The sequence below is a fragment of the Lichenostomus cassidix genome, chromosome 1Aa (assembly GCF_008360975.1).
Source record: "Lichenostomus cassidix isolate B80296 chromosome 1Aa, HeHo_3.0, whole genome shotgun sequence".
Classification (NCBI taxonomy): Eukaryota; Metazoa; Chordata; class Aves; order Passeriformes; family Meliphagidae; genus Lichenostomus; species Lichenostomus cassidix.
Genome location: NC_139480.1, coordinates 11717636 through 11819013, shown reverse-complemented (window position 1 = coordinate 11819013; position 101378 = coordinate 11717636). Strand labels below are relative to the sequence as shown.

The following is a 101378-nucleotide window of genomic DNA, read 5'->3' as shown; positions in this document are numbered from 1 at the left end:
TCCCTGGAATTGTTCTGGTTTGGATGGGACCTTGCACAACCTCCCTGCCCATGGCAGGAAAAGATGTCCCTGACCACAGCATAGTGTTGGACTAGATGATCTTTAAGGTCCCGTCCTATGCAGACCATGCCATGATTGATTCTGTGTTCACTACTTGCCAAACACATTTTCTTACCTGCTCTTTGCCCAGTAGGAAGAGAGTGGCCACACAAAACAGCAGTTGTAGTAGGTTTTACAGGTTCACACATTCCTAGTGGGGACTGTGGGTAGGGAAATGTGCAGGGTGGTGCTGGGCACACCAACAGTGGGACTGTGGCTCTTGCTTATGGGAACAAGAGGCTTGATTAGTTTTCATGCTCTAAATTGCTTAAAGACTTCAAATTAGATAGTCTATACTGCTTTGTGGACTGAGAGCCTAATGAGATTAACTAATGGGTTGTATGTCCCATATTGTGCAGAGTGAATGTTTTTACACAGTTTTGTTTTAAGAACTCCATGAATAATAGCCTTAAGTGGTATTCTCAGGCTGGGAAAAAATTACATAAAAATGTAAATACATCTTTAAAAACCAGTTTTAATTACTTAGAAGTGAAGTGCACCAAATAACTTAATTCTAATTGTCTGATTGTTGTATGACTTCTCTCTGAAGTGAAGTTACATTTGTTTAGGTACCTTAAGGACACCTTGATATTTTACTGTATAAAAGTTCCCCTTTTTTTCTTATTACTAGATTTTTTTTTATTACTTATTTTTTGTTTTACATTTTAATTGCTGGTACATAACCTGTATCAATATTAGTCTCTCTCAAAATCCTGAAAGAATATTTTTGGTTCTGAAGTAAAGGTCAGCTTCATAGGTCATTTTAAATATCAGAACATCTCAGATTGCCTGAACTGAAAACAGTGAAGTCAGCTGAAAGTAATACAGCCTACTGCTGCTCTGCTTTTTGTCATTTCTGGAAAGGTTTGAAGTTGTTGAATATGTGGAAAGTTTGAAAAAGAGCAATCTTACTTAAAATCTAGGTGGAAGTAGAAAATTTGCTCCATAAAACAAGCTGATGAAGTAATCATCAGAGTCACTGGGGAGGGCAGGCAGCATCCTGCAGAGCTGCATTTCCAGCTCACTGATCAAGCTCTGTTCTTTCCACTGAGAAACACACTGAGGACACTGAATGAGTGCACAACATGCAAATCTAACCAGTTGTAGGTGCTTTTTGTAGCTCTCCCATGACTGAGAAGCTAATGATCATGTGTAATTTATTTTAGCCTTTTATCCTATGTTTTTTTAACATAGATCTCTCTAAAGATGAGATCCCCAAGGTGTCGCCTCCCCCAAACTGTGGAGAGCACAGAGCTTACTTATTTGTAACTTCTTTTTTACTTATTTGTAACCTCCTCTCAATGCTTCATTTTCAGCTGTGCCAGTCTATAAAGCCACCACTTCTCCAGCACATCTAGTGGGCTCACCAAGCGTGCACAGTACAATTTCCACTTTCAAATGGGCAGTGTAAGTGCATCTGTTTCAAGGCGCTGCAAACACCCCAAGAGTAGCTCATGTCAGTAGCTTTCATTTTACTTGGGGCTGCTGCCCTACTGCAATGACTGCCCTCTCACCATCCTTTCCACAGGAGCTGTCACAGCCAGGAGAGGCTGAGTGTTTTGAAACATGCTATTGTTCCTGGAAGACCAGTTTGATCAGAGCAGACTGGTCCTTTCAGGTGAAATGCCATTAATGCACTTAGGAGTCCTGGGTGCAGAAAATCTGAGGTAACTATGTGACTCCTTCAAACAGTGAAGTAAGAGTCATTCTGGTGACTGAAGAGGATGAGTGGGAGGTGGAAGGCTTGGTCTTCTCCAGTGGGGGCTACAGAGTTTCAAAACAAACTAATGGAAACATCCAAGTCTTTTAGAGAGTTACTTAAGAACCCAAGCTTGTGAAACTGTTTCGTCAGTGGAGTAAGATGGGAAAGAGTGGTCTGTCTACCCCCTACACCACCACCTCCCCAAGGTGCTTAGTTACTACAAATACAAAGTAGTACAAAGCAAGGAATGTGTAAAAACAATGAACTCAAAGAGCAGAATTATTACAGCCACGAGCTGGGCCTGCTAGTGAACTAGATCAGGTTTAATAGTCTGTGAGGGTGAATTGTGTTCACAAAGTGGGGAAACCTGTGGTTTTTTCTTACAGGTCTGTTGGGATTGACCCACATGGATGTATAAAGGTTGCAGAAGCAGGAAAACACTGGAATTACTGCTGTACCTGAAAGCTACAAATTTTGGAACAACTGTGTTCATGAACAGCATGTATCATGTCATTTTTGCTTAAAATGGGTTATCTTTGGACAGTAAGAAGTAGGTATGTTAGGGTCTGTGAGGACCACAGTAAGCATCTTCTAATTTTTTAAGCAGTTATTTAACAGAGATGAGAATCTTTTTGTAAATTAATGGACTTATTGGTGTCAGACCGTCCCAGATGCTAGATTCATATATGAGCTGCTGTTACCCTGTAAAGACGTAGTTGACACTCCTAGGAGTTACATTTTATAGCATACTTTCTAAACACTGTAATCCAGCCTTTCCCACCTGGATTACACCTCTCACAACCCATCTAGAATACAAAATAAATGAAAAAATAATTAGAGAGAGGTATTAAAATCTTGGAAATACAACTAATAAATATAAAAGCTGGGAAAAAAATTTGTGCAGCAAAACCAAATTAACATAAGTAGCATAGCATCTTTAAACTTCCTTTTTTTTAATTGAAACAATTCCAGAATTAAAGTCACTTAAGGCTTCTCTTTAGACTAGACTGACTGGAAAATGTTTCAATTTCAATAAACGACTGTTTGGCTTAGTCTGAAACTGGTAAGACGTGAAAAACTTCCACAAAACCTCATTTAAATATAGTAATGCCCAATTTTGGTAATGTAACATGTACAAACAAGATGTCCATCAGTTTAGTTGGCAATTTTGAAAGATTTCCACTAAATACCCTGCAAGCTTCTGAAGCATTTGAGAACCACAAATACTCTGCACTTTTCTCCCTGCTATTTAGAGAATAAATGTAGCTTCCTTTCTACTGGATTTTTATGCTATTTTTTGTTCCTGCTTCAGTGTGGTTGATGCACTAAAGCTTTTTCTCAGTACTCAGCTAGAGTCTTTTATTCTGTTGGCTGCTGGTTGTGCCTTTTGACCTGTGCTGGGGATTTACTGGTACAAAATTGGAACATAATTTGATTTTGGTTTGGACCAGAATTTGATATAATGTTTTTAACATTTGTATTCCACATGCATCTTTACAGATTATACTTACAGGCAAAGTATTGGTGCATGTTTGAAAGCTGGCTTTCTAGACACTAGCTAGACTAGCTAGTAATCCTACTGTGGGAATAAAATTGGGATTTAAGGGGAAAATTAGAGAATTCTATCTCTTTTTTTTTTTTTTGTTTTCTCTGATATTAATTAGAAAGACTATATCTTTTTGAATGTCTTATTTCAGCTTTCAGTTTCTAATTTTACAGTATTAGATGACCAAAACTGCTTTCAGATCAGGGTTTGGATTTTTACAGACAAATGTAATTCCTATCATGAAAAAATACATGTGAAAACTTAAGCTGCAATTTGCAAAAACTGAAGAAAGCAAAAGTCAGGTTTACACACATCAAAGGAGTTCCAGCAGCAAAGAATTTGGTTCCAAGGTGGAGCTCTGGCCACTCAAAATTATTTGCCCTCTCTAATGGAATATAATGCAGACACCATGACTGCAATAGGACATCAGTTAACAATTTGGTTCATTTAAACAATTTCTTTACCAGAAGTTCAGGCAGTCAGCCATAAAAGTGGCCAAACCAGGAACGTATTGTTCTAATGTTTATGCAGCAAAAAAACCCCCAAGCAGAAACCCTTCAGGCATTCTATCCCACTTTGTCAACTCTTCTAAAGTTTTGCAAAAACAGGGTGATATGGAATATGTTCCATTTACAACAAAACATTGCCAGAGAAAATTCTGAGGGCATAAGCCACATTTCTGGAAATTGCAGTGACTCAAGTGACCTCTTGTTCTGACAACTACAATTTTAAGCCTGGACTACTCTGATCTGTAATCAAGATAGGGAAAAAGAAGCAGTGATGTGGGCAACACAGACAGGACTGGATTGCATCAGAATAAGGTGTTTGTTTTCTTGTCTGACCCAATATAATACATTACTTTGAGATAAAAAGTAGTAAGAAAACTGTGAGGACATTTCCTTTCTCTTTAATTTAGCCAATTGTACAATTGTTTCAAGTTGGTCATTTACTTTCAGGATTGTTTGTATTGTACCAGACTAAGGGCAGCTGTACACATATGGAATCATAGTACTGAGAAGCTGTATGGGAATTCAGGAGGTTGGTGGTTCATCCTCTACACTGAGCTGGTCAGCTGTATCCTAGACCATCCTCAATACAAGTATGCTTAACTTATCTTCAAACTTCCCATTTCCTAAAGCCTTTCTAGTCTATGGTCTTCCAAGCTAACCTATTTTGCTGTTTAAAAATCCTTTAGGTTGGAAAGCATATTCCTAATGTCTATGCTAAATCTCCCATGCTATAAATTAACCTAGTTATTTCTTGGTTTTCCTCTTGTGGCCATGAGTAGGAATTAACCATCTGCTCTTCATTTAAGGAGAGACTTTCATTTTTTCAAATCTACAATTATTTAAATATATACCCAATATGATGAAAGGCAGTAACACTGGAAGGGTGAGGATTTGCTGCATTGGAACTAGTTAGTGATGTGCAGGCTCACTCTCCTTTCTGTGTGCCAGCCTGCCACTGTTCCTTAGCAGTAAGAGAAACCCTCCATTCGGCCTGTATTTGCACTGGTGCAGCTAGGTGTAGATGCAGTAAAATCTTGCTCTGCTCTGAATTTTTGCACTTGTAGTGCAGATGTGGCAAGGACCTACGATATTGGCAAAATCTTGTGTTCAATGAATTTGTCTCAGGCATAAATTTTACCCCTTACACAAGCGTAACCTCAAAATGAGCAGATCCTGCCTTTGCCTAAAACTGTGGAATCCTATTGGCCAAAACAATGGCTTTGCAGATCAGGACACATTTCATTCAATATTTTAACCTCTTTAAAATATTTGCAATTACTAAAAGCCAAATTATATTACCATGTAATGCTGTAGAAGCTGAATTCTGCTGAGTTAATCCTGAGTAATACTGCTGCCCACAAAAGCGAGTTTGTCCTCAGTGTGTAGGACAGACAGGATTAATCAATTTAAAATGTTTTCAGTATTTCAGAAACATTGAATACTGAATAAATAATAAATATTATTTTCCCTGGTTGAAAATGAAAAAAAGCATTTACCCCACTAACCAACATTTGATCTCAGTTTAAGTTACAGACTGTAGCTCTGCAAAGTGACTGTGGTCATCCTGCTCTTATTCATTGCTGTGTGGAGGGATCTTAGTGCAAACATGGGAAATGAGGGTAGTAAAAAGCCTGGGATAGTAAAAGCTCTAGAGCAACTCAGCAGAACAAAATTAATGCTAAGAAACAATGGGTACATTTCAGTAGGTCCCTTTACTTCTGTCCCCGGCCATGCTTTGTCACAAACACAGACTGTACAGTAGAGCTGTGGCATTTAAAGAAGCATTTATGGGTCGTACCAACAAATTCAAACTGTCCAGAGGTTCAGGAATCATTAATAAAAAGAGATTTCTTCTAGCTCATGGCTACAGAAAAATCTCCTATATGAACCATCTGGGCTGCAGACCTGATGCCTCACTATCTTATCTAAATTGCAGAGATACCAGAGAACTCCCAAGTGTGAATATTTTTTGTTTTCTTGAGGTCATCTTTAGATGACAATAACACCTTTACAATACTTCTCTTCCAGCTGGTTAAATGCTGGCCAGATTCTACCCTTGATCATTGTACAAATCATCCTCTGGTATTAAATGAGAAGTGACGGGGCCAAGTGTGAAGTAGAGACTTGGAAATTCTGCATTCCCTTAGCCTTTCTGTAGCTCCAAACATCCCTGGTGAGATCCAGTGACATATTCCTGAGTGTGAACTAATGATTCCTTCCCCAAAGGCATGCAGCCAACACAGTATTTTTATTGGTTTCACACAGTTTCACAGAAAACTAAGTCTGCAGTTTGAAATTCAGTAGGATTTTTACAGAAAATTAAAATAAACAGATATCTCCATGTGGCTTAGAAGAACAGAAGCCACACAAAAATGGAAGCAGCTCTACATCTTGCACTCAGTACTCTAATAGAAAATCCAAGAACTCAGTTTCCCAGTAAACCTTCTCAGAGCTAATTTTAATGCAAACAAACTACTGCTTAGAATGCTAATATGTTTTTTGCTGTGACTTGTGAGATGTGTTTCACTGTTTTATGATATTCTTTTATACGTGCATTAGCAATCTATTGCCTACATAAGATTACATTTTCAGAATGCAGTATTTTTCAATGCATGCCCCATTGTTGTGGAAATTTGAATTGCATATAAAATTAACATGAAAATTTGCATTGTAAATTGGCTTTTAATGTGCAAATTATGGTGCATGCATGAAAGTTTTGCATCAAAACATTGGGAAAATAGACGTGAAATGCTTTATTTTTTCCAAAATTGAACTGATTAGTTGTTATTTGCAATATGTGAAATATGTAAGAAAAGGAGGAAGGGTAGATGATGAAATGTCAGTACTGACATTTTTGTCACTGCTCATTTACATTTTTCACAAATGAAATAAAGTTCAATAAAACGCCAGATTTTTCTTTCCTTACCTTGATGCAGCATTTTTAATTTATTAGGGTTAGACACTTACTGTCTGATGCAGAATTATCTTCTGCAGTCTCAGCTTTAAGCTGTTGCTTTCAGTGAAAGTTTTCCAGGGGAAAGACTTTGAGATTTGCTTCTCCCAAAACATGACATAGAATCCTTCTTCATGGAAGAATTCCTTCTGCTTGAAATGGGTTCTGCTTCCCAAAGCAGCAGTGGGATGGTGTAGCTTTATTCTGTGCTCACTGAAGTCAGTAGGAAGTCTTGGAAGTCTACAGAACAGCACCAACCTCATGGGGAACTTCATAACCAGTAAAAAGCCTTTCCTATAGCAGAGCATTGGCTGCAAATTTTTCTTTGCCTCCAACACACACGTCACCAAATCATCTAAATGCACTGGAAATCCTTGAAGCTGCAAAAATACTCAATGGGCTTTGAATTACTTCCAAAGGGCCTTCAAGCCTCTCTCTACAGTTAAACTTGCCCTTGGAGCTCTGCAAATGCATTGTATTAATTTTTTATTAAAGTTCCTTTGACTTGTTGTGCACAGAGTACAAAAAATGAAAAGATGTTTTAATGATATAGCTACAGACATCTGAGTGATAATCAAATATTAATAATCTCCTTGTTTGCTTTTGCAATTGATAGAAGTTAGGGAAATGAAGCCTTACAGGTGCTGTTCTAAAACAAGAAAGGCTGTATGAGAAGAAAGTACATCTGAATATATTGGCAGAAACTGTACAAAATAATACAAGAAAGTAAACACTACTTTCAGATTGATGTGTTGGAGAAAAATCAACAAAACCTCTATACCTGATATAGTATTTCACAAAGTTGCTGGAGATGTTAGAGGTCAATGGGCATTGGTCACCTAGTGTTCATAGTAAGTATACTGATGTTTTCAAATTTTTAAAAGCTTAAGTCCCTCACCAAAGTATTTGAAAGAAATGGAGGTATCAACAAAGTTCTCTTCAGAGTTTTTGTCTTCACAATGAAGGATGTTATAAGCAGTCTCTGAAAGTATCTCTTCTGAGATGGACACTACACAGTTAACTGGCCATTAACAATCTTGGATAGATAGAGATTAGTTTGGGAATGGTAAAGAATTATTCAAGATAGTCAAGTTTAAAGATGACACCTGAAAATTTCAAACACTGAGCAGGTATAATAGCTCCTGTATGAAGAAAGCCAAAGTAGATTTGGACTGACCAGCTTGCAGAAGAAAACTTAAGGAGGGTTTTGAGAGAAAATTCTGAACTTGTAAATACAATGGGGGTTAACCATCATTTTCTGTGATACAAGAATTTAGGAGGCATCAAATTAAATCCTATTGGGCAACAGATTTCGAATGAACAAAGGGATGTACTTTTCCAAGAAATAGACAATTATGTCACAGAACTCAGTACCATGGAATGTTTTGGACTTGAAATGTATTGTGTCGAGGAGCTGATACTATACAGTCCCAGATACTGTTGGTAACTGTAGCACAGGATGTCAATGTAGACCTTAAGGATCTCCTTAGGTGCAAAGTGCAGGTGCCTGTGCATGGCCTGGCTGTGGATATGTCTCATCTCTTGCATTCATTCCCTAAACACCCACTACTGGTCACTTTAGGGACAGGTTACAGGGGGACGTGAACCCAGATGGACTGTGACCTGACCTGCCATGACCAACAAATGTTGTAATACCTTTTTCGTTGAAATTTTGGGAAGAAAGACAAATAAGTGTATTGAAATTCACTCTTTGACCTCTGTGTATACAAATTATTGGGGGGGGGGGGGAAGGGTAAAACCAGACAAATTTTTAATGTTAAGCCTTTTAGTGACTATTACTAAGGGATCAGTAACCAACCATTATGGTGAGAGACCATTACCTACAAACTGCCCACCTGTTGCCCAAACTGTTCCCCTGTTGAGGGGAAAAGGAAATGGGGATGGGTTTTAATGTATGCTGCTAGTAGTTGGATGCACATTAATAGCTGAGGTTCATTCATCAGACCTATACTTTTTACACTCAATTTCTAACCCTTATAATTTTATCCTCTTTCAACTGATATTGTTGGGAAAATTCTAGTTTTGTTGAACTCTTTCTCCTGATAGCAAAATTAACTTTAAAATGTTCTCCCCATCTGTCTGTTCCCATCTGTTCTCCCCATTTAAAATGTAGAAAGATTGTTTTAAAACACCTGGCTTTTTAAGGTTTGAGTCATAAACTTTTAAAATCAATTTTAGTAGAAATTAAAGCCTTAGTGAGCAGAAATCTACATTTAGTAATCACCTACTATAACCCATTGTGAATGATAAAATCAAGGTGGCAACAAAATAATAATTGAAAATATTTTGTCATAAATGTTGCTGAAAGGTAGGTTCTTTTGAGAAAAACAATTGAGATCACTGTTAGGTCAAAATGAAGAAGTTTGCATCAGAACAGTGTGTGATGAGCAACATGCACAAAAACGTCAACAAAAGGAGTGAAACGATTAAGTATTTGATGTTCATAGGCCATAATCTGCATACAACTAAATTATGAGGTAATAACATGTAAAAAAAAATTACCTGACCTTCAGAAAGCTATTAAAAAACTCCTTTTTTTTGAGACAGATGCTTCACAGTTTTTCATGCAGAAGCTGGAAGTATTTTAAAATGTTAATGCCTCTATGTGCATTTGCTGCCAAGACGGATTATGATATTTATGAGATTGACTTTTTTTCCCTGTCTTTGCAAATTATTGGTAATGACAGAATAAAACTGCACATCAGAATCCCCTAATATTAATGTACTTAAGATTAAGTCCTAAGTCTTCACTTCTTGTGGCTGTGCTACAAAGAGGAGACTCAGAATTCAGCAGCTCTCAGTATGCTCTAAATAAACAACAGCCGAAGCCAGGGCTAGCTACACTGCAGCAGCACTAAGTAATTCCCTGTGCCCCTTTTCCTGTGGTGGATCTAAATGAGTGTTCATGCTGGCTACCTCCATTCCTCCTCACAGAGCTGCTGGGACAACAAGGGCTGATCTCCTCTGGCAGAAACCCGGTACAGGATACAGGGCCACAAACATCTGCTCCCACATTGTCCCTGTCCTGGTGCTGTTCAGAAGAGTTTCCCACAGAAGCTGGATTGCAGCTGCTACTGGGGGTGTCTGCAATCAACATGTGTTGTCATTCAGGACATTCTTCAGCTTAAAATGAGACTTCGTAAAATGTAAAGGAGGCTGTTCATGATTGATTAATTGCTTAGGAGATAAAGTGAGAGCAATCAATAATAAATATCTATATCCATGCATATTTTCCTTTAGAAAAGCCAAGCAGTTGAAATCGATGGAGGCTTCAGCTTTTTGGTGATTGACTACTTCTGCTGAGCTGACTACTGAAAGTAGAGTGAGAGCTGGAAAGCCTGATAATTCCTTAACATGTGTGAAACAGGTTTCTAAGCTCTTTCACCAGCAGCCCTTGGAGCAGCCTTGTGGTAGGAATGGAGCAAATGGAGAACACTTAACTGAGGGAGGAAAATTATGCTCAGGCAGAGAAGGAATTATTTCACACTGTCACTAGATGTCAGAAAGTTTATCTGTGGTCTTTCAGCAACAGTCAAAAGTACTAACCTCCCCCCAGCAGAAAGTCAGTTCAATTAGCAACAGTAAGAAACTTTCCATATTTTGTTGTGAGACACATGAAAATCATAATGTGTCTACAAGAGCTTTGAAGTGAGACACAATGATAGGACAGCAAGGAAAACCATCTGGACAAGCTCTGGAGAGGTGAATTGTATAAACAATTCCTAGAAAATATTCTTAAGGAAGGTTTGGTGTCTCTGCTGCCAACTTTTCTGTGAGAAAACCTTTGTCTGTGAGAAAAAAGATGGGAAAATATAGCTTGTAATTGAATGTAAAACTGGAGGCTTACATTACATTTTGTCAAACAGGTCTCACTCTGTTTCAGAGTAGAAGATGCAGCACCAAGGAGAAACGAGCACAATACACATAGCATAATCTACAAATACTCCCTCAGATACAGAGGGAAGCAATACAACATTTCAAAGAAACAAAAAATCTTCTGAATAGCTGGTGGAAAACTTCATCAATTTTTACAAACATGTAAAATGAAAACAGAGAATTGTTTGCAGGAAGTGAACTAGTCCAACAAAAGGAAACAGTTCTTTTGAGGAAAATGGAGATTTGAGAAAAATCCCACAGAATTCATACTGGCATTGTGCTGACCAAAGAACATGCAAGAATAATTTTAAAAAATTAAAATTCAATACAAGGCAGAAACAGAAGGAAAAAAAAATCACTGTACAGAGAATATTAAGGATAAACTTACAATAAGTCTGTGCTACTTTCTGAGGCAGAGCCTGGAAGCATTTGGCACTGGAATTATTCAAACACAGAGGTGACCAGGACTTGCTTGGAGTGACTATTGCACTAGTTTAATTAATGAAATTCAGCTAAATAATTCATTAGTCAGCAAGGCAATGAATAACAACAGGATAGCAATAAACAACAACATTTATGATAAAGTTGTCTCATATAACAGAACACATTAGATATCCCAGGAATTTCAGATATTTGAAAGGTAAGGAGGTCTCATAGACACACTTGCAGCCTGTATTATTCAGAGGTCAATGGACTTTGAAAACTATGTTGAAACAGCAAAGCAAACACTAAGGCAAATAAAGAGGATTAAGACTCCTATCTTGGTTTACTTCACTACAAAACCACACCTCTGCACTCGAGAGCCTCAGTCATGTGTGCAATATGGACTAGGAGGATCACTTTGGCAAAAGACAGAAATTTGAGGGTGTTCTCATGAACTCAACCACCTCTCATTATAGGACTGTGAATTGTGACAATAAAAATGGTGAGGGTAAACAAATGTAACTATCTAGCAAACCTCTAGGTCCCACCACCAAGCGGAGACAAAGAAGCTGCTTATTTGCAGACAATGAAAACAAGAACTACCAAATGATAGAGAAACTGTGGTTCAAGTCAGAGAAGCCACATTCGCTCCAGATAAGATACTCCAAGTAGGACTGCCCTCCTGTTTTCTCATGAGTACAACTTATTTCTCACTTAGAAACCTTGTCTGGCACAATATAGAGAAACTGTATTTATCTAAGATTTGGAGGTATGCAGCGGCCCTTTTCCTGGGAAATCTGACAGTTGTGCAATGACTGAGCATGTGGAGTTGCAAGGAGGGGCTTTACGTACCTTGGAAACTGTGGACATTGATAACACATTGGAGATTGTGGCTCCATGTGTAGAGTAGGCTTGATGTTTCTCCAAAAAGTGCAGTTGTGTGCGCATAGTTTGATGGCACAGCCCAGAAATTTCAGTGTCATTCTGCAGGGGAAGCACAGAATGTGCTTTTCCTGTGCACAGTGACTCAACACTGACAATGCATAACTCTGATTCAAACTTGAATAATTGCATATGGGTAAGGGCAGAGTTTCATCTAGCTCTGCACATTGTTTCCAATAGTGACTACCAAGTAAGCTCCCTGAGGTTATAAAGGCCCTCTAGAAGCCCTTCCCAAAATCCATTTTGAGCATCTGCTGATCAGTAATTCTGTAACTGCCTAAACGACGTGATTTGGGGTTGTATTGAATAGCCCTTGGTGTCTTTTTCTTCCATAAATTTATCAAATTCTTATTTTGAATTCAGGTATATTTTTAGCATCTACAACATCCTGACACAAGTTCTATTGGTTAATAAGGTGATGAATGAAGACATAGGTCTTTTTTTTGCCTGGAGGCCAGCATCTTTTAGCTTCCTTTGATACCTTCCAGATTTTGGGCTGAAAGAAACAGTTATTTCCTACTCACCTTGTTCAGGCCACTTCTGATTTTATTGTTCCCTAGTATATATTTTCTTTTCACAGCAAAACCTGTATCTATTTTATTGTTCTTCATCCTGTAATCACTCCATATCTTTAATCATACTTGCACTTATGTGTATCTTTTATCTTTATGTGTATCTATATCTGTCTTCAGATGGACACATAACTATAAACACTGCTGAAGATGTGGATATGTCATGTATTTATACAACAGCAAGAGAATATTTTATATTCTTGATTCCTTTTGTAGTGATTTCTAGCAATGTTTGTCTTCATTTTACATTCCTCTACAGTGAATTTTTGTTGCCTAATCATTGCATGGTGGGAGGTTCTTATGTGAGTCTGCCATCAGCATAGTCTGTATCACTGACTAATTCAGTGCCATCAGCAAATATTTTCATCCCTTTTTGACACTGTTTTCTGATCACTTGTGATCTGTGTTGAGCAATGGGGACTTCAGCACAAAGCCATGTGGGACTCCATGTATGATCTCTTCCTACTGTGAGAGGCAACTACTACTTTACCTCCTTTCTTCCTATCTTCTGAACCCTTCTTCATGTCTGATTAGCTCCTCAAGAGCCTCAAGGGAGGCAACTTTCTAAGTGCCTTCTGGAGCTCCAGGCAGATGGTATCAAACAGATCTGTGCTGCCAACATGTTTTATTGACATGTCAGAGGACTTTGGTAAATTAGTGAAGTAGGACTTCTCTTTACAAAAACCACATTGACCCTTCTTCATTGTACTGTATTTATCTTGATGCCCAGGAATTCTGTTGTTTATTATTGTTTCCTCTGTTTGAACCAGTACAGGTTATTAGTTCAGACTACTGAAGGTCTGCCCTGCAGTTCTGCTTAAAAACTGGTGTCAGGACAGTGAGCACTAAGTTTAACAACAGCTTCTCTGAACTGTCTTTAAGGGAGATGTATTAAATGGGTACACAACTAGGCAGCTGGATCCCTGCCTTTGAATTACATGCAGGAGACAACTCCAAGATGTTGTGCCCATGCTCTGGCATGGGCTGAGCATTGCTGCTGGGATCAGTATATCTGAGAAACCTCTTAATAAAAATCCTGCTGTTTGCTCTCCTGTGGATCTCCATTTCTATGAGCAATATAAAAGACAAACATTGATGTTTAATTTAGAATGAAACAAAGCAAAATCAAAAATGCAGGCAACATGTAGATTTGCACTTAACCAGAGATCAGGCTTTTCAGGAATGGTGAATTTTGCTTAGCATATTAAAAGGCTGTTTATTTGGTTATACCAGTTTTACAGTATGTGACTGTCGACTTGACTGGATTTGTATAATGCAAGTAAAGGCTAAAATTAAAAGCAGAATTAAACCATGAGTACAGCTAACTTTGTGAGCATTTCACTTCAGTAGTTGTGTGTGGACCTGAGAGTAGTTTGGCTTTCCCTATTTTTGTCTTTAGCATTCAAAGCATTGAGACATGCTATTACCTACTCACTGACTGCCAGATACATTACTGAAAAAATAGTAAGTGCTTTGCTTTACTATGTTAAAGGCTCTTGTGTTCTAGGTTGTTTGTGAGAAAAATAATGGAATCCAAAGAGTTGCTAATGGAATATGCAGGTATTTCCAATAAGACAATCTCTCTCTATATATAGCAGATTTGATCTATTAAATGTTTGTCAATTATGTATCTTGTTCCAGGAGACTTCCAGGCCATTTAGTCAGCAGATATATTCTCCCAACACACCAATACCATACTGATTAGTAAAAAATAATAGCAGTCCAGGTAGTGTGTCTTTCACAGGGTTGTAACTTCAAAAAACATTAGTGGAACAGATTTGCCACTTTTTATTTTTATAAATTGCCTGTGACTATTGCTATCATAAATTAGAAATACTCAAGTGTGTTCTCTATCATGCACACTTTCGATCTGCTTGATGCTGTCTGTAATGAAAGGCACAACTTTTATCTCTGTTGCTCTGCCCACATGCTTATGCCGTTGTTTCCTTGATGTGAATAATTTACATCCCGTTAAATTCTTTGATACAAATGCTTTGAAAATCTTAGTATATTCTATAATACCTCATGGTGATTTTTATCTTGCTAATTTTGTTTCTGAAATAACATCAATAAAGGAGGGAAAGCCATTCTACATTTGTAAACACCAAGTCCCCAGCCAATACTGTCCGGGGACTTTGTGTTTACAGCCATCCAGATGGCAGTGAGTGTGAATTTTGCATTTTGATTGAGATGGTTAATATTGATGTGAAAACAACAAAAACCCCCCATGTTTGCAGAAGATTGCCTACTGACTATACATCTGGCAATGTAGCAGGTATATCATTTATTCCAAGTACAGAGAGCATGTTGCACTTAGAAAACATAACCAAATACAATGGTTTCTGACTCTAATCAAGCATAGTTTCTTCTGTGATGAGTAGAAATTGAGGCTTGCCAGAGGTATAAATTGGTAGAACAACCAATGACAAAAAAGCAGTGAGCTGTTTCAAAGTTAAATAATTAACCAGCAAACATATGTACAACCAATACTGCAAGCAAGTTATGTTAATGCCGAGGTCTTAGCATTTTCAAGAGTGCATGCTTGAAAATTATAGTTAAATACATGTGCAAAATAGTTTTATGACTCATTTATTTGAGCAATTACTGCATTTTTGCACATAAGAGCTAAATAAAAGGAGGAAAAAAGATAATTTTAAAAGAGCTTGATATTAATTTTTGTCGATAAGTGATGCTGAAATGTAACAGCTGCATTGTATTTTACCCTCATTCTTTGTGCAGATTTCCTTTTATCACAACTGAATCATTCTTGTCTTCCTCTTTCTATTTTAGTTCATATTGACAGATTTTATCATCCTCTTTAGTTTGCTATGAAACTGAGAAGCCCAAATTCTGTACTGTGGAAATGGAACACTTTTAACTACTGGAATTTGCATGCTAGTATTTTTGGTTTTCTGGATTTATTTGTTTTGCAAGTGGAACTTCCCAGAATTCAGTCATAAGCACAACATCATTCAATGGTACTGTTCATCACCTTTGTTAATGATCAAAAATAAGGATATGATCATGAATTTTTTGATGGCATAAGGCTAAAGAAGAAAGAAAGGCAGTCCTTGGGGACGTGAGGATTAGGGGCAGGGTGGAAGTTAGAGTAAAACACATTGCACTGGAGGGCAGTTCCATTACAGGCCTTGTCACAGAGTTTGCATTTACAGTTTCTAGATGGTGTAAAAGTCCTTTCCCTTCAGAGCTTGCACAGGAATGAGAACATGCACCACCTCTACTATATTGTGATTCTTCTTTCTAATGGCAGTCACTTAAATTCTACCTCTGCCATCCAGGCTATCCTTTGTGTGTCTCCAGGTCAGAACCGTGACTCCTGAACCAAGATGTTTGGCTCATGGCCAAGTCTGTCTGGGCTTCTCTCCTTCCACAGCCTCCAAGTTTCTAGGGAAGTTCTACAGTCAGGGGTAGGAAAAACTGGGCACCTTATTTATTTACTTATCCAACGTTTCCAGTGGGCCTGAGGTGACAAGAGTGGATCATATGGACAGGTTTCTCAAGAAAGAGCCCTCCTTGAAGGCTAGGTCGGTTGGCTTACTTGGTTTCTAGGTCCTGTTCCAGTGTGACATAATCTGTGGCAATGCCAAAGCCTTGATTAGCTATTAATGGAATGTGCTATGAATGGTTTGGGTTGGAAGGGAACTTTAAGATCATCCTGTTCCAACCCCCCTGCCAGGGGATTGGAACAGGACAACGACACTTTTCAGCTGACCGGGTTGCTCAGAGCTTCATCCATCTTGGCCTGCCCCGGGGATGGGGCATTGACACCTTCTCTGGGCAACCTGTTCCAGTGTCTCACCATCCTCACAGCAAAGAGCTTCCTTCTCATATCTAATCTAAACCTACTGTGTTTCAGTTTGAATCCATTCTCCCATATCCTGTCACTACCTGCGCTTGTAAAAAGTCCTTCTCCATCTTACTTGCTTCCTTCAGGTACTGAAAGAACAATTAGGTCACCCCAAAGTCTTCTCTTTTCCAGGTTGAATGAATCCAGTCCTTTCAGCCTTTTCTTCTGTGGGAGGTGCTCTATCCCTGTAACCATCTTGGTGGCTCTCTTCTGGCCTCACTCCAACAGTCCATGTCTTTCTTGTGCTGAGGAGCTCAGAGCTGGATGCAGTACTCCGAGTGGGAATAATGACAGGCGCCCTTAAGTGAACCTTTGGCCATTCCTTGCTGCTGTTCTCAGGCAGCAAGCATAGCTCTGGGAAGTGACATGCTGCTCTTGCTTACCAGCAGTGAAATGCTAACCAAAACGCTTCTTCTTGTGCTTCCTTATTTTCCTTCAGAATTACATCTATTCCTTTTGTCTTTTAGCCTTCATCCCCAGCAAGCAGACACAGGGGTTAGGGAAGTTTTTCAATAATCTGGAGTTTGGCACATACCTAATCTTCCCCATCCAAGAAAGAATGATTCACCTTAAAGAATTAATTTGATTCTCCAGCTATGAAGAAGACCCTGTTAGAAATGACGAGCAGTTTATTGCTTAAGAGTAGAGCAAAAGCATAACTTTTCTAATATAGTAAAGCAAGGATGATTGTAATGAAGAGATATTTTGCACTGGAAAAAATATCCTTGAAAAACTGAGGGTAAAATAAGAAAAACCCCCCAGAGTTATAGCGCTGAGATTTTGAAATAATCTTCTTGTGTGGCCAACATAGGTAAATAATGTGATTTATTCGGAGATGAAGCTTGACAGTGTTATTAATTGGATTATATTTAGGTTTACATGTGACGGCAGGAGCTTGGACTTGGTGACTTTTGCCGTTCTTTTCCAGTTCTTACCCTATATTTACCTATTCCCAAAGTTGTAGAGCAGTTTGGCCTAATTTCAGGTCAGAGAATTCAGGAACTTCAAAGAATAAGGACTTCAGACTGCAGAGGAACTCCCAGGTGAACTCCACATAATGGTCTTGAAGATAACAATAGGATTAAATAATACTCTTATATAAAACCCCCCCAGCTTCTCCTCCTCACTCTGTGCAGGCTAATTGAGAACTGCTTCTTCTTCTCAGAATGAGATGGATCATCAGTTCTAGATTTCACAGTCTGTATTTATTTATTCTTATGATTACCTTGTGTTTTAGCTTAAGTAGAACTCTTTTCTCCTTGATTTTTTTAATCCCTTGATACACTTGTATGTCAGTTGTATACCTTTTCAATCTTCATCTCCAAGTCCTCCTTATTCTCTGGAAAGAGAGACTTTCCATTGTCCTTTTCACACTAGTCGGGCCTCTGGATGTGACTGCAATCTCATTACCAACACATTGATAGAGCAACACTAACTCTCATTTTATTTGAATTTTTCTATCAGATCTCGAAAAATTGAAGTTGAAAAATGTGTTTACTGAGAGAATTGGCTTTCCTACCTCTATTCAAACTGTTTATTTTTAGCTGGATATTACTGAATATGGAAGCAGTCCAGTTTACATCCTGGTTTGATTTCCTGTTTACATGAGCCAGTCTGGTGTCACCATCGTATTTCTGGACCACTCTGGAAGCTTGTGTGCAGCTTTCCTTCCACCTCCAAGGAGAGCTGCCCTGCACAATGGAACTATTGTTGTGCTCTCTGATAGTGAAATATGAACATTGTTGGACACAGTATATGCTGGGCTTATGTCACTTTGCTTAAGTGCACAGATATAACAGCAAACCTTTCACAGAAATGTGGGGAGAAAACTCACGTTAGAGAATAAATTTGGAACTGTAGCCATATTTATTTGAAGTTAATATAAGAACAGATCTGGTCATATATAGGGTGGCCCCCTACAGTATAATTTTTGTCAGCCTGAGGGGGAGGGCTGCCTTTAGTTTTGCTTTTTTTTCCCCTTCCCATCTGGTTTTGTTTCCCAAACTATAAAGCTTATTATTTCCCTTAAGAGACTATTAAATTTTTTTTTTAAATCTACAAAATAGTTGAGAATTTGAAATGGCCATTATGACTACTAATGGTCATAACAGCAGGCATTTTACAGGAGGCACTCTTATGGAGTTTCACCAGTCTATCTAATGCATTAGCAGTCTCTGTCCTCATTGTTATTTTAATAAGATTTTCAGAATAAAATGGAATAGTATGTGCATTCAGAGAATGCTCATGCTAGGTATAAGAGCAGCATTTAATCATTTTGCTCAGATTCTGTCTAGCAATGTTCAGTTTTATTTTCAGCGAGGATGCATTTTAGAGAAGTGGGAATACTTTAATGTGTATTGATGGATGTAAAACTAGAGACAAACAAGTCTGAGGTTTGTTTAAGGATGATACAAATGTTGCCGTGCTAATGGATCAGAACTCTGAAATAGAACTGGTTAATTCTTTTGTTCTCAAGGCTGATTCACAATAACTAAACAAGATAAATGAAGCAAAGCTTGTTCCGTTTTTACTAAGCTTTGGGATTCATTGATGCAAAATTTCATACTAAGATTTTTTTTTTCCAAGGGATACTGCAAATGAGTGCCTCTCATTAGAACATCCAGATTCTTCCCTAGTGTCTTTTAAACATGCCAGTTTTTTTAATGATGCTTTTTCTGCTACTTGCAGGCAAAGATTGGCGAGCACAGATACCTAGCATGCCCTGTGCACAGGCTTACCTTCTGCTTCTGGTATTTCCATTTCCATTTCAGATGTGCTGCAGCTGTGCCTGGGGAATACCCTCAAGGAAAGCTTTGTCACAAGGAGGCAAATGAGGTTCCCTGGAGCAGCCCAGCACAGTGCTGCAGCTGGCCTGCAGCAGCCCACACCCTGTCACCCTGGGTCAGATGCTCTGCCTAGGCACAAGACAGAGTGCAGAAATTCTATGTCCAATTTTAGTAAAGTCAAAAGATACAGCTGGGAAATGGTTCCTGATTTTCCAATCCAATACCATGAAGCAGGTCTTCTACTGCACTAATAGTGACATGTATAAATAACAGTCATTGGGCCTCTCAGGGACAGATTTACAGTGAGGCTGTCAAAAAAGCAACTATCAAAAGCAGACACAGCAATTAATTTGAAACTCGTATGCTATTTATTTTAATGTAGTTTAAAACTTGCAGAAAATCTTGATTGTGTTCTGAAACACTTTGTTTTTTTCACTCACAGAAATCAAACAAAATACCTCAATGAATAATCTTTAATTAAATGAAATTTTTAAAATAAATAAATAAATGAATGAATGAAATATTTTAAAAAGCAGAAGCGTTTTAAGTCTGGACAGTATTTCACAGCTGTTTTCTTTTTAGAGCTGGTCGTGGTAGAAGATTATGTTGATGATCATAATGCACACACTTATTTTTGTTTCAGATGCATACTAGCAATACCTAAAAACCACTTTAAACCTCAATGCTGCTTCAGTAAGTGCTGCAGCAAGGACAAAGTTTCTTCTATGTACTGAAACAGTGTGTGTATGGGGTAGGTGGCAGGGTGTTTGCTACAGTTAGACAGGATTCCAAAAATATGCACTGATCATGAAACTCAGTAATTCTGGTCTAAAATATTTATTACCTGCATAAGAAATGTCACATTGAAAGGGTTTTTAAAGCAATATCACACAATGAATCCCAGAAGATGGTAAATAAGTAAATGAAAACTAAGCAAACCAGGTAAAATTAAATTGTAGTAGGAGTATTTTCAGTGGTAATTACAGGAGTCTGTCATTGCTAAACTGAGAGTAATAGAGCCAAATGTCAAGAAATCCAGCAGTCACATGGCACTTAATGAATATGAATGGAACATATTATACAGACACTGATCAGGTCTTTATGACTCATTTAAAATTAGATTAGTTTCAGGTTTAAATCAGAAATTCAATTTATTTGTAGTATACAAAGGATACTCTGTATCTTCATCAGATCTATTGTCCACAATGCTTTCTGTTTTCAAAATTAGAAGTTCGAGACTCCAAGGGTATTGCTGTCTTTTAGTTTGTTACTTATAATCTGAGTGGTTAAATTGTAGCTGAAGATCAGCCAGAAAACTTGATACATTATTTTTATCCTCTTTGGAAACAAAAGTGACTAAATACTGAAATGTTTCGAGGATAAGAGTATGCAAAAAGTGTGTGATACTGATATTCCTGAATGTTTAATTAAATATTTTCAACCAGCATGAAACATTTTGACATTTGTGGAAAGACACAATGCATTTCAGTTTGTCAGATCAAAGACAAATGTTTCGTTTGGACTTAGTTTTTATGTGTACCCTTGAGCTGTTCAACAGCTTCCTGGCATTTATACTCCATGCTCCAGTACTTTCATGTGCTGAGTCCCTAACCCAAGTTGTGCTGACTTCAATGGTAAAGACATTTCTGCATCTGTAAGTACAACAGTGCATTGTTTTTGTCGGAAAGCAGAAAAACATTGGCAAAATTGTTTCCTGTGGAAAATGTAACTTTTACAGAAGCAGCGTTTTCCGTTCAAACACCACATTTTTAGAAAACTTCCAACTAACTGCACTTAAAATATACTTCAGGAGTGTTATTTTGAAATCTATGAATGCTAACATCTATTTTTTATCCTAAATAATTTTGACTACAAAAACTTTTCAGACACCCAGTACAGATAAAATTACTTGAGGTTTCATGTATAAGATATATTGATCATAATTTAAGTATAATTTCAGTATTACATTATCAATTATACAACACCATAAAGTGTTATGGTGCATTATGGTTCTTTTGCATTACTTCAAATAGTGGAAGTATAAGAGTCTGCAGATTATTGCAAAGGGGAGAAGCAACTGGTGACAAAGTGAGTGATCATTGTAATGTAGTCATGCAAAATCACAAGGAATACACAAGGTCTTGTTTTGCTGCACAAAGGAGAAATTAAAACCATAGGAGGTGATGCCCATACTCAGAGCTGTAGGGTTCTTTCAACCTTCCCTCCCACGCTGGTTCTTTAATTTCTTTCTGCAGCACACTTTTGGGTAGATATGTGCTGGGTTTTGAACACAGCTCCAAGCCACAGAGGCATTGAAGCCAAACAGCTTTGAGGTGAGCCTGTGCTCCATCTCAGCTTGGGGGAAACCTCTGAAGGTTGGTAAAGTGGGATGTGTGGTAGTCCCACCCATTGACTGGGCAGCACCATGGTATGCAGGCCAGGAAGCCCATTTACTAATTTACACCATGTTTACCTTGGGGGAACATGAGAAGCCACCCTGGAACAGAAAAAACTGTCTTCCTTCCCTGCAGCAGCTGGAGTAGTGCACAGCAAGGCAAAATTAGATTATAGCAGAGAAGCTGTAGGTGAACTACTTGCTTTTCTTCAAGGACCGTATTTGTGAATTGTTAAGACACAACTACAATTTTCTTCTACAGGTTTGGGTTGAAACTTCCTGTTCTATCTATAGGATGAGTAATTCACACTGTGTGTCTATTTTTCCGCCCCTCTTGTACAGCTACACAAATAAGCACTCATGCACACACGCTGCATTGGTCAGATGTTTGGGGTTAACCCAGGCAGTTTGAGCCTCAGATCAAAAGTCTTAGTTAAAATGCCGTTTTTGCTGCTTAGGCTTTAGGTGTCTGTTCATAGCACAGAGATGAGACAGCTTCACGCAGCATTTGCAGGGCTGTGGGAGAAAAAACTGGTGCTATTTTTTTCTCCTCAGGACTGTGGCAGCTCTCACAGATACAGGTACACTTGCACATGCACACAATGTCAGGTACGGTTCTCCACCTTATTCCTAATTTCTTTGTTTTGTGGATACACCTTTGTTTTGACTAGTGAGACATGTCTAGTTCATGGGCTTTTTTGTCTTCTGAGACTGAATAACCTTCTTATCAGTTAACCCAAATGAAAGGCCACTGTTACACTTGCTGGTTTACAACAGTTTATTACAGTTCAGTGACAGATTATGAATGAGGCCAGACTGACAACTGGGTTCTTTCCATGTCAGGCAATAGCGATATCAGATTTATCATGATCTTTCTTTTCCTACTCTATAACTCGGTTGTGTGAATAAATGAAGAAAACCATATAACATTCAAGACTTCATTAATTGGTTGCTTAGTCCCAAGTATCACTTTTTTGAAGTTACCTGCCATCTGGCACTGGGAGCAGGTTTGCCAGTTCAACTGCTGAGTAAACAGCAACCTTCCCAAGCAGATGGAAATCCAGCAAGGTGACATGGAAAAACTGTCTGATGATCTCTCATTTCTGTATTTCCCTTTGAAGCTGCTTTTTCCTATTGTAGAAAAGGAGACTTGGAGAAGGAAAGGGAGAAGGAAGAGAGGGATTAAAACAAGAAAAGCAGGTATCCTTGTGGCTTTTTGGGGCAAACTGATTAGCTTATTGTGGAAGCTGGCGCAACGGACATGGAGAGGAGACTGAGCTTTGACGGCTGATGTGCTTGTGTGGAGTGTTCAGGCTTCACTAAACCTCAGCACAGAACTGATGCCTTTTCTCAGCTCCTTCATGTGTCCTTATGTCTGCTGTATATTAGTTGATGAACATCAACAGCTAAAAACCCCAACCCTTTTATAAGATGCTGAAGTCTGCAGCAAGTCCATGTGAAAATGCCAAGCCTCTCAATTTTCCTGCCTACCCCTCTGCCAGAGATGACTGTGTCTGCAGCAGATGCAGAAGAAGGGAACGTGTGTCCATGCAGCAGCAGCTACAGTTCAGGGTCCTACGCCATATTTCAAAACTTGCCCCCACTAGGAAGACGGTGAGGTGGTGGGCACTGAATTGGGCTGAGTGTGGTAATGTGCCACTGTACTAGTTCTGGTGTGGATGTGGTATTCTTAGGCAGCCTTCTAAGACAGGAATATCTTACACCAACACAGGAAGACCAAGCTTTTTGTAAGTTTCTTTTGGTAACAAAGCCAGATTATGGGAATTATCTGAGAACATACCAATTTTCTGTGGATTTATATTGCAGCTGAGTTCCCTTAAGGCAGCTCCATGTCCTGTCCGACAAAGGGTTGTGTTTGTGTGACTGCAAGCGCCACACGCTCCCGTGGCAGGGAATGAGCAGTAGAGAATGGGTGATTTGGTAGGAGTGACTTAGCCGGGTTATGCTTCTTGGCATGCACCTTTATTATCTGCCTGTGTGACAAAGTTTTATTGGGTCAACTGCATCACTCCAGGCTGTGTAGTTCTTCACCAATAAAACTATACTTCAGAAGACTTCACTTAGAACATTTACTAAGCTGTAAGGCTATAAATACGCACACCTCTACAATTGCTTTGCTTTGCTGAAGCAGAAGTTATAAATGTTATCAGGACACCAAACATGAAAAAGTTTAACTTTTTCCGATAAAATAAATAATGAAATAGCACATTGCCAAATCATCCAACACGACGTAAGGCAGAGATTTTCAGTTCTGTTTAAAATAGGAAGGCGCGGGGTCCCTGAGCGCTCCCGCCGCGGCTCCGAGGGGTGCGGGACATTGTCCCCGCCCGGCAGCAGCCCGGAGCCCGCGGGCACCTTCCCCGGCACTCCATGACTCAGCTCCGCCTGCGGACATTTTTATTAAGCATATATATCTATGTATATCTATCTATCTATATATATGTACACACATATATATACACACATACACTTCATGAAGAATATACATTTACATATATATATATACTTAATATACAAACGCGCACACACATATGCATATACTTAACATACATACATAGAAATACGCGAGGAGCGGTCCCCGGCCAGGTGTCCGCGCCCGTCCCGTCCCGTCCCGCCCCGCCATCTTCCCTCTGCCCGGCGTTGGCCACCGCTGTGCCTCCGCACGGCCAGCGCAGGGACCCCCGGCACTTCCCATGCTGGGGGCTTCCCACCGGGGGCGGGACCCTTCTGATCCGGGCGTCTCAGTGGGACGCGGCGTGATCCCCCACTCCCGCAGCCCCGGGACGCGGTGCTGTCGCGACTACATGTCCCGACATGCCGCTGCCTCCCGGCGCGGCGCCGCGGGCACCCACCGCCGCCCATTGTGCTCCAGCCCGGGGAAACCGCGCTCCGCTGCGCTCAGCCTCCCCCCCGCGCGCCAAGTGGTCCCTTCCAGCGCTCCATGAGGCGCCCTTCGGGCGGTCCCATCCACGGGAAACGGGGGGGGGGAAGCCGGCTGAGCGGGGTGAGGCGCACACAGCAGCGAGCACTCCCTCGGGGCCCGGCCCGCCGGTGATTGGCGTGCGCGGCCGCCAATAGGACGAGACGGCGGTCGGGAGAGCCAATGGGCGCGGAGCGGCACCGGGGCGGGGCGGGGCGCAGGGAAGCGGGCGGGGCGGGCGCCGCGCGTGCGCGGGGGGCGAGGAGGAGGGACCGTGTCGTGTCCGTGTCGGCGCTCCAGGGAGGGTCGGGCGGAGGGAGGGGAGGATGGAGCGGGCGGCCGGGCGGCCGTGAGCGGGGCGGGAGCGGAGCCAGCAGGCCGCGGGCAGGCCCGGGCGGGGGAGAGGAGGCAGGGAAGGGAAGGAAGGCAGCCGGGTGACGGGTCGTGCGGCGGAGGGGTCTCCGGGCGGAGAGCGGGCGGGCGGCCGGGGCTCCCGCTCCGCCGAGCGGCCGGCGGGGCAGGATGAGCCAGGAGGAGATCCTGAGGAAATTCATTAAGCGAGTCCAGGCCATGAAGGACACGGACCACAATGGGGAGGACAACTTCGCCAGCGACTTCATGGTGAGGGGCGGCGGCGCGGGCGGGGCGGGCGAGGCTCCTGCCGCCCCGGGGCGGGGGGTGACCCGCAGCCCCTTCCCCATCCCCCGCCGGCCAGGGGCTGCCGGGCGGGCGAGCGGCGCATCCCCGGGGGTGACCTGCTATTGTGTGCCCCGGGGCTCGGCCGGCTCCCCGTGCCCACCGCCGCTCCGGAGCTCGGCGGGGGGAGGGAGAGTGTCCGCCTGGGTTCGCAGCCTCCTTCCTGCCCCGCAGCCCCGGGAGGTTTGTCACCGCGGCCCCGGCCCTTCCCCGCTCCGGGGAGCTGGGGGTGAGCGGCTCTTGCAAAATGAACCGGGAGGCTCCTCGTCCGCCCGCCCCGCTGCTTCCCTGAGCGCATAAAGGGGACAGAGGCGGCTCGGGGGGGCTGTGAGCGCTTCCTCGCCCTTGCAGCCCCTTTTCTGCAGGGTTGCCGTGTGTGATGTCAGCTGGGGATAATCGGGCACTCCTTTCCTCCTTCCCCTTTTATCTGCCCCTGTAGCTGCCTGCTTGAGATTTCTCTTCTTTCCGAGGAGATGTGTTAAATGTATTGACAGTCCTTGGAGGAATATTCATCTTCCCTTCCCTAACATCTCCCTTCGCTCCCATCCCCCATCGCAGCCCTGCCTGTATCCCTCGTCCTTTCTTCCTTCCAGATCAGTTCACCGTCAGCCTTTGGTTAACGTGTGCGCTCGGAGGAAATGTCTATTGGAGAATTAGTGCTTTTCCTGGTTTATTTTAGCTGTTTAATCGGGCTGGTACAATATCTCGGGAGTTTTATCTTTTGAATTGGTGGTTTGAGCTGAGAACAATAATGTTTATTGGGCAGATGTTGCTGGCACTTTTCAATATAATTTAAATACTTAATATCAAAATGCAGTTTGACTCCCAGAAGAGCTGAAAGAGGGCAGGTGAGTGCCCTCCGTATCTGTCTTTGTAGCTCGTTTTATTACGCGTCGCGCTTTGGGATTAAAAGCACATCGTTAGCCCTTTAAGCTGTCAGTCTGTGCTAGTGGCCTGGGAACAAAAAAAAAAAAAATCTCAATGTAAGTGTCGCATCGGAGCTCGTCTGAAATGTGGGGAGGAGGCCGCGGATGTTGCGCAAGGCGGAGGGGCGTTGGGAGCGCTGGCAGGTCCAGGGGTGGAAGAGGAAGTGGACTTTGGGAAGTAACGAGTTCATCCAGGGTGGGGAGGGAGCCCGTGGGAAATCGGCCACGCTCTTTGGGCAGGATTTTGCAAATACTAAAAGTATGCTGCTGAAACATCTGAGCGTGTGGGAAAGGAAGAGAGCAATGTGTGAAATGAAGAACGGCATTGCAGAGATAGGACCCTTCTAAATCTTCACAGGAGCGCTTAAAGGTTATAGAACTTGACAGAAGCTTTTCATCAAGTCATAGTTTTAGTAATGTAATTGCTATTTAACGCTAATTGACATCTTGCCTTGTACTGGTGAGTCCGTCTTGTTCATGTAAATTATATGTACTTTACAGAAAGGCTGGCCTAGACTAGTGCAAAATGCGGGACATTATTAATGACCTTTATGTCAAGTACTTTGTTCTAGATCCTCTGACTCGCTTCCACCATTTCATATCTCATAAATACGTTGATGTTTTAGCTTTGTTGTAGAAAAATTGCATACAATACATATTTTTATCATTCTTTCTTTGAAGCAGGGGCACCTCTGTATGGAAAAACACATTTTGTTCCAATTTCTCTATTTGACAGCGTGTTGTTTCCATAGCTTTCAACTGTATAGGCAGTGAGTTTTCCCATGCTTTCCTGTAGCAGCAAGAAAAGGGAATCCTGGTAAAAACTGGAAAACAGATTTATAGGAACTAAAGGGCAAGACATTTCAGGAGAAAGATGTATTACCTGAAAGAGTGTTAATTGTGTTCAAAATTTCTTTTGTCCTCTTAACACTTTGTATTTAAAAAATTCGTATTTGATTTTTGTATTGGAAATTAAAGGAGAACCAGGAAACTAGGATGCTGATCTTCAGCTCTAATATTCACCTTTGTCTAGGAAAGCAGACACAGATTAGTGTGGTGACAAGAATCATAATTGCTGATTTTTAATTTTTTTTTTCATAATCAATGTATTGGAGTATTTGGGGGTTTTTGAGGTATGTGTTTTAGGGTATATTTGGCTGTCTTAGGTCCTTTTTGCAATTACTGAAAAGGGAGAAGAGTGGTGAGTGGGATATAAGTTTCAGTATTCTGTTTACTTAAAGAATTAGTAGATATTTTTTGAGGGGTGAGAAGGGAAGAAGTTGTTTCCTCATTTAAGTGCAGGATGTACTGTGGCTGTTAAACAGTGGCAAGTTTGTAGATAGGAATTGCTGTTACTCATCGCTTCATTTCCAAGTCAAAATGGAATCTAAAATACAAATGGAATAGTGGGTGAGTGCAAATGAAAACGGTTCTTTGCCTTTAGGTCTTTATTACCTTTGAATGTGTTGAGTAGTAAGCTTAGAGAGTTGTATATAGGCCTGAGTGAATGAACTAAAATTATGTGATGGGTGCCAGGGAGTGATGGAGGAGAGGTAGAGAAGCTAGAGGTGTGCACAGGTAGGTTGATAAGCCTGGCTGATTGCTCTTGAAAGTCCAGAGTGTAGATGACTAAGGCTGCAATTTAATAATGCCATTGACATACCTGGAAACAACTTCCGCTTGGAAGGTGGAAAGTTGATTATTACCCACTCCACCACTGCCTCCCCACCTCCCCCCTGATAACAAGATAAATTCTGTAATCTGGGCACCAGTAGCAAATTTCCAGTTACTGGAAATCAAATGTAGGTAATTGGTTTGCACTAGGAAGTAAGCAGGATTTAGTAGATCATTTCAGTATTCTGGGTGTGCTCAATTAGGATTAAATGAAGTGGATAGTTTGAAAACAGGACAGACATGTCTGTATGCCTTGCCAGTAATCATATATATGTGGATATGGGGACAAGTGGGCTTCTTCCTAAAATAATGTAGGTTAGGATTTTGCTGCTATAGTTGCAGTACATCCAGGAGTATACTTTTTCCTGGGTTTTTGCTGACACTGTGATTTGGGCAGAGGGAAATAAGTATAGATTACTTCCTCTTGGTGTTTCATGCTGTATGAATATAACCAGAGTGGTCTAGGTTCTGATTTTTTTTTTTTTGTAATGAACATGTGTCTTACGTCAAACAAGGGTTGGAAGTCAAAGTTCCATATGGAAGAAAAGAAAACAGCTTTTCTAGATTCTAGAATTTAGAAAGACCTCGATAGATATTATTTGTTGATTTATTTTTTTATTTTAATTTACCCACAATTCACACTACATTTTTTCTAATGTGATATGACAAAAGCATTCTGACACTCACTTATTTTGTTTAATGTAGGTTGCCATTGTTATAGGAGAACTGAAATATGAATAGTGTGAAGCTTTACTTTCAAAATCAGATATTATATTTCAATTGTTTTGTGTTATATAACGGTCTTGTTTCATCTTTTGAGTTTTATATATCTGGCTAAGCTGTTGTCATGGAACACAGTGGAGGGCTGAGAGTGTTCTTTTGTGATGGGGTACTGTGTAGGAGACCCTCAGCTGCAGCTTGGAGGTAGTGGTGTCAAAATGATCCTGTCTAAATAACAATGATTTTTTTAACCATCTTCATTACACCTAGTCACATGTCTCTTTATACCTTTCATTCAAGAGGGCACAGGTAACTAACTCAACTGAATGTTGTGTGTCTGTGTTCTGCTCAGTCTGTCTAAGCTGAAACTTTTAGGTTTGGAGACAGTAAAATACTCAAGGTGCTGTTTTCTGAAGTGTGAAAGGGAACTTGAATAGGTCTGATTTGAAACAGTAAAAAAATTTGTTTCTATACTTTTAACCTCTTGTTGGTTTTATTTTTCATATTTTTACATTTAAGCACTTCTGACTGATTGTTTGGTGAAAATGCTATTTAAAAAAATGGGAGATGGAATGTGCTTGACTTGTAAGGATAAAATGTAGCTGATCATAGGAAGTGCTACACCAGATGTTATAAAACTTGCTTTCTGCATTTTTTGAGGGTTTTGTCTTTGTTTTGTTTTTTGATGTTTTTGTTTTTCAGGAAAAAGCACAATTTCTAAAATGCCTAAAGTGAATTGACATGAAGTGCTTAAAATGAATTAACAATCTACACTATACTAAATCACTGATTAAAACTACTAAGTTACATAGTGAAAATCCACATAATGACTGGTCATGACATAGATTGTGTTCTGGTTCTGGAACAGCATTAGGGATATCAGAAATACTGTATTCAACTGTAGCACTTCAGAAATGCCCCTCTTAAAACCCTCTCTGTGTATTAATGTGTATTTGCATAAGCCTTTCTGATTCAAATACTATTAGTGCACCTCTTGAGTATCTGTGAATGTAGCTTTCAAATTTATAAGGGAGGCATATAATCTGGAAATTTGTAAAACTTTTATCTTTTTTTTCTATCTCTATTTTTTTTAACATCCCACTGTATAGACATTTTTGGATGTGATGTTTTCTAGTATCTATTCAATGAGTTTAATGTTTGTAATACATAGTTAGAAGCACTAATCCTTTGTCATATATTTTATAAAATGCATGCTGTCTTTTCAAGTGAAATCATTTGTATTTGTAAAGGTTAAACTGGGAAAAACACTTTGGTAGAATCAAGTAGATGGTAAACTGTTTCTTGAAATTTCAAAACCAAGATTTAATTTGTGTAAGCACAGGTTTGTATGGAATTCTTGTAGATTGGGTTCTTTTGAAAAAACATCAACTGTTTGGAGCATTTATTTTCCCTAAAGTGCTCTTTCCCTAAAGAAAGAGTAATTGCCTTGGAGAAAATGACCCAAAAGTGTTGTACAGCTGATCAGTTATGAGAAACTGCTCTTAGCAATGTGTTAATAGGTCATAGGCAACTGTCACTTTGGATATGCCTTGTGCATTTTTATCATTTCAGGGTTAAGTAATGGATCTGTTAGTAGTCACCTTACATATTATGCTTAAATTTGCGTGTAAATGTATTTTTAAAGTTTTGTTTCCTTTAACTGTATTTCAGCTAGATGCTGTTAATTTGTATGTGGGGGGCACACACCAATATATTACTTCAGTGTGTGTGGTTATAGTCATCGAGGCCCTTCATAAAGCTTCTTTTACCTAGACTAAATCTTGTTGGAGCAATGTGACTGAATAGTCATTTCAGTGAACCCAAACTTCAGAGGCTTCTGAAATTTTGTGAAATACTATTCATTAAACGTAATACAAAAATACAATTTTACATGAGCAATCATTCAATTTAAATATTCAACTCTTCTGTCCCCTTCTGAGGAAATGAGTACTGTTTCTGTTGCTTCAAAGATGCCATTCTGAATTTTCATACAGGCAGTTGAATACAGCCACAAAGCTGCTGTAGTGACCCTGGGGTATAAGAACTTGAAAACCCTGCCTAAAATTGCAGTTCTTTCAGGCACATGGAACTAAACCAAGTCAGTTAGGCAATGCTCTGGGTTGTGTCAAATAGCTTGTGTGGTAATAAGTTCTGTTTGCTCATTTTCCAAAGACAGCAGTGTGTAAGTCTACTGTTCCCATGGAATAAAGGGTTGTGTATGGATTTTGCGGAATGTTGAAAAATTGTTCAGGAGGAACAAATGGTAATGTTGAACTTGCACCTCATGGCATACTACATGCACTCCAAATAATTTAAATAGCATGTAAGATACATTGTTTTTATTCTTATCTCAATTCTACAGCACCTTTTGCTGTATTTAGTCATACATGTGTATACAGATAGATATCAGTAGATAACTGAATATGGATATGCCTTGTGTGACCATAGTTCATCAACCCTAGAGCCTTTGGTGCTGGTTTGGATTGCATGCAATTTACTTTAAAAATGCAATAGGCTCAGGGTGTTTTTCCTTGATGCTGTCATAGCTAAATATAAGTTATCAGCTCTGCAAGCAGGGAGAGTTAAGCAGATATTGAGATTACCTAATGTGTATACATTTGTTGATCATAAGTACAACAGAAGTCTGAGGCGTCTATATTAATCTGCTAAAGCCATTGCTTTATAATGAGCAGAAATTGTGTTTTATCTTATTCACTGGTACTATTTAAGATTTGTGGATTTTGCATTGTGTACTGCTACAGTTTTACTGTAGTATGCTTAGTACAAAGGACTTTTTGGCATAGAGAAAATAGTAATGCATTTCTTAGTGTTGGGAAAAGGTGAAACTATAGCAGTACCTTGGATATGCATTTCTAGAACTGAAATCAGAAAGTAGATGATGGCTTTTTCTCGGTCTTATAAAACAGCCTTCATTTAGGGAGAGGCATCAGTGTTAAAGGTTAGATAAGGAACTGAGTAAAGCACAAATTAATTAGGTAGAGCAGGAGCTCTTTGTGCCTTTAGGAAGTGCAGTGTTTGCATCCTGGTGTTTTCCTTCAGCTGTGAGTGTTTGCCCTAAATGATGCATGGACATGCATTTCTATTTCTCTTAACTACCATGTGAATGTTGCAGAGACATTAAGCTCTCTGTTTTCCTGCTTCATCTGACAAAAGAACTTGCTAATATAAACTTGTGAATTATTTGTTCAAATTTGAGCAATCAGAATGTATTTATGAAAGGGGAGCACTGTGGTATGGCTGCGGAGTGTTTGATCCAGAACCTGGAGCACCAGAGTGGCTGTATTGTTGGAGTTCTGTCTGGAATGCCTTTGCATCTTTAAGAAACCAGATGGTGTTCAGATCCAATATTGATGAGACAGTACAAGTGCAAAGCCAGTAGGTTTACTAGGGAAGTTGAGAGTGCAGCAAGGTAAGGAAAGAGTTGTAAGAGCAGAAGAGCACAGTCAAGGCTGTGAGGCTTTAGGATTGTCATTCTGGGTTGGAAACTTGTTTTAAAGTATCTCTGAATACTGGTGTCAGGATGTTTCAGTCACTGAAGTTTGCATAGAAAAGTTACAGCTTGTGTCCCTGAGGGCCTTGTTCTAGCTACCCTTTTGTCATCAGCTTTAGAAAATTCTTACACAGCTAAAAAGATCAAGCACAGAAAAATGTTTCCCAAAAGGTACCAAATAAATAGATGTATAAATGGATGGCCTAGTTCAGTTGACCTATTTTTTGCTCCTAACTGTCCTCCTACCAACCAATACTATTAAATTCTTTAAAAGGTAATTTTATTGGTTAATTTATGGGGAGACTTAAAGGCAATATTGTCCTAATGGAAGTGTCTTGTGAAAGTAAAACCTAGAAGAATTGAATTATCAGCTCTAAAAAGTAGCAAGGCAGTTACTTCAATGGGGGAAAATATCTGAGAGGGCTGGAGCTATGAATGTTGTTGCTTCATGGGCTACACATGTCATTAGGAACAAAAGCAAATAAAGAAACATGCTTCATTCATTCATTCATTCAGATTTCTGTAAGGAGGCATCAATAATTTTAAAGGAAATTCTACCATAATGCTTCTGACAGTTAATTTTCTATATTAGTTTTACTTCTGAGCTCCCTTAGTTCTGCAGAAAAAACTGAATTGCCTAGTGTTACAAATGTGCCAAGGGCAACTTCATGAGTAGACTGAAAATTTTAAGTGCTGTATGGATTGGTTGGATTGTTCAGCTTTTAATTTGCCATGATTTGGAGAAATCTTAGCACAGTTGCTAAGTTGTTAAGGGTATCCATATAGCTTGTGTTCCTTCCTTTTTGGCAGAAGGGCTATATGCTTCATTTTTTACATGTTGGAGAGCAGGCCTTGATTCTTAAACATTATTGAAATTTATTAGTTTTAATTGCCTGATCTTTGCTATGATTTTTGGTGTCTAGTCACGGGTTGGAAAGCATCAGTCTCTAAGGAGAGGTTAACTTAGTTAAAATCATATTGCTTTAAAGAATGTATCTACTGCTTTAATCTCTTTCGTTTAGTTATGACACTGAACTCATCATTTTTAAACAAACTTTTTAATGTTAACTTCCTTTTCATGTAGCCTTGTAAGGTGTAGTTTGGTATGTTTTTCTAAGGTCAGAGTACAGTGGTGTTCTCTTGAACAATTTTACATCTTGCTGCATTTGTCCTGCTGTCTTGTCTGCCTCTTGTGGATGACATCTGCTTTTTGTTTTTCTTCTGAAAACACACAGATGTTTTGTACTCTTGGTGAGCACGGGAAACACAGTTTCTGTGTGGATCAGTGAGAGTGGGGTTTTTGGGGGTCTGGAGAGGTAAATGACCATCTTTCAGCTGTGCAGCAGGGCTGCAGAGGAAGCAAGGGGCCAAGGCTTGTTCCTCTGGGCAGCTAATACAGTCGAAGGGAGACTGAAAGGAATACAGTACATGAGTGATGTCTTATGTTCCTGCTTTTCTTGAGGTTGGGCAGTCAGCACCTCTGCTATTGTTGCTATCCTTGCTATCTTTCATATTTACTTTAGGGTCAATATCATGGATGAGAAGTTCATTTCTTGTGCTGAGCTAGACTAGTTCTAGGTTCTGGTTCATGCACGTTTTTCCTGGTCTTACTGGCATGATTTCCAACTACTTGTCACATTTGAGAGTCTCAGGGGCCTGGTCTAGGATTTTCATATTGTTTTCTATTGTTGATTGTATTTTTAAATATGTCTTGTCTTCCACTGTGATAGTATGGCATTATTTTTGTTCTCCTGATAGTTCTTGGAGGACACAGCTATCTTTGAACAACTGGGTTCCAAACTGAAAGGATGTTTCGTGGGTTTCCTGTCCAAGTGTTCAGAGGACTTGTCAGTGTAGATTATGCATCACGTTTAAATGAGTGATCACTGTGGGGACTGCACTGCTCTTGAGAAGCCTGAATAGTGTTCTACTCTGTCCTAAATGTTTCACTTCTTATTTGACTGTGTTTGACTCTGTAATGCATAACCCTGTGATGGAACAGTCATTTTTTCCTCAAATGTCCTGGTAGCATTTGTGGTACTTGGGTATAGCTTCCTACTTAGACAAATGTTCTTACTGGATTAGTTGGCCAGTTGTCTCACTGCACAAAACAGAGAGATCAATTAATATAAAAAGCAGAACAGACAGAGAAGAACAAGTGATAGGAATAGTGCACTGCACTTAGGCTGTGGATATATTGGGTTGGAAGCTGATGACTGGATGCTCTGTGTGTGAGTAAAATAAATTATGGAGATGGCTCAGTGGTAAATGTATCATGTCCTGCATATTTGCAGTGCATAGCTTTTTTTTTTACTGTTTTAACACATGCAGAAAATGTCTTAATTCTTCCTTTATTGTCTACTTATGTCCTTACCTTCATGTATGGGAAGCAGGATTACAACTGGAAGCTATGCTTTTGTTATTACTTACTTCCTCATGTATATTCTGATAAGTTTAGCAAATAGGTAATTGTTAATTGAAATGAATACTGTTGTCCAGTAGGAGTACTCAAGGGAAACATTTACCTGAAAATAAAGCTGGAAAATGAAACACTGTTCTGGAGGGAAGGGCATATATAGGTTAGTTGAACTGCTTCAAGAAACTGAGAATTCCTGCAGAGTTGAATCAATTATAAATTGCCTATAGGGCAGCACCCCCATTGCACAAACTGCTAAAGGAAGGAAATAATCTCTTAGATACTGTGAATGGCCCCAGATAGCTCTAAGTATTCAACAGTTACTTCTAAGATTTCAATTTTAGTAGTTTAGATGGTTGTACAAAACTGTGGATTTTTATTATTACCAAATTATACTGTAAAATTTATTTTAACTCATTTTCTTTGAGATTACGTAAACAGAACTGTGATGTTAATGGACATATAGGGAACTGTATGTAAATGTTACTGGAGAAAAATGACTGATTTTAGGCAGGTAGAAGGGACTTGGAAAATACTACAGGCACTCACTGGAATTTGCTTTAGTGAAGAAATTGGATGTTTTTGTAGATGCTTTATTTTTCTGTTATTTCTGCTTCAGGAGCGCTAAGGCCCAGAAGGGAGAAATATACATTGTTTCCTTTGTCAGCTCTTTGCTACAGAAGTGCTTTAAGTGCTGCACAGGCACTTAAAGCTTTGGACATGAGTCTGCTTTTCAAACGGAATGCTCTGAAATAAGTTGTTATTAACCTGCAGGTTAAACCCTATCAGAACCTTTTATATTTTCCTTATAAACAGAAGAACTTTTCCAGAGGCTGTTCCACAGAACTGCTGTGGAAATTGCCCTGGCATTCTGTAGTAACACTGCCACAGTTGCTTCTTCAACTGGTGCCCTGTATTTTGTTAATATTTTGATTAAGATGATGAAATGTGAGCTGTCATTTCTTTTCCCTTTTGTGGTGAAAATGCAGCTTGCAAATTATCTAAGATGTCAACTTCCTATTTTTGTTGTTCTGAAAAGCGCAGGTGAAACTGGGGCAGAGAAACCTAGTTGTATTTTTTACAAATTACAGAAATCTGTAGCCTGTTGATAAATTATTTAAAATGAGAGACCAATAACATGAAAAAATGTATGTATCCCAAAGTCAGCAAGCTGTTGCCATAAATCAATGTGATTTCCTAAAGGGAAAGAATATTTCCTTCTAAAATGCCAGCTAATTCCATAACTACTTCTCAAATGGAATAGCCTGAATGTGAGCTTGCATTTGGTACCTTATACATGATTAAACACTGTAGTATTTTTGGTGCAAAGCTGTAGTAACATGTCTTTCTGGCATGGCAATTTAAAAAGCATTAGCACTGTTTAAATTGGTGATTGTGTGAAAATGAAGCCAGCATCCTGTTTCTCCAGCCTTACAGCATACATAATGGGCTTCCCTTCCTGTATGCATAGAAAAAGTGTTCCCTGTCTGGTACAGTAAGGCTATATGATCATCCAGTGAAAAGTATGTGGATATAAAAACCTTAATAATTATGTTTTTTGGTCTTAAGGAGAAAGGTATCTTCCAGATATATTAAGTGTATGTGAGGCCAGGATACATTTAGAAATGAGAAAAGCAGCAAGGCAGCAATAAAGGAATTCAGTGAAAGGTTATAAATAGGTAGTGAACTGATTTATTTCTAGAGACAGTACTTTTTGAACTAAAAATGACCATGACCTTTTGCCAGGTAAAGGATCTTGTAGGGCATATCAGGGAATGGAGTGGCTTTTGTACGTAAATGCAAAAATGAGTTTCTTCTATTCTTTGAATGCCGTGTGCTTTAGATTTTATTGGGCCATTGTCAGAAATACATAAATATTATTTACCACTTTAAAACCTCCAGAACTTGATGCTGAAGTCAGAAGTTTCCCAGATTATGTACTGGTGGTGTTTGCATCAGTTTCCATAGTTTGCATGGAGCACCTGAATAAGATAAGTGATAAAGCAGAAAATATTTATTTACTGTCTTGGTTTTTTCCCTCTCCTTTCTCTGCTAACAGATTCTTGTTAGTGTGGTACTGGAATCTGGTGTTTACTGGTGACAACTGAGAGGGTGGAATGTTCTTCTTATGGGAATGTGGCTGGTTTGGTTTTGCATGGCCAGGTTTTGGTAGAGGGTGAGAGCTACAGGGGTGGCTTCTCTGAGAAGCCTCCAGAAGCTTCCCCCACATCCAACAGAGCAAATGCCAGCAGCTCCAAGATGGACCCAGTGCTGGCCAAGGCTGAGCCCATCAGTGATGGTGGCAGCACTTCTGGGAGGTGTGAAGGAAAGATGTTTTGGTTTTTTTTTAATATTTGTTTTACTTTTCATTATTTGTTGGTAATAAACTCAATATCCCAAAGTAGAATCTTGTTTGCCTGTGATGGCCATCAGTGAGTGATCTCTCTCTGTCCTATCTCAACTCATGAGCCTTTCATTGTATTTTTCTCTCCCCATTCAGTTGCAGAAGGGAAGGTTAGCGTGGCTTTGGAGGGCACCTGGCACCAGCCAGGGTCAGCCCACTACAGTAACTTACCAACTTCATATGCTGGAACTGCAGATCTGTTTGGGTGGAGATCCCAACCTTTTCTCCTTCCTGTGGTTGGTAGACTTAGTGGGTATATGATTGTCATATTGTGTGCAAAGTTACATAGAATACTTTAATTAACAAGCTGGTCTTGAGAAAACCTCCAGAAGTAAGTTGGGTAACTTTGGTTATGCAAGGTGAGTTCTGTATTTTAAGGGTATCTCAAAGGCCATGGAGGAAGGATTTTTGCAGAAAAAATAATAGAAATGCTTACTCATGTGAGCTTCCTTTTGTATTCATACTCCTGTCTTTGATTTGTCTTTAGCTTATTGGATCTAGTTTCTGGATATTATATAAACAAGATATCCTTCAGGAATTCTGTATTTATGTCAGTTAGTTGTTGAATTATCCTACGAAGTGTGTAGTTTTGTACTGGGCATAGTACTTCTGTCAGATCTTATGCTAATTGCAAGATGTATTTTTGATCCATATCAACTCTGATCTGTCTTGAATGTTTAATTTTCATTTTGCTCTTCTCTTTATGTTGTGGTTGGATTTTATTTTTTTTTTTTTTTATTTTTGCTCTCACCTTTACTCCTGTGTTTGTGCTACCTTATCCCTGGGCTTCTAGAATGATTTCCTTATTTTTTTAAAGCCTTTGATTTTTACTGGTTTTGGATGACAGAAGCCAGTGCATGATGAATGGAAAACCATGTGAGTAAGTTTCATATACTTCTTCAACTTTGCCTCACTTCTAGACTAGAAGCTCTTCAGAACAAGCATTAGCTTTATACAGGTTGTCGTGGATTTGATGAACTGAAGGTAAATGATTGTCTAGAGTATAGTTTGGCACCCTTTTAGGCTGTGTGAGTATTGCAGGATCACTGTGTATGCGTGGGGTTTTTGTCTTTTCTAGATTCAATGGTCGAAGTAGAACTGGCTGGTCTGTTTAAATCTTGGTTTTTAATACAGAACAAAGTAGCATAGCCACCCATTTTGTTGACCTTGTTACCCTCTGAAAGAGAAAGTTAAATTTATAAATTTTACCTGGCTCTGATAGTCACTGTGTTTTAATGACTGTGGACAATGAGATTTAACCAGACTGGTTTAAATGGTCTTTGAGAATCATCATGCAGTGTCTTATGAATTTTCCTGTTATGGTTTGTTCATTTCACCAGGAGTAATATTTCAGGGTTTGTACTGGACCAGGTAATACTGTTTATGGATCCCTGTCCTCAAAAGAGGAACTGTAGTGTTGAGCTGTTGTGCCAGCTTGGTTATTACAGAAATTCATGGAGACTGAAGCCTAATTTGAGTATTTAGAAATAAATATTGAGTCCTGACAGCCACAAGGAATGCAGTCAGTATTCAGAGGGAATAGCAGTGCAGCTTCCACTGGGGCCAGGATGCAATCCTCTAGTAAGTGGTGTACTTGAGCGTGCTCACATCCTGTGCTATTCACCATAATGCATCTGTAAGAAGCACTTGCATCCTGATAAGACATTGTGATACTTCACTGCTCCTGTGAATTGATTCACTTTGGCTGTAGAGTATGTATTTCTGTATTTTGCATTTTAAAGCCAGGACTTAGCAATCCTGTATGTCTCATCCTATTACTTGTCATGCAGTTACTGTCTCTTTAGAACAAACGTGTATTCCTGTCTGAGCTTATTAGCATTAATAGCTGTGCTGGTGTGGAATACTGATGTACAATGCTAGAAACTGGGAATGAGGGGAAGGTAGCCTTTAAGAGAAGTCACAATGTAATGATTAAAGAGGGTATTGCTTTAGAAAAATGCTACTGTTCCTTAAAGTCAAACTGCAGCAGCACATACAGGGATTGAGATTGAATTTAACCCATGTCTTGAAAATTAATTGAGGTCTTTTAAAAGTATATCCATACCTTGTTTCGAATGCTGCCACTTCCATTAAGGGAAAACAAGATTGAGGCACTTTGAGTTTGAGTCCTACTTAACTGTGCCTAAATAATTATCCTTTTTGTAAGTATAGGGAGTTCTGGTGTTTGGAAAGGGTCATTGTTTCTCCCCAGTCCAAATTTCATGCACTGTCTAGCCTATTTTCTCGCTAGAAACACTGCAATAGGCAGTCCTCAACATCTGTAGGAATTTAGAGGTTTGGGTTTTTTCTGGCTAAGGGCACATCTGTTTCCACACTGAAAAGCCAGTCACATAGTTTTCATGGTTGTAAGCAGCAATGCAACTTGTTCCTTTTAAGCTGTTTAGTGCTATATACCTTAATTTTTTCCAGTTGGTTTTTTTTTTGTTTGTTTGTTTTGTCTTTTGTTGGTTTGTTTTTAGTTGGTTGTTTTTATTTTTTAATTTGGTTTGGGTTTTTTTTTGTTTCTTTTGTATAAAAAAGGAACTCCCACTTTGGTTTAGTATTTGCTATCTTTCTTGGTGAAATTTTAGATTCCATTCTTCCTTATCTAACCTTTTCTGAGAGTGGCTTTGATAGATTGGAGGAAGTAACTTTGGTAATGCAACTTTCCTCATTTCCTGTATTTTATCTACTTATTTTGTTATTCTGAAGAGCTGTGATGAGCAGTTTCTCAAACTTGGAAATTTAAAATTGGAGAAATGACACATAGTTATGCTTTTAGATAATGGAAATGTAAGTTCAGTACTTAGTAAAATGCTATAAAGTGTATATTTCTTCAGGGAGGGTGGTAAAACAACGTTTTGATGGACAAGGCAGCAGAGAAGAGTATAGGTTGGGAGAAAGCTGTTCAAAAAGAGGAGTTTGTGGAGATTCCATCGTGTTTTAGCAAGCTAAACCGGGAGAGGTGTTCATGGCCTATTTGTGTGCAGGTTGGCAGCCTGCTGCTCTCTCCATGAGTAATGTACATTGAGCAATGTACTGAGTTGAAAGAGACAGTAAAAATATGCAAGAAGTTCTGCTTGTGCCAGGAGCTGTCACCAGTATTTTGCACTCGAGCAAGGCTTGACTCTGGTCTCTGCAGGCAGCGGGGCTTTGTGATGCCAATCCAGCGGCTGCTGCTCTTCCGGAGTGTCCACTGACAGTGTCTCACAAAGTCACATTGATAATTCTGTGGTTTTGCTGTAGTAGGTTCTGGTTTTCCCGAATTAGAATGTGAATTTGACCACAGCTCAGAATTTTTTTTAATGTATGTGTAAGCAGAGAAAAGAGGAATACTTGACAGAACGCTGAGCAGCTTTCCTTTTCCATGATGGGTAAATGTGGGCTGAAGCCAGTGTCCATTGCAAGTTAGTGTACAGACAGCATTTGCTCTGAGATGAGGAAGGAATCACAATAAAGGAGATTAGTGGCTTAGGAAATAAGATTAAAGCAACAGAATTGGAGTAAAAAGCTAAGAGGTGAGAAACTATTAAAACTTGATGCAACAGAGAAAATCTCAATATATAAGTAGCTGTTGTCGTTGCTGTTAACAATTGCCTCTGGTACAGGAAAAACAAACCAGCTGACCCTTGTCTGCAGGGGTGGGGATGGAACTCTGTCCTCATGTTACTTAATTGTATCAGAAGCTGAACAGACTTGCATTAATGAAGCAGGGCTCATACCAAACTTAAAGAATACCAAAGTTATAAAGAAAGAAAGCCCTCTGTCCTTATCTTATAGTCATGTAGATCATCAAAACCTGTCTTTCCTGTATTCCATTTGTTAGCTTCTGCAATATATGATGGAAGGAAGCAGATAAATAGCGGTTTATGCATTTACGGTTTTAGCTAGAGGGAAACTTCTTTAAAATCTGAAGTATGCCTTAGAATTGCATCCAGAGGGGTAACTTGCTATTCTCTACAAGATAGAAAAGCCTAGAATCTACTTTAGCTGCTTTTTCTTTTTGTTTTTGGATGATTTCTTAAAGTAAGAAACCTGTGATTTCCATTCAAGTTCACTAACCCTTTAGCAGTTGTAATTTAGAGGGTTTGGATGGTATCTAAACATTTAGGTACATAATTAGTGAAAATAACAGTGAGATCAGAATCCATGAAAGAAGTATTGCTTTGTAAAGGCTACTTGTATGCTGATGTGATGGGTTTGTTACTTGAACACAGTAAATTAGTTGAATATTAATAGTTGAGGTGTTTGGTACAATAGCATAATATGAATGTGATTGTCTTATGCTGCCTGGAAAGGATCTCAAAATATTCTAAACATTTTTATTTTTTGGGTGTGTATGTTTTTGGTTTTTTTTTTCTTCTGTTGAAATTAGAATCTGCTACACATGGTACAATAGGTATATTCATAACTGGGAAAGAAGTAGTTGAACCTACAGATCAGTTATGTTGGTGCTGAGTACAACTGTATGTGATCAACCAATGTGGATGAAGACATGATGTAAATAAGGCTTACAGGAAATGGTGAAGGTTGGAATTTGGCCAGGATGTTCCCCTTGTTGCCTTTTTTTGCTGTTCTCAAGATCTACTTGTTCATTAAAATTATCAAAACAATTATCTTGGAAAGAGATGGACCAGCAAGCGCAGTGTTATTTTAGGGCATATATGCACATGGGAAATAAAACCTAGAGTTATTTCCGTATTGAGGGCAATTTTCTTGAGATTTCTTTGGATTTGCAGCGTAAGAGCAAAAGTGTAAAACTGTGAGACTTGCTTGGGCAAAAAGGATCTGAGTAGAAGATGGACAGTCCCTTAAAAATAACTTGGTTTTAAAAAATGAGCAGTTCAAGTGATCATAACTGCAGTTGTGGTGGTTGGGAGAAAACAATTAACAAGAATGAGATTATTTTTTCATCCTTTCCAGAGAGTGCAATGCAATCTGCTGTGCATTAGGTGTATTAGGTGCAGTAGGTGTATTAGTAATGGTGGAGGAAGATAAGGAGATAAATTTTAGGATCATGTGACACTTTTCAGTTTCTTCAGTGTATTAAAACAATGCAATGTGTGAAATCAAATGTGCAGCTAGTCTAGTACTTTATTGTGACTGGTAGATAACTGTGAGAATGTCAGGAATGAAACGGAGCCATCTTCCCAGTCTTTCTCAATGGCAGATTCTGAGTAGAAGCTCAGACTGTGTCCACAGCAGCAGCAGGTTCATGAGCACAGGACAACAGAACCCATCCCTGGTCAGGACAGCGCCAGGTACTGCTACCTGGCATGTTTCAACAGGCCCTGGACTGCTTGCAAATGTTTTACTTTTTTAGGTGTAATTTCCTTTCATTCAGCTTCCTCATTTTCTTTCTTCTTTTTTTTTTTTCTTAAAGTTCCTATTTCTAAAGGAAAAAGTTGTGGTGATATTTTTTTTTTTTTTTAGCCTTTTCCTGTCTGACAGGAATAACAGATGTAAGTGTGCAGTAATTATAAGTGGTTCTTCAGGATGTGTCTTTAGCCAGGTCCTGTGCTTGCTCAAATTGGCTTCAAGGTGTTTTTCTTGGTGGGGGGGGTCAAGTGAAAGATTCTCTGGGAAATTGATCCAATATCTTCAAAAAGAAAGGAACCTCTACTTCGTACCGCTCTGAAATACTTAATTTCTTATTTTTCGACTTCATAGCCTTCCCAGTCTCCTCCACAAGAACCAAGAAGTTTCTTGTGTGTGCTACCACTATAGTAATAATTTCCTTGATTGTATAGGTTTCATACAATCCTGGGTGCATTGAGATATATTACAAAAACTTGGCTTGCTTTTCCTCATCTTCCTTGTTTGTCTGTCTGCTTTTGTAATGCATGATGCTGCTTCCCCTCTGGCATGCCCTTGCCCATCAGCCCAACATAATTTGTAGAGGTGGCATTAGTTTACAAGGATATGGTTCTGTAGTCAAGAATCCTTTTATATCAGTATTCTCCTTTTAGACTCAAATTTAGACGCCCTTGAAGAGGTCAGGCAGCTGGACTAGATGATAATTTTAGGTCTCTTCCAACTGATATATTCTATTCAAAACTTCCAGTTTGCCTTGATATCTAGATGTAGTGCAGGTGAATAGAAAGACCTACTCATTTCTTCTGACAGCAGGCACTTAATGTGCCTGAACTTTGACTTCAGCTCTGCCCTTTATTTAGGGTGTGGTTTTTCATGCCTATCACACAGGATTTCACATTGTGCTGTAATAACTTACAATATTGCTTATAAGTCTAAGCCTCTTTAAGCCTGATTTGTGTTTTAATAGAGGTAGAACCTGTTCTTGTGTCTTCTTTGGGTTTTTTGTCCAAAATCGTTGGTTATTGTTTTGGGGTATTTCAGGAAGCAGGAAACAGAAATGTCTTTAACTTTCAGTGTTTTTAACAACCATGTTCAGCATCCTATTGAAAAATGTGCTGTTCTTTTAATTAGTAATATTTTGCAAAAGAGTTCTTTGTCATGAGCTTCTTAACCCTGTTGGCTAAGCCTTGTTTCTAGGACTTTATATTTGCTCTTTGTCTCTCTCCCACAAATGCTGCTGTTAGTGGCTGCTTCTGTTGTGGCCCAGGGATGCTTTATAAGAATTTCCTCCTGTGCAGTTGGGCTGATAACCAAGGACTGCCAGCTGCCCTATTTCCACTGGGATCCAAGGTTTTGCTCTGCCCAAGAGGACACTGACATCTAGTGGATGGGTTCCACTGACACAGGGCAAGAGAAATGCTGCTGAGTGGCCATCTTTCTTCTAAACTTTTACCTAATTTTTGTTTCATTTAGATCCTTGGGGTTGTTAGGAGGAAGCAAAAATGAGAAAAAGCCCAGTCAATTTTTATGTAACTTCTGGAGTTTAAGGAGTAAAGCTTGTGCAGTCAAAGTAGTTGTGTTTTGTTGTTGTTGGGTTTTGGTTTTTTTGTTTCTTCAAGTCACCTGCATATGAGTGTTGGTTGTTTGTAATAAAATTATTCAAGTTATGGCATTGGCCAGTTGTCCTCCCAGCCTGTGAAGAATATGTTACCTGTGGAGCACAGCAAAAGGCAGATCACAGAACCATAGAGTGGTTTGGATTGGAAGGGATCTTAAAGATTGTCTAATTCCAGCTGCCCTGTCATGGGCAGGGACATTGACTTGCTCAAAACCCCACCCAACCTGGCATTGAACACTCCCAATGATGGGGCACTCACAGCTTTCATGGGCAACCTGTGCCAGTGTCTCACCACCCTCAAAGTAAAGCATTTCTTCCTAATACCTAAGCCAAACCTGCCCTCTTTCAGTTTGAAGCCATTCCCCATGTCCTGTGGCTATGTGTCCTTGGAAAAAGTCCCTCTCCATCTCTCTTGTTGGCTGCTCTAAGGTTTCCTTCTCTTTTCCAGGCTGAACAGCCACAACTCAGCAGGTGTTCCAGCTTCTCACCTCCGAGACAGACAGTGCCTCTAAGTTGCCTTCAGTTCTTTGCCTGTTCTTTCCATGAAACTTGAAGCCTAATAGTTGTCCAGGATGAGCTGCAAGGCAGCTATTAGACATCTGTTAGTTTAACTGGGAAGCAAATAGCAGAAGAAGTTTCAACAAAACCACAGGTTTTCCAGGAATGTTCCTAAGCAGAGAACAGTGCTTAGAAATCAAACTTGTTGAAAGTATTCATCAAAATGTTAGTATTTCCTTAAAGACAAAAATAGACATTTTGTTTCTTAAGCAATAATGTCCACATTTCTTTATCAGAGAAAATAAACACTGCCTAAAGCTTGACAGCAGGAGATGCCATGCTTAAGTATTGCTGCAGATTATTGTTTGATCTCTCAAGTGTTTAAACTATTCTGCACTAGTGCTCATTAAACAATAATGTACTTGGTTTGGATTTGTTGACCATCTGGTAACTTTCTAAATGAGGTTAAAATGAGACAGTTTCAAGGAACTTAAATTAGGACTTTAAAAAAAAAAGCCTTTCAGGCCTCTTTAATGGTGCAAGAATCATAGGAAATGTAGACTGACAGTGCTTAGGATGAGGGTGTTAGCCTTAAATGTTCAGGGGCTGTTTTTAAAAGGAAAATACTGCTTTCTTGTCGAGAGTAAACATTGATTTTTATTTTTTTTTTCTGAAAGATGCAATTATTTGCTAGTCTTCTTTGGTTTGGGGGTACTTTGAAAGTATCCCCAGATAAAACCACACTAATACAACCACACCCATCGCCATAAAAAAAAGGATTTGTGTTTTATATGAAGTACGAGAAAACAAATGTAAAAGCTACTAACACTTTTTATGTGCAGTTATGCAATGCAAGCAATACTAGAATATGACTGTTTCTGTCCTAAGAGGAAAATTTCATTAATTTCAAGTTGAATTAGTTTTATGAATTTCAGACCACAGAGAAACTTAAGAACATACAGTCCATCAAAACAGAAAAATCACAGCTTTAACTAACCCGTTATGTTAACTAAAAAGAAAAACTACTTTGTTTTTCTATGCCCTGTTGTCTGTTGAGAATTTATATTGTCTCATCTGTAGTTTCCCAGCATGCCAAACTTCCTACTGAATACAGGTTATCAGTTACTTTTCTGTGTCTTTTTTTCCTTAGTGACTTCTAGAAACACTTGAGTTGCCACTTAGTTATTTGTGAAATGCATTTGTGTTTCTTTCATTATAACTTCTAGTGTACAACTTTATTTGGCATTTTTGAGGTTTATTCTTTTTTCTTGTACCATGAACGTCAGCTCTCTTGATTATTGTTGTATTCCCATCTTCATCTCTTACTGTCTTCTGCTTTGTCATCAGATGTCTGTCAGTGTGCACTGCTTTGCTGGAGAGGTCATGAAGGAAAATGCCTGCTTGGTCTGGGAAATTTTTTTGAGAAACTCTGCTTGTGCAATCCTTTCAGTCAGATGATTTTTTAATTTTTCCTTGTAAAAACAAACTAAAGAGACTAGTCTCGACTGAATTCCTGTAGAAATTCACATAGTCTTCTTTAGAATTGGCACCATATCAAATACTTATTTGAAGCTCAGATTGGAACAACTTCCTTTTCCAAGAAAGGAAGTGGAGTCACATATTCCACATAGATGAGAATTACAGATAAAGATCTTGAGGTGGGATCTGAAGGTGTTCCCGTGTGTTTCTGAAATTCCTGGAAGTAAATCTGTCATCCAGAACCCGGAGGTGTTGAATAAAGTTGTTTGTGTATCAGATAAAAACCCCATGCTATTGTTTACCAAACAAACTATCGACTTGTACATTCTGGATTGTAAATATTAATCTTTTTAAAGCAATGGCAGCTGAGGTTTCTTTTAAATTTATCAGCAGCTTGATTGACAAGGCACTTGCCTGAACCAGATTCATTTTACCAGTTGACTTGAGGACCATTCTATTTCTTGAAATTTAACACTGTATTGCACATTAGCTGTGTAACAAACTTAAGTTGTGGGGTACTTGAAAACCTTTAGGTGACTGAGCATATACTTCATATGAGCTAATTTTTTCTTTGCTCTCCAAAATGTAGGAAATGCAGAAATAATTGCATTATAAATGTAAAAAAGGAATCCTACAACTATTTGGAAAAGAATTTAAAATTTGTGCTGTGGTTTTGATGTACAGAATAAAATTTATATAAAGGCTTTATTTTACAAGTATGAGTGGTATAGTGGTGGAGGTTCTCAGCATGGGTTTTAAGAGGATGTACACTGAATGTCTTTTACTTGACCTTCTGGGTACAAGCTTTTGTGAGTCTTCAGAATTAAAAATTACCTCAAAAATGTTCATGATTTTAAAAAGTTAAACTTCAAACTGTTTGATTAAAACAGTATTTTCATTTACTTTCTGGTAACTTCACTGTGGTATTCTTGTCTTTGTATCTTGTCAAGATACAGGCCTGTTGAAGAGACAACTGTTTCTTTTGTAGCCACTTTTGGATTGGCATGGCCTGAGAATACCTGGGATTAAGGTTACTGTGGAATTCAGAGGGTTAATGGTTTGTCAAACAATAAATGGTTATGTTCTTGAAGTGGTTATTGAACAAAATCTGAAGAAAGTAAGAAACATTCTCCTTGAGTGGTAATACTATATTAATGCTATAGTATATACATATCTTCGTGGTAATACTGTGTAGATGCTTGTGTTACTTTTATAGGAGACAATTGCATACAATGCAGCATGTATGGAAAAGATTTAAGGACTTTTTTTTTTTTTAATTCATCAGAAACAAATGGTAGAGTTCATACTATCCAAGAGTTTGAACATTCAGCACTGCTCAGTGCTACTTGAATGTTCAGGCATTAAAGCAAGAACTCTAATGGGGAGAAATAATCTAAAGTCATGCCTGGGAATAATTGGTTGTCTGGATTTATTCTGTCCGAGCCATTATTGCTTTGGTTTTATTTCAATAGTTGCTTTATAGCTCTTTCTGCCAGAATGATGAGAATTTTGTTGGCCATTAGATTCCCTGTCCTGTCTCTTTTTGAAACCAGAATTCTGCCTGGAAGGTGTGTGCTTCTGAATTGTTGGGGACAAATTGGTTAGGCAAAAATTGACAGATACTACAAATATGAATAATTGCAACACAGAATTGCGTTGTCTCTCCATAAATATTGTGCTGGTTATTAGCTAGGGTTATTACAGTTGAAATCTTAGTACAAGTTGGTGACTTTAATGAGGCTACTTCTCTCTAGCTCTTAAAATGCTATTGAACTCTATCATAAATGGCCTCTTTATAACTATAACATTCCTTGGCTTGCAAACACAGCCTCAAAGAAGGGGTGAAAATAGTTGTTTAGAGTGTTTTCTCCAGATAGTAGAAATGTATCTTCTATTCGCTAACTTATCTTTTTTTTTTTCTTTTTTTTTTACAATCCCTGTGTGTGTGTTGCTGCATGGAAGCACTGATTCAGCACTTGTCAAAAGTTTTCTTATTTTTATTTATTAGATAGTGGGGGTTTTGGAAGGGGAGTAGCTATTAAAACTTTTGGGTGTTTTACTTGCCAGTCATGAACTAGCATAGTGATATTATCAGTATCCTAGCTTTACCTGCTGAATAGTGGAGGGTTCTAAACTGCTGAAAAGTCTCTAAAGATACTGTGTTTCTATACAATGCTCAAGATTGCTTAAAAAAAAAAAAAAAAGTTAGACTTCTGGGGAAAGACAGAATTGGCATATTTTTATTGGAATTGCATGTATAACACTAAGCTCATGTCATTGAATAGCAATTCAGCTGTATGCCAAAGGATGTCACTGGAAGGAACAGCACCTTTGAGCTCTAGAGATGTTTCAGTAAAGTAATTTGGACTCAAAACCAGATTGCAGTTGCAATGTTTCTTGATTGCACAAACAGCCCTGCTTTTTACCCTGAGCAGTTGTTAGGCTCCAGCTTTTCAGCTTAAAGTCATTCTCAGTGACAGTCTCAGGGCAGGGTCTGTGTTTCAGATAAATTGGCAAGACATGGCTGTTAAAACCCTTTTGGGAAGGCAGAACGCAACAGCTGTGGCAGACCTTTTTTTGAGGGAGTATGTGTGTGTGTGCAGATTTATTAAAAGACTTAAATAAGATTTTAATAAGGATCTAAGAGTATTCTCCTGTGTCTTTATTTATGGTAGCTTTGGTAGTGGGGGACTAGCAGGTAGGAAATTCTAGCTTACTTCTGTTGGAGTGAAAGCTCAGTGTTTCCTGTTTCAGTTCTGGTGCTTTTTTTTTTCACCTTGTATGAATTGCTTGGAAAACAAACACTGACCTCAAGGAAATGTGTTCCAAGGCGTGGGAAAAGAGGAAGGGTTTTGCATCTTGTGAAGGAAGGGGGAGGAGAATTTGGGTTGGTTTCCCCCCTTTTCTTTCACCCTGACCAGAAACAAAAGCAAGATACATTCTCCATGGATCTTAATACTTCATGCCACATACTGTCAAGTGGCAGGCAAGGGAATGGTAAAGACTGGGGAGTAACAGGTGGTGATAGATGATGAAATATTTCAGGGAGAATTGATCTGGTTAAAAAACCTCAATATTCTTCAAGGACAGAGGCTTAACTAACACTTATGTCAATCGTCATGCAGTTCATTGATACGAGTTGTACCTCACGTGTATTTGCTATACAGGTTTTCCTGTGAATGCTTGTCAGAGGGTGCTTTTGACTAGTTCAGGATATATTGGTTGAGACACGAGCACTAAAGGTGAAGAGCCACAAAGTTATCATGGACAGTGACTGGTCCAGCCCCTCCTGAGGCCATGAAGAAGTATAGCTTGTGTTCCATTTAGCAGCCTGATTGTCCTGGAGCAAAACCTCTTGCCTTTGGGGTGTTCTTTGTGGAAAAAATCTCAACTTGCCTTTAGATAATTTCTTCTAGGTTTCCACAGTCTGGTGCTGAGGACATTGTTACTTTGGTATCTGTTCCTGTTACATCACAGCTCTTGGGTTTTGAATTTCTGAGAAACTGTAAATCTGGTGTGTGTAAGGGAGACAAGCACAAGTATCTACTTCATCTCTATATCGGGTGAAGGACATGGTTTGTTGAAGGCTTCACTCAAATGTTGCACTGACAGTGTCAGTGTCACATCCAGGATTTCAAAATTTTACTGACTTAAGAGATAGAGTGGACTGTAGTGTGGTCACCTCTCCTGGGTAAGTCAGACTGGCTCTTGAAAAGAGGTTTACCTAAACCTATAATAATTTTTAGTTTTAAATCCAGATTAATGTGATGATTTTAATATACTTAGGCTGTCAGCATGCATAGAACCTGGTAGAGAAGGAATAAGAGGAAAATAATGAATCACGTAACATGCAAATAATGGTTTTAAACATGGGGGTTCCCTGGTTCATGAGTTTTATTTCTTTCTTTCTCTAAGTCCTTTGCTTCCATATGCTGTTTGAGTTTAATGTTGTGAAGACAGAAAATCATCTTGTTGCAAAAAAATCTGAGGCTTTTTTCTGTTTTGAATTATCAACAATTATTCTGGAATTGCTCTAACACAGTTGCTGTTAACAGAAGCCTGCTTGTTGTTATGTGTGCTAATGTTAACCTTTGCTGGTTTTGCATCAAGGTGCTTCTGAGACTTGAGTCCAGAGCAGTCCACTTTCTAATTGCGTGCTTTCATACTGACAGAAATGTTCATGTTCTTCACTCACAGTCTATAAAGAACTGTTACTGCTTCATTGTCCAGCATGTTTTCACTTGTTGTAACATGTTCACAGTAGTCACTGCAATCATGTGGGCATGCTGAGGGAACAGTATGGTTCAGAGATGGGAAGTTATAATCCCAGTTCATAATGAGTCTGCTGCAGGACTTTTTAAAATATCTCAGAACATCCATTAGTAACCAACTAGCTAATACCAGTAATGCTTTCGTAACTTAATGTTCTGCTTTGTTCAATTATTTCCTTGCTTGTCACCAAACCACACATCTTAGCCTTCTCCAGCCTTGTAAAACTGGCCGTAGGTAGGTGGCTTAACTATTGTGCTGAGCATAAACTAACTGAAACTGTAATTGGTAGTATTGCTAGTTTAGACTAGGATCAACATACAGATAGTATAAAAGTAGTTTTAGAAATGAGGGAGAGGAAAGAAGATTTTTTAAAGTAATCAGCCCACATTTTGATAGTGTCTGTGTAAAGCTGTCTTTAGTTATTAGCAGTGTGGGAGATGTGTCTGATTCTAACATTTTTCTTAGGGAAAAGATAGGTTTGGAAAGATGGGAAATGTTGGTCTTACTTTGACAATACCTAATTCTGTAGAGTAAGCTGCTGGTTTGAGTTTTTTACCTGTTTCTGGTTTTAATGTGAGACTGAAGAAAGTAAGATGTACTCCTTAATAGGCTGCTTACAGTACTATCATTTTGCTTTCTCTGCATGAGGATGTACCAGCATTGTCTATATTGGCTGATACTTCTTTATGGGATACAAGTCTCCAATTAACGCAATAACATGAATTCATCTCTTTCTTCAGAAAATATCGGAGAGTTAAGATGATGTAAAATCACAGAATGTCCTGAGTTGGAAGGAACCCACCTGGATCATTGATGTCCAACTCCTGTATAGAATACACTGGGCAATCTAATACTGAAATGATGCTGTTTTCAGTTGTCTGGGTAATTTTGGAGGGATTTTTCTTTTACGTGGTTCCCAAAAGCTTCCTGGAATGCAGTGGGTGTTTTTGGACTCATCATTGTCCTGCAATGAAACACTGAAGACAGAGCTCCCAAGGGAGTGTAGTTATCAGGCTTGTCTGTTAATCACTTCAGCAGAGATTCCCTTGGAGCACCTGGAGCTCGAGGGTTAGTAGTTGTTGCCAGAAGAGAATGCCAAGGTGATGAAAACTTCTATCAGTTCAGCCTGCAATCTCCTTTCAGGTCTTTGTTTCAGAGAGATAGGTTCAGTGCAGACTGCTAGCCTGGTTTTTTTGCAGCCAAAGCCATCTGTGAATGTTGAGATACAGTGAAGTTTTACAGAAGCAAATAATTCTCCTTTCATTGTTTGTTTCACTAGTGTTTGGGAAGGCTTTCCCCTCCTTCACGAGGGCTAGGAATTCTTGCAAACAATTGCTGTTTGAAAGCTGACAGGAATCAATGGGGAAATGTTGAAATGGGTTACAAGTGTATGCTGTTTTTCAAATACTCCTAAGACAAAGTGGTGTTCACTGTGTTCATTTATTCCTTGCTATTGCAACACAGAGCTGCACAGGCATTCCTGAATAGTCCATTCTGCACCTGAGTTTACTACCATCAGCTGGTCTTGGTGTTTCCAAGAGACCTCACTGATGAGAAAGTGATACAGGAAAACTCCAGTTGGATTTGCAAGGACTTGAAGTTAAAATACTTCTCGAACCAAAGCAGTTTTAGGAAGTCAGAGCCTCATGTGAGCACTGGTATCAAAGTCTGCATTGTCTTTTGCAAAGGCGTCTCTGGCATTTCTTCATTTATAGGTACAGCAGAACCTGAAACCTGGGCAATCTGACTGTAGATAACCAGTAGGTAGTAATTTTGACATTTTTGTGGTGATTAAGTTTCCTAGCATCTTCTTTTATGCTCTGATTTTTAAGGTAACTTTTATGCAAGCTTTTCTTTAATTTTTTGGTTTCTTTGAGTATTTCTGAAAAGCACTCAGGCAAATTTTGCAAAACAAAATATGTTCCTGTGTGATTGGTACAATATCAGGAGACCACTGCCAGAGCTGGCTGTGTAGAGCTTCCTGAGCCTGGTTCTGTGGCCTGTTGTCACATGGCAAGTGGGTGTTGTGGAATATTGTAGCAGCTGGCATCTGACACTCTGGTATGTCCTGCTCCTCAGGAATGGTCAGAAAGGAGAGTCTAGAGAGCATCACTGTTGTATTATCTCTTGTTTTGCCAATTAGACATGTCACACAAGGCTTAGGAGGCAGTTTGAGGACTTGAGATAACAGGAACTCTGGTGAAATATTTGTCATGTTCTCCTTGAAAAGAAGCCTGGAAAGGAGTCAAAGGAACTTTTTTATCTTAAATAAAGTTTATGCTTTTGAAGTGAGTTCTTTAAATCTCAGTAGGCTATATAAATACTTTCTTTAATCCACAAACAGCACTTTTATGATATTAGGCATTGTCTTTGCAGGCTTTCTAAAGTGTTAAATAAATAAATAAACTGATAATGAAAGTCAAAGATCTGTATTTCCTGAACTGATTGGACAAAGTTCTTCTTAATACAGTCAGATTCCATAAGTTTGGTTTGAAAAGCTGGTTTGTCTTTTTGTAAAAATTCTGAAGTAGATTTGTAGTACAGATTGTAAAACCACTGTGAAAGTTAGAAGTATGTTTCTGAACCTTAAATTGTTTCAAAGACTCATCTCCCCACTGTCACATGTGGTGTTTGTCACCACCCCACAAACCACTTCTGTCATGCAATGAATAAGCAGAATTAAAATCGAGCTTTTCTAACAGTGGAACTAAAGGCCTTGTGAATGTAGTTCTTAAAGTGTATATTTATGGTTCATCATACTTACCCTTTGACTATTTTCTTCTTAAAAGAATATACCAGTGAAGATTTCTGTGGTACCAGAATAGCAGTCCCACTGTCCAGGCGAACGTCACGGAAGCACCCAGTGTTATCTGCAGAGACACCAGGCTGGAGCTCCCATGGCCCTGCTGTTGGCATCCCAGTATCTTTGGGGAGCATTTTGGCAGTTTACTGACTTGACCCAAATGAGTGCTGCTTTGTACTGGAGACAGTTGTTTATTGAGAATTAGCATGAAACCGGGCTGAGACGAATCTTGCTGGATGTCTTGTCAGCTTAGTGTAGTCTGAACAGAATTCTTTTCTGCCCTGTCATTACCCCTGTTTTGCTATTGACTACATTCTCCTCATCCTGGTCACTCTGGGCTGTAACCTAGGAAGCACTGGATCCCTTGCATCCCACAGCAAGCTGAGAGCACACTGCAATAGCCTTCTGCAGGAATTTTCTATTGCATGTGGGGTGGAATCCTCTGCTGAGTCTGGCACTTTGCCATGCCTGTGGTAGTCTGTTCAAAGCTCCCTTTTTAAAATTCTTTCCTTACTCTTTAGTCAATTCTTCCTCTTCCAAAGCATGAAATAGATATTACTCTATGTAGCAGATACTACTATACATCGTTAAGAATGTTCCTTACTCATTTTGATTACTCTCAGGACTGTATTTAGGTATTTTCTATTACCCTTGTCACAGAACAGCTGGCAAACAGGCATTAAAAGCATGAATCCTGAAGTATTTTAGGAACAGATGTGTGCTAAAATCAACCTGTATTTCATTTCCAGGCTTTGCCTTGAAGCTGGGCTAAGCTAATCCTACTTTCTGGTCTGTTTAGCAGATTGTAGAGCAGGGGAGATTGAACCATGTAGGGAGGAAGGCCATGCTGGATTCTCATAGCATTGCTTTCTGGAAGATGAAAGTTGTTATTAGTCACTTGAACCTTTTTGCCTTACAATTCATCCAAATTGTATTGGTGGTAGTGTCTTTTCTTGCATGCCTTTAAAATGGGCTAAAGCAAAAAGGATCACCTTCCTAAGGTGCTTTTTGATACCTAAACTGACTTCCTTAAGTGTGCTCTTTCTCATGTAAAATAACTTTTGCTTCTATTCATGGTTTGTAGAGGCAGTTTTTCTCTAAACTTCTTTTAAGCAGTCATGACATTTGTCCCATAAAATCACTAAGATGGAGAAAAAACCATTTTAAGCTCACAATTACGTTGAGATGTGGAATAATGCAAAAAATAATATTAGTGACTGTGCTTGGAAAGTGTCATTGTTTGTCTTTGCTTTTTTTCCCCCCTTAATTGGAGGTCTGTAGCCTATTTCAAACTATTTCTCAGCCTTGCAGTTCATAGCTGATTTAGCCAAATTATGTGCATTCATTTTGCTATTTCTAGACTCCTGGTTGTGTTCAGTCTTAGCACAAGTGATATTTTTTGACTCAGGAAAGGTCAGTGTTACATAGGGCAGTGTCTCCTATGTGCAGTGGTGCTCTCTGTGCCAGGGGACAGCCCAGGTTTCTCTGCCTGCTGTGTGTACAGGTTATGCTGGCATTTGTTTTTAGTGTTGCAAAGATCAGTGTGGTCTGTATGGAGGCTTCCAGGAACTGTTTGTGTCTTTTTAAGAATTGAATCTTCCTGTTCCCCACTGTGGCAATGCTTTCAGGTTAAATGTTTAGCAGTTTGATCACTGTGTGGTCAGAGACTTACTATAACAACTCCATATATTTACTGTTTTTCTTCATTGACTAATACCGCAAGTTTCTCCAGAAAATTAATTTTAACAAAAAAAAGTTGTGGGCTAGTTCTGTTGCTCTTTTTAGTGTTCAGTGATTTAATCTGGGATTAAGTCCTCGCAGAAGAGAAAAAATTGAAAACTGATACTACTTTATTTGCTTTTTTTTTTTTTTACCTTGCTATTTGTTTTTTCTCTGTAAATGCCACTTTTCTGGTTTATTAGATGTGTATTATCCAATTAAATTAATGACAAGTCTTATCCACATTTGCATAAGTAATTTGATCTTTTTTTACTGTGTTGAGATAAATTTCATTTAAATGTTTCTCTCTATGTAAGAAAGATGCTAAATTTTATGTGATTTGATTCTTTTCCATGGGGTTGGGAGTGAAGCTAGGATGATTTTGGACCTAATATGCATAATTAATTGTCTCATTTGCATAATCAATTAGGACGAGTTTTTGAAGGGCTTGAGTTTCCAAAACATTTTTAATTGAAGTGTAAAATGAGTGTCCCGAGTGTTTTCTTCTTGAATTCTTCTAAAGCTACAAAAACTGGCTTTCCAAACAGATCATCTTATTTATGATATCTTTCTGCCTGTATGTTTTTGCACAGTCAGTGACAAACAAAATTCACATTTTTAACTAGTGAAAAACTTCCCCCATTGTCCCTCTTTCCCAGAAGAATTCAAGTCATGAATGTTTTGAATATTCAAGTATATAATGATGCATTGAATATAGAGGGAGGGAAGCATGAAGGATGTCTCTCCTTCTACCCATACAGAACACCCCTCACTGGAGATGCTGAACTGATTTCAAAGAGTACTTTTCCTCCTCATTTCTGAGGCTGCAAAGGCCTAACTCGTTTGGGATGATAAAAGCTGTATTGCTCTTTTTATTTCTTAGGTTACTGGAAGGCAGGAGCTGGTTTTTATTATTAGAGGTCTTGACTCTCTCAAATTTCTAGGATTTGAAATAGATGGAGGAGGAAAAAATTACGTATTGTGAACACAGCAGAGCTCCTCCTGTCACTCATTTTAATTGTGAATAGCTTGTGCCTGAGAGACAGGGACTTCCTTTCTTTGAGCTTGAAACTCAACAGGAGTTGGGCGTTAGGATCTGGCACCAGTTAAATGTGAGACTTTGGTTTCTGTTCAGTTGTCAGTGCTGGAAGCCTTGTGCCTCAGAGCCAAGGAGCAGCTGTTCCTGAGCCAGCCTGGGCTGTGCTCTTCCTGCAGGCATCCTGAGATGTTTCTGTTTCTCACAGGTATTCTTAAAGCAGATGTTACTCCACAGCAGGGCAGTGCATTGTCTAAGTGAAATACAGCCATAGTCCATGCTGGTGCCATAGTGGCTTTTCCAAAGATGCATAGAGCTGGCAACAACTTGGGTATAAACTGCTGATGTGCTAAAAGTCCTGGGTAATTAGATGTAATTAGAAAACATAATCGTAGTGAACATTAAAAAAGGGGAGTTTTTTTCCTGAGTGATCATCTTCATCAACGAAACTAATACTTTGTGATGTTTATCTTGAGGCTTGAAAATATGACATAAATCTTTTATTTCAGAGGTTAAGAAGATTGTCAACAAAATACAGAACAGAGAAGATCTACCCAACAGCCACTGGTGAAAAAGAAGAAAATGTTAAAAAGAATAGATACAAGGATATATTGCCATGTAAGTCTGATTTACATGTTAATAGGAGACAAAGGAAAGGGCTTGTTATTCTCCATGTATTTTGAATTTTACTTTTTAGTTATTACTGAAAGGCAAAATCTGAGATAATTTGCTGAAAGATGACATTGTTAAAGTTTTATTTTTAACTTGGAAGGCAAAGTGATTGAATATCCCTATATTTTATTAGGAGACATATCAGCTGAAGTTAAGTTTGTGCTCATGCTGAAGCCATATCAAACACTTTCATTTTAGCTCAGAATAGCTGAGAACTTTACTAGGTGCGTAAATGCATACTTTCCTTAGAAGCATGTTATTCATTGTAGAAAACACACAAAGATCAGCATAAATTCTAGGTAAAATTTTAAGGAGCCTTAAGGAACCTGGTTTGAAATAAAGTAGGTCTTTTTTGCCTGTTTGTATCTTGCAAATGGTGTTGGAGAACTTTCAGTGCTGGATTAACCTTGGTTTCTCTTTTGCTAGAGTCCAAATGAAATTATTTTTAATGTGTGGACACAGAAAGCAGGAGTCAGAGCACAGTTTAGATTTTAAACCCACTGACATGTGGATATTACAGATCAGTGACCTAAAATTCCAAGACTGTTAGTTACCTGCTCACCTTGTGTAGCTCCTGAGGCCACGTATTTCAGAAGCCCTTACTGTGCTTCTTGATCTGAGCAGCTGACAGTGAAATTAAAGGGTAGTCTTCTGAAAAATGCTACTTCTCTTATCCCAGAAGGTCAGCAACAGGTACATTTTACTCTGCTTGTTAGTTGGTGAGGCTGTGGCACTGCAGCAGTGAATGGCTGCACCTAGAGCAGAAGATGAGCATATCTGTCATCTGCATGAAAATAAGACCTGAGTCATGGGATCTGGAAGGGTATGAAGCTCACAGTGGGGAAATGAGCATACTTCAAAAGCTGACATTGAGGAAAATTGAAGGTATATTTTCAGTTTAAGTGAATGTCTCAAACATCCAAAGGTTCCAGCAGTGAAGTGATGGGAGACCAGCTTGAAATGAGAAGAAGCAGGAGGAAGGCAAAGTATCACTGCCCATCTCTCATAAATCCAGGAAAGAATGTACATTTGTAACCTAATCAGAGATTAGTGCTGTATTTATCAGGAAGTGTTAGTGCTACCAGAGAGATCAGTGTCTCAATACTAACTGGACACTGGCTTCAGAGTAAAAGATGCATGTTCCCATTACAGTTTACTAAGACATCCTAAATGGTGGTTATATGCAACATGGTGTTGTTCTCTGGTCACCTGAAGAACCAAGAAGTTATTGTGAACTGAGCCTTTAAGTTATATAACAATATCCAAGCACTTAATCTTCAGAAGCTGAGAACTGCAGTGGATTTTTCTTGGAGAATTCAATTCCTGTCCTAAAACTCTGTAACAGATGAGCTGTGGCACAGAGAGACAGGCTGGCAATGTTGACATTTCAAAACTGCTCTAGAATTTTGGATCTACTGTGCTGGGAAGATAGTGTCCCTCATTAGACTGCTACTTTAATTAGTCTGTTCTGCCATTTAAAAGCAGTTTTTAATATAAAGTCTGTGACACCATTGCATGCTTAGAGAGTGTTCTTGCTTCTACAGGTAAACTATTGTGTTTTTTTGCTCTGAGTATCAGAATGTAACAATGCACTGTGTTTTAAGGGTTTTTCTAGGCCTTTATATGAATGTGTTTTCTTTAGGTTTGTGATCTAAAAGTCTTGTAATTTACACTTGTGCTTTTTTAAGAAGCATTACATGGTAACACAAATATGTTTTTGCATGTTATGAAGACTCTGGCAGAAAAATTTCACCATCTTGCAAGGTTTTTGGAAGAGATTTCTGTATAGAAATAGCTCATTGCATTTCCTTCTTGTGGGCATGGTTCCCTGTTTTATTATGAGTGATGTTTTGTCAAAACAAAAAACCCAACTAACCATATTTTCTCTTTTGAAATATATTTGTTCTTTGTCTTTTTCTTGAATTAAGTTCTAATCAAACATTTAGCAGCTGTTCTGTTCTGTGGAATTGACCCTGGGAGCAGAAAGTAACAAATTGCTCGAGCAGCTGCTGTTTCTGCAGATATTTGTTGCCCCATTTGAAAATAATTCTTCTCTGATATGGATTTCCAACTAAAAAACTATTGTAGAGATAGTTTGAACAATTTTAATGAGGTAGTTAATAAGTGTTTTTATCAGCAAGAGCTGGAAGGACATGCAAACCTGCCAACCACCTACACCATTTTAGTAACAATCAAGTTGTTGTATTAAAGATGCAATTCTTTTTTTTCAACACCGTAAAGAATACCAAAATATTTAATTTATTCTGTCAGCAAGTAATAAGGCTATTTTTATATTGCTGATGATTTTGGTTTCCAAAAATCTGCTGTTTTTATTAGAAGCTTTCTCTTGAGACAGTCAGTAATGCTTGAGGCAGAAACTTGACATGTCAAAACCCCTAAATGAAGGAATCTGCTGCTTTCTAGCCCAGAAGTGCTCCAGCAAAGAGCCTGGTGCAGTGTTTGGGGGATAGGGGTCAGTCTGTGCCAGAGCAATAGACCCTGGTGCCTGTTTGTTTCCTGGTGTGATGCCTGGTGGAGTACTCCTTGGCAGAGACTTTAAGAGACTTTACCTGTGCACTTGTGTTTTATTCTTTCTGCTTTCTCTAAGTGTGCCTGAATCCTGACCACCATGGTCTGTGTTAATGTTGTGCAACTGCAGTTTTGATGGCTTCTGATTAATTGTGTTTTGCCCCTTTGAAATTGACTTGCTCTTGGAATTCCAGGAGGTGTGGTGCCCTGTGAAGTTGAGCATCAGAAGCACACAGCACTAGGAGCTGCTCTGCTTATCTCTGCCCGAGTTGGTTTACCCATAAATAAAATGAACTCGCTTGTGTGACTTATCTTTGGGAAATGTTCTTTAATGCACTATATTTATTATATTTGCTGTTATATGTTGATCTACATGTGTTGTAATCCTTGTTCAAAATAGTATTTTGGTTTTTTTTTTAGTTGATCACAGCCGAGTTAAACTGACATTAAAAACTCCCCCGCAAGATTCAGACTACATCAATGCAAACTTTATTAAGGTATGTAGTACTAGTTTAACAGTTCTTTGATTCTTTTTAAGCTTTTATTTCATGTCAGTGCAGTTTTAATATTATAGTCTGACATAAGACTTTAAAGGTGTGAGGGGAGATATTTTCTTATGACTTGAATAAATTTGCACACATGATGCCATTTATAACACAATTTTTAAAGCTTTGATTTTACTCTTAAGTGGAAATATAGTGTGAAATACTTTATTTTAAAGTGGAGATTTATACCATAGGAAAATTGAGATGTAGTTGTTTTAACAGGTGATGTTTTTAGGGACCATAAATGAGGTGTTTGACAAATTGTGTAAGTTAATACACATTTTGCACTGCTCATGGAAGAAGTGTGGCTTTGGAATTAGATCTAACATTCTTAAAGAGAAGCCAGAATTTGACTAAAAGCCTGTTACAGTTTTGTTTCAAAGTATTAATATCTTGAGTTGTCTTTGTTGCTTTATTCTGATGCTGCTTCTACACAGTATTTATTGTTCAGAAACAAGTGTTCCTGTAAAGCTCTCTCTGTGAATGTTTAGCTTGAATAGCTTAATATTAATGTATTCAAATTTTATAAAAAACAAATTTTGAAATTTTGTGATTTTGAAATGTATTGCAGGGAGGGAGGAACTTAAAATTTGTTCAAGAGGATGCTTTTTAGCAGAAAGATTTTCAGATTTTCATCACTGAATGCCAGAGTAACAAAGAAAATGCAGACTTAAAGGGAATCTGCAGAATCTAAACATACAGCAACTTACTTCCTGTGACAGTCTCTGGCAGTGCTGTAGCTGTTGTAATCTTGGGCTCCCTTGAGATCACCAGCAAAATTCCCACTGAAGTAATTAGGACTGATGTTTCACATTCACCCTTCCTGTTGTATATTAAAAAAAGATATTCCAATTTAACATGATTGTAGCCTAAAACTTTTTTTTTATTCAGTGCAGATAAATGTTCTTTAAAAACATTAATGGTTCCTTTCTGCAATCCCAGGGAGTACATGGGCCAAAAGCATATGTTGCTACCCAGGGACCGTTAGCCAATACAGTCATCGACTTCTGGAGGATGATATGGGAATACAACGTTGCTGTAAGTACCGGTGGAAAAATTCAGTGTTATCTTATTTCATGGCACTGTCACTGTGTATTTTTCACTTGACCTGGCTATTATTATCAAAATATTTACAGTGATTTAGATGATTTGCTTCCCAAATCTTGCTTTTTGTAGTTACATAGCATTAATAATGGTTTATTCAGTTTAACAATGTAAATCCAAATAATTTTATTGAATGAAGGTTATGTCCTCCATATTTATGAATAGGTTCTTGCTTGGTTACATCTGTTGCTGTAGGAGACCTTACAATTCTGACTTAATGTGGACTGGCAAAATCAATATGGAAGCAGCATGTGAAACAAAAAAAAATACCAAACCACCTACCTTTCTTTTTATACTAAGTTTGGGTTACTTATTGGTTTATATATTCTACATCTGTTTAAAGAGCTATTGTCAGGAATTAACTTTTTTATACTTTTGGAAATTGGATATATTTGACAAACCATTTGCGAAAAATTTTTGGGGGGTTTTGTTTGACACTTAAATCATGGTTACTTACTGTAACAAATAGCTTAAATGGCATTTTTATTGTGTTACCAATGTTAATGTACCTGAAATGACTTCACCTAAGAAATTTGATTCATGGTTGGGTTTTTGTGGGTTTTTGCTCTTATTTTATGCATTCTATGTCACTTTAAGCAAATGTAGATATGTTTCTTCCGGTTGACAAATGGTTCTATGTTTTTATGATATAAGTTTAGAATTTGCAGTCAGACTGAATAAATAAGGTATTTGTACTGGATTACAGTGTATTTTAATTAAGTACTGTATTACTGATGTAGATTTTGTGAAGGATGAAACTTTGTTACTGTTTTAGAATTAAAAGAGCAGGTTTATGCAGGAAGGAAAATAGTATTGATGATTAGTCTCTTCTGTGGTAACCCTTAAAGTGTATCAGTATCTGCCTGATAGAAGCAAGTGGTGAAGTGTAGGTTTAAGTTACATGATCTAAAAACATCTAACTTGGAGCATCTATTTTTTCTTTTCAGATAATTGTAATGGCCTGTCGAGAGTTTGAAATGGGAAGGGTATGTGTCCTAAATACAAAAATAAATGAGCTTTGCCCATATGGGACAATACCTGTGAAGATTCATATGCCAAATCCATAACTGTAATAATTACATGGCAGATGAAGTGAGAATGCTTGTCTGTGCATTTCTATACATAGGAAATAGTTAATGACACTGCATTTGTTTGCCCCATCTGTGGTGTTACATGATTATTTAGGTGTCATCTCAGTGGAATATCTGTTTGTATACAGAAATGTACCAAGGGTTTGTTTCTGGCCATGTCACTATGGAAAAAGAGTGTCTTGCTCTTTGTGGGATGTAGGCCAGCTATAAAAATCCTGAGTCCTTCAGAATTTCCTGTCAATTGATACAGCTGCAAAAACAATTTTTTTTTTAAAAATCTCTCTGCTTTATCCTTATTACCTTAGAAGGAAATCCAGAATTGTCAATTCTCAACTTTCACAAAAACTAAGCTTTCATTATTTCCCTCAGTATGATGCTTATGCATGTGTACAGGCAGACATGAAGTTCACGTCCTAATTTACAAAGTGTTTTTTGCCTGTATTTATGTCAGTTGTTTGGGGTCTTGGTTTTGTTTTTCTTTTGTTATTCAAAAGAGAAGTTATTTTACTATCTTAAAAGAAGTTCAGAATAAGGCATTCAGGGTTATGATTTTGTCTGCTCTGCTTCTGTTAATCATCTTTCAGTACCACTCATGAATTAAATTAGGATCCTTTACTTTAACAGAAAAAATGTGAGCGTTACTGGCCTCTGTATGGAGAAGCAGCTGTAACTTTTGGACCATTTCGTGTTTCTTGTGTAAGTATAAAGCTTTATAAATTAATTTTCAAGTATTTAGTGGGTTTGTAACTTAAATGTTCAATGAACTGTTTGTAGTGGGCTTTTTAATTGTTCAGTGCTAAATTTTACAAAAGGACTCTCAAAGGAATGTGCACATCTAAACTGTGTGTTTTTTTGAATCCTCCATGATTGTTTTATTGTTTTAAAGAAGGGAAGCTGTGTCCCTTGTTCTTACATCTTTCTATGTGTTATTTCTTGTGCTTTATATGATGTAGTCTCAAATGTCTGTACCAAACTCAAGAAATAAGTCTTGTGCAGTCGTTTTGTCTGTTATGACTTGGGTGTTCTGAATGAAATGAAAGTAACACTGAAATAGGGTTTTTTTTAAATTAAGTAAATTAACATTAAGTGTTTTAAGGTAGAAAAGAGTTAACGTGCTTTGTTTTTTCTGCTATTAATATTACTTTGAAATAGTCTAAGAACTGAGTATACTTCAATTTCATCTTGTCAGGAAAATGCATACTTGCAAATTTTAGTCTATAAAGATTCTGAGTAACCTTTTCATATCATAAATTTATTCAAATTTGGCTGCTTTTCACCCTGTTCCTCATGATGTTGGTGAAAGGGTTTTGTGTGTTTGTTGTAATTGACTTCTTGGCTGAGAGGTACTCTGGTCTATGTGGGCTGCATTGCTTCAAAAACCTTCAAAATGTTGCAGTTGTTGATGGGAAATGGTAAATTCCCAGTAGGAGATAGAAACACATTAAAGCATGTATGCAGTCTCCTAAATTCTCTGTGGGAAGCTGTGAAGCCAAGCTTTTAAAGACATTTCAAATTCTGATGTTACCGATATTTAAAGTACAATAATATTGTTTGATATCTACAGTATAAACTTTCTTTGATATTCCAAAGGAAGAGTTGAAAACTCTGTCAGGTAGAAGCTAGGTTTTTTGGCCACAACCAAGATAATCAGTGGTTCTTTCAGATGCACCCTTAATTGAAAATAATGGAAAAGGAAAAAATCAAAGGAGAGATCACAGGATAGAGTGGTAAGAGAATGAAGTTTATGTAGTGAAAGTGTTATAGAGAGACGGTTGTGAAAGACAATCTGTAAATGAAAAATATGGAGAAATAAAACAAAAGAGGTCTTAGAAATATTCTTACATGGTTTACTGATGACTTTGGAGTAGACAAGACATTCATTTCAAGACTCACATTTTTAAGTGAAGTTAACATGTTTTGCTGATCTTGTATAGCAAGCTAACTTGCTGGTGTGTTAATCAGTTTTTGATTGCCCCTCTCTTGAGGAAATCATAAACATAAACCCAGTAAATTAAAAAAAGACACATGAGTTTCAAGTTTGAATTTTTAATTATATCCTGTATTTTGCATATTGATTTTCTTTTTTTTCCAATGCATTGTTGTTTTCTCACGTTTAGGAAGCTGAGCAAGCGAGAACAGATTACTTCATTAGAACATTATTACTTGAATTTCAAAATGTAAGTACACAGTCACTTCTGGTCTCACCATCAAGGGTTGCTCAAAAGTCTCTAAAATGATACCATGTCAGAAACTCATGAAAACTTCTTTACTTTTTTATGTGCTGATTATGTATGTAAATTATAAAGTTTGGAAGTGATGTTAAAATCCCAGTATAGAAGGGAGGAATAGTAAAACTCTTTGCCTTTTATCTATGTTCTTGTTTACCCAAATGGTTTAAGCTTTTCTTATAAACTTACACTGAAATGTCAAATGTCAGACTCCATTTGACTGAAAAGCAGCTACCAGTAACTAAAAACTGTAGAGTCCTTCTGCAAAAACATGAAGCATGACAGTCTATTTTACAGAATACCTGTCCTTTTAATTGGCACCCTGCATTAATAAATGATTTATTACAAGTTACTCTCATTTGTGGTTATGTTTGCCTTTAACAAAGCTTTGTTCCATTTCGACAATTGGTATCACAACAGTTATGAAAACTGTGAAATTGTGAGGGAATTTTCGGGAATAATTTTTGTCTGCAGTATCTTGCTAGAAATGCATGAACCTAATCAGTTTGTTTCTGTTAGTGTGTCCTGAATGCTCATGACTGACTGGACCGTGAGACTGTTTAAGTAACACAAAGTCTGTGTAGTAACCAGAGTTTGTGACATTTTTTGAAATGGTGCATTTCAAAACAGAACTGGATACCAGAACACCCAAAGTAGAACCTGCCTTCCTTTTAATACCTGAATATTAACTAGTTACAACAGAAACTGATGTAGCTGATGTTTTGCTTGCCTTACTATAGATGCAAATGATGCTTAGCTATTGACTTTGGGGAGTTCAGTCCCAGTTAGATGCCATGTACTGCTTAAAAACTGAGCAGCAACAAAAAACTACAGTTTTGCTGTAGCTTTTGATCTTAGCAAGGAACCAGAAGTTTGTTCCTATGAGGAGCAATTTAACTGAAAGGGATAACAAGATCTGTGCATCTGATAGTGGTTTCTCTTCAGATTTGTGTAGCAAATTTGCACAGGGGTTCCTGTAAAATTAATTACAGACTCTTCATCTTACTTTTCTAAGTGTAGCCTTGCACTGGGGAGGAGAACGTGTATTTGTGGTATAAGTCATATCCTTTTAAGTTTGCTTTCAGGTTTTCCAGAATAAGTATATGTTTTGTCACTTCTGTAGCATTTGCAGTGGAGTATCGTACCAAAAAAACCATACAGTGCAAAAGTTATTTTAGTTTCTACAATGAAAACCAGTTTGACTGAAATGTGATTATTTTCCAGAAAGAACTTTTTTTTTTTAGTTTATAGGTGGCTAAAAAAAGGACTGTAAAGATTCTTTTAAATTTTCATATAAAAACAAATCCTTCTTTTTTTCTGACAGTTATGCTAATGTGAAAAATCACTGATCTTTTTAAAAGGAATTAAGTGAAATTTCCTGGTGGACCTTAATAGGCAGCTGTAACTCTGCCTTCTTACTGATGACCTTCGTTTTACATAATCATCTAGATTTTAAAATTTGTGCTTAGGTTGTTTTTTCTCTCATTTTAACTAGCTATGGTGTTTCCACAGAGCTGGGAAAAGTCAAGCATCACAAATAGATAACTTTTCATGCTCAAGAGGCCTGCTATGTTGCTTCTCACATAACTAAAGAGAAGGTAGTGTAGGTCTTGAAACCTGTAGACTGTAATGTGGATCAAAAACTTCATCTTCTCCAGTACATTACTTTGAGGAGGAATATGCTGGAACCCAGCGGTGTGACACCAGCATGGAAAGGTGCAGCCGAACTACCTACTGGTTCTGCTGGTAGCTGCAGATGCTTGGATAATGATGAGAGAGAGGATTTTCAGGGATTCAGGTAGCTGAGTAACCAAGCTGTCCTAAAGCCCGCTTCTGACCTTGTCTTTAGTACTGTTGTAGCTCCTGTTACGAGAATAAAAGTATACCTGTTGTTGCTGCAAGTGTGATCTATATTTAGATATGGTTTTAATTATTTCTGTTTTCTTGATTTCCCTCTGTGTACGTGTGCACACGCTTTTGTAATCTGACAAAACAACACCTTTGCCCCTTTTTTCCCCCTAATGTAAGTTACTGAAGTACAAATAGAAAAAGAAAGCGAAAGACCAAATGAAAGATTCTTTCTCCCTTTCCAAGTAATAGCTATAAGGACATAGAATCTTTTTGTATGGTGCAGCATGGTGGGTCCTTTAACCCATATATAGAGAGGGGCTTCTGAACTCTCCCATAGGGCATTTGCTTATGCATTAGCAGCACTTCAGATACTGCTTCAGAATTTCTCTATTTTTTGCAGTGGTATAAACTGTAGGGTTTTTTAATAGAGTAAATTACTTTGCTTGTCAAAAGGAATGTTCATAGAACTACTTATTTGGTACAAACTCAAATATGTGTCATTAACACCTTTCTCCCTGTTTCTCCCTCAGGAGACTCGTAGTGTCTATCAATTTCATTATGTTAACTGGCCTGACCACGATGTCCCTTCGTCTTTTGATTCTATTCTGGACATGATCAGCTTGATGAGAGAGTACCAGGAGCATGAAGATGTTCCTATTTGTATACACTGCAGGTATCAAATATATTTATCTTTTAATTTTTAAACATTTTAATTTTTTTGGAGTCTAGACTTTTGTTATGGGATGCACTAGTTTTGGTTCTAAATTAGAATTTATTTATTTTAGTTTGAAAAAAATTCTCGAGTCTAAACTTAATTTAAAATTGTACAAAGGGCTTCATTTTCTTGAAACTGGTGCCACAGTGAGATTTTGCTTCTACTTCAGTTTAAGACAATATCAATCAGAAAAGAATGAGCCTTTGAAAGGGAACCCATTTGGTTGTTCTTAAGATGTAAATCCTCATGAGGACAAAACAGACTTTGAAGATCATTGCAAATCAGCTTGGGAGTAAAGGCTCCATTCTCTATAGGAGAGACTAAGTAGCACATGCATTACTAAGAACTCTGTCTGTCTGTCTTCTAATATGACAAAAAAGATCTTTAATGAGCAGACTGTAGTTGGGAAGCCTTTACTTCTGAACAACAGTTTCATCCTTGCCCTGAAATGTGGCTAACAGAAGGACTGTCGAGATTGAGCTGCCATGAAAATATTTTGGTGAATTGACAGTTTCTGGCAATTTATCTAGAAATGTTGCCTTTGATTTTTAATGCTTTTTAAAGCAACAAAAGTTCATGTATTATGTCAGGAAAAATTAAATTCAGATTTGTAAGCCAGGATATGTTGAATTGTTGGGGCTTATTGACTCTTTAGAGCTCAGTTACTAACTCTTCAAGTGCTGCATAATTTTTATGAGTTGTCACTCTTAAGTGAAGTCTAAAACCATAAAAAACTGACTTTGCCCTGAAATCTATTTCACTTTGTCCTGTTTCTCTTCAATGTCAGTATAATTGTAAATGTCAATTCTTTACAACAGTGTAAATATAATGTAATAAATATGCATGAATTATGACTCTGCATACATAAAATAGAGGAATTCATACTGTTAGGAAAAATAAGTAAGATAATTTGCTGTCGTTGTAACTTTCAGATTTATGTTTCTTAGATAAAAGGAGAAAATACAGATGTGATACTAAATCAGAAAAATGTGGCAAGTCTTCAAATGTGTTCTGTTCTGCCATTTTACATCATTCACCATTAAACTTGGAGAAGGTCACACTAATGAAGCAGTAGTAGCCAGGAATAGTGTGACAAAAGAAAGAGGCAATAAAATCATCAGCATTGAAGCATCTTTCATGACTGCAGTTACAAATGGCTGTGAAAACTTGCATTAAAAAATTCAATGCTGCATTTTGCACTGCTGAATTGTTTTTTCTTTTAAGACATTATAAAATCAGGCTGAGTGAAATTAAAATGATAGATGAGAGATTTGGCTAATTTTTTTTAATGTGGACTCTTGAAATACAAAGCTTCTAGTGCTTTTTTTAAACAAATTTAAATAATATCTAACACGTAGCTGTTTATGTTCATAGTGCAGGGTGTGGAAGAACGGGAGCCATCTGTGCCATAGATTATACATGGAATTTGCTTAAAGCTGGGGTAAGGAATCTTACAAGAAGTTTTATGACATTCTGTAATTTCGTAACAGTGATTGATTGAGCTTCCAAGTGTTCTAAAATAGTGAAATGTTTAAGATAGTCTGGAACTCTCTTGACAGGTTGGATGTTTAGTTTCATTGCATTCATGTTTTAGTATGAACTTCCTTTCCTTTGAGAGCAATTTTTTGTTTAGAAAGATCACTGTAAAATTCTAATTTTTAAAAATATATATTTAAATATACACTGATTTTTGAATTCAACTGTCTCAGTCTCTCTGATTTATTTTGCAGCTCCTTAAGCCTGATATTTCAAATATAAAAGGATAACTTCATTATGGGATTTTTGGGTTATGGAGCATCATTAATGTTGCAGTGTCACATTAATGACATTGGATGTCTCATTTTGAAAATGCTTGAAATGCTCTCATCTGGTCTAAATCAAATGTCAATTTTAAGTTGCTTTGAAAAAAAATTAAATAGTTGCTGTGTGGAGGAAACAGATTAGCTTTAGCAACGAAAGAGACTTATTTTTTTATGTGTAACAGCTTTTGTGTTGTTCTGACAGTCATGTCATTGTAATTGACTTGCTTCTATATTTCAGAAAATACCTGAAGAATTCAATGTATTTAATTTAATACAGGAAATGAGGACACAGAGACATTCTGCAGTGCAGACAAAGGTATAGTTTGTTTTAAAATGAATATGATAATGTATCAGTATTCTTTGTAAAGGTCTTGTGCACTAATTTTTATCTGGTAACTTGCTATAGGAGCAGTATGAACTGGTCCATCGAGCCATAGCACAACTGTTTGAAAAGCAACTGCAAAAATATGAAAGTTGTGCAGACTGGAAGATTGCAGATGGAGTGGTAGGTGTCTTTTCCATATGTAGCTGTTAGCTTCTGATGAAAATTCTCCTGTGAAGTCTGCTTTTTCAAGTGTTCAATGGTGTGATCTTATTAAGTTCTCATGTTTTTTAAAGTACTACTTGCATTGGAATAGATTAGGGCAAAGAAAAATAAGTTGAAAATGCCTTTTTCAGGAACCTTCATGCTCTACCCTTTTAACAAAGGAGAAAAAAGTGGAAAAAATATTCTTCACTGATATTCACAGTATTTGAGGATTTTTCTGTCTTTCTGTCCTTCCCCTTTAAACTTCATGTCCCCTGGTTTTTCTCTTTTTTATCTTTAGTTATATTTTCCTGGCTGTTGCTGGGCACTATGTGAAAAGTGGCTTTTTGCATTAATATATTCCCTCTCTCCCACAGTCCAGAACTGTGTACCACCCTTTATTCCTGGATTGTGTTTTGTTTATTCAGTGATTTTTGTCTGTCCTTTCAGTACCTAATTGGTGTAGATTCCATAGCTCTCTAGAGGGAGTATGAGTGGTATCTTCAGGACTCTGAAATATCTGGAAGCAATTTTAAATGTTTTTATTAATAAGCATCCCATTTATTTTAGGGATTTAGCTGTCCTGTTCTGTGCTTTCTAGGAAGTTTAGAATGGTTTCAATTCTTGGATGAAAGGCATACACCCTTCTGCTAACTACTAAGAATTTCTATCAGTTCATGCAGTACTTACAAGGTCTTTAGTCATGACAAGAAGCCTGTTGACTAAATGCAATGTGGATAGAGCAGACTGCTTTTATTTGTTACAGGCTTGATTAAGCTGGTCTATGATTTTTTTTTTTTTTTTTCCCCTGAGGAATGAGCATGACAGGGTTTGGAATATGCAGATTGATTAACTTTATACATAAGTGATTTTTAGTTACTTTAGTTTTGATCATAAAACAATAGGTAGATCAGTCTACTGTATCTTCTGGTTATTTGACTTAAATCTGACCGGTGTCTATGCTCGTATATAGAAAAAAAAAAAGGTCTCTTATTTACTTGTTCCTTTTACTATATATATACTAAATTACTTACCTATTCCAGAGCATGAGTAAGGCTGTGGCACAATATGCTGATACTATGTCTGTAACAAAGACAAGTGCTGTCTTTAGTACAGCTTAAAAGATTTGCTGACTAATAAAACAAGACCAAATAGAAAATGGATGGATAATGTATACTGGGGAGACTGATAAATGCCACCTCTGAAAAGACAGTGATGGTGTGAGTTTAGACTTCTACTTGGATATGATTTTGTTTTATGATCAACAAGTTGTAAAGGAAATTGAATTTTAGCAGTTACTTGGAAACTAGTGAGGGCAGAAAATGTAATGTCCTTGTGTGGGTGCCTTGCAGCTTGACTACTGACTGCATGTCGAGTCTGCTTATCTCAAAAACATGTTACAGAATTTCAACATTAAACAACTGGACAAGGATCAAACGTGTTGGAAGGCTCCAGCTAAAGAACAGCCAGACTGAGGTGGGAAGAAATGGCTGAGGCTAGATACAATAGAGGCACAGTAACAATGGAAAGCTGATTCCTATTAATTTTTTCCAAGGGATACCAGTGAGACCTGAAAGACAATAAAAAAGTGACATTTTTATAAAAAACACAACATGAAGCAGCAGACCTCCTTGCAGCTGAAAGCCTGTATCTTTGAAGTGAATGTCTCACCGTCTTGGAATCTTCTGTGAATTTCACCAGCCTCTGAACTATGAAATTCCAGAGTTGCAATCTGTTGGAAAACATCCTAGGGAAGGATCCCTGTGTGCCTGCTCTGGCCTTATTCTTCCCTGGAAGTTCCCTTTTGGTCACTGCTGCAAGCAGGGCAAAAGAAAGCTTTGTCTGACTAGGCACAGCCCTTTTTGTGTTGGGAAATGATGCTTTTTCCTATTGTTACTTGAATAATTCTGCCGTAAGGTTGAGGGGAAAAAAGTCTCATAGGTGAAGAGTTTCTGTATCTAAAAATTGGGTACTTAAATTTGCTACTGTACATTTGATAAAGTTGCCTTCAAGTTGCCTGAACTGGTATAGGCTTAGCTTCTGTTTTGGATTTATAAGGGAAACCTCATAGAGACAGTTTAATATTTTCTCATAGTTTTAACCTGATTCTCAAAACTTTGAAGCTCACTTAAGTCAGTGTTTTTGCTATTCTGGCAAGGCTCCCTTTTTACCTCCAAGAGTGTTATGTAGCCTCTGTTGTATTTAATGTCTGATTTGCCCCAGAAATTTTCTAGTTTGTTTTCTTTTAAAAACCAAACAAGCATTCTCGGATGTATCTTGGTTAAAAAGTTAATTCTGAGGCAGGAAGTTTTCAAGTAACTTTATTAAATACAATGTAATATTCTAAGGTTCCTTCACGGGTGTTACTCTGCGTGCAGACGCTACAGCAGCTATGAAATCTTCAACATGTGAATGGTTTTGATTATGTCCAGTGGAAACAATTCCAAATAAAATTCATGTTCCTACTTTGGATATATTACTGTTATTTAAGTAGGAGATGCTACTGGGCTGAAGAGGAAGTATGTCATGTATTCTCCTTAGATAATACTCTGAAGAGTTGGAGTGCTCTGTGGGGTTGGTTTCATGGTTCTGTTTTCCAATTGCTGTTCTCATTTCTAGCAGTGTTTGAAATGGGTTGAGTTCCAGAGGCTTTGTAAGCAGGGCTTGCCAGTAACATCCCAGTAAAAAGTTAATCTGATTGGCAGCTAGTGGCACTATTCATGGGGAAGTAGCTCAGACACAATCCCAAACGTGTGTTCCTGTGAACTTGCCAGCTTTGCCCTGCTGGAAACAATACTGTAAAAAGTCAACAGCAAGGCATGCAGTGTTTGGAAACAGACTTATAATAGGGTTAGAATTTCCATTAGAATTTGACAGATTCGAAGTCACGTAGAAAATGCATACATGATGGGCTTTAGTGTAGTAAATGTATATTCTTACCATAGTTATACATATTGTGAATGTGTAGAACTACATATGTGCTTAATACTAAGTATATAAATGAAATTAAATAAGAAAAGCTCTGCTCAGATACCAATACTTTGAACAGTCCCCTACTGTAGCCAAATTTCAGGGCAAAGAATTGCTGCTCAGCAGTGACTTTTTGGATAAGAAAATAATTCAAATGCTAAATTTGATAATCAGAAGTATTCCCCACCCCCCCACTTAGCAGTACTTTCAAGTTACCAAACAATTAAATTGGAACAGAGTCTTGGAAGCCCTTCCCACTGAAATTCTTGATCATATTGTCATGTATTTCAAGTCAATAGCTGTGCTTCTCACCATCATTGGCTTTGTTAGTACTGCTGTGAAAATATTACACTTGGTGTTGTGTTTGGAAGCTTTTAAATATATGTGAGATCATTAGTCTTGGTCATCTGATAAGGTATCAGTCAGATCTGTATCAGTAAAATATTTAATCAGTTATTTGAGAAGGTTCTTCATGAGCTGAAGTAAACTGTAGCTGTCTTGGAAAGTCTGAATCATATGGAATTTTGTCAAGTTTGATGTTCTGTTTGGAAGTCAGAAAAAGAGAATTGGTTAAAAGACAAACAACCAAGTTCACTATCTCTTCAAAAATATTTCTCGTTGAATTTTGTCCCTTGACAGTACCAAGCATGTTGCAGTACTGCAAGTTCTTGTTTTGCCCTTATCCATGAGTAGAAGCTTGTGTCGATAAACACTTTCTCCAAAATCTGGCAGTGCTAGTACTCCCCAGTGTCTTGCATTTCATACTGTAAAAGCGACAGAGTTGTGTTGCTGTGGTTGACTGCACTTTTAGAAGTCATAGAGGAATCAGCTGCTATAAGAAGAATGCTGTTACTTGAAACATTAATGGTTTAGAAACAGTAAGTGAAAAGACTTTGCTGTTTATAATCTCTTTGCTGTTTGGCAGCTTGGAAAGATATTTTTTGTCATCACAGCATTCTAAAAAGTCATATATTTCTTCAGAGACATTTGTCTCATTGCCTCTGTTGGAATGTTTTATTTAATCTGAGTCACTTGAGTGTATCGTTTCAATCTGAAGTATTTCTCTTTTTATCCACTGATGCTCAGTGATTCCCATGCTGCTTTATGATAAGGGCAAAAGGAATGCCTCAATTCCTTTTAAGGGAAACCATGAGATTACTTCTGGAGGAGTCTTTGCAGTGAATTTGCCAGTATTTTACCAGTATAGGAAGCTTCTGAATGACATAAAATATTTCCACTGTGAGTTCCAAAAGAAAATTATACATTGCAATTCCTGGGCAAAAGGTTTTGAACTGTAGGCAGTGTGTGTGAAATCTCAGTGTAAGACTTTGATCATCTATTTCCTTGAAGTTTGTGACAGCTCTCTTTAGTGATTTATCCAGAGGAGGAAGCAGCTGGGGGAAAGAGCCACCCTTGGGAGGCAATAGCACAGTTGGGTTACCTTAGCAAGCTGGATTCAGACACTGCATCTGTCATGAGAATTCCTTGTTTCTCTGCATTACTACAGGAACATAAGTTACTGTGCATTTTAGTAGACTAGAGTTAATCTTCAAAGTGTTTGAGTTTATGGTCTTTTCATTTGTTAATGTAGACTTTCATAGGTAGATATGCACGTCTATAGATGTGCAATTTAACAGAATACCTGGAAATCCCTAATATGAGCATTTTCACTTGATCTCAGTAGCCACTCCCTCAGGGCAGTAACTCTGAGGGAGTTGAACTGTTGAACATTTGATGCATATAGACACAAAGGCTGGGGAAAGTTCCTATTTTTTTGTTTAGCCATGTTGCAGTAAGAAGCCTGCCACAGTAGGATGGTTGTCTTCTGTGAGAAAGCAGGGTGCTACACTGAACACTTGGTGAATTGCACATTTGTTAATCCATTTTAAAAAATTATTCTGTATGATGACCCCTGTGAGCTATGCATGTTGTCCTGGTTTGTCTAAGCTGGTGCTTTTAAAAATTGTGCTCTGCCTGAGAATGCAACATCTGTCTAGAGGAGCAAGGGAGTGTTGACTGATGTCGATAAGCTGTGCTTAGGAAGGCTGTGCAAGGCTTTTCCTTAATACCACCATCTGCTCTTCTCAACAGATGCAGTCATCCCAGTGAGATACCCTATATTCACTTTCAGAGCTGAGCTTCCTTGTTTCTGCTCCTTGCTAGGTTTTCCTGCATGTTTGCCTATTGCTTATTTTGATATATGACAGGGAAATCTGTGAGTTGGTGTCACTCAAGGGTGATAAATATTAAAAATACTAGTTATTCCCTATTACTTGTAACACCAAACTGAGAACAAGTAACCCAGAATGACTTCTCTAAAAGTAAATGAAGCCTTCACAGAAACATCAATGCATTGCGCTAATTAAAGAAAGTAGCAAAGTACCTCCTTTTTTTGTGACAATAATTCCTGTAATCATTCTTGCTCCTCCTTCAATGTAGCTAGAACAGTGAATGGGTCTGGAGTTTAACCTGATGCACAAGTGAAAACTTTTGAGCACCCATCTGCCTGAAGCCCTCCCAATGTACAAAGTTGGAGTAACCGCTGGCTTTTCTGGTGTTAAATTTAAAAATTCCATTTTGTGTCTGTGGGTTTTCTTGTTGGGTTTTGTTTTGGGGTTTAATTTTTTTTTTTTTGGAAGAAAATTTTTTTGTGACTCTGTGACTGTGTATGTGCCTTGGACATTTGAATTTATATACATTTTTGTAAGGAATAAACATACATTTTATTTCCAGTAGCAAGAATGTCAGTGCCTTTTCAGCTACTTCTGCCTGTCTCAACTAGAAACAGCTTCTTACTGTATACATGGAGTTTTTAAAATCTTTGACATATGTTAGCTTCTTTAATAAGCTTTTTCTTCTGCCTGTGAGAAAAGCATATCTCAGGAAACATTCTGTTCACAAACACTTCACTTTACAAACATAGAAGGACAGGGATGCAGCTGCTGGTTTGTTTTCTGGACAAGTTAGGCTAGAGCCAACAGGCACACCCTTTCCCTTGCCAATACCCTTTAGAAAACTGAGTGCATAATTGAGAAATCTGTTCCTCAAAACTTTTGTACTGGTGAAACTAAACTGGGAGACTTTCCTGATCTTTTGGAGGATGGAGAAGTTGGTGGTAAGGGGGAGGAACTCTGGTGGAATCTGACTCTTTCTAGTATCTTTCTGCTTTATGGAACTTGGATGCACTGTGGTGCTGAAGCAAGGCCAACAGCCTGCTCTGCTCTCAGGGTGCAGTTGTTCAGAATGATTTGGCTGTTAGCACTTAGGAATAAAGGGGATCTTTTTATTACAATACCAATTTAGTGCTACCCTTAGCAACAAATACATAAAGGAGAGATTCAGAGTTTGCACTGCACAACTCTGGGAAGTGGGGAGGAACATAACACAACTGTGGAGCAGGAAACAGAATTTATTGTTGAATACTGGGAGCCTCAGCATCTTTGGCACCAATCTTCAGAAAGGTTCTCTGTGTGAATGAGGCAATAAAATAATTGCTCATATTTGTTAAGGGCAAAATGGTCTGTATGGCTGCCTATTACCTGATGTCAAAAAGTTGGAAAATGCTTTTTTTACATATTTGAGAGGAGGCTGGTAGAGGGATTGGTTGTTCATGCCCCATGGTAATGTTTTATGTGCTGGGGACTCCAAAGCTATATGCAAACCACTGCAGACAAACTAACAAAAAAAAAAAACCACAACAACCCACATTCATATTTTTCATATTTTTCCCCAGTCATTAGCTGCATCCAAAGCAGCATGGGCAGCAGGTTAAGGGGGACCCCATGCTTGTGGGATCCCACCTTGGGTATTGCATCCAGCTTTGGGGTCCCCAGCACAGGAAGGATATGGAGTCCAGAGGAGGGACACAAAGATAAGCAGAGCAAAACAGGTCTCCTATGAAGACAGACTGAGAGTGTGGTTGTTGAGCCTGGAGAAAAGAAGGCTTCAAGGAGACCTTATTGTATTGTGGCCTTGCAGTACTTAAAGGGGGCTTATAAGAAATATGGGGACAGAATTTTTAGCAGGGCCTGTTGCAGTAGGACAAAGGGTAATGGTTTTAAATGGAAGGAGCATACATTTAGACTGGATGGAAACAAGAAATGTTTTATGATGAAGGTGATGAAACACTGCAAGAGGTTGCCCAGAGAGGCTGTAGATGCCCCATCCTGGCATTCCTGATGACATTCAAGGCCAGCTTGAACAGGGCTCTAAGTAACTTTATCCTTTTAAAGATGTTCTTGCTCATTGTAAGGGGGTGTGTACTATGTGGCCTTTGAGGGTCCCTTCTTACACAAACTGTTCTATGATTTTATGAAAACCAACCAACCTCGATTGACTGCAGTGGGAGCTTCAGTTGTGTTCATTTAAATGTGAGTGGCTTTTATCTGCTCATTGAATCTGATTCCAAAAAACCCCTGGTAGTTAGAGCTAGTGGTCAGCAGGACAATGAACTCCCTGTGCAATTTCCCTGAAAGGGTTGACACCGTCCATTCAGTAAGGAACAATAGGGTATTTCTGCTGGAGTACTTGTGCAATATTATATTTGACAGCAAGTTAATGGGGGCAGTTAGGGAAAAACAATGAGAAAGATCAAAAGATTTAATTTTTCTTCTTCACAGGTAAAGCACCACTTAGTACATTGAGGAATAGAATTTGATAATAGACTCTTCACAATAGCCAACAGTGCTATGGTAACTTTCAAGACAAGTAATGGAAATTAAAAACATGTAACTAATTAATCTAAATTTAAGTGAGGTTAGTTAAGTGTTGAGGCAACTTACAGTTAATCTTCCAAAGCAAAAATTGCTCACTGCATTCAAATGCAACTATCACATCTGAAGGAGAAATTAATGGATTCACTTTTGTTCTGTAAGTCTGAAAAAGGTCACCAGTTTGAGCAGGTAGGCTGGCAGATAGCAGACCCTATTGCATGGACCTGGTTTTCTGTTTTGAAATCTATTACACTGATTTGGGATGGTTGTTGTTCTTTTTTAAGATTGCTTTTCAGAAGAGACCTCCTGCAGAAAAAAGCCTTTAGGTAAAATAAGCATTAAAGTTAAGATAACACTAAGGTCCTCCTTAGGTTTGTTGGGTCTTTGGCTGTGGCACATGTTTGGAAATGGTATGTCAGCTTTAGACTCTTGCATGTTCTCTTTTGATTTTTGTACATACATGTTTTTTTACATATTTTTGCTGGGTGGCTGGGTTGTAGTTAAATAGTGTTCACAGCCACTCTTGGGTTGCTGTGTTTCAGATCTGTGGTGAAAGCAGTGCTGATGGCTGTTTGTAGCTGATGCTGCAGCTGTTGCTGAGCAATGTTTGCACAGTCAGCACTGCCTGTGCTTTTAGCCTGTCCTCCCAGTGTGGGGACACAGCCAGGCAGTTCCCAAATGACCAAGGAGTTATTCCATAACACCCTGTAACATCATGCTCAGCAGTAAAGAGGGACAAGAGGGCCTTCAGTGAGGCTTGGCTCAGGAACTGGCAGAGGCCCACCTGTGGAAGTTCGAGAGGGATTGCTTTAGCATGGCTTGTTTGATTTCTTTTCATCTTCTCCCACTTTTCCTTTGCCTGTTAAACAATTTTGTCTTGACCCACAAGTTTTGCTGTTGTTCCTCTTCTCCCTCCAGGGGTGGGGTGGAGAAATGAAAGTGGCTCTGTGGGGCTTAGCTGCCTGCTAGAGTTAACCCACAATATTTCACATGTATATACATGTAAGTGTGTATGGATTTATAAAGACATACAAATAGAAGATGTATCTTTTATATTTATGGTCCTAAAGTGAAATTAAAATCTTCATGCTTTCATGATTTGCTGGGTAAATTAAACTTCCTTGTACACAAATGGGAGATTATTTGAAAGTTTTTTAGATTGATGCATTAGGTGACAAGTGGATAAGATTTTTCTCATTTTCTTACTACACTGTAGATTAGTCTTATCTTCACTGGAGTGATTGTACAAGTGAAAATAATTAGACTGACTGGAAAATAAATGCATTCAATGTGAATAATTTGGGGGGTGTACGAGAGCTTGCTCACTACTAAAAAAGATCAGCATTTGAGTATTTTCTCTAGTGGATTATTCAATGGCAGGCAGACCAAAATATTCAGTCAGAAAAATTTGAAGTTGGATACACAAGATATAAAATAATTTTGTGCATTTAGAATAGTGTTCTGAAAGTGATCTCTATATGATAGCCAAAAATGGGTCATATTGTTATATATTATTGCTAAATATCATTACAGATCTTAGGACCTTACTGTTCAAATACTATGTGTATTAGCTTAATAGTGAGGAGTAAAAATACCCTTTTTTTTCTTTTAATCAGGATGAAAACAATACAGAGAATGCTGTCAGTTCTTCAGATGCTGAGAAACAGGATTCTCCTCCACCAAAGCCTCCACGGACCCGCAGGTAGTTAACTGTGTTCATATCCTGTTTTAAGATGAAAGATGAAGGAAAAGGGGAATAAAGCTACTGATACCATAAAGACTTAAGATGTATATGTTGTATTTATAAATAGAAATATACATAATGCAAAGAGAAGTCTTGTAAATGACTTATATAAGCTACAATATCTTTGTGAAGTCTGTGTTTGAATATACCAACCTTGCAATGATGTCTGTGAGTAGACAAGCATGCACCTTTACTAGTCAGATATGTTACATCTGCTGCTATTTTAATTCTGCTAGGTGATAGTAGTAAAACAAACTTAAAATAGGCTCAAATAATGACTGAACCCTCATTTTTGGAGACAAAACCATAATGAAACATCATACCCATTTATTCCAGAAAAGTCTCAGACAAGTACTGCTTTTGACTAGAGTATGGCAAGCAAATGACATAAGAATGACGTAAGAAACCACCAGCCACTTGATATTCAGTCATAAGTAAAGTATAATTCCTTTAAAGTGAACAAAGAAGGAGGTGGAAGTGAGTTGGGGCTTTTTGTGAACAAGTTACATGGTTGGTGCTATGTAAGCAATATATTTTTTACCTTATTTGGATTGATGGTAATGTGATTGTATTCAATTGTGTAGATTAATATGATGACAGAGGAGTCAGTTGAGCTGAGTTCATGATGAGTTCCAAGCTCTTGAAACTTCATCACTGAGCTTAGAAAAATGATTTCTGTCCAATGCATAATTTCCTTACTAGTGTTTCTTGAAATAATCCTAGGTGTACCTTAGTTTTTATTATTTTTATATATTCATGTAATAATAACAACATATGTATAATTCATGTAATTCATGTTTAAGCACACATCTGTCTTATCTGCACTGCATCGTTCTTTACTTGCTGCATTAAGTTAAAATCTTTTAATCTCTCCTTAAAGCCTGGGGTTTTTTTGGGCCTGTTTCCATAAACTCATACTTTCCCATCTACCAGCACTGCCAGGCAGATTAGTTCCTTAGAGGTGAATAAATGGAAGCTTTTAGCAAAGCTGTTGTCTTTCTAAAATTGAGATTATTTTTGAAAAACAAGTAATTACACCCCTCCTGGAAGATGCTTTTGAGGAAAGACTTTATTTGCTATTAGTCACATCTGCTCAAAATACCCACTAATGAGCATGTTTTTTTTCTTGATGGGGGGGGAATTTTACAAATCTACAGTCTGATTCAGTCAGGACAAAGATCTATGTTTTGTGTATTGTGGATGTTTTGGCATAGGTTAACATCCTTTTCCTGGGGAGGGTGGGAGAGCAGAATCAGTGAAACATTCTTATTTAATCCCCATATGCAGAAGGAAACATATTTAGGTTGCCAGCCAAATGTGTGCTTGAGTTTTACATGCACTGTCTCTGAATAAGTTAAAAGTTGCTAAAGCTGCTATTTTTCAAAAGAAATAGGGATTTTTAAATTCTTTATATTCTGTGTTGTTGATGGCTTTAGAATGTGTAGTTTGTAAAGCAAGCTGTATTTATATGAGGGTTTAAAGTTTAACATTTGCTTTATTTTCTAAAGCAGAAAGGGCTATAGGGACTGGTAGTGCAGAGTACTGTGGGCCAGCTTGGTTTCAGATGAACTTGCCTGAGATGATCCTGACTGAACAGGAGAAAAGTTGGGTTTTATTTCTTGGCCTCAGGCTGCTTGTTTTCCATATTGTTACCAGACTAAGCCATGTTTGCTTAGACAGTAAAGCTCATGATGCCCATTAGCTGTTTTTGATGCCCCCAGGTCTGCTGGATGAGATGGTGACATCTCCTCTGCAGCCCTTTCCGCTGGCTAACTGCTCAGGACATGGCAGAATTTTTCTGTGAAGGTGGCTTTCTCACTCTCTTGTTTTGTTTGTGACATTATAATGAAATCATCTCAGTAGCTTCTTTAAACTTGAAGATCTCTTCCTCTAAAAGTGTAGCTATTATCACATAAACTCTCATGTCTGTGCTAGGGATGAGATGTCACTGAAGACTTTTACAGTGGAAGGTAGGAAGCTTACTTGGAGAGGTATAATTAATCCTTTTAGTACTTGCTTTGGCCTGGGCATGTATTAGGGGAGGAGTGTTACTTTCTAGGCTGCTTTTATATCTTTTTCTTCTTGGAAGTTGCAAGTCCTTTAGGCTATTGGTATTAAATCAATATTAAGTTGGTATTTTATTTACTTAGCTTACCATGAAGCATCTAGCTGTACTTGTTTTGCAGAGGTTTTGGAATTGTATTGCCTTCCAATACTGAATCACCTTGTAATGCTTTAATGTAATTAAACTTGCTGTACAATACGTGAGTGTAGTAATTTAGCTTAATGTCTCTACTTGATGTCAATGTAAAAAAAATTCCAGTATTACTCCTTGATTATTACAGAGATAAACAAGAACAACTTGTTAGTGCATACATCAGTACCTTATCCTAGAAATTGCTTAGCTTGGCAGTTGATGATCACTTCTTGTAAAAGTCACCCTTCTTTAGAGGACTTGAGGGATGGAAAGTCTTTGTTAGACATAATTACTTTTGCAGGGTAATGTAAGAAGAGGACATAAGTAAGGTTTAACTTTGTTAGATATGCTACTGCAAAAACCCTAAGTTTTAAATTTGCATTTTAGCATTGTACTTGATTTTATGTGACTGATGCATCAGAATTCGGGGGGGCATCTTAATACCTTTAAGTATTAGTCCTTGAAATATTTGTGTTCTTAGTAGTTTATTCTAATGTATTTGGGAAAAGAGGTGGTTTATTTTAGTCAGGTGTGGTTACAAAAAGTTCTTTATTTTCAAGTTCAAATGCAGTTTCAAATCAAAGCATAAACTTAGACATTAACAAAAAGCAAAGATGATGTAACAGCGTTTTGTATGCAGTGTAATGAAGAGCTATGTGCTGAAGGAGAAAAGGTGAAATACTGTAGCACTTTCACTTCTCATCAGATTCTATTTGGACTTCAGTCTAATGATAGTAAATACATTTTCAGGGTTATGTGTTATTCTGTTTCATTTAAAGCCCTACCAACTATCTCTTTGCATCTCCTGCAAAGCTAAGATTAAACTCATTGATGGGTGCTCCTTGTTAGTTAGCTGTCTCTGATTTGTATGCCACAATTAAAATCCAAAAAGCCTTGCTAAGTAAATTTTACAAGATAAATTCACCAGCTGGTTATTTTTATTAATTCATTATTCTTTTATATAAATTATTTGTAGTACATTTGCAACAGCTTCACTCACTGGACTGCAGCTTTTTTTTCACATGGATGGCAGTGATTTAATGCAGAAGTAGAATAATGTGGTTGTCTAGCTTCAGCCAGCTTATGTTGAGTTTAATTTTCCTATTTTATTTATAAGGGAGGACGTAGAGCTTGTTATCTATTTTTGGTTGCTCATAGCAGCTGCATTCCATGACCTTGGCATCACACTCTTTTATTTGAAACACCCTACAGTATGCTGCATAGAATAACCAATGGATTACTTAAGGCTTTTTTTCTTCTGAACACTAGCCAAGTTTCATTTAAATCTGAACCCATTGTGTGCAGTTTTAATAATATAGCTCTTTCCCATTAGGAGTAGAATGGCTTAGATTTTAAAACATTCTAAAAAATTATTATGTATTGCAGAGAAAGCAATGTATGGCTTTTTTCATATGTACATTTTTGGTGGAAAACTGTGGGAAGGCTTTTTATTTTTTGACAAATTATAGTACTTTTGACGAATTGTGTGTAATTATTACTATGACAATTTTTAAAAGTTGTTTTTCAACAACAGTTGAATCAGTTGACTAATGAATTAGTTGACCATGAATTATTTGCTTAATTCATGGTTTACCTGACAGCTGAGAAGTCACTGGCACTAGGGCACTGCACCAGTTGCTCAGGCTGTGTGGCAATAGAAGTGTATGAAAAAGCTGCCTTGGTCACCCAGGGAAATTGCATATCCAGCTGTAAATGAGGAGGTGCCAAGGTAGTGGCATTCCCAGATAATCAGGAGCAGTTGGATCCAAAGAGGCACTTCAGGGCTGAGTCATGACAAAGCTATTTTTTTATCACAGTGGGATTTTACAAAACGTATGTGTTTATTTAAAGGTCTAATACAGGAAAGCTTACTTTTCTTACTTGAATGGCCTGGCTTTCTTTGGTTCACTGACTCTTTTCTGTCTCAATATCCTCTTTCATGAGCTTTCTGTTAGTTTCCTGGTGTTTCAAATCAAGCTGGTTTTTACTGTCTCCTGTTGTTTTCAACAGCATTAGTAGCTCATCTTCAGATAATTTTCTGCCTCTGGGGGCAGAAATGTCTCTAGCACAACTGTTGAAGGACATGCCCAAAGACAGCATTATGCAGCATCCCAAAATGCCCAAGATTCACAAGAGTTTTAGAAAAAGCTACTGCCAAACCGAGACCTTCTGAATGTGTTCATATCCCAATATTTCTCCTGTCTAGAAACAAACAAAAACATTATTTGCAATGCAGAACATGTGAAATAGTAATATTAAAAATGGCAATAAAATGGTATAATTGTTATCTATTGGCATCTACTTCCTAATTTAAAGAGAAAAAATACATTAGAATGCTCTTTGGGCATTTCAGTTTCTGAGGACAGGTATCCTTCAATATTAATAAGGCAGAGAGTGATTTTGGCAAATAACTTCTAATTTCTTCACTGTAAGCTCTCATTTAAGGATGAAGGAATGACATTTAACTTCAAATGTAATGGGCAACACTGTAGCAGTTCTGTTGAGATGTGGAGGAGGAAGTTGTTTAATCAATTTTTGGGTTGCTGACTTGTGCAACATTTCCTGTCTTGTCAGTTCTATGGATACAGCTAAGGGAACTGTTTGAATATATGTGGGGCTCTGTTTACCAGTGGATCAAAGGGTAGGATGATTTTATTGAACAGTAATTGGTGAAGAACGTAATGAATTTTTACTGGTATTGTGGACCTATAGCCTTGTTATATCTTGTTTAATGCTAATTTGCTCCTTTAGCTAATTGTAATGCTTAATGTTAGGTCTGTACCAGATAAGAAATTAGTTTTGCTGATTGCAAATAACTCTGGGTCAGGAAAATCAGGTCAATAAGGGAAAACCATGATTTTCAGCAGGAGGATTTAGTGGAGATTACTGATGAGCATCACTGCTGGTAAAAGGGGACATGTAAACATTTGTGCAAGTGCACTCACTCTCTGTCTCCCTCCCCCATTTGGAACAGAGGAGAGAAATCCAAGAGGAGGGAATTCTCCTGTCCTTATTGTGTATTAAATTAGAGCAAGACTTACATCCCCCCTTACCTGTTTTATCTTTTCTAATTCAGGCAAAGAACTTATTCTCAAGCTTATTCATTTTTTCAACAACATCTAGAGGCAAGAGTTCCCAAATTAAATTGCTTTGATGTGCTTTGTATTCCTTGTATTTTAATGTAAAGAAAAACAGCAATATACAAGTGCAAGGAGGAGAGGAAAAGAAGGAATTTGAGGCCCAATTCTTTGTGACTGGAGTCAGGCAGAGAATGGAAGAGATCACCCAGAACTGCAAGGGGGTCTGGGATTTTCTAGATACAAAGATACTTTTAGAATATAATTTGGAAGCTGGGAAGCTTGCAGGACTTCAGGGGGTTAGGATTTGTATAGACTGAGAATCCAAATGATTCCCTTTAGTATGGAATCCCTTGTATAAAGATTTTAGTTCTTCAACCCATGCTGCTATAGCTTGGTGCTAGTAAAGTCACAAGGATGAAACACATGCAATAGCATGTCCCAAGTCAGGTATGCTTTTAGTTCTCTACAAGACTCAGTTGTAAGACAGTCCCTCAGCTTTTTTATTTTGGGATGTTTTCCTATATGTCATGGTAGTCTCAAGAATTTGCACTTGCTAAGTCCTTCTTAGGCCTGGTTTGGAAGTAGGGGAGCCAATGGAAGTACTTTGATTTTGTTTGTGATGTGGCATGCAGACAAATAATGAGACCCTGATGCCTTTCTCTTGTAGACAGAGTTCCTGTGCAATTGTGTAGTTCTTCTTATGCTGGAGGGTCTCATGAGAGCAGACTATAGGGGCAGAGTTTCCTTGTTTCCATCTGCTGGCCACAGTGCTTTTGATGCAGCCCAGGACATGGTTTCTGGGCTGCTGGGTCACGTCCAGCCTCTCCTCCACCAGCTCCACCAGGTCCTTCTCCACAGGGCTGTTCAACTCCCAGCCTGTATGGATACCAGGGGTTGCCCCAACCCAGGTGCAGCACCTTGCACTTGGCTTTGTTGAACCTGATGATGTTCCCATGGGCCCACTTCTTGAGCTTTAAAAATCCAGGTCCTCCTGGATTTTTAAAGGAATGAAAACCATAAAATAATTCCTGTTTGTAGACAAAACCTACATCAGTTATGCTAAATGTTTGTAGTCAACTATGCAAGTAATCTGACCATATGCTTTTAAATAGCTTGAGATGAACTGTAGTTATAAGTGCTGTGGTTTCTCTAATATGCACTGTAATTTAGATCATATATTCTACTGTGAATATTTTTTTATATTGTATGTACCTCATGTTAGCTAAATTTGGTCTGTGACAATGCGGAGACTATTAAATATACAAACATAAAAATAAAATCATCTTGGGCAAGTACAGAAAAATGAAAATGAAGAAAGATATTCAGTGTTAAGTAGGCTGTAAAGATTTTTTTTTTTAAAGAAATCTTTCTTGTCTTTATTGAAATTTGAATTCCATATGTCAAATTTCTCTGAGCCACTTAAGGAAAAAAGTAGTGAAATGCTGCCACAAGAGGGCCTGTGTTACAGTGTCTTTGAAAAAATGCTTCTGGGAAAGGATGTGAGCAATCTTTGAACTATTAGTGAGGATTAGTTGTGGCCTGAATGAATGTCTTTGTGATATTCTGAAAGACATTTTGAGTGTGTTGACTTAATTCTTGCCTACCCCACTAGTCATATTCTATAACCATTGTCTGTGTGCAGTGGAAGCTCTGTGTGGAGTTTGATATTGGTATGAAAGCATTAACTACTGCAGTAGGGGATGGATAGATGCCTAAAATCTTGTCAAAATCCAGCAAACTTAAGACAATTGTGTTTTGGTTATTTTGCAGTTGCCTTGTAGAAGGAGATGCTAAAGAAGAGATCTTGCAGCCTCCAGAGCCTCAACCAGTACCACCAATCCTAACACCATCTCCCCCATCAGCTTATCCAACAGTCACTACGGTGTGGCAGGACAATGACAGATACCATCCAAAGCCAGTTTTGCACATGGTTTCATCAGAGCATTCAACAGACCTCAATGAGAATTATAATAAATCAACAGAACATTCAGGGAAGAACGAACCCAGCGAACACGCAGAGAAGAGGCTGGAGCGCAACTTAAGTTTTGAGATCAAGAAGGTACCTCTTCAGGAGGGACCACGAAGCTTTGATGGGAACTCCCTGTTGAACAGGGGACATGCAATTAAAATTAAGCCTGTGTCATCCTGTGTAATTGATAAGAGCTTTAAGCCACAGGAACAGATTTCAGGGGATTCATTTGTAGATGCTTCTCAAAACTCATGTATGGAATACAGCGTGCCACAGTCTAACACAGCCTTAATACCTTCACCGGAAAGTCTGCAGAGTCAGCAGGTGTCTGATAGCCCAGCAAGACCAGATCGTCTGCCTCTGACAGAGAAGGGACAAGCCACGTGGTCACTGCACGGGCCTGAAACTGCACTGCGTACGTCCGTGTCTGAAGAGTTGTCTTCAGACACCTTGTGTCACGGTGTTAAAACTCTCTCCCTAGTATCAAACACCCCCGTTGAACATCCTCCCAGTGATAATGTTGATCATACTCCTCTTTCTGTTCGAGCACCCCTCTGTTTTACTAATCCTCTCCATTCAGATGATTCTGACACGGATGAGATGAACTTTGACGGAGCCATGAGCAAAAGCGCGTCCAATGTGTCAACCGCAAGTGCCACAGTCTCTGCTGCCACTAATACTGAAAACATTTCTGCCAGAAAAGTATTGCCAATGTCTATTGCTAGGCAAGACTTAACAGCTGTAACATGTTCTGAAGATGGCAAAGGTAGGTTTCACTGAGGTTCAGAAGTGCTGCTCTTTATCTAGCTGCATCTGTAGAGTTGGACAACATAAATTTCTTTGCAATGAAGTTTTCTAAATGTAAATTTAATTAGTTCAGTATGGCAGCTTCAGAGAGGGCACAACTCTTCCTGCCAGCTTTCAGTTTGCATGTGAGCTATTTTTGGTATAAGATATTACAGACCATGATTAGCTGCTTCAAAAGCTGTATTGTGAGCTTTATTGTGAGCATTTGTTTAATGCTTTATTTACAATGCATTCCTGTAGGTTTGTATGTAATTGTAGGTTTCTATGTTATTATTTGGTGTATATTTTTTCTCTGTGCCCAGTTTCATGGAAGTGTTTATAATAATTGGCTGACTAGTCAAAGCATTTTCAACAGGCTTGTGCAAATACATAATGATTTCATGCTTACCGGTTGATGTGCTATTCGTAAAAATATAGATGTAACCTCAGTGAACTGTGTTGGTCTTTGAAGTTGCTCCTGATTCTCCTCCTGCATTTTAATAGTATTGTAAATATTTAGCTGTGCTTTCCTCTTTTTCTGTGCATGGCTGGGGCTGACAAGCTAATATGGCTGTTTATCCAAGTTATGATTTATTAGTGGCTTTTTTTTTTTTTTTTTTGTGTGAAAGAAACATTTGTAGGTTAGAATGCCATTTACTGAAGGCAAAAGGGTCCCAAAACACCAAGGCGCAGATTTCAGTCAGGCTGGCACTCTTAGATCAGATGGAGTGCAGACGTGGGAAGAAAAGATTAGGTGCTGGTAACTGCTTGTGCAAAGCCCAACAAAACAAGAAGTAAGGCTGTGGAGCTGAAAGAACATCAACTTCTGGATTCAGCTCAGACTCCTGTGCTTGGAGCTGCCTACAGTGATGGCCTCACCTCAGGAGTCTGTGCAGACTTCATGACTTTCTGAAGTGAAATGGGACTCAGTGTATGATGCAAGATGCAGAACCAGCTGAATTGAAAATACTGGCTTTGTGGACTAAATGTTCACCAAAAGTTATATATACAGAGATGTGAACTGTTTTGCAGCCTTAACAACAATCTGTTTCTATAGATCTTGATATAGATCTATAGATATTGTGAACTGTATCTATAGATCTATAGATTTTGTGACACTATGTGTAAACATAGAACAATACTTGCACATACCTGTATATTTTTAATACTGTGATTTAAAAGATGCTTTGCAGAGCTGACAAAGTCCTTTTGTCCTAGTTATTTCAATTTTGCAGGCAGTCCTCCTTGGATTTGTTTTATAGATTTGCGGGCTATTGTATTTTTCCTTTTAGCCAGAATTTTTTTCTTCTTTCCCTAAGCAATCATCATTTATCACTGTTTGGAAATTATCACCTCCCCGTGCATCTCATTATGTGGATGCTATAAGAACATGCAAATAAAATAAGTGATATGTCATAAATATGATAAAGAATTGGAGAAATGTCACTCTAGAATTTGTTTCATGTAACTGTGTATCAGAAACGTCTTGAAATAACAGTACAGCCCTTGTGCTGCTGGTATGTTGATGATTTCACAGGAACTGATTAAAATTCTAGCAATTTTTTTTTATCATTTATCTCTTGTTATTAAGGGTGTATGTCTTCCCTCTTTGTATGATAGTGAACACTTCCCATTTTATATTCTGGTTGCAGGTCTTGTAATCCCTCTGGGACTCAAGAATATAGAGTTAGATCTCTTTGCCCTAGTGATCCTAAACCCTATTTACAGTGGCTTTCTCACTTTCATACTGGCTCAGGACTCTTCTGTCTGAAGCTGGGAATGTGGGTGCAATCACCAGTGAAACTTGTCTGTGAACTTACAGCACCCTAATTGCCTAACCATAACTGCTGGTGTGCATGATCTTACCACACAGTTAAATCCTCTTTTTGATTCAAATGATGTGAAAAGTAGTTGTACCCTGAGGTTAAAGGAAAAAAATAAACCAAACAAAGAGAACAATAAAACAGCAACAACTTCACAGCAGCAGCAACACCCCAACCAAGACCCTAAAAACTCACTTTCAGTCAGTGCATATACATGGTGACTTTATTTGCTGGTTTTATAGAGCCCTTGCTATATAAAAAAAACCCTTGGAGTTGATGAAGGTTTTCTTGTGCTGTGTAGTAAACTTGAGATGGAGCAGAAGTCACCTGAAACACAATGGCTTGTAGAACTTGATGGAATTCTGTCCCTGCAGCAGCTGGGCATGCTGGCAAGTCAAGCTTCATGACATTTTTAGTTGAAATGTGTCTTCGTATTTTTGAATCCTGTGCAGAGTACAGTTGTCAGATGACTTTTCTTATGGCAGCAGCTACTTTGTTTTAAACCTTTAATTACTACTCCAAATTTCTTAGCAAGTCAGAGAGGGGCTTTTGCTGCCAGAATAGCTTGTGTAAGTGCACTCCTGGGAGGTGAGAGGGAGCAGACTGGGGACAGGATGTGGTACTGGTACCAGCAGCAGCCACCTCCTCTGGCTCCTCTTTAACCTTCTGCCTAGTAAACCTTGCACTAGGCTGTTTAACTAGTTTGTATCAGTGGTGTGAGAGCCTGTGGGCCTCAACATGGACTTGGGGAGCAGAACTGAGACCTGAAAGAATGAAAAAAAGTATTCATCGGAGTTACTGAGAGTTTTTTCCTCCAAATTATTTAGACTGAAAATGTGTTTTTGTTTTCTTGCTTGCATAACACACAGTCTGATCCTACGCCCTTAATGTGAAGTTAATGTTGTTAAATGAAGTTACTCCACAGCGTTAAGTGTGGTAAACCAAAATGTTTTATAATACTTAGAGCAAATTTTTCTTTTGCTTTAGATTTCATACCAAGTTTAGAATTATCTGATATATGAAAAGATCAACTTCTAAAGGTCTAGGAGAAAAATCTGTGTTTAACTCACCTAAATGTCATATTTGATTTAGATGCTGATGCTAGTGAAGATTCCTCTCCCCCGCTCCCAGAAAGAACACCAGAATCATTTGTATTAGCAAGTGAACAGAGTGAGTTCTTGATGTTTGGAGATAAAATGTGAAGAGCATGTCAGTATTGTATTGTATTTGAATACCCCTGATTTTTGGTTAGTCTGCTGGAGCAAGTTGTAAAATGGAATGAAATCTAGCATGTGTAGTGGCTTATTTTAAAGTTTAACTTTTACACACCCCTGAACGCAGAGAAATTATTTTTCATTTTCTGACTATATATGCTGTTACATGATATTTAAATACTTGGAGACTTCAATATTAATGGAGGTGGTTTTCAGTCTGAAGGGTATGGAAATTAGATGATACAGTGGGGAAATGCAGTACAGTTGGGGAATTTCCCAGCTGTTTTAGTTTCCTACTGCTCCCAGGTAGGGAATGGGCATGCACATGAACAGTGTTTATCTGATTCTTGGGCAAAAGAAACATGATGACACCTCATTCTGCACTGCATGCAGTGTACAAGCCCAGTTTGTCAAGTTTAATGTAGTTCACTCTTTGCCTGTGTCAAAAGGGCAACTGAAAGAGAAAGCTGACACTTACAGATGATGTTCTCCCATTGTCATAGTTCATTCATCAAGCCACTAATGGCAGAATACAAAACAGATGAATTGAAATGAAGTGATGAATTGGGTTGATGCTTAGTACCTTCCAGAAAACCTATTATGATGTAGGTATTTACTGAGACTTTTGTTTAGTGTAATTTTGAAATTTAAAAACTTTTGGCCCAAGTAGTTCATCTGGATACTTTCAGCATAAAAACACTGAAGTTTTGTAAATGTGTTCAGAGTCAAAATGATCCTTTCTTTGGATATTATGGACCTGCTGCTCTTCTGTGACCACACAAGGAACAAAGCTGTTCTCTTTTAAAAAAAAAAAAAAAAATCTCTCTGCAGGACTGGAATCACTTAAAACATTTCCATTTGTTTGTCTTTTTGCATGATGTCAGTAAAGGACAGGTGTGGCTGTCCTGACTTGTGTATGTTTACTTAGGAGATCTGAAAAACATACTATTACTGCACAGCTGATGTAACAAAAGTTATAAAACATCCTTGAAAAAGAAACCAATTCCCCTGTTGATTAGGAGCCCCCAAAGAAACAAAATGAACATCCACAACGCAAGCACAGCAGTCTTGTGTTTTGAGTTATGTTGTGGCATTTTGCCATATCTGGAACACTTTTTGTGTGAAGAGATTTTCATGTTTTTACAGGCATTCAATCTAAAAAAAATTGTTTAGGGCACAATTCTAATGCTGTGTACTAATGCCTGATCATGAGGAGAACTGAAGTATGTTGAGCTGATTTAATTCTTCCTAGGCACAGCCCTGCCGAAGCCAGTTCTGATTGCACAGTCGGAGTGGAGCGTGGTGCGTGATCAGCATCTGCCTGAGCAAACAGCCTCCACAGTAAGTGCAGCAGACAAGTCTGTACTAATCACTCATTTCTAGTTTGGTTGGGAGCTACAACAAAAAACAAAATACATACTTGGGAGAAGTTGCAGCTGTTGGTCATTTACAACTGGTCAGTTTTTCCTCCGCCTGAGCTGCTGAAGTGATGTGAAGAGCACATTTTCTTTCCAAGAAAATTATCTGGTGTTCTAAGGTCAGCAATACTTTTAAAAGGAGTCATCCTTAATATGTCTTAAATAATGGCCTTAGGAGTGTAAATATGCTGCTTTTAGGGAGCTTGCTGTCTGCCCTTAATGGATCTTAGGCCAATTCAAACTGTGAGAGAGCTGCACTCTCTTGTCTAACCTGCTGCATGAAGCAGGGCCTCAGCCCTTTTCAGAGCTTTTTCCAGCTGGGTCTTGAAAACCTCCAGAGCTGGACACTTCATATCATCTGTGGGCAACCTGTTTCACTGCCTGATAATGGTTTTCACGTTTGTCCATATTTATTTCAAACAAATCATTTTTTGCCCATCAGATTTCACTTTTCACTCATCCAGCTCACAGTCCTTCTGCATGAACAGCTGGCAAAACTTTAAAAGCATATAAATCTTTTTACATTTGTCACTTTTTTCATGTGCATCCTATATCTCACTTAAAAATATGACAAAAAAGGTAGATGTGAATTTTCAGGGACTGTAAATGTAGAGTGAGAACTAACCTACCTAAACTTGTGAATAAGTTGCAGTGTCATGTTTTCAAATTTTTATTAAATGCTAAGGTTCTAGTACTAAACTCTCTTACTAACTACTATTGGATTTTTTGTTAATGTTGAGTCAAGTCAAAAATGTGGAGGCAAGTAGGTATTTTCATGAATGTTTTATGTTTTTGGTGATGTTTTCATAATCTTAATTTTTTAACTTTCTTTCAGTTTTTTTGAAGTGGTTTGTGTAATTATTTTATATATCTCTCATTAACAGGGTTTGAAAACAACTTCACCTATACTACCTGGTAAGTGGTGGAAAAACTTTTTTTTTTTTTTTCAAAATACATTTTTCCTACTGAACAAAAATTTGCCTGAACTTTGTGTTTGCTCTGAAGATATCTTACTATATTGTCAAATATACTTGTATTATAGTAAATATATTGTTAACGATGATGTCTAAGCACCTTTAGTTTAGAAAGAACACGAACAGATGCCTTTATGTTGATGTATTAATGGCACTGTGAGCTTTAGCTATAAATAGATGCTATGTGGGATTTCAGCTATCCATACAAACTGTAATACAAAATAATAATCCAGATTTAGCAAGCAGGAATATGTTGCTGCCACTGAACATCTACTTCATAAACAGTTTTCAGTATTGTTTTTAGGAAATGAGAAATTTGCTTCCTAAACTTTATTTTTGTAAATAATATTTGATGCCAGCTGTTTTCTGGACTGTAATAAGTGGCATTGCCACACTGGTGACTAAGTGAAGTTGCAGTGAGGTGTCCGTGTGTTTACAGATCGTCCTGAACGAAGCAACAAAACACCAACTGACATTTTACCTCAGATTTCTTTTTCCGGTTCCACTGATACAAGAGGTCAAATTTCAGAACTTCCTGCAGAAGTAACAGATATTGGTAATTACAATTCTTTCAAAATATAATCACTAGATGACTTACACTGGGGATTCAATATCAGTGCTGGATTGGATAGCTGTTGCTAGTGCCTCCCTCCAACTCACTGAGATGCAGAACTCTGACAAATAAGTCTGCATATTCTTTTCAGCATTGCTGAAGGAGTTTTTCCCAGAATGAATGACTGAGTAATTCTTCACTTTGTTTTTACTCAAAGTGTGTGAAATACATACAGAATTTGTCAAATGGGTTATAATTTCTGTAAAGCACTGAAAACTTTCGGAAATAATACCTGATAACTTCTGTAGTATGCAGAAAAGGAGAAAAACAAAAAATAAAGGCTGTAATACTGTATTTACTGATAAATGCTTTCCAGTGAGGTTTAAGTAGTGAACTGTAATGATATGCAAATTCTTCATATTTGTATTTCCTATGGCTAGAGTGCCTTCAGAATTCCTCATTCCACAAAGCTGTTTTCTAGCCCTGAGAGGAAATCTCTTCTGTAAGAGCTGGAGCATGTCTTATTAATCTGACTGCCGCCAGCCTTTGTGAGCCTATGTTGTCCCAGCAGACAGAAATATTAAATACATTTCTTTCCTTAGGTTTTGGTAACCGCTGTGCAAAGCCCAGAGGACCAAGAGAGCCACCCTCAGAATGGACATGATCCAAGAACCAATGGACATACTGTCAATAAATTATACTGGAAAACTCAAGTGCCATTGAGAACTAGAGAAATAGTGTTCCACTTTCCTGGGGGGCGACTAACACAGAGCAGTGTAGATCTATCAATGGTACATTCTTGCAGTACATCCCATGCAAAACCTGACACATGGTTCACAACAGTGGATTCCAGTATTACAACCTAACTTTTTGCTGGGGCCATCTACCTGCCTTACTACACTTAGGAGAAAGTATTACATATGATTTATTTTGTAACTTCAAGTATTATTGCCTTAATGTCTTTTAACCCTGTTACACGCTGCTTGTAGACATATGTTAATATAGTAATACTTTTGACAGATTGTGTTTATGGACTACTTTTTGCTAACATTTGATTACCATGTATGCATTATTTTGTATATGTACAGGGCAAGTAAGTATATAATTTGATAAAGTTGCAATCATAAAATATTAACAGAAGATGTAAGAAATCTCTGCATGATCTAAATTTTTGTGTACCTTATTTGTAAATTATTTGCCCTGAAGTTTTAGAAAATAGTTTCTGGGGTTTTTTACAAAAATTGCTGGACACACACAGCCAGAATTGCAGGTTAGCAGAGATAAAGATTGTAATGCATTTTGTAAATTGTAAGCAAAAGGTTATTTTTATATTATATACTGTTTAATTGTCAGACCTGATTTGTTCTGGTTTTCATCTAGTCATGGAGATTCAGTAAGTGCCTTGGAACAGTATTGAATTCTCTTAGCCTGTGTATGTTACTTCAGTGTTTTGAGTTCATCTGGAATTAGATTATCAAAAATATTTGTACGTTTCTTAGTATATTTGACCTGCCAGTAAAAGAGAAACCATTTTACATAATCAACACTCCTTAGTTTTCATTTTAATGTTTCATCAGTTGCAATCTTTAGAAAATTCATCTCTATCACTTTTCTGTATAGTAGGATTTTACGGTTTTAATATGGCGTGTTTCTAATTTGGGAAAACCAGAACACACTGGTAAAAGGACTGTTTCAATACCACTGTCTTCTCTTACAGATGGGGAATACAATTTTTGTTGTTCAGCGACTGTGTATGTAAGAAAGCAACTTATATGAAGGTTCACCTGGAGCCCTTGCAGCTACACTGTATCTTGGCAATATATTATGTCAAGAGTTAATCCTTATAAGGATTCCTTACTTAAACTTTTCTGTAATACAATCTTTAAATTAAAGAAAGTAAAAATCTCACTATGGGTGTTTTTACTCTTAGGAAAGAAAACTGCGTCCAGAAGCAAAGTGTAACAAAATAAAGGATGGCAGTCTGGCTTAGCTTCCAGACCTCATACTTGAACAGAATGCTGACACTCAAACCTTATTTTTAGTAACTACTTTAAAAGTTCTGGCTAGCAGCAATGCCAGAGAAGCAAAGAAGAATGTTTAGAAGAAAATGTTCATTTTAGACAGTGAAAGTATTTATTAATATGAACTTTAGCCTTGGAAACATTGTCTGATCTACTACTTGTACCTTTAGTGTCCCTCTGCTAAAAGAGAGCTAATGCCCAGATAGCAGCCCTGTTGTAAAAGGGACATAACTTGCAATTACTGTCTCTGACTCTGGATTTAATCACTGTGTGCTTGGTACAGGTGACAGACTGCCAAACTGAGGAGCTCTTTCAAAGAACTGTGTGTACTATAAATACTTCCCATGGATGTAGTTTTGCAATTATTCATTTAAAAATAAACAGTTCAATGATATATGCCGTCTGGGATAACCTATATCAACTATATTCCTGATTTGTAAACAGTTCAGACAGCTGGAATTTTCTGCAGTTGGCAGAATAAGTCTGGCCTGAACTTTGTCTCCCTTCCCTTGTGTTGCAGATGATTAGTTTAGACTTTCACTCTTACGGAGCTCCTGTGGATTTGTAATGCAAAATGGGCTGTCAGCACCCCTGGGGAGTCAAAATCATTGGAACTCTGGGTAAAAACCAAGTTAAATAAGAAAATTTCCAAATATGTTTTGGATGTACTTTTTAATGATCTCTTCCCTATTTGTCCACCAATAAAATACAAATCTGGGCAGGTAGTAGATTTTCTGTTTTTCACATATGAATTTGACTTACAGCAAAGGCTGACCCAAATCTGTGCACTACATACAGGCCATTAAATAAAGTACATCCAGGTTCATCTTTTCTTCCCCCTTAGCTTTGCACGGATTTGGATCATATTCCAGGCTGAGTCTGTCACAGAAAAAACTCAAAGGTTGCAGCCTTTCTTTGCCTTTGTGATACAAAAGTACAGTTGTCCTGTATGGATTTCTGTTTCCTTTGACAGAGCTAATTCACAACTCATTGTTTCCTACTTTGAGTTTTATGTCTTCACCTATTGTATTTCAGACCATCTGACAGTTTTGAGAGCAAGGTGAGACCTGCCCAATGTCATTACTTTCTGTATCCTCTTGTGGGTGGTGCAGAGATAACTGCAGCTCTGGGTGCTTTACGCTGGGGAGTTTCACATCATAACTTTGAAATATTCTTGTCTTAACAGCTTCATCAGAAAAACCCAAGACCTTCCCTTGTGGTTTATTTGAAATGGAACCTAAAAGGGTTTAGAATATTACATTGGCTTGCAAATTATCACTGAATACAGATCTACACCTAGCCATTATCACTGAATACAGATCTACACCAAGCCATTTTGTGCATATATTGAAATCAATCCTGTTTAGCTCCAGTCTTCCATGTTATTTTTTCTGAAAGCAGTCTTCAGCTTTCATCTCTGAAGTGCAGCTTTTCAGGCATACAATTGACTTGATCACTGTGGCAAAAAAGCAGTAATGCTACTCAACCCACCTATTGTTATTAATAACCACTGCATTGGCTTCTTTGTCCTTCAGTATTTTTCTAATATGCCATTTATTAATTTTTTCTAAAGGTATTAATATTAAAAATTCATGTGGTAAATTATCATATCAAAAGAATGAATTCTCCAGTCTCAGAAGAAAGCTGACCTCTACTAATAGCATTGCTTATCTCTATTACTCAGCATATTTTAGGTTGTGCATTGATCTGGCAGGTAACATTCTATTTTGGTAGTAATTAAAGCATTACGCCAGCATTTTTATTTCTTATCTGTCAGGAAAACCTGCTGCGTTTACACATAATTTTCCTTAAAGAAGTTTCTAACTTGGGAACTGGGCAGAAGAATGAAAATCTCAAAGAAATGGGGTTTTTATATATTAGACTTTTGGACTGGGTTTCTTTGGAGATAAATCTCTAAAAGAATGAATAAGAAAGATCAAGTATGAGACACTGCCTGGGCAGTGTGATAACCCCGTGCTGCTGGAGCAGCTGCTTTTAGCTGCAGGTCAGACTGTTGAGAAGCACCCAAATACAAAGCTCTTGCCTGCAGCATAACCCTGGCACACTGCAGACACAGAGGGAACCCAGCAAGAGAGGGTTGGACTAGGGAAAGACTAGCAATGAATATCGATTTGAAAAAGGGATTTTGAGGAGAAACAAGGAGTTAAGGATTTGGGACACTGGAACTGAGAACCAGACAATTGCACACAACTAAGGCTTTGAGAATTTTCTCAAGGCTTGAGGGAGAACTAACATCTCTGCAGTATAAACAAACAAGTTGCAATTCCTGCAGCCCATTGCCAAAGAAAAGCCTTTCTCACAATCTCAAAATCTTCAGCTCTTGAGAAGCTGAAACAACTTCTAAGGGAGGTTATCCTGTGTGGGCTAAAAAGCAGGGCTAAATGCATTGAACACATTAAACTAGGACAGAGCATAGCTGGGGCCAGCCAGCACAACTCACTGACTGCTCTCCATGTATCTAAAGCCTAAGACAGCAAGGCTGTGAAGTGGTTAGTAATAAGCTTAGTAACATCCAGTAGTAGCCAGGCTCTCTGATGTGACTTTTTCTAACCATTTCAATGCATGTACTTAATCAAAACACAGGTTTATCAAGTGTTGGGTCAAACAGAACAAGAAAATAACTGCTCTTGGCTGCAAGGCCCCGGTATCCTCAAGAACCAAATGCTTCACTTAATCATTTCTCAAACTACATGGCAAAAGTTTGGTATTTGCAGTCTTAAAGCGGTAAGCAAATAAAAAATGTTGTTTGCTATTTTGATCTATTCAGTCATCATTGCTGTAACAGTTGATTAACAACTTGACTCTAGCCTCTGAAGTTATATTGTGTCTGCATGAAGAACTTACTGTGGTGAAGCCAATGTAAGAAATAGGTTTTGCATTTTGGCTTAAATCCTGCAACGTTATGTACTCTGTGCATGTAAACGTCTGTGGTGAGCTCAATGCAGGTATTCATGTGTGGGGTTGAGTGTTGTGTGTCAGTGTCTGCACTTCTGGGGCACTTGTAAGGACAGGGGCTAGCTCTGTCTCAGGCACTGTGCTCCATGGATTTCAGCTAGTGAGGTGGAAGTTGTCTTTCACATCTACAATTCCTAGTTTGATCCACAGAGTTACAGTCCTTAGTATAAAAGATCACAGGCAGGTAAAAAAATTGATCTTTTGGGTAGGTAGTGCCACAATATCATGGAGAGCTTGAATGTCAAGTCAATTGAAGAGCTGCACTTGGATCAAAGATGATCCCATTGTTCAAACATAGAGTATCAAAGACTGCAGAGCTTTTCTCCTTAGTTGACTCCACTCTTCTCCAGAAGACACCTGATGTGTGGTTCCATCCCAGAATATATTGCACCTGCTACATCTCTGACCTAACCTTAAAAGGACCAAAAAATCCCATAAGATTCCTAATCTGAGTGTTTTCAAGTATTTTGCTACATTTGCTCAAATTTTTATTTGCTTTCTTGCCGTTTTCACATTAAATGGTGTATTCATTGTTCAATTGAGCCTGGAGAAGCTGGCAGGAAGAAGGCACAAACCTTGTGAGGAAACATGCTAGCTCTCTGGTGTCCACTGGCTGTAGCTGTTCTTTTATTTGCTGCATCTCCAAAATATATATGCTTTATGGTGAATATTTAACTTCGTAATATCACTTATACATTTTATCAGCCCTGCCCAGTGCGCTCCTTGTGTTAGGATTTCAGTCTTGCCTGCACTGAACACTATTTTATGTAAGTTAAGGAAGGTTGGGCCTGATACACTCTAAGTCCACGTTACTCTGGTATCTGGACACAACTGAACCCACCAGCGACAGGCTGGCAGTTTTGTTACAAAATAGTAATGTAGCTTCTGATCTGTTTCATTAGAGACAATTGAAAACTAAAATAGCCATCCCTGTGAACTCCAGTAGGGAATCTAGGGTTACTTTTCCCATTGATGTGAATGGCCCATACCATCAGGCTTTTCTGAAAAAGCACTTGTACTTTAGTTTTTATAAAAGTAATTAAAAATTATTCATAACTCAGGTAGTAAGATCTGTGGGGAGTAATTTGTGAGCACTTCAGAAGTGAAGCAAGTTGCCTGGGTAGAGAAAGTGATCCAAAGAATGGTCTCTGCTTGGTGTGTGGTAAAAAGTGATTGGCAGAGTTGGAAAGAACAAGGAACATGTAATGCCAGAGGAGAGAGGTGGGAAGAGCTGAACTGTAGCAAGTACAAGGGTGAAGCTCTTTGCCTGTGGGTAATAAAAGGCTGAAGTGAACTTGTTAAGCAGGTTCCCAGTTTTGTAAGTTCCTCAGATGGGCCAAGAGGTGTGGTTGGGTAACAGGAATGCAGCACAAGGAAGACGCTTCTTTAAATAAATTGTTGGGTTTGCAATTGAGTACCAACCAGCCTCTTGGGTTTTGCCTGATCCAGCCCAGACAAAGATTACTCCTCAAGGTGGGAGAAAAATCAGAATAATAACCTAATAAGGATAAACTGACCCTTGAAGCATCCTGGGCTGGGTGGGAGAAGTGGAGACCTGAAGAATGCTAAATTCAGAAAGCAATCTCTTGTCAGGGATAGATTTTGAGACCTCAGAGTGATCTCTAAACAAGGGCACTTTATGATACCACTGCCATGCAGTGAATACATCTTTGTCTGCCTGTTGACACGTAAATCACTGATAAGAAGGAAGCAATGCAAGTAATTCTTTTTGTAATGTAAATCAAGCTTTATTACACATTAGGACTAGTGAGACACCTAACCGCTCTGAAAAGCCGTTGCTGAGCAGCTCTTTCCCCTTCTTTGTCATCAGACAGCAAATTGATACAAGTTCATTGATGCTGGAAAGAACACTCAAGAGTATTTTTTCCCTAAATCCACCCCTTTTGGAAATAAGTTTTCAGATCCTACATAAGTATTTCTACAGATAAATTAGTTCTTTACAGTTTGGATACTGGGTGGTGCTCAGAGTTGTCCTGAATTTAGTTTTCTGCTGCTTCTGCCTTTCACATGTTCTGTTTAGAAAAGCTGAATCCTCATTTAGGCAGCTATTTTACAAAAGGGAGGGTGGTCTCAGACTTCCTGATTCATAGGAAAAGAGGTGTCTAGTCTTATGATTTAAAAAAAATGAAAACACCAGGCCTCTGTTGGACCTCAGGCACCTGCCAGCCTCCTCTGGGTGGTAAGTTGGAATGGCTCCATGAGCCAAAAGGTCTCTCTTAGAGTTCCATATTAGTCCACAAGACTGAGCTCAACCCTGTCTCGAGGAAGGGTTTGGCTCCAAGAAAGGCAGCACTGCCCTTGGGCCAGCTCTGCAGGCCCCACATCACAGGGAGGTATTTTGGAAGGGAGCAGTGGTTGTCACTAAACCAAATGCTTTGTGTTTCAGCTGTTCAGGGCTCATCTCCTCACCACTTCTTGGACATGTGATGTGCTCTAGGGACTTCCCATAACTCATAAAATGTGTAAGTGCTCTTACAGACCATATCATGTGCTAACTAATTTATATTTGAAACCGTGGGACAAATCCTTACTTTGCTAGAAACTAAAATATGTGTAACAGTAAGGTCCAGAGAGAGGGCACTGGAGTATATCAGTGCTTGTAAATTCATTGCACACTTCAGTTACACAGCTCAGAAGGCTGGCTGGAATTTTTATTAGAATTTTTATGTTATTGATGTTATGTAGATATATCAAGCAAGCACTTTTCCATGCCTCTTCTTTCAGTGATTAAGAATGTGTGAAGAATTTTTCCATCTGCTTCTTCCTCTCCCTCCCCATTAACTCTGAGCATCAGAAGCAACCAGCACCCAGCATGAGGGAGCTCACTTGGAGCAGCCTCTGGGCTAGAGTGTGTGGTGAAATGACAAATCTGTTGTGCACATTTGCTGGAAATGGGGCTATCCTTTATGTAGGCTCAGCATTCCTGCCTCTAAACCACGGCAAGACCATACAAGTAACAAGGTACAGTTGTGATTTCACATTGAAAGGCTGGGAGGAGCCTGGTTATCTCTCATTTCAAGCCTGTGATCTGAGGTTGATAGTGATGTGTTAGATTTGTTATTCCTTCCATCCTGAGTCAATCCCATAGCCCCTAACTGCCATCCAAAACACATATTTAATCATTCTGGGGTGACTTTATGCAGTGACGTGCTTTCCTAATGCCATGGTCTAGAAATTTCAGGTGCAATTATCTTCCAGTTACATTGATACATCAGAAAAAATCTGAGGACAAAAAGTCTATGGCAAAAGTATTTTTACTTCGAACAGTTTGTCTTAAACAAACTGTCTCCTGGAATCACTGTGGCTACTCATCTGAAGAGCTGCTGCCTCTACTGTGAAATAAAATTTGTGAATAGACAGAAAGCTCTTTATTGTGGATTTTTCCACGTAGATGTTGTTTATGTGAGTGAGAAGCTGACATGGGCAGTGAAAGATTAGCTGCTACATATAAGTACCTGTTTATTTTCTTTTTATATATGCATGTACAAATATAAACTGCTACTCTGCAAATAAGTGCCTGTACCTAAGACACAAGACCTGAATTTCCTAGAACTACATGTACTCCAAATCAAGGCCAGATTGGATGGGACTCTGAGCAACCTGGTCTAGTGAAAAGTGTCCCTGCCCATGACAGAGGGGTTGGAATGAGATGATCTTTAAGATCCTTTCCAACCCAACCATTCTATGACCATTCCCTGATCTTTTTATCATTCCATAAGGCTTTAGGGATAGGAAAAAAGAAGCCATCAGGAAATCCCTATGGATTTCAGTTCATTGATTTGGATTCTGGTAGCAAGAAGAGGTATGCATACCTTATAGAATTGCTTGTTAACAAATTCTTTTAAAGTTTAGTTTGGGAGAGTCTATGCCTTTTCTTTCATACAATCATGGAATGTTTGGGTGGGGAGACCTTAAAGATATATAAGAGAGGCTATGTCAAAACTTATACCAAAAAAGCCCTAACTCAAAACCAAACTAGTTCCACAATCACCTGTGAAAGCCCTTGTGATCTCCTGTTGAAATACTTCCATAGAATTTCCAAGCTCATATGAAGGAAAGGATGAGGTATGGGGCTATTTACAGCCCAGGCCCGCACAGCTCAACTGGAAACGTGGCTGCTATAAGTCCTTGTCACA

The 101378-nt window shown here is 38.3% G+C and overlaps 2 protein-coding genes across 5 annotated transcripts; one reads left to right on the top strand and one right to left on the bottom strand.

Moving 5' to 3' along the window:
• Positions 1–22452: 22452 nt before the first annotated feature.
• LOC146443161 (uncharacterized) lies at positions 22453–24714 on the bottom strand. Its single transcript, XM_085040070.1, has 2 exons — positions 24268–24714; positions 22453–23686 (listed from the first exon to the last, which is right to left on the bottom strand). Exons 1-2 carry the CDS (start codon positions 24573–24575, stop codon positions 23530–23532), a joined length of 465 nt encoding a protein of 154 aa, XP_084896196.1. The 5' UTR covers positions 24576–24714; the 3' UTR covers positions 22453–23529.
• A 222-nt stretch (positions 24715–24936) lies between these two features.
• PTPN12 (protein tyrosine phosphatase non-receptor type 12) lies at positions 24937–94132 on the top strand. Of its 4 annotated transcripts, XM_085040018.1 has the most exons (18): positions 24939–25254; positions 56231–56339; positions 59343–59419; positions 60410–60505; positions 61519–61557; positions 62287–62358; positions 63780–63839; positions 66272–66414; positions 67831–67897; positions 68497–68574; positions 68665–68763; positions 78083–78168; positions 85258–86222; positions 89158–89235; positions 90532–90620; positions 91582–91612; positions 92111–92227; positions 92827–94132. In XM_085040018.1, the coding sequence occupies exons 1-18, from the start codon at positions 25156–25158 to the stop codon at positions 92886–92888; spliced, it is 2367 nt and encodes a 788-aa protein (XP_084896144.1). In that variant the 5' UTR covers positions 24939–25155; the 3' UTR covers positions 92889–94132. The 4 variants fall into 4 exon arrangements, with proteins under 4 accessions (XP_084896161.1, XP_084896171.1, XP_084896144.1 ...); XM_085040035.1 differs by lacking the exon at positions 92111–92227 and having other exon boundaries at positions 24937–25254; XM_085040026.1 differs by lacking the exon at positions 89158–89235.
• Positions 94133–101378: the final 7246 nt, after the last annotated feature.

What these genes read in the sequence shown, in the direction of transcription:
- LOC146443161 (XM_085040070.1), bottom strand. Translation starts at nt 24,575, where the DNA reads ATGGGCGGCGGTGGGTGCCCGCGGCGCCGCGCCGGGAGGCAGCGGCAT. An exon ending in CGCTCCTCGCGTATTTCTAT is followed by an intron (nt 23,687 to 24,267) that starts GTATGTATGTTA and finishes TTTGTCACACAG; the next exon opens with GCAGATAATAAAGGTGCATG.
- PTPN12 (XM_085040018.1), top strand. Translation starts at nt 25,156, where the DNA reads ATGAGCCAGGAGGAGATCCTGAGGAAATTCATTAAGCGAGTCCAGGCC. An exon ending in TATTACTTGAATTTCAAAAT is followed by an intron (nt 63,840 to 66,271) that starts GTAAGTACACAG and finishes TTTCTCCCTCAG; the next exon opens with GAGACTCGTAGTGTCTATCA. An exon ending in GGAAGATTGCAGATGGAGTG is followed by an intron (nt 68,764 to 78,082) that starts GTAGGTGTCTTT and finishes TCTTTTAATCAG; the next exon opens with GATGAAAACAATACAGAGAA.